The sequence below is a fragment of the Mustela nigripes genome, chromosome 6 (assembly GCF_022355385.1).
Source record: "Mustela nigripes isolate SB6536 chromosome 6, MUSNIG.SB6536, whole genome shotgun sequence".
Taxonomy (NCBI): Eukaryota; Metazoa; Chordata; class Mammalia; order Carnivora; family Mustelidae; genus Mustela; species Mustela nigripes.
The window spans coordinates 74,580,242-74,724,420 of NC_081562.1; positions in this window are offsets into that span (position 1 = coordinate 74,580,242).

Below are 144,179 nucleotides of genomic sequence, written 5' to 3' on the forward strand. Positions count from 1 at the left end.
TCTCTTTCCACTACTTAATTCACTTAGTTACAGAGTTTGCACCCAATGGGTGATCAATAAACACTCCAGAATTTTGTGGAATCAGAAACTGTAAAAATGGTTGCTCTGAGCTTTTAAATTAATTTCCTGCAGTAACTTATATCTGCTATTTTATGTTTATCAATCATGAGATTATCTTGGATCAAGTGATCAAATTTTACTAGGCAATTTGCCTTATATGAAAGGTGTTCAGCTCTGCATTCTTCCAGAAAATGAAACTGCAGAGAAATTTATAGTGACTCATCATGCTATAAAAAATGATAACAACTAAACAATGATATATATAATGTTTTTAACCACAATCATATCAAAACATTTGCAGTAAAGGTAGCTTTAAAATGCCAAAGCTGAAGCTGCCTCTTTTTTTCTACATTACTCTGAATTTGAGGCCACTGTTAGCTAATTACATTATTCTGCTGTTGTTTTGTCTTACAGTGTTGAATCGATGATGTCTTTGATCATATTGACTTAGTATTTTCGACAAATTTTCTGTATCTGTGAAATCTGTGCTATTTCAAATGAACCAAAATGTAACTGGATTAACTAGAAGAGGACGAAGGAAAAGGATAAGCTGATGTTTTCATGTAGCTTGTTCTTTTGAGATTAAAATGAAAGACTAAAGTGAATGGGCAGGTTGGGGTGGACTGATTAGAGAAAGAAATCAAAGAAAAAGATGTTCTTGCCTGCCCACATACTTTGAATGTTTACTCTGTCACATCCTGTGATATCACAAATATCTGGAGAGGTCAATGCTGTGGGTAACTTGCCCAAGGCCACACAGTGTGCAAGCAGCAAAGCTGTGATTCAACTAAGCAAAATTTATAAAAGGACCAACTTCCTTTCTGAGGAGAACAAGGCAACAGGACGTAACCTGTAGAGATTATCTTCCAAGTCTCCCAGTCAGTTAGTGCATACAGTCCACTGTCCACTGAGTCCTCTACCAAATTAGAAAATTTGGGGTTTCTGGATGGCTCAGTTGGTTAAGTATCTGACTCTTGATTTTGGCTCAGGTCATGATCTCAGGGTCCTGAGATCTAGCCACACATGTGGTTTCGCACCCAGTGGGAAGTCTGCTTCTCTCTCCCTCTACCTCTGCTCCTCCCCTCTCTTGTGCAAGCTCTCTCTCTCTCTCTCAAGTAAATAAATAAATCTTTTAAAAAAGTAGAAAGTTTTAAAAAGAGAAAAACGGAAAGGAAAAACATAAGCTAAATGTAAAACAAACAAGCAAAAAAACCTCTGTGTTTCTCTCTATGTACACAAGAATTATAGAGCCACTAAGGAACTCTCAAATTGGAATTTGAAGACAAAATTTTTCACTTTGCCAGTTTCTACCCACCTATTTTCATGAGCTTGAGAAAGGTATTTTGTCTTTATGAGTTTATGTTTTCTAATTTGTAAAATGGAGATGATATCTATCCTACATGTTTTACCTAATTATTTTCAGCATGAATGATGTTACAAATACATGCTGTTTTTGTTACCTAGGAAAAGCAGTTCATGTATGCATTATTATAATTATATATTTTGAGGCTGCATAAGATGGTATTTTTAGGTAATAAAAGTGAGAATTGAATGCATCTAAATTTCATAGAAGTAGTGAAAAGACTGGGAGTCATACTTCTGAATGTTAACAATTGCTACAGCAATCAAACAATGAACGAGTTTGGAGCATTATCATCATTGTAACTAAATGACACCAGAACCATCTGATGCCCAGCCTGTCCTGGAGTCACATTCAAAGAAATATCAATCCAGCGTCAAAAAATAATTGAAAGCAATTTTACATTTTTATTGCTTTTCCTTAAAAAAAAAAAATCATAGTGGTTGCATCATAGCATACAAATAAACTTTAGAACTTCTCTCTGTTGCCCCTTATCTCCAGTATTACATAGGCATTTTAATCAAAGGATTAAGATTCTTTTCTTCTTTACTTCAAGTTTCTAAAAATAGTCTCACTCCCAGTGCACAAATATCTTCATCTTCTTCAGCTCTTCCTAGTTTCCTCTTTTCCATACCAATTTTTATCTCATTACTTGGTGAGTAGTTGTGGACGTCTTTCCAGGCAGATGCAAATACCCTCTATAGGCTCTTCACTATTCTCTTTCTCTATCTACTTTAATGTATATGATTTAAACCTAGTAGCCAACACAGGATACTTCCTACTGAGTGCAGAGCAGCCAGAGGCTGTGGATACTAATAGATTAGTCTTTCTCCTCAATACAATACTATGACCAAAGCACTGCCTAGCTATTGTGGGAGAAAAAAACAAAACCAACAAACTAAATACAAGGACAATAATCAATTGTAAGACTTGGCCCCATTCCTAAGGAATATTCCAACTGGAAAATCACTAGGGAGATACTGTCCATTAGAGCAGTCAAGTGCCCTGTGTTTTCTCCATTACTTATTTATGCATTCTACTACAATTTCATTTCACCAGAGGATTTATAGGCTTAAAAAATGTGCTAAATATGGTTGTTGCACAGTTTTTGATGTGAAAAACTGAGACAGAAAAAGAGTGGATGGATGTGGATTGATTTATCCATGTATAAACACTGAAGAGGAGTAACTCGCGTCAGAATGAGAAGAAAGATGGAGTTGTCAGAGGAGGAATAAGTAAATATAAATGCAACAGTATTTGGCAATTAGACATCATGGACAAGTGGGGAAGAATAAATCCAACTAGAACCATTGAAAAAAATGGGAGAGTGGTAGGAGGGAGCAAATCTTGGAGACAAAGAGGATGATAGATTTGCTTTGTTAGACCAAGGACATCATGTTTGGGCTCCAGAAAGATGGGAAGACCCGTAGGGGATATTTCGACACCACTCACTTAGCTGACAGCAGAAAGAGAATAGACAAAGAAAAAACCAAGATGCATTAAGTTAAGACGCATAATGTTCTATAGATTTTTTAAGGATGAGATTTTGAACAGTTCTCATACTGATGCGTTTTCTAACAATGTTTATTGGCACAAAGGATGGATGCCTTCATTTCTCTAAACCCCCAATTCTTCATACAAGTTACTTTCTGCATCTTAAATTATTCTAGAGTAAATACTGAAGCATTTTCAATAAACACTTTAAGGTTCTTTTTTTAAAAGAAATGGTTATTTTATTTAGATCTTTTTAAATACTTGAACTTCTCCTGTGCTGATGGAACCCTAGCCACAATAGCTGACACTATCTGATACAGAATTTTAAAAAATACATCCCTATGGCTGCTGTGTGGAGAACAAATGTGTGGCTATCAGATGATGTGCTAGAAATGTATTGCAGCAGTACAGGTAAAGATGACAGCACTTTAGTCTGAGATGGTGTCAGTCAGATGGAGAGAAATAGATGTGTTAGAGGGTGAACTGTGTCCCAACAAAACTCACAAGTTGAGGAAAGAGGGAGAGAAGGAGAGAGAATGAAACTAACCATGCTGACCCCTTGGTCTTGGACCAGATTTGTAAGCAAATTAACTTCTCTTGTTTAAGTCATCTGCTCAGTGGTACTCGCCTAGGGTTGCCCTTGCAAACAAAGAATAGATTCAAGATATAAGTTGAAGATAGAATTGCTAGGATTTGAGAATGGGGTGAACATTGAAGAGAGTAGGTTTAAGGGATATATGTTTAGAACAAATTTCCAAGTTTGAGCAATTGCCTAAATGGTGTTACGATTATTATACTTCTAAACTCAGGTATACAGGCCAACCCTGAGAGATATTGTGGCTTTGGTTCCAGACCTCCTCAATAAAGCAAATATCATAATAAAGCAAGTCGAATGTAGTTTTTGGCTTCCCAATGCACATAAAAGTTATGTGTGCATTATACTACAGTCTATTAAGTCTGCAATAGCATTATGTCTAAAAAATACACATACCTTAATTTTAAAAATACCTTATTGCTAAAAAATGCTAGCTATTATCTAAGCTTTCAGTGAGTCATAATCACGGATTGTAGATCACGACAGCAAACATAATAATAATGAAAAAGTTTGAAATATTGTGAGAATTAATAAAATGGGATAAAGAGACAATAGAGAGTGAGCAGATGCTGTTGGATAAATGACACCCATAGGTTTGCTGGATGCAACATTGTTGCAAACCTTCAATTTGTGAAAAATGCGGTATCTACAAAGCTCAATAAAGTGAAGTGGAATACAAAGAGGTGTGCCAGTAACTTCTCAAACTCCCTCAGCTAGAAAGCGATAGTCCTGAGACTATCTGACTCCAAAGCTACAATTTTAACGTCTATGTTTCTATAGTCACAAATTTAAAATATTGTTTTTAGAGCTATACAAATTTAAAGCAAAAATGAGCCACAGACATCATTTAATATTGCTCTTTCATTCTATAGTTGGAAAACTAGGGCCAGCAAGAAGTGATAGACCTCTCTATTTTAAAAGAATAATTTCAGCTTATCTTTATGTAATAAGAGGAACAGCAACAAGCACTGTACCTACTATTTACAGGAACAGAACAAATTTTCTCGGCTGATTAGAGGGACCCCTTTGAACACTGAAAATCAAAATCATTAGCATTTCAAATAATAGATTTAGCTAAACTTCTCTTCACTGGTGATTTTGTTTAACAAAGCACTACAAAGCATGAAACTGTACATGATTGGCATTAGCTGAATTTAAGTCTTGACTTAACATTTTCATTGTAGAACATTAGTGGTTCCCACACATCTGGTCTCTTCTTCCTTACATAATCTCACCCCCTCTCTCTCCCTTTCTCCCTTTTCCTTATCTGTATACCCATAGAAGATACATACATATTCACAGTCAAACATCTCAAATAGTACATATTGGAAAGGACTGTCAATATCAAAGCTCTGTGGTAACTCAGTCAACTAAGGTGAAGCTCAGAGAAAATCATAAATCCTGTGAAAAAAGAGGCTATATTGAGAGGAGCAGAGAATAACTAGGGGCGCCTGGGTGGCTCCATGGTTAAGCCTCTGCCTTTAGCTCAGGTCATGGCCTCTGGTGCCTGGGATGGAGCCCTGCATCAGGCTCTCTGCTCAGCAGGGAGCCTGCTTCCCCCAACCCCTGCCTGCCTTTCTGCTCGCTTGTGATCTCTGTCTGTCAAATAAATAAATAAAACCTTAAAAAAAAAAAGAAGAATAACTACTCCCCAACATCAATAACATCATCACTCCCTCTTCTACCACAGTCTTAGAACTCCAGTCTTCCAGCACTGCTATAAGGCACCATAACAAGATGTGGGACAGAGAACGTAGAGTTATTCTTATACTGTTTCCAGTGGAAATCCCATTGGGTTGTTAATTTGGAAATCAGAATTCTAGTAATGAACACCATTACTCAGTCATCTGGCTTAGTCAGCCCATAAGTATCTCTAATCCTCAATTCTTTTGTCTATAAAATGAGAGGAATTATTTCAAAAGGATACAGTTCAGTATTAAGGAAAGCCCAGTCTTTAGAATTAAATAGATGGACTCAGACCCCAGCTCTGCTAGTGTCACCTATTTGAGCTTTTCTGAACCTGTTTCATCCCTTATAAAATGAGCCTTGCCTTGTATAAATAAGGTTATCTGGAAGGATTAAGTGGGATAACACATGTGAAGCACGGCTGCTAGTAGAGACTCAATAAATATTCATTCCATCAGTCTTCCCAAGCTCCATGACCTTAAAGCTGTTTTGAATGAACAATCAGGAAATGTCCCAGAAGGTGAAAGAAAAGATGAAGGCAGTACTACCTGTTTTGTTTGAGGTGGATGATGATAATGATCATAAAACTTCATACTTGATTAACAATGTTTTTCGAATACTGGACTTCTGTTTGGCATCCGGATACAGAGGCACTTACCATATACTTTGTGCTCTCAAGGAGCAACTCACAGTCTCCATAAAACACTTCAGTAAGGTTGGGGATGAAGCTCAGTCCAAGATATTACAGGCACATCCTGGAAACGTTGCTTCCAAGCTTGATGTCTGAAAACTTAGGGAATCTAATAGCAATCATCTCAATTTGCAAAGGATGTTTTTGGGATGTTGGAACAATTCTTGGGATGTTTTGATGCTTAGCTCTATTTTTGGAACACTGATTTAGACAATTTCATCATTCGTAATTGTCAAATATTTTATTTTCATCTTTTATGAGATCTTCTTGAAGACCTCATATTACAAATAATATACAAATCATCTTAACAAATTTACAAATCACCTTAACAAATATAAGACTCCATTACACATAGGGAAAAAAAATGGCTTTAATTACCTCTGTACTACACTATAAGGAGCTCTTGTGCTGATTAAAGAAAAGGGAAAAAGTGCTGGAAGGCTTTGACCTCTATGTGATATTAAGGGTGATATTGTTAGAGGTGCAAGGCTGAGAGCCATTTAAGCTGTCAGATGCATGCACGGTTCCTTCTCTAGAGGTCCTTCCATTTTTAAATCTCTCTGCATTCTGCAGGGGTTCATCTCATCTCTGATATAGTTTTTGCTTATTCCTTGATCCTCCTCATTCTGGAAAGGGTGGGACTGAAAAGAAATAAATTTTTTTTTCCTGGCCTTTGCTAAAAGGTAGAGGAATTGCATTGTATTCTTAGAAAAAATATCTAGGTTGGTTAGATACATTGATACCATGGGATTCTTGGGACTGCTAACCTGGAAACCTGAAAGTTATAAAATGTTTTTTGGTAAACAAATTAATGAAACATTTGAGCGGATGCATTCATGTAGAAAAACCCTGTCATAAAATATTCTGGGGATATTTTTATTTAAAGTGACATAAAATTCCTAAGGAGATGAGACTCTCATGACAGAAAAATCTGTGAATGTGTATAACAGAAATTTGCTAAAGTTTTCTTGTCATAATACTTTCCAATCCAATTATTAAAAGAAAAATCTGTCATCCTTTTATAGTGTAGGAGAGAAAGTGTGTGTGTATGTATGCACACGTGAGCATGTCTATGGAGAGAGAGAGACTTGACCAAGAAGAAATTCATCAGTTCTTGGTTATTGAGTGTCAACCACAGGGACTCCACAGTAGAGAGAAAATCAATGGGAGATGCCTGCCATCAGGGTGGTTAATTCCCAGGGAATTCATTTTTGATGTGAAGTGATAAGAGATGCAACCTAAGCCCTTGGTATCCAGTATCTGTAGCTTTGTCAGAAGCTCCAGAGTACCCATCTCAGCTGAGACTAAAGAGAGCCTACAGAATTATAAGGGTCAAAGGCAGCGCTGAGCCTGGGGGAGTGGCAAACTGCTTCTTTTAAGATACAACATACGTTAGTTAACAAGGGATATAATTGTCTCTTCAAACTATGATTCCCTCTACTTTGATGTCAGTTATAGTCGCTGTAGAAATGAATGGAAAATAGGTCCCAGTTTTCAAGGGCATGCTGAAGGATATTAATAGATCTCATTATAAAAGTCATAATCATAAAAGTTTGGGAAACCCTATATTTAAAAAAAAAAAAGGCAAGCAGGTTTACGTAATGCAGGGATTTCGAAAATTATTCACATATGCCACCAGACTGTAAGGTGGCAGGGAAGAGAATACAGGGCCTCTCATTTTTAGTTGACTGTTAGAATCAGGAGCCAAAGAAGGGAAAATATAGTGTAATATCAAGCAACTAGCCCTCCATTCCCCTTAGGACAAAGGACACCTTTTTGTCTTTCCCCCGGTTAGCAGTTTAAGTGGATTTGGCTAAGAGAAGTTCAGATGATTGAGTGCAATAAAGTTTTAAGATGTTTACAGCTTCAGCACTATTTCTTTTGGAGGCTAATTCCACAGCTTATAAAAAATTTTAAATGTCATGTATGAATGATGAATCACAGACCTATACCCCTGAAACAAATTATACATTATATGTTAATAAAAAAATTTTAAAATGTCATGTTAAATAAAATGTTTTCCTTAAAAATAATTTTAAAGCATTTTAGAAGTTTGCTTTTTCTGACAGCAACATGATAAAGTTAATAAATTAACAAAGGCAGTGCAGTACAAAATCTGAAATAGGAAGGCTCTATCATAAAGGGAGTTGGCCATCAGTGGAAGCATTAAAGAAAGGATCAAGGAAAAATAGATTGGCACATTACAATACCATGTAGGGAAAAGGGTTTCTATCATGGCCACTGTTGCACCAATCCAGAGGGTATCATTTCTATAGACTGTCATGTAAATGGTACTTGCTCAAATTGTGCTACATGGCAGCTCTGTCACTGTTTGGTGCAGGAACAAACTGGTTCTGTTTAGGAGGCAGGTGCACTTGTGGAAATGAGCACATCCACCTGTCAAGCCTGGAGGCCATTAGACATTGCAATCAAAGCACCAACAACCCCTGCTCTGATTCTAGGACCTCTAAGAGGTCTCTAATTTGACTTCCTGTGCAGTTCCCCACAGAGAAAGAATATGATGGTCAGAGAAAGGAAGATCTGTTTTCCTTGGCAATTATTTTTCTTAATGTAAATGAAATCAGCATGACCCATTAGTTCACTGTCCTCTTTGTCATAGCGAAAAAACCATCTCAAGTTTAATGTAATCCAAGAACATAAGACCAAATTTTGAGTTTGAAAATGGCCTCGTATGTTTTTGCAAATATTGTACAGTTGTGTAATGCTTCTTAAGGATAGTCAGTGGGTCAAAACTGTCAATGCAGCAGCTCAAACACCTATACATTTGAACTTAAAACAGGGTGAGAGCCTGAGTCATGATGAATAGACTATTTTCAAGTAGAATTTGAGAAATAAAGACAGTTAATAAAGGAAAGCAAATACCAATTTGTACATACAAAAATGCTTTTATTTACATAATTTCATTTCAATCTCAAAAAGCCTTATGAGGTAAGTTCTTGTTATCTTCAACTTAATGAAGAGAGAATGGGTGCTCACTGAGATTCCTGGCTGCCTGAGGCCACACATCAAGAGGGAGAAGCCAAAATGGATCACAGAATTACCAGGTTTTAATTACATGCAGATACTAGGGTATCATGTCAGTAAAGTGAATGAAACCAATTAATCTATGTCACTGGAGAATGAACAAATGTCCAAAAGGAAAAAAGAACTGGACTATATTTACAAGGTCAGGGCTTGCTGCAGAAGATATTGATATAGTTAGTGAGCCTAGATTATACTAGTGAATAACAATAAGTGGTGAAAACTGTAAAAAAAATAAAATAAAAAACTCCATCAAGAAGTCAAGAAATTTGCAATGACTAACTTGTTTAATGTCTATCGTTACAACTTGTTTTAGATTTTATATTCAACTATACCTGTGGGTTTATCTATTTTCTTATGAGTAATCCTTTACTTGAAAATAGCTAAAGACATATCCATATAAAAGAACAGAAGGAAATTTGTGGATAAATGAATTTTAAAAGCTATGAAATTATGCACATCAAGAAGAATTGTTTGACAAACAAAAAATAATTTTTAATAGGTGGTTTGAGATTTACAAGTTTAAAAAATATCCTGAAATTGCATAATTACTGCAATACATAGCTAGTCAGGCATATGTTGATTTCAGAGGAAATGCGTGGTATTTTCAATGTCAGAGGATCAGATATAAAGGACTCTACACCAGCTGGGTCTGCATTGCCATCTGATAATCAGAAACTTGGCAAAACTGTGTTCACACCAATCACAGTGTGGTTGCTTTTGACTAGAAACACCACTATGGTAGTTTTAATTAGAGACATGTCAAGTAATTCAGTGTTAACAGTGGTACAGAAGAACTAGAGCTGGTTACAGTCTGAAAAACTCTATGAATGTTTACTCCATGTATGGGAGTCTCTTGGCAGCATTTCTGTGAGCTGAAAATAATTCATATTATGTCTGCTGGTCATTAAGTCATGTCCCATTGTGTATAATGCCATGACTAAATGGAAAAAAAAAAAACAGATGTGGCAATTAAAAACTAAAAGTGATACCCATTTATTTTTGGCCAGAGAATTACTACACAGGCTGCATTTTTTTTTCTTTCTTAGCCAAAGAGATGGCATATATAGAGTAACTATTATTTTCCTGCTGTTTATGAATAGTTCATGAATCATAACCAATGCCCAACCACCTGCATTTTTCTATTTTAAAACCATTTAAAAATATGCTTATGTTCATTTACTGAAATTTCTCTGTACTCCTGAAAAAAATGTGATATGTGTGTTGCCCAATTTTTTATAGCCAATTTGGCTAGAGAGTAAAAAGCGGTTAAATAACTGAAAAAAAAGACCAGTTTTGAAAAGGCTTGTACTCAAAGTGAAATTTATAAGCCTAGAGATAGAGCATCAAGAATGACATTTCCCAAGTCTATGGCTTATCTATTGCAAAACCAGAATTGTCATATTCTTGTTTGACAGGACCACCTTTAAGAAGACTGAAAATATCATATTAAATAAGCTTTTGAAGATTTATACAGGTTAAATATTTTAAAATATCTGTGTTTGAAAAGATATTGGAAAAATAAAAGAAATTAAAAAATAAAAGATAGCTTCTGCCTCCATAGTGCTTACTATCTTGTAAGGGGGCAGCACAAGTTGTTAACATTGTATAACTATACTTCATAAGTAACTAGACTCTAAAACAAAGTATGTTAAGTATGTTAAAGTTATATATGCTATGGAGGATCATGGTTTAAAAAATGACTAAATTTAATTCCTATAAAAACCCCAGTTGAGGGGCGCCTGGGTGGCTCAGTGGGTTAAGCCTCTGCCTTCGGCTCAGGTCATGATCTCAGGGTCCTGGGATCGAGCCCCGCATCGGGCTCTCTGCTCAGCGGGGAGCCTGCTTCCCTCTCTCTGTCTGCCTCTCTGCCTACTTGTGATCTATCAAATAAAATCTTTAAAAAAAAAAAAATCCCAGTTGAATTATTTGAATAAATTGACAAGGGATCCTAAAACCCATATGAAAATGAAAGGAGCCTGGAAGGGTCAAAACAATCTTGAAAAAGAAAAAAAAAAAATGGAAGGATTGACTCTTTATTTCAGTACTTACTACAAAGCTACAGTGATCTGGATGGTGTGGTACTGGCATAAAGAGAGAAATGAAATTGAATTGAGAGTTTAGAAATATACCTTCATATTTATGGTCAGCTGATTTTGATAAGGGTGCCATGACAATTCAATGGGAAAAGAAAGGTCTTTTCCAAAGTCTGTGCTGAGACAACTGCAAGCAACATGCCAAAGAAAGAACTTGAAACCTTACATTGCATTATATGCAAAATTAATCCAAAATGTATCTGAAGCCTAAACATAAGGGCTAAAACCACTAGACTCTTACAGAAATATATAGGCATCAATCTTCTTTTTTTTTTTTAAACTTTATTTCATTTTTTCAGTGTTCCAAGATTCATTGTTTATGGACCACACCAAGTGCTCCACGCAATATGTGCCCTCCCTAATACCCACCACCAGACTCACCCATGCCCCCACACCCTCCCCTCCAAACCCCTCAGGGTCCACAGTCTCTCATGATTCATCTCCCCCTCCAATTTACCCCAATTCAATTTTCTTTTCCTTTTCCTAATGTCCTCTGTGTTATTCCTTATGCTTCACAAGTAAGTGAAACCATATGATAATTGACTTTCTCTGCTTATTTCACTCAGTATAATCTCCAATCCTGTCCATTGGAAAACAGTGTGGAGATTCATCAGAAAATTAAAAATAGAGCTACCCTATGACCCTGCAAATTTTCTACTGGGTATTTACCCCAAAGATACAGATGTAGTGAAAAGAAGGGCCATATGTACCCCAATGTCCATAGCACCAAAGACCACAATCACCAAACTGTGGAAAGAGCAAGATGCCCTTCAACAGACAAATGGATAAAGAAGATATGGTCCATATATACAATGGAATATTATGCAGCCATCAGAAAGGATGAATAGGTATCAATCTTTGTAACCTTGGATTAGGCAGTGGTTGCTTAGATATGACATAAGTACAAGCAACAAAAGAAATAAATTAGAAAAATTGGATAACATCAAACTTAACCCTTGTGCTTCAAAGCACTTACTCAAGAAAGTGAAAAGATAGTGGAGTGATGTTTTCAGGACAGTAGAAGACCAACTAGCAATATCTCTAAGTAAGATACCATTGTGAAAATCTCAGAACCTGGACCATGGGGACCAAGGACTGCATTAGAAAGGGAAAAAGAATAGTTGCATTCTAACTGCCTTGTCCCTTCTCTAGGTTAGTACAGCACTGCACTAAGGGGGCCTTCCTGGGCATACTTTTCCTCCTGGAGAGCAATGAGAGCCTACGATAGACATTCAGATCCCCCAACCTAACAGGACATTTCCTAGTCTGGCTCCTCATGGAAATCGTTGGGGGAATCTATGAGGCTTGACCACTTGGGATCAGATAGAGGCAGAGAAGAGGAATGAGACAGCAACCAGTTCTCATATCTTGATGGATGGCATTCAAGCTGGAAATGCAGTTCAAGCAGTGATCATAGCCACTGGATCTGCCCACTTGCAGAGCTGAGTTTGTTGTCCCATCTGGCCAAGGAGCTCAGCTGTCAGTTCTGCCTGATTTGGGTTCCCAGCCAATAAGTCATAATAGCCATGTAATGTGTCCTATGACCCTGGCTAAGGAGGGAAGCAAATTTGCAGTCCTGCCCAACTATTAAGAATAGTTTCTGGTCTGGCATAAACAGGGAACCTGAACAGTGACTTTATACAAGACTGGAGCACAGCCTACAATACCACCCAGCTTTAGCGCCAAGGCTATAGCCCCACCCTGAGGCAGAACCTAGCCCAAGGCCTTGCTTAGTTGCTGAACACAGCCTGCAGGCAGTGAGTCCAGATAGGGACCCCACCTGACTGCAGAGCACAGCCTCTAGCCCCACCCGAGTGCAGGGTACACCTGGAGGTCTGCTCAAACCACAGAAATCATCCAGTGATCTTTTTCAAAAGCAGATCATAACTAGTGATTCTACCCAAGTACAGGACATAGCCTGTAGCACTCCCTGATTCAGCAGAGCACAGCTTGAGGCCTCATCTAATAGTGGAACACTGCCTCTCCTCCTGCTTGAATAGAGTCCAGCCAGAGGCTGGAAAGTCTCACAGTCAGTGAGCATAGTCTGAAGTCCCTCTCAAGCAGGAACAATTGCAGAGCACAGTCCATGGAACTGCTCAATCATGAAATTCAACCAGTGGCATCACCTTGCCAGGGAACATAGTCTACAACCTTGCCTGACTAAAGGTGATTACTTAACCTAGCTAATAGTCCCACCTGATTGCAGAACATACCCAGTAGCCACACACAATCGGGGGTTCGTCCAGTAGTCCTTCATGAATCAGAACTCAGCCAGCTGGCCCAACCAAACTCACGACCTAGACAGCAGCAACCCCCTGACTTAAGAGCATGGACTACAGCCTCACCCAACTAGAGACTCTGATAGCAACCTCCACCTGTCCAAATGACCCATCCAATGAAGATCTTTTCATGCCAAAGCAAACCTTTAAAGGCTGGAGGAGGGACTACCTCCTCAAATGCATAAGGAAATGCAAGGAAACAACAATCATGAAGAATCATGTGAACATGATACCATCAAATGAAACTAATAAGCCTCCTATAACAGAACAAAAAAAAAATGGAGATGTATGGACTGTTTGACAAATAATTCAGAAAAAAATCCACTTAAAAGTCAGTGAACTACAAAGAACACATGAAAGCACAGCTAAACAAAATTAAGAGAACGATGCATGAACAAAATGAGAAATTCAACAAAGATATAGAAACCATTTTTAAAAAAAAACAGGTATCCTACAGATAAAGAGTAAAATGACTGAAAAATTCAACAAAGAAATTCAACAGACTTGACTAGGCAGAAAGAGAATTAATGAACTTGATGACAGGTCATGTGAAATTATCCAGTGAGAAGAGCAAGTAAGGTAAAAGATCTGTATACTGAAAATTTTCAGACATTGAAGAAAGAAATTAAAGAAGACACAAATAAATGAAAATATATCCTATATTCAAGAATTGAAATACCTACTATTAAAATGCTACTTCAAACCATTTATAGATTAAATGCAATTCCTATCACGATTCTAATATCATTTTTTACAGAAATAAAAAATGAATCTTAAAATTTGTATGGAACCACACCCCCACACACACACGGAGAAAAGACTCCAAACCAAAGCAATTCTGAGAAAGAAAAACAAAGCTGGAGGCATACTTCCTGATTTGAAACTACATTACAAAGCTATTTGAATAGTTTGGTACAGGCATACAAATAGACAGAGCCAGGGAACCTGAACAGTGTTGAATTAACAACCAAAATAAACCCATGCCTATATGAACAATTAATATTTGACAAGGGCACCAAGAATACTCAATGGAAAAAAAGTCTCTTGAATAAGTGATTTTTGGGAAAACTGGATATTTATATTCAAAAGAATGAAACAGGTATCCTATCTCACAGTGTTCATAAAAATGAACTCCAAACTGATTAAAGACTTAAATGTAAGATCTGAAACCATAAGCTTCCTGGAAGAAAGCCTAGGAAAAAATCTCCTTAACATGGTCTTGGCAAAGAGTTCATGGCAAAAGCACATGTAACAAAAGCAAAAATAAACAAGTGGGAATATATAAAACTAAGTCTTAATAATCAACAAAACAAAAAGTCAATCTAGGGAATGAGAGAAGATATTTACAAACCACATATTTCATAAGGGATTATCACATATATAATTTATATATATGGTTATATATATTATATATATTCTATACATATATACATTCTATACATATAGAATATATAGAATTGCAACAATAGTCAGATACAGTATACTGAATACTGAAGTACCTGTCAATGGACAAATGGGTAAAGAAGATTGTTGTATATACAATTTAAAATATAAGTATATATAAATATAAATATAGTTGAATACTATTCAACTATGAAGAAATAAAATTCTGGGTTTGCAACAACATGGATGGACTTTATGGTAAGTGACATAACTCAAGACAGAAAAGTACAAATAGTGTATGTTATCTCCTCTATGTGGAATGTAAAAAACAAAAACAAAATTGTAAATGTGGACAGTAAAATTTTGGTTACCAGGGCTTCAGGGCTGGGGTTATGAGAGAAATGTTTAAGGGTACATACTTGGAACTAGTAGATAAATAATTCCTGGAAACCTAATATACAGTACAGTGTTTGTAGACAATGAAATTATATTATCAATATTAAGCTTACTAACAGACTAAATTCTAGTTCTTCTCAACCGTAGAGGAAATGATAATAATGTGATGTGATAGAGGTGTTCGCTAACACTACAATGACAATCATTTTGCAGTGTAAATGTGTCAAATTGATGAGCTGTACACTTTAAACTTACACAATGTTGTATGCCAATCTATCTCAATTAAAGATAGGAAGGAAAGAGGGAGAGAGAGAAGGAAAAAAGGAGAGGCAAAACTATTATTTTGTCTTATAATGCAATAATCCTTCTAGAAAACTAAGAAGAAAGGATTAAAGAAATAGAAATATTAATACAAAGATGTTGATCAAAAATGGTACAAAAATTAGTAGCTCTATTATATTGCAACTGAATCAAACTAGAATATATTATGGAATACAAAGTATTCCATTCTTAATAATTCCCAAAATGTTAAATATCTAGAAATTGGTATATAAGAAAATATGTAGGGCCTATTTGAATTAAGTATAAAATCTTACCAGAGTCTTAAAAATACTTGATTTCCTGCATAAGGAGGCTGACCACTAAAAATTTTAAGTCTTCTAACTAATCAAGTTGGTTTCATGTAATATCAAACATGGTTCTAATGACCTTTTTTCAACTTAAGTGTTTTAAAGTTCATTGGAAAGAATAAGTTGATGATAATATAGAAGATAATTATATTATGGACACTAAAAAATAACAAAAATCTTATAATATTTTAATATTTTAAATAGTATATGACTATACTAAGAATAGAGAAGTGTATCAATGGGTTAAATTGGAAAGTCTCCCAATAAATCTTAGAATGTAAGAGATTTTGCATTATGATTTTGGTAAAGACAGCATTTCAAATAAGTAGAGTGATTAAATAAATAATATTTGTCAACTTACTAATTACATTTTAAAAACTGAGAAAAATAAGTCAGCATTGTGGAATGCACCATTATTTTATATACTGCTAAGAAGGGGGGAAAAAAAGCTGATAAACTAAAACAAAATGCTTTTCTATCACATAGATTTGTTGCTACTATTACCAGGACAACATTGGCCCACCACCTGTTTTGAAAAAAAAGAAAAAAAAAATTGAACCCAGTCAGGTTCATTCATTTGCCTATTGTCCATGATGCTTTTGTACTATAATAGCAGTACTAAGTACCTGTAAAAGAATTTGTATGGCCCACAAAGACTAAAATAATTACCATCTGTAAAAAAAAAAAAAAAAAGTTTGCTAACTCCTCTATATTTTTTTTTAAGATTTTTTATGTATTTATTTGACAGAGAGAAATCACAAGTAGATGAAGAGGCAGGCAGAGAGAGAGAGAGGGAAGCAGGCTCCCTGCTGAGCAGAGAGCACGATGCTGGACTCGATCCCAGGACCCTGAGATCATGACCTGAGCTGAAGGCAGCGGCTTAACCCACTGAGCCACCCAGGTGCCCCCTCCTCTATATTTTTTGAGTTATTTTAGACTTAGATATAGACTTTAAATCATATACCACTTTTTCCTACAAATATAAAAATTAAGTACAGATGCAATAAACCAGTTAAGATATGAACAAATGTTTCCCCAAAGTCCAGCTCTTTTATTTTATTTTTATTTTTATTTATTTTCTTATATTTAAAGTGTGGGGGAGGGGTGGAGGGAGAGGAAGAGAGAGAATCTTAAGCACTGTGGCGCCTGATGGGGGACTCCATCTCAGGACACTGAGATCATGACCTCAGCCAAAATCAAGAGTCAGGTGCTTAACCAACTGAACCACCTAGGTGCCCCTATCTATGTTGTTTGTTTGTTTGTTTTTTCATAGTGTGGTCTGTTCAATCTAGATATTTGGTAATATGGCATTTCTTTTCTTTTTTTTTTTTTTTTTTAAAGATTTTATTTATTTATCAGAGGGGGAGGGGAGAGAGCGAGCATAGGCAGACAGAGTGGCAGCAGAGGCAGAGGGAGAAGCAGGCTCCCTGCTGAGCAAGGAGCCCGATGTGGGACTCGATCCCAGGACGCTGGGATCATGACCTGAGCCGAAGGCAGCTGCTTAACCAACTGAGCCACCCAGGCGTCCCGGTAATATGGCATTTCTTAAAAGCATGTTCTAAGTATTGTTTCTCGTGTTTTCTTCCAAGCCTCTTACATTCATCCTCAAGTGTGATGTCGACATTGTCGTGATGTTACCAGAGTCCAGCAAGACTATGGCCCGTCAGTGATGGTAAGACCTCAGTTGTCTAAAAGGAATTCTGTTGTCAGAGACGTTAAAATTTGACAAGTGTGTACCTTAGAATTAATGAAATACAGTTGATACTTTCCTCGCATCATCTTAGAATAAATTCTAGGTGAAATGAAGAATTAAATGTAATAATGAAAACATAAAAGATAGAGAGGAAATGGGTGAATATATATATAATCTGGTGGTGAATGCACCGTTTCTAAAAACACTAGCATAAGAAGAAACTGTAATTGAAAACTGATAAACTTACTGGCATTGTGACCTTGGGCTGGAACTTTTTTCTGTGCCTCATTTTTCCTATCTTTAAGATAAGGACAACAATATTGCCTACATCACAGAGAGTTTTAAGGATTAAAATAGTTGATAAGTTTAGTGCACTTGGAATAGTGCTTAGTACATTATAAGTGCTATATGGAATGAAGCTTTTTTTTGTATTTGACAAATAAAAAGTAGAAGACTAGTCTTTAAAAAATTTTATCATATACATCTCTGTTCTGTGTAGAATTTTTTTTCCACAATAGTGTAGAAGTTTGACTCTGTCCTAAATAAAGATGTGTTCACTTGTTGGATCCAATCACAGTTTTTAAAAATGATTTATTTATTTGAGAGAGAGAAGGAGATGGTAGGGCAGGGGGAGGGACAGAGGGAGAGAGAATCTTAAGCAGACTCCACACCCAGTGCAGAGCCCAACATGGGGCTGGATTTCACAACCCTGAAATCATGACCTTAGCTGAAACCAAGAGTCGGAAGCTTAACCGATGGTGCCACCCAGGCACCACCCCTCCGTCACATTTTAGTTACAGTGAATTACACATGGCGTAATATTCAAGACATTAACTGACCTGTGTTTAATGTATTCTATTAATCTCTATTCATTTTAAAACCCAAATATTATCTATCCCTACATTTCTTTTGCTGTTTACTTGAATGCAGCAAATTTTAATTTTCTGGATTCCTATTTCTTACTCATATCTGGAGTAACTGACAGGTCAAGGAAGGTGTTGTGTGCTATGTCTGCATTATATGAGTGTATATGGGCATATGTGGATTCAGACAGCAGCTTAGAATTAAGCAGCTTCTCAGGTAACTACAGAAATTGTCTTAATCCCTTAGACACAGTGGAAGGGCATAGGTTGTGACTGATGATAAAATCTACTCAGAGTTTTCACAGGGATTAATCCCATTATATTTTGCAAAGTCCCCATCTAGGCAATCCTATTAGAAAGTAAACAAATCCTCTCTTTAAACAAATCATCTCTCTAAACAGATCTAAACAAAGGCATGCAATTTACATATTTTGCTCATGATTCTCAATACAAACATGCAACGAAGGTAACATGGGGAACAATGCTTTTTGGCAAATATTACCTAGAAAAAATAATTATGAAATTCTCTGTTCCCAGAAACAGGGAAAAGTTTTCATGTTTTAGCATAAAGATAATTTTAGTCTCTATGTGTGGGGTTTCTATAATAATCTACTTTGGCACCAAGCATTTAAACAAAAATAACAAATAAAGATAATCTTAGAATAAAATAAAAGACAAATTACTAATACAGAAAAACCTGAAATATGTGTGACATATTTAATAACATCTCCTTGTGTATATTATAATGTCTTATTATCTTTCATACGTGAAGAGATCATAGAGTGAAAGAATGAACATCATATCTAGGACAAGATGAACACTTAAATAAATTATTGGAAAAGATGTGTATGTACATCTACTAACCAGAGAAATGAAATTTAAAATGTGATATTATACTTCATCTATTATATTTGTAAAGAATACTAAATAATAATTCCCAATATGGCATTAATTTCTGGAAAACATAGTTTTATACACTGCTATCAGTATCTTTCCAGTTGGTATCCTATTCTTTAGGGTTTCTTCTATCAAAAGCTTTAAAACATATGACTATACTTTGACTGAAAAAGTCTGTAGCTGAAAACATATCTTTGAAAAGTAATAGAAAAATCGAACACTATGTGTATACAAGAAAATTTATTTCAGTATTATCTATAATATTAAATTATTTGAGATAACCTAAATTCCTCCCAACAGGTACTTGTTAAAATTTGTTACATATTCTGAGTACTCTTCTCTTTTTCTACTCACGGGGCTTAGGCTCTAGGGATGAAATTGATTAAGATCAGAGAAATAAAAAATAACTACCAATATAACCTAAAATCACATTTATAACACAATTGTAATCACATTTCTCAGGTTGGCATAGGCTGATGAAACTACTTCTCTCATGATAATTTCCTTCATTTTAAAATTATTCCCCTTTCCATATTGCTTCCTTTGATCATTTAAATGAATATATAAATAAAAATAAATAGATATGTAAGTATAGTCTATAATATATTATAATATAAAATAAATTGAGTATAAACAATAAAATATTCCAGGGGATCTAAAATACTGCACACATGAGGAGAGCTATGCACTTGCCAGGAAAGACCTAACAGAGTCTTAATCTCTTAATTCTGGTTAAACTTAAGGTCCTGTAGAAGGAGTAAATGAAGACTAATGTTGTAAATGACCTGAGCATGGAAGGTATACTCCAACACATACACAGAAGTTCTCAGCAAAGGTCAGAAAACTAACTTGTTCATAGAATTTAAGGACATTACCATCAATTATGAGCTGACCAATATGCTAGTTGATCAGAGACTTCCATCATCAATGTCAAACTGTCAAAAGCCAAGGACAAAAACAGAACTTTAAAACAACAAGATGAAAAGGGTTTATCATGTACAAGGGATTGTCAAGAAGATGGACAGTTGAATTCTCATCCAAAACCAGGGGGGCAGAAAGCAGTGAGATGACATATTCAAAGTGCTGAAAGAAAAAGACTGTCAACCAAGAATTCTATATCCGGAAAAACCATCCTTCAAAAAGGAAGAGAAATCAAGACTTCTCATATAAGCAAAAACACCTGAGAGAATTTATCACTAGTAGATCTGTCCTACAAGAAATAATAAAAGGGAGTCCTTCTGACTGAAATGAAAGGACACTAGATAGTAGCTCAAGTCCACACAAAGAAATAAAAAGCACCAGTAATAAAACTATGAAGTTATAAATATAAAGACACTATAAATGTATACTTTCCTTTTAACTCATCTCCTATCTTATTTGAAAGACTACAGCATAAAGCAATAATTATAAAAATATGTTCATGGGTTTATAATGTATAAAGATGTAATTTGTATGACAATACTCTTAAAAAGGAAGGTGGAGAAAATAAAGCTATATTGGAGCAAAGTTTTTGTATATTACTGAGATAATGTAATAGATGTAACAAAAAGTAGTAAGAGTCATAAATGAATTGAGTAAAATTGTAGGATACAAAATCAATATAAAAATCACTAACAATAGTGACAATGAACTATGTTAAAAGGAAATTAGGAAAACATCCCATTTACAATAGCACCAAAAAAGATAAAATACTTAGGATTAAGCCTAACTAAGGTGATGAAAGACTGGTACACTGAAAACTACAAAGCATAGATGAAAGAAATTAAAGAAGACACTACCAAATGGAAAGACACCCCATGGTCACAGATTGGAATAATTAATACTGTTTAAATGACCATATTATCCAAGGCAATCTACAGATTCAATGCAATTCCTGTTAAAATTTTAGTGACATTTTTAACAGAAATAATACTAAAATTCATATGGAACTGCAAACAACCTCAAACAGCCAGAATAATTTTGAGAAAGAAGAACAAAGCTGAAAGCATCACTCTTCCTGATTTTCAAAATATATTTAAAACTATTGCAATTAAAAGAGTAGGGTACTAGCATAAAGATAGACATACAGATCAATAGAACAAAATAGAGACTCCAGAAGCACAGCTATATATATATGGCTAACTGATTTTTGACGAGAGTAACAAAATATACAATGGTGAAAGGATTGTCTTTTCAACAAATGGTGTTGGGAAAACTGGTTATCCACATGAAAAGAAAGAAATTTAACTCTTACCCTATACCAAACACAAAACTAACTCAAAATGCATTAAAGACTTACATACAAGTCTTGAAACTGTAAAAGTCCTAGTAGAAAACAAAGAAAAAGCTTCATGCCATTGATTTTGGTAATGATTTCTTGGGTTTGACACCAAAAGCACAGCCAACAAAAGCAAAAAGAGAGAAATGGGACCACACCAAACTAGCAAACTTCTGCACAGGAAAGGAAACAACAGAGTGAAAAATATTTTTTTTTGTGAGTTGAGCTATTATTTTTGTTGTTGTTGTTGATGACAATGATGCTATTGAGTTGTAGGAGTTCCATATATATTTTGTAAATATATATTTTGTAAATAATAGCTCAACTCACACACACACACACAAAAGACATACAAATGGCCAGTAGGTATATGAAAAGTTGTTCAATGGCACTAAGCAGGGATATGCAAATCAAAATCACATGGGGTATCATTTAATACCTGTTCAAGTGGCCATTATCAAAAGACAAAAGACAAGGGTTGGCAAAGATACAGAGAAACTGGAATCCTGGTATACTATTGGTGAGAATGTAAAATAGTGCAGCTGCTATGTTAAACAGTATGGTAGTTCCTGAAAAAATTAAAAATAGAACTACCATAGGACCCAGCAATCCCACTTCTGGGAATGTATCCAACAGAATTGAAATCCAGATCTTGAAGTGGTATTAACAGTCCTATATTCATTGTGGCACTACTTTCTATAGCCAAGATATGGAAACTGCATAAATGTCCACTGATGGATAAACAGATAAGGAAAATGTGGCATATACACACAAGGGAATTATCACTCAGTTTTACTTTTTTAAAAAGATTTTATTTATTTATCTGACAGAAAAAGAGAGAGTACACAAGCAGGTGGAGCAGCAAGAGAAGCAGTCTCCCACCCAGCAGAGAGCCGACCGCTGGGCTCAATCCCAGGACCTTGGGATCATGATCTAAGCCGAAGGCAGATGCTTAACTGACAGGCACCCCTGTCACTCAGTTTTAAAAAGGAAGGAAATTCTGTAATATAAAACAATATGGATGAACTTTGAGGACATTATGCTAAGTAAAATAACCCAATGAAAATAGGACTCAAATTGCATGATTCCACCTATATAAGATATTTAAAACAAAACCAGAGAAGCTTAGAATAGAGTAATGGTTGCCAGGGGCATGGGGAATGGGGAAGTAGGGGTTGCTATTCAAAGCATATAAAGTTTCAGCAATGCAAGTTGAGTAAGTTCTAGACATCTGCTGTACAACGTTGTGCCTGTTGTTAATAATACTGTATTGTGCACATAAATATTTGTTAAGAGGGTAGATCTTACAATGTGTTTTTACCACACACAAAAAAGATAAAAAGAACGTGAAGAAAATTGGCCCTGAACATGTTCTTTGTAGGCATCATTTTTGTCCCTTATTATCTACTTTTTAAAATTTTAATTTAACAAAATATTAAATTATTTCTAATTTTCCATTTCCTCTTCTCCATGTAGTCCTCAAACTAGAGCTGCCTGACATCTCTCCAACAAAACAGAAACAAGAAAACCCTACCAACTGGAAATACTCCAAGGGCAATTATATCACTGTTCTAACCTTTCAGCAGCATAGGGCAAGTTGATTCTTCTAGAAAAATTCCTTTTTGCCCTCAATTCATTGGATTCACACATCTAGTTTTCTTTATATTTCTATAACAGTTCTTTTTTTATTGCTGTTGACTTTTTTATGGGTTATACATTTTCTCCCTCTGTTTTAGTAATGTTTCCCCAAAATTTTGTCCTTAGTCAACTGCCTAAGCTCCTTAGTGATTTCATGAACCTTCATCATATCAGTTACAATTGATACAGCATAGACTTGTGGTTAAGAGCTCAGGCTCTGGGGGTTTCTGGGTGGCTCAGTCAGTTGAGTGTCTGCTTTCAGCTCAGGTCATGATCCCAGGATCCTGGGATGGAGACCTACACTGGGTTCCCTGCTTCTCCCACTCCTTCTGTCTACTGCTCTGCTTACTTGGGCTCCGTCTCTGTCAAATAAATAAATAAAATCTTAAAAATAAAAAGAAAGAAAGAGTTCAGTCTTTGGAAATAGAACTCTAAGCTATTATCTTAATCTTTCCATGCCCCAATTTCCTTTCCTATATAGGAAGAAACAAAATAGTATCTATCTCAGGTTTGTTGTGAGGATTAAATACATGCATACAAATTATTTAGAAAAACTAGTGATACATAATAAAACACCAGAAATGTTAGATCCTATTGGTACAGGTACCTCAATGTCTATGAAATTCATGTATACTCTCTATCCCAAATTCTATCTTCTGAGATTTAAAAAATTTTTTGGTATCACTCTACTTATAATGCACAAAAATAGTCTTTGTATGAGAAAACATTGAAAATGTAATGTCAATTTCAAAAGAATTATCTACCTCATTGTTTAATATTTATGTCATTTTTATAGTGCACATTTCCAGTCACAAGTTAGAGATCTACAGTTTTATTTTTAAACAAGTGAACCATATTCTTTCATATGGCATACTTAAATTAATTTTCTTTAGTTGAATATTTATATTATTTCTGAATATTCCTATTGCAATAAGTTATTTATTAGAAAAGCATTTATTATAAATGCACAGTTTTAAAAGTTGGTGCACTATAGAGCTATTCAGTTGCTTACAGTTCAAGCATTTTGTTTATAATTTAGAAGAGTGGGCCATAAAATATGGATGTTTGGCAATCTTTCAGATAGCATAGCAGGCTCCTTCCAAGGACATTTCCTGTCTTCAGTAATGAACTGGTTCATCAGGTAGGTAGAGAAATACAAAGAATATATTTAATATAATATTTTGAATTTGGTTTTTGAGAGTTTCAAAGGCATGGCGAAGGCCTGCAGTGTTGAACTAAGCCATTCTTACAAAGCAGACACTGGTATTTCTAAAGTTAGAAGCCTATCGTGACTAATTTCTTAGAAAATACAAGGCAGACACTTACCAAGATAGCCTTGGGTGACTGCAGAAGTCCCAGTGGCAGTGGATACCAGCAAGGTTTTAGAGCTTCTAGATGTGAGTGATTAATCTAATTTCTAAGCATTATAAGCCTGAAATATAATTACTTTTCTTCTTTATAAATTGACTACTTGCCAGGCGCCATTTGGCACTAGAGACTGAAATATAAATGTGGCATAGATTATGATGTTACTCATGGGGCTCATGACTTGCAGAAAATAGGGACATTTAAGCATCCTAAGTATAGAGGCATCATAAGAAAATAGTATTACTTTGACTGAAAGCTTCACGCAACAGGAGCTCAGTCTTAAAAAAATCAATAGGCATTTCCAACTAGAAAAGTAGAGAAATGGCATTTCTGACAATACAAATAGTGTACACAAAAGCACAGTGGCATGTTATGATGTATTTGTAAGAGGACAGACGTTGGAGCACTGTGGAAGCAAAAGACAATCAAATGAAACAAATCTGGAAACAAAACAAAACAAAACAAAAGCAAAGCACCGTAGCTGCTATTCTGCCTTTGACAATCTCCTCTTTCACTGTTCACACATTGTCCAAGCAATGATTCTTATGGTTCTTCATAAGAAGTCAGTAATCAAGGATCCCTTCCTCTTTCTGGAAGTCTTTCTCCAATTATTATATTAGTATAATTTCTGATAGTTCCTCATATTTCGACAAATATGTATTCCTTACTATTTGCAGACTTTTAAAAAAATTACAATATAAATTATCACAAAATTGCCCAAACTATAGAATTTGCTGGTAGTGTAATATATGATTGGTGCCATACACTAAATATTGGTGTCCCCTGCCCTGTTTAAATTCATATAGTGAAACCTAATCTTCATTGTGGTGGTACTTGAAGGTGGGGCCTTTGGGAGGTGATTAGGTCACAAGGGTGGAGCCCTCATGAACAGGATTAGTGACCTTATAAAAGAAACCCCAGAGAGCTCCCCCACGTTTTCTGCCATGTGAGGTTACAGCAAAAAGATGCCATCTATGAACCAGGAAGGGGGAACGAGATAGTAAATGTAATCTACCAGCACCTTGAGCTTTGAACTTCTTAGCCTCCAGAACTGTAACAAATAAATTTCTGATGTTTATTAGCTACCCCATTAATGATGTTTTGTTATAGGAGCTCAAGTGGACTAAGACGATGTCTGGGGTAATATTAAAAGACCTAAGTGCTCCAAATGTTAAAAAAAATACTAATTAGAAGGGATACATGCACCTCAATGTTTATAGCAGCATTATCTACAATAGCAAAATAATGGAAAGAACACCAATGCCCATCTTCTGATGTATAGATAAAAAGATGTGAGATACACACACACACATATATACACACGATAGAATGTTACTCTGCCCTAGAAAAGAATGCAATCTTGCCATTTGCAACAATGTGGATGGAGCTATGCCAAACGAAGGAAGTCAGAGAAAGACAAATACCTTATGATTTCACTCATGTGTGGAATTTAATAAACAAAACAAACATAGGCAGAAAAAAAAAGAGAGGAAAACCAAGAAATAGACTCTTAACTATAGAAAACAAACTACTGGTTACCAGGAGATGGATTAAATAGGTGATGGGGATTAAGGAGGGCACTTGTTCGGATGAGCAATGGGTATTGTATGTAAACATTGAATCAGTAAATTCTACACTTGAAACAAACAAACAAACAAACAAAAACAGACCTAAGTGCTTGAGGCTTTATTGCCTTTTGCTAGGGAATGGTTAGTGTGAGATACACAGAGCATCCCCCAAGTCTACACCAACCTCTCACTCATTCTTCTCGTCCCACCTTAAATATGACTTCCTCTGGGATACCTTCCCTGACCTCCTTGACTGTTATTCCAAGATTATACTGTATTTTTCACGTCATCATATGTGTCAGAATTTCCTATAATTCTTTACCTGATTATTTGTCTCTTTACACTATAAACTATGAGGGAAAGAGCCATGTCCCTTTTGCTCTCCTTCGCATACCCAGCCCCCAGCACCCGTTCTCTGATATCCATTAAATCTATTCCTATTACTCAGCCATGACCTTTATAGTAGCTTTTTCCTGAGACTAGTAGCACATGATTTCCTACACTAGTAGTAGTGTGCTCTGGGCTGATCTCATCTTTGAAGGAGGTAGAACTTTTAACAGTACAGCCTATTTTCTGGAAACACAGCTAAAATAAAACTGTACATTCAAATACTGAATCTAATGATTTTAGCACTGTCCTTCAGCCCTCAGACTGGGCAAACCAGTCACACAGAAAGTTCAGTACTGCTGCTTGGGTAATGTGACGAGTGGTGATATTTCAAAATAAATTAAATGAATAAGTAGTAAATAAGTCACTGGATGTGATTCCGAGCTGGCAGAAGAATAAAGTGACTAACTTAACCACTATCAGAGCTATCAGAGCACTATATGAAGATTTGGGAAAAAATGCTATTGTAATATATGGTTTTTTAAACTTTATGACATATCATTATCCTAAAACATGGAAAATGCAGATGTCAGTAGAGTTGAATATGAACATCCTTCTTCAGACTCTAACAGGAAACCCCAAGTTCTAGCCTATCTGAAGTAGTTGTGGTGAGTCATTTGTTGTGCGTCCTTAAAATTGTTTTACTATTATTATTTTTAAATTTATCTATTTGACAGAGAGACGCAGCGAGAAAAGGAACGCAAGTAGGGGGAGTGGGAGATGGAGAAGCAGGCTTCCTGCCGAGCAGGGAGCCTGATGCAGGGACTCCTTCCCAGGACCCTGGGATCATGACCTGAGCTGAAGGCAGATGCTTAACGACTGAGCCACTCAGGCACCCCCTTAAAATTGTTTTAAATACACTTACATATGGGGAGATATTTATTTATATACAATTGTTCATTTTATTACATAAGTGATACACTGTATTACTTGTTTTATGGCTGGCTTTTTTCAATTTTCACAACATATGGAGATATTTTCATATTACTGATCTAGATTACATTCCTTATTTTTAAATAGCTGCCGTGTATTTTATAGTCTGCTTGTCTAGAATGTAACCATTTTTCCTGTTATTAAATCTTTGAGTTACTTCAAGGATTCTGAAGTTGCAAAAATACTAGAGTGAACACTTTGCATGTATAGTATCCTTGTGCATAGAAATACTAAATTTCTTCTAGATAACAAGGAAAGGAACTTCAGATGGAAAGACTATATACATATTTAAATTTTGTTGAAATTATTACAATAGGCCTTTACTTTCCATACTCCCACCAAAAGAACACAAGTTATGTATATTTTCCAATACTTCATCAACATGAATATTGCTGATCTTTTTTGGAGGTTAAAGTATTTCATTTTATTTTATTTATTTTTCCATAATTATGAGTATAAATGAATATTTTTATGTTTCTTGTTTCTTTTTCTGTAAATGGCCTATACATAGCATTTGCCTACTTTTTCTGTTGGATTTTCTCACTCACTTAAATGAATTCTTTATATTGTCTGGGTATTAATTATTTGTTATATATGTTATAAATATTTTTCTTAATTTGTTCCTTTTCCATAACCTTATTGTGATAACTTTTATTATGTAAGTTGTATGTTTCTTCTTTATAGTTATAAAGTTTTGCTAAAAAAATTCTTCTACACAAGATAATAGATATGTCCTCCCTGTTTTCTTCTAATTTTTATTTTCCTTTTTTTTTATTTTTTAAGATTTATTTGTTTATTTGAGCATGTGTGAGCGAGAGAGAAAGAGAGAGAGAGAGCGAGCAGGATGAGGATCAGGGGGAGAGGAGGCCTCGTTGAGCATGAAACCCAACAAGGGGCTCCATCCCAGGACCCTGAGATTATGACCAGAGCAGAAACTAAAATGATTAATGAACTGCACCACTCAGGTGCACCCTGATGTTTTCTTTTAAAATTTTCAACTATACCTTTTTTTTTTTTTTTTAATATCACACTACATGTTAAAGGAAGCCTAGAAAACCTGACTTATATTTTGTTAATAGAGGAATTTAGCCACGTTTTTTTCCTGATATCTGATTTGTTTCTTTTAAATTTTTTAGTGTTTCTATATCTGTTTTTTTTTAATTTATTCTTATGTATGCACTGGAGAATGAATCAATTTGATCTGTTTATATGATTATCTAATTTCCCTAAAGCCATTTATTAAAAGTTCACTTTTCCACAGGAATATGAGATTTATTTGTCTTAACTCTATATGTACATTCTGAGTGCATTATATCATATTGAGTCTATTTGTCAACTTTCTATTTTGTTTCATTGGTCTGTCCATTTATGGCACCAGAATCACACTGTTTTAATGATAGAGCCATTGTAGTATGTTTAATATACAGTAGGGATAATTCTTCCCCTATGCCTTTCTTTTTCAGTATTTTCCTAGTCACTTGTGCATTTTTCTTTTTCTTTTTTTTTTTAAGATTTTTTTTTATTTATTTATCAGAGAGAGGGGTGGGGGAGAGAGCTAGCACAGGCAGACAGAATGGCAGGCAGAGGCAGAGGGAGAAGCAGGCTCCCCGCTGAGCAAGGAGCCCGATGCGGGACTCGATCCCAGGACGCCGGGATCATGACCTGAGCCGAAGGCAGCAGCTCAACCAACTGAGCCACCCAGGCGTCCCCATTTTTCTTTTTCTATGTCAAGTTTAAAATCATTTTGTCTACCTCTAGGACAAAACTAATTAGTACTTGATTGGGAAGGTATTAGATTCATAAATTAACTTACAGAACATTAATCTATTGATACAGCGTCTTTCCACTTACTGAAATCAAATTTTGTGCTTTTTTGGGAACAATTTTATTGCTTTTTTCTGTAAGTCTTAAAATCTTCTTGGTTTTACCTGTTTTTGTTCTATTATAAAAGAAGTTTTCCTCTTTATTATATCTTCTGCTTGATTATTATTTGTTTATATGATGCTACTGTTTCATCACTGATGTTCTAGAAGTTTCCAGATATATTATCATGTCACTGACAATAATATGTACAGTTTTACTATTTTTTCATTTGTTTTCTTTTATCTAATTGTATTGGCTAATTTCTCCAGTAGAATGTTAAATATTGGTAGATATATTGGACATACTTGCCTATAAATCACCTTAGGAAAGATGCTGGATTTTTATGTATTGTATATCCAAAAGTAGAGGGAACAACCATTCATTCCATTTCCTTGGAAAATTTTATTATTCAACTTTGTCAAATTGTTTTTCATTGTCTATGGAAATAATCATGTTTTCCCCCCAGTAGTCTTAGTAATGATTATATACCATAATGAGCTATCCTTAGACTCATGGTATAAATTCCACTTGTTTGCTTAATGTGATGTTGAAGTTAAATAGTTATTTTTTTTTAAAGATTTTATTTATTTATTGGACAGAACTCACAAGTAGGCAGAGAAGCAGGCAGAGAGAGAGGAGGAAGCATGATCCCTGCAGAGCAGAGAGCCCGATGTGGGGCTCAACCCCAGGACCCTGAGATCATGGCCCGAGCGAAGGCAGAGGCTCAACCCACTGAGACACCCAGGGGCCCCAATAGTTAATATTTTATCTCACATTTTTGACTCAATATTTCTAAGTGACATTGCTCTATAAATTATTTTAATTCTGCACTACCTTTGTTGGGTTTAGATGTCAATAGTGTATTTTCTACATAAAAATGATCAGAAAGTTTTCTCTTTTTTCTATGTTCTAAAAAAAATTATCTAGCAATTGAAATATCTTGCCTCAAGGTTAGAATTTTACCTATAATCTGTTTAGGCCTATATTTCTCTACTAGTTGGATCCTTGATATAATTGTTTAATTCATCTGTAGAGTTAATCTTTTTCAAGTTTTCAAATTAAAAATCTATATTTTATTCAGAAATTATATGTTTCATTAGGCTTTAAATTTACTTGTTTGGGGTGTAAAAAACTGTCATAATATCTTTTAGTTTTCTCTGTAGCAATATAGAAATTAAGACATGGACATCTTGGTGGAAGGTGGGTGTAATTATTCTGCCTACCACTGTCTCCTCTCTATAACTACTTTTGGTTCCAAAATCTGTATCAGTCAGGGAAACAAAAACAGTGGGAGATGCATATTTAGAGATTTACTGAAAGGATTAGTTTACACAATTGTGAGGCTAGCTAGGCAAATTCTAGCTAGGTCTTTTCTTTCTTGCTTGCTTTCTTTTTCTTTTCTTTTCAACTCCTGCTCACATAATTTAAGAGCATTTTAATTTCAATAGCTACATCCCCACTGTGCATAGAACTTTTTTCTATATATTATTTACTCCTCTGCCTTCTTTATTTTGAATTCTGTATACACTTTCATATGGGTTTTGGAACTTCTGATTCTATCCTTGATGTTTGTAATATTTGTTTTATACTATTAATCTATACATTTGCACCTTGTACTAGGAAAAAGACTTGATGTTCATTTCCAGCTAACTACTTCTTTCTTTAGCTATATCTGTATTTGTGATTAAGGACAACTAATGAGACTTTTAAAATGTTTTTAATTTCTTTATCTTTAGTTATTTCATTTTCATGAATTTGATACTTCCTCAAAATCTCATTAGGAGCGCCATTATGCTTCATATACTTTTTTTGTGTGTTATTTTCTTTATTTTTTTTAAAGATTTTATTGATTTATGACAGAGAGAGATCACAAGTTGGCAGAGAGGCAGACAGAAAGTGGGGAGGGGATGTGAGCAGAGAGTCTTATGCAGGGCTCCATCCCAGGATTCTGGGATCATGACCTGAGCTGAAGGCAGAGGCTTCATCCACTGAGCCACCTAAGTGCCGATGTTTGTGTTATTTTCTAATCTTTCTGCAGTCTTAGTTTATTGACTGGCTAATTTCTTTTCCTGGGACATAGGTTTTTGGGAACGCGTCCTCTCTCTGCTCATCTAGTGTTAACAGTTACTGTTCACACCCTTGGCTATGAGTTCTGATGAAAGGATCTTGTCTACAGGGTGAGGAGGAGAGGGTAGGAGCAGGATATGCTGTCAGGGAAGGTTTGCTGGTTTTAAGTGATCTCTGTCCTCTTTTCATAGTCTAAATATGAGTAGATAAGGAGCTTATACTGCTTTCCCTCTCAAGAGAACACGTGACGGTGCTGGGTGACTCAGTTGGTTGTGTGACTGTCTTCAGCTCAGGTCATGATCCTGGAGTCCAGGGATCCAGTCTCAGCAGGGGCGTCGGCTTTTCCCTCTGACCTTCCCTCTCTCGTGCTCTCTCTCTCTCATTCTCTCTCTCTCTCAAATAAATAAATAAATAATTTTTTTTAAAAAGGACATGTATAAATAAAATTGAAAAAAATTTGAAAAGAGCAGTAGAAATTGTTTAAATATTCAGTATGTGGACCTTGGGGATCAGTTAGAACAAATTAACAGCTAGTCCTTTAGTTGTCTAGAAACAAATGAGATTATATTTGTAGAGTTCTTTTGGGGCCAGTTCCTTACTACTACTTCAATTGTTTTTCACTAAAGTCAAACGTCTCCCCAAATAAAATATCTTATAACAGAATTAATGCAGAAAATAGAATCACCCACCCTAATTCATAATTATATTATTATATCAATATAATTAAGAGATTATTTGGAAAAAATGTTAATTTTAGAAGTTTTATGTAATAAAAAAGAGGTTAGTGTTTCCTTATAAAAATTGGCTGATGTTCCTTGTGTTTTTGTGTCAATGGTACAATTTTGTGATACAACTTTATGAATATGCTTTATAACTGTTATGATGTACAGTACTAATTGGCATACCTGGATACTGAAACAATAACTTTGATTAATTAACCATGATCATATAATGCAACTAATGTTCATCCATAATGCATTCATTCAGCTAATATTGTGCTGTGTGAGATACCTAATTGCTTTTATTGTTATGAAGAATCTGTAGTAAAAATTAGGCACATGTGGCTCCCTATGGTAGCTCTAGAGGGATAATTCAGCAAATTAAATACGCTTTATTAGTCAATTTAAAAACGGTCTTATGAATAAAAAAAGTAGGAAGGGAGATCAAGACTTAGGAGCAGAGAAGCTAAGGTGACTAAAGTAGAACTCTCTGATATGGTGATATTTAGGCAGAAACCTGAACTAATAGAAAACAGTGTACATAATATAGTACACAGCATGTCATAAGTACTAAGTAAATGTTCATGCTTATTATTAGCTAAGAATAATTTTGTTATTCACTATACCCTTGAACTATAGCACAATAGATTTATTTTAGGAGAAAATTTTCCTGCGTTTTTAAACAAACAAAACATACTGTTACTTTAAATCCTACTTATGATTTCCTAAGAAGAAATGGTCTCCTTGCAGTATCAACAGGGAGAAATAGCTAGCTATGTACTGTAATAATAACTCAGTAGAGAACAGAGAACAATTTACTGGTCTCCCAATTTCTTTTTAAACGAACAACAGTGAAGTTCAATCTTAAACAAAGTTTCCTGCCAACTTGTCAGATGAATGACAAGGGAAGTTGTCACTCAGCAACACAGTAAGCCTGAGCTCCTATGATGAGTCCTTACATAATTTCAAAACACTACATTGGATAACAATGCTATCCATGTAAGTCGTGAACTTGTTTTAACTGAGTCACTAAGCGTTTTTGAAATCACCCTTAATTAAAAGTTGAGCACTGATTTTCTTACAGTGAAACTTCTGTGATGACACCATATCTCTACTAATGTTTTATGATTTAAAGCACACTCTGCCTCATGCTAGAAAAATTCATTGTGACATTTCTATTAGAATTTAGCATTCTATTTCTAACAAAGGCTTTTCTTTATGCTTCTGTCAGGACAAGAATAAGATGGTATCAGGTAATGACTTTAAGTTGGGTGACCAGGAGACCTTTCCCTCTTCTGATTTAAGTCTTTGACAAACTGTAGATATATTTGGTGTAAGTCCCACCTAAGGATAGTTTTTGTCACACTTTCTGAGATGGTGTAAACATCCTTTGTTTGATTAGCCTTGAAAATGTAATTTATTTTATTTTATTTTTCAGTGATCCAAAATTCATTGCTTATGCACCACACCCAGTGCTCCATGTGATTTTTTAAAAAGGTAAATAAGTCCCATTCCTGAAGGAACTTAAGGAAGATCTTCACAATCATTGTACTTTACAATTATCTGTACTTGAATCCCTAACTCAAGTCCTGATTCCTAATATGCCCCTTCCAAGGAACGCATACCTTAAAACTGTAAGCATGTGTTTCATTTATGTCTCTTTGCTGCCCTTAGTCAGATATTGATTTGCACTGTTACTCAATTATTTTATATACATTTGTCCTGGGTTCCTTAAGAGCAGAGAATAAATTTTATCCTACTTTACTTTCCCTTCAGCACTTACTGTCATGCTGTACCCAAAGTCTGTATTGAAATAACAAAAATAACATACACCAATTTTATTTGAGAGTCTATGCTCCTCAAAATATTTTCACAAATCTTGTATTTATATGGAAACTGGAATTTACATATTTACATATGTTGAATGAATGCACTTCAACTATATGTGAATTCTTACAAATATCTAATTTGATCCTCATGGGTTGAAAAATTTTACCTTTAAGACAACATAGATGAAGAAACCAAGCTTCAGATTAAACTGTTTTAGAGAGACTTATATGTTATGTTGACTAATAGAACATAATAATAATTTTAAATAGAGACTTACATGTAGTCAGGAGTCATTAGTCAGTCTTTGTCACCTTACTCTAATCCTTTGCTCTTTGTAGTAATGTAAAATTTTCTTAGTTAATTAGAATTGGATAAATGAAGAAATAAGTGATTGAATGGAGGAAGGATGAAATGATTGAGTGAATTTCTCTTTTATCACCATGTTCCATCATCCATCTTGTAGATCCTTCTTCCACGAATATCAGATACTGATGGTCTCCATGCTTTTTCCGTCAGTCTCCAAGTTAATTTCTTTTTATTTTTAAGATTTATTTATTTATTTATATTGATTTGTTATAAACATATTACATATATATATATTTTTTTTTTAACAGACAGAGATCGCAGGTAGGCAGAGAGGCAGGCAGAGAGAGAGGAGGAGGCAAGCTCCCTGCTGAGCAGAGAGCCCGATGTGGATCTCCATCCCAGGACCCTGGGATCATGACTTGAGCCCAAGGCAGAGGCTTTAACCCACTGATCCACCCAGGTGCCCCTCCAAGTTCACTTCTAATAGTTGCCTCACATTTGTTACAGCCATTTGATATCCACCACCTAGCTTTTCACTTTCTTAACTTCTAACTTATCATCTTTTCAATTTATTCTATTCTTTTTAAAAAAAATTTTTTTTAATTTATTCTATTCTTAAACTGAGAATCATTTTCCTCAAATTCTAATTGGATCACTCATACTAGGCATACCAAGAGATTGTCACTGGCCAATGTACCTGGTACAAACCCTTAAGCTTCTTAATTACCCCCGTCCACTCTATTTTCTTGAGTCCTCGCATCACCTACTATAACATCAAATAAAGAAAATCTATTCTCTCTCTCATGTTCATTATTCTTGCATCATTGTCTTTCTTGGTTACTTGCTCTGCATCAATTCATACTTTTCTTCAGTTGCTACTATATTTAAACTTCACATCCTTAGGAAATAATTCTAACTACTGCTTTGAGGATACTCCAAGAACTTGTATTACATAACCCTCAGAATGTCTTTTATATATGTCCTTGTATAGATAAATGCTAATTTCTATAGTCCCTTTTCCCTTTAGATTGTTACATGGAAACATAAGTTATAGTCTTCTATTTCTTTTATATCTTCCTTAGCTGTCTCTGTGAAGCCACTATCAAAGTCTGTGTTAAAAAGTGGTTTCTTCAGTCAACAAAACAAAGAGACAACCCATGGAATGAGAGAAGATATTTGTAAATGGCTCTACAGATAAAGGGTTGGTATCCAAGATCTATAAAGAACTTCTCACCCAAAAAATGAATAATCCAGTAAAGAAATGGGCAGAAGACATGGACACTTCTCCAGTGAAGACATACAAATGGCTAACAGACACATGAAAAAATGTTCAACATTACTAGCCATCAGGGAAATTAAAATCAAAACCACATTGAGATACCACCTTACACCAGTTAGAATGGCAATAATTGACAAGACAAAAAACAACAAGTGCTGGAGAGCTTGTGGAGAAAAGGGAACCCTCTTCCACTGTTGGTGGGAATGCAAGTTGATACAGCCACTTTGAAAAACAGGAGAAGGTTCCTCAAGACATTAAAAATAGAGCTACCCTATGACCCAGCAATTGCACTTCTAGGTATTTATCCTAAAGATAGAAATATAGTGAAAAGAAGGGCCATATGCACCCCAGTGTTCCTAGCAACAATATCCACAATAGCCAAACTGTGAAAGGAGCCAAGATGCCCTTCCACAGAGGAATGGATAAAGAAGATGTGGTCCATATATACAATGGAATATTACTCAGCCATCAGAAAGGATGAATACCCAATATTTGCATCAACATGGATGGAACTGGAGGAGACTATGCTAAGTGAAATAAGTCAAACAGATAAAGACAATTATTATTTCTCTTATTTATGGAACATAAAGAATAGCATGGAGGACATTAGGAGAAAGAAGGGGGAAATGAAAGAGGGGGAGAAATGGAGTAGGAGACAAACCATGACAGACAATGGACTCCGGGGATCAAACTAAGGGTTTTGGCGGTGGGGGGTGGGTGGGTGAGCCTGCTGATGGGTATTAAGGAGGGTATGTATTGCATGGAGCACTGGATGTTATATGCAAACAATGAACCATGGAATACTACATCAAACTTAATGATATACTGTATGGTGACTAACATAACAATTTTTTTAAAAAGTGACTTCTAGCCTTGGAAGGCATAGCTCTTTTTTTTTTTTTTTTAAGATTTTATTTATTTATTTGTCAGAGAGAGCGTGTACATAAGCAGGAGGAGAGGCAGGCAGAGGGAGAAGCAGGTTCCCTGCAGAACAAGGAGCCTAATGTGGGGCTTGATCCCAGGACATTGGAATCATGACCTGAACCAAAGGCAGACACTTACCCAACTGAGCCATCCAGGCATCCCAAGGTATAGCTCTTCACTGGGCATTTCTGATGTTCAAACAGTAATTGGTTCAGTTACCTTTCAAGGCACACAAGCAGACAACAAGTAATGTTCTCTCTTTCAAAGACTTCGCTGAGTAAACAATGGATAGTATAACTTGGTAAGATAACCAGAGTAATCTCTGTATGTTGTTAGTATGTCTGATCAAATGAGCATCTCTTTCATATGGCCTCAAACTTTCTCTTTTTTCTAGAAACAACATCTAAGTGTATATAACCTCAGACTAAAAACCTTATGTTTGTCCCGGAGAGAGCAAAATATATGGCATAATTCATGGAGAACAGTCTCCTTCAAACATAGCTGTAAAATATCTATTGGTTGACGAGGCAAGAGTATCTAGAAGCGAAGGAGCAACACTCTCCCCCCAAAAAGACAGATATTCCATAAGTTACTAGGAAAATAAAAACAAGATATAAAGATCTCTGCTAAAATAGATAATGAGGAGCAAAAAGAAACATAACAGATGGTTTTGGGAAGAGATACAATAATGATGATTAAATGATACTTAGAGACACGCACAAAATGTCTGAAATGAAGGCAGAGAGAGAAGCATTTAGTGAGAGGCTTTTATCAACTGGAAAATAGCTGTCACATGTATATGGGTCAGCACATTTGATATGTGAAGTTGCTCTAATGATTATACAAAGGAGTTTCCTCTCTTGCATGCTGTTCTCTTAGACAGAGGAGAGAAGACCAAGGCTCTTAGCTAAGGCACTCTTTTTATATGGCCACAGATAATCTGGTAATTTTGATCTCCAACACTGGTGAGTAAATTTAAGTCTTCTGGCTGCTGTGATACCTTCTCTGTCTTGGTTTTACTCATGACCCCATATAGACAATGGAGGCTGCCATGTGAGAGGAACTTCAGTTTCCTGTGATATCCATATTAAAAATATTCTCTCCTTCCTCCCCAAATCAATGCAAAGACAGTCTTTGTATTTTTTTCCCCCAGATAATAGTTGGATTCCATCAGCTGGATTCCATCCCCTTCCACCAACTTAAATATCCTCAGGGCACCTGGGTGACTCAGTGGGTTAAATGTCTGCCTTTGGCTCGGGTCATGATCCCAGGGTCTTGGGATTGAGCCCCACATTGGGATCTCTGCTCAGCAGGCAGCCTGCTTCCTCCTCCTCCTCACTCTGCCTGCCTCTCTGCCTACTTGTGATCTGTCTGTCAAATAAATAAATAATTTTTTAAAATCTTTAAATTTCCTCATTAATTTTACCATTTTTCCACCTCCACCCTCCTCTTCCCTCCGTAATACTTTTTCTTACATCAAATCCCTCCTAATTTAAGCAACAGCAATGACACCAACACAAACAAACAAAACCCCTGAAAAACAGCTAAAAAGTCAAAGCGCTCTGTTTAACTTTATTCCTTTTGTCATCTTAAACTGCTACACACTTCTCAGCCCAATTACTCAATAACAGTAACATCTCTAATGCTCATTGAGTAGCTACAATATATCAGGCATTTAAATATTCTATACATATCAGTGCATTTAATTCTCTTAATTAGGTACTTATGATATTACTTTTCACTTCATACTTTATCCCTCCACAATCTCTGGTGAAACTGCCCTTACCAACTTCTACCTCTTGAAACCAATGAGAAATTATCAACTTTATCTTATTTGACCTATGTGAAATATTGGCCCATTACTTTTTTTCTAGTTTTTCTTTATTGCATCCCATTTTCTTCCATTAAGTCCTCTTTCCACTCCTAAATGTGGCTCCTTTTCACTTTACAGTCCCTTGCTAGATAGTTTCATTCATACCCATTGGTTTTCCCAACTACGTATACGTTAGTGTTTTTTTTTTTTTTTTTTAAGATTTTATTTATTTATTTGTCAGAGCGAGAGCGAGCATAGGCAGACAGAGTGGAAGGCAGAGTCAGAGGGAGAAGCAGTCTCCCTGTGGAGCAAGGAGCCCGATGTGGGACTCGATCCCAGGACGCTGGGATCATGACCTGAACCGAAGGCAGCTGCTTAACCAACTGAGCCACCCAGGCGTCCCTACGTTAGTGGTTTTTAACTCCATCTCCACCACAGATTTTTTTCCCTTAGTTCTTATCTCGGACTATCTACTAGATATGTGTATAGCCCAGACACTGAATTTTATGTTTTCATAATGAAAATCAACATTTTGCTCAAGTATGGCCATCTACCCCGTTCCTCAAGCACAACATTAGAGTCACTCTAGTTTTCTCACTTTCTTTTTACCTCTTACAACCAAATAATCAGAAAGACCTGTGAATTGCATTTTGTTATCTCTTCTATGCAGCACCTTTCCTATACCTCTTTACTATTCTCATATTTTAAGACCTTATAATTTAACACCCATATTTATTGCAAAAATTTCTCAACTAATCTTCCTCTTTCAGCATCATTTACTTCTAATCTATTCTGTCACTTGAATGATTTTTCTAGAATTCATACCAGTCAGGGCTGCCTGAGTGGCTCAGTCTGTTAAGAATCTACCTCTTAATTTTGGCTTAGATCGTCATCTCAGGGTCCTGGGATTGAACCCCAAGAAGGGCTCCATGCTCAGCAGGGAGTCTGCTTGAGAATTTCTCTCCCTCTTCTTCTGCCCACCCCCAACACATTCTCTCTCTAATATAAATAAATAAATAAATAAAATTTGTATCACTCATAGTGCCTCTCTCTTTAAAGATTTCCTTTTTCTTTTTTCCGTCTAAGACCAGAATTACCATGATGTATAAGGGTCCAGCAAATGTAATCTTGCTTTTAAAATTAGTGGATGTTCTTGCTGTCTATTCTCTATATCAAATAATTTATAGCTTTCTAACCATACAGTGAACTTATTCTCTATTATGATTTTGTACATATTATTCTCTTTGCAGAGAATATTTAACAGTAAACTAAATGTTCTTTTATTCAATATTTCTATTATGGAACTTAAATCAAATATTACCATAATCTACTAATATTTCTTTTTGAACTTCTTCATATGAATTCATACATTTATTATGGATAATAATAAAGTTATTTCAAGTATTTTGGCATGTGAATCTCTCTCTCCAAATACTTTTTTTTTTTTTTTACAATGGTGAGAAATTTCAGATCTAAGGATCTTAATAATTTTGCAAATCAATAGGTCAAAATACCTTTGTAGTATTATCCTCTCTTGTTAGAGAAGTGTGAAGCAACTTTCTGAAGAGGGCATAATCTTTGTGAAAGTCTGAAACATGTGAAGCTTGTGTGCTAACCCGAATTTTCTAAATTTTTTAAAATCAGTCTGTCATCAAAACTCATAACACCTCCCAAGACTGCTTGGGTGGTTTGGCACCTAGAATAAGCCATGCTCACAAAGGGCACTTGGCTTATGAGTAATGGATTTCACATAATGTATCTGTCTCCTGTATGGTTCCCACAGGGGCCCTTTGATCCCTCCAGATCATCCTGGACATCGAAAGAACTGAAAATCAGGGAAATACAATCTCAATCTTTTACTCTATATCCCTCAGTCCTGGGCAGCAAGCCCTAAAAAAATTACATTTCTTAGATGTATTTGAGCACACTGGAACACTGGCATACAAAACTGATTTTTTTTTTCCCCCTCCAAGGTGGATTCTTTAAGACTACAGTGAGGAAAGAGAAGTGAAAAAATCGCTACCTCATAGATGAATAAGAATATTTTTAAAAGTTCATTCTGTGCACAAAAGTATAAAAGGAACCATAGAAGTTGATTTTTTTTTTTCCTTTTAAGTAGTCAGTAAAGTGTTCCATTTATCCAGATTGAAAGGAAGAAAGTTTTAAGCAGCATTCTGGTGATTGCCAATAAGTTTCCATTAACTTTTCTTTTTTATTTTTTCTTTTCTGAATTTTATTCCCGAGTCCAAGTTCAGTTTACTTAACTTCTCCTCCTATCAACTCAATATATTCAGTTATGGTATCAACACAATATATAGCACATTAATATGGCACAGAGGTATATAACACATTAACCAAGATAAATTTTCAGGAAACAGGTTTTCAACTTGTCTTTTCAAGAAAGAATATACCCCTTCCAACCTACCCTGTCACTATTCTCCTCCCTTTAGTAATGTATCCAATTCGTGATTAAATTATTTATTTATTTATTTTTAGATGATCTGTTTCCCCTTTTCTCCCCTTCTTTGTTTTAGCTATCTCCCTAACAATGTTGTTTGATGTAATTTCTTCGGGACAACTTCAGGCTTCTTAGGATCACATAGCAAAAGGAGAGACAATGTTACAATTCAACCATTAGGGAAACACATCACTCTAGAAATTTCCATAGTATTCATTTTGAAGGTGTCAAATTTTTTTATTGTGAAAATACTATTTTTTAATCACCCAGTGTATTCAGTAAACAGTTTCGAATGTCCTGTCCTGTAAACATTAGGCATTGAACCTAAATTCATCTAGCTATTGTTCTGAGGAACTCCCATTTCTCCCTATCATCTCCCCATTTTGATAGGACATTTTCACTACATCCATTCTCTCTTTTACATTGAAGAGAAGGTTAGGAGAGACCACTACTTTGTCTCAGCATATAAAAAAGTGTCACAAACATGCACACAAAACTGATGGAAAAAAGCATGGGCAGAGGACCTGAACAGACATTTTTCCAAAGCAGATAGTGATCAACATCACTGATTGTCCAGGAAATGAAAATCAAAACCACAATAAGATATCTCCTCACACCTTTTAAAACAGCTGTTATAAAAAAGACAGGGGGGAAAAAATGCTGTGAGGATGTGGAAAAGGGAACCCTGGGTACAGTCAGTGAGAATGTAAATTGGTGCAGCCACTATGGAAAATAGGTTGGAGATGTCTCAGAGGAATTGAAGTAGAGCTACCATATGATCCAGCAATCCTGTTTATGGGTCTGTATTCAAAAGAAATGAAAACAGGGTTCTGAAGAGATATTGCACTCCCCTGTCCACTACAGCATTATTCACAATAGCCAAGGTATGGGAACATAAATGTTGATCACTGGATGAATGGATAAAGAAGATGTGATATACATTTAAAGTGGAATATTATTCAGCCACCAAAATGAAGGAAATCTTGGCATTTGTAACATGGATAGACCATGAAGACCTTATGCCAAGCAAGATTAGTCAGAGAAAAATACTGTATGATCTCACTTATATGTAAAATCTAAAAAAAAAAACCAAAACCCCCAAATCAGACAAACAACAAACTAAGCTCATGGATACTGATAACAGATTGGTGCTTGTCATAAATAGGGGGAGAGGGGCAAAACACATGAAAGAGGTCAAAAGGTACAAAATAAATAAGTCTCAATTACAAAATAAATAAGTCTTAGGGGTGTAATGTACGGCATGGTGACTAAAATAATACTGTATTGCATATTTGAAAATTGCTAAGAGGGTTGATCTTCTTCAGCGTTCTCATCATAAGAAAAAGATTTTTCGGGGCACCTGGGTGGCTCAGTGGGTTAAAGGTCAGGTCATAATCCCAGGGTTCTGGGATCGAGCCCTGCATCGGGCTCTCTGCTTAGCAGGGAGCCTGCTTCCTCCTCTCTCTCTGCTTGCTTCTTTGCCTACTTGTGGTCTCTGTCTGTCAAATAAATAAATAAAATCTTAAAAAAAAAGAAAAAGATTTTTCTAACTATATATGGTGATGGATGTTAACTAGACTTGTGGTAATCATTTCAGTAGATAGATAGATAGATAGATAGATATAGATATAGATATATAGAGTGAGAGAGAGAGTCATTATGTTATACATCTGAAACTAATATAATGTTATATGTCAATCACATCTCAATTAAAAATAAAACTAAAATGTTTCAATGTTAATATGTTTTTATTAGCATTATTTTCAAGCAAGTCCTCTATATGCTTGATGCATGGTTGCAAAAAATTTCAAATCCTTAGACAAAATCATAAGAGAGACAAATCCATAAAGACTCCTAACTATATAACTATAGGAAACAAACTGAGAGTTGCTGGAGGGGAGGTGGGGGGGGAAGCCGGGGTCACTGGGTGACGGGCATTAAGGAGGACACTTGATGTCATGAGCACTGGGTGTTAAATGCAACTGGTGAATCATCAAACTCTACCTCTGAAACTAATAATATACTACATGTTAATTATCTGAATTTAAAAAATTTGAAATCTCCCCACATTTTTTTTTCCATCAAAATCTTTGTGTCACAACACAAAGGCAGAATGAACATGTTTTATATTACTGGACCAAATCTAGACTAGTCAAAAAAATGGCAAGTGAGAATCCTATCTATTCCCTTTGCACTAAATGAAAGAGTCCAAATATCTGAAGCTTCCAGGCCACTGGGAAATTTTCCAGTAGGTTAAGTAGGTGTTTTGATTAGAGACATTCACCCTTGGCTTCCTCCATGTTTTATCTCTCAGATAGTTTTCAATGTTGAATCAATTCTCAATTGTCTTTTACTTGTCTTGCCATGAAAGGAAGAATCTCTATTAGCTCATCTCCCAATGTTTCTAAGTCTGGAATTCTATAATTTCATAACTCCTGAGTATATTATTAGTGAAAAATATATTTTTTCAATTTCTTACCAACAGTCAATAGGCCTGTTTCATTTAGTAATTCAATAAATACAAGTCGCACTCAAGCTACTACAACCACTTCCCCAAATTGGCAAGGAAAAAGAGCTTGAGCCCGTTTTATACTTTGGTTTTTTAAACTCATCTCATCTGTAAAATATGAAAGCACAGTTAAAATATTCAGAGTTAAAATTCTAAGCTTGATAAATTTTAACTCCATTTAAAGATTTAATTTGTTTTAGAGAGAGAGAACATGGGGGAGAGGTGCAGAGAAGGCAATTTCCATGCTCAGTGCAAGGCTCAGCACAGGGTTCAACTTGGGGCTCGGTGCAGGTCTGGATCCTACGACCCTGAGATCACGACCCCTGAGTCAAAACCAAGAGCTGGACACTTAACCGACTGCCACCCAGGTGCCCCAATTTTAGCTCCATTTAAAAATACACTAGCAAGCACCTGAAAACCCAATATAAATATTTAAAAATCATTTACCCTTTTATTTATCCTTAAACATTGGTTCTTTTCATTAATGTAACTAGTCAGGATCCACTACAGATATAATAACCTACAAATGAGGAATACTTCTTATATTTACAAATCCAGTAATAAGCACAATGCCCAAAGTGACAGAAGAGTCTTCTGAATCAGAATATATCCGATTTTATTACTGAACAAATTTGAAGATTACATAACATTATATACAGGGTGCTAGAGACTCTTTTCTTTCTATTCAATGAAAATGTAAAGGTCCTAATAGTTAGATATTTATATAAGTTGTTATATTCATTCATTTGCATACTGAAAATATATCTATTGAGTGCTTACTAAACAAAAAGACAAAAGCCCTAAAGATATTTTTTCTTCAAATATAACAACATATTAAAGTCTATCCTAATCAATTTTTTGGTCATACAAACCTCAGTGTTGCTTAGCTATCAGATCTTTTAAGAGAAAGCTTTCAAATAGAAAGTAGAGAAAATATGAAGACAGGGGCAGGTTAAAGGACACAAGATGAGATCATGAGTGCCAGAGCACAGAATTGAACTACATCAAAATTTCATTGAGAACAATTCCTGCTGAGAATGAACATGATCTGTTAATAAAATTTGAGAGTTATATTGTGGCTACTAGAATTTTATAAATTGGGGAAGACCAACGGAAAAAGATACCACATAGAAGAATAACATGAAGAAAAGAATAAGCAAACCTTTAACGAAACATCCTTTTATTGTAGTCTAATTGAAATTCTGGCAATATAGAATTGGAGATATTCAAGAAGCCATATACTGTATTAAATCACAGCTCCTGACACATACTGACTTTGATTTCTAAAGGGTAGGTTTTTAAATTTTTGTTTTGCTGTTGCAGTTGTTTTGTTTTGTTGGTGGTGGGTTGTTTGTTTGTTTTTGTTGTTTTGGGTTTTTTTTTTTTTTTTTTTGTATAACCCAAAATAAACATCTGATACTAACATTTAAGTAGAACCCAGTAGCACAAATCAGAGTCCTAAAGATACATTTCAGCTACTGTGTCTCTCACTACCTTTGTTCTGATTATGTCTAGGGCAAGGATGGTGTATGTTTGGTGTCTGAAAGTTACTTTCAAAACCTAATTCATGTTTTAAGGTACCTATAGGATTGCTCAACCATATGCCGGGATGATCAGAGCTTTGAGAGGAAAACATTGTAGACATAAACAAAAACAATTCAAATAAGAAAGTACAGAGGCTATTTACACAAAGTTTGCTATAGCAAGGGAGTCAGCCATCATATGAATTTGGTCTAGACTCAAAGGCAGGCTAGGAAGTAGCAAAACTTTATAATGAAAAAGGGAAGATTTCAAGTATGCCTTAATTGGAAGTTATTGTCTTGGGGTAGCTGATGGCCCACTAACTAGAAGTAGGGTGTTCTATGTAATTGATTAGGGAAGTGTATTTGGCTTTCTCTGGTTGGTTCTGAGCTGGAAGTAGAAGCACAAATGAAGAGAGTTGGCAGTTACAGACCACATCCTAACTGTTCTGGACTGGGAGCTGCCCAGCTGTGGCTCAGAGTTCTGTTGTCATGTAGGCTGGCCATAGTCCAACTGTGTATTCAGTCTGTCAGCATTTAATAGGACAAATCAATAAATGTATATTTTATGGTATCATGTATTATCTGAGTCTTCATGTCACACTCTTTTATCATTTCTGAAAGAAGAAGGAAAAGAGTGAAATGTCAGTTCAATAAATAATCCTGAAAAGGAATTATACAACATTTATTTGACAGCAACAATGTTGAATGCCTCATAGGGTGACACTTTTAAATTTTTTATGCTGGGGGAAAAAAAGCAAGAAAGGGCAGAAGTGCATGATTCTCCAATTTAAAAACCTACTTCGACATTGACGCAAATAGGAGTCTGAATTTTGGGCTGGAGACAGAGGACATTTCAAAGGCCCGAGTCAATAAATGTCAACAGAAGAAAGAAATGAGAGGCATGGCGCCATATTTCCCCTGAACATGCTGCTGATTACACACACCGGTGATGAAGAATACCCATCTGGGCTTCCCTAATGTGCTTTGTGAGATCAGGTGGGTACATAACGCCAGTGTTGTGAATGACACCCTGGTAAACCGGCCTGGTTTCCTGTGCCAAGATAAGCAGAAATTGGAAGTAAAACTTTTTCTCCACAAAGAAACATAGTTTTGTAGTTGTTTTGTTTTTGTAAGCTAAACCTACTCCCACGCTGGTACACACCACCCCATGCACACCCACGCAGCCCCCATTCATCGAGAAAACAAAGGCGAGAGCTGTGCCTCTGCGGCTCCTGGAGTTCAGCTCTCGTGTTTGGACATCTGCTGGGTGTAATGGTACCTCTGAGTTTGCTTCCAGAAAGCCATGATTACCTCAGGCTCTCCAGAAGTGACCATTGTTTCTAATTATTGCAGCATGGGAAGCCAAAAAGAAACTATTTGGCAACCAAATGTTTCACAAAACTATAAGTTAAAAAAAGAGTTGCTTGATACAGATATAAAAATACAGTGGTGCTCTTAGGAAAAAGCTGTTTTTCCTTTTGGGAAATGTTTTCATCTTTTTTATGTGCAGGCAGAGCTTCAAAATCTACATTGCAGATAGGAGAGGGTAAATGGATAATTCAGTACAGTATAAAATCCAAAAGTCATTTGTGGTTATGTTTGGAAAGGGTTATGGAATTTCTTTTTATTCTCCAAATACATTTGCATTATACAACTTGCACGACATAAATTCAAAGATGTGGAAATTACAGTAATCCGTCCAAGTGATCTGATCTTTGTATCTGTCTGTCTAGATGACCTGAGTGAATATAACTCATTTTTTCTGAATAGAATTTTAAAATTCCTTTCCTATGTTAGCTATGTAATTATTTATTTATTTTGATAATCTTTTGAAAAATTAAATTCCAATTAGTTCATTTATAGTGTAATAATAGTTTCAAGTGTACAATAATATAGTGATTCAGCAATTCCATACACCTGGTGCACATCACAAGTGCCTTCCTTATTCCCCATCACCTATTTCACCCAGCCCCCACCCAGTCCCCCTATGGTAACCATCAGTTTCTCCTTTAAAGTAAGAGTCTGATTTTTGGTTTGCCTCTCTCTCTTTTTTCCCCTTTGCTCACTTGCTTCTTAAATTCCACATAGGGGTGAGATCATATGGTTTTTGACTCTCTCTGACTTATTTCATTTCTCATAATACTCCCTAGCTCCGTCTATGTCATTGCAAATGGCAAGATTTTATTTATTTATTTTTTTAATGGCTGAGTAATATTCAATTGTACTTTTTTATAGCTTGGCTAACTTTCTGGTATTTTGCTTATCCTAATATAAAAATCACTTTAAACTTCCTGGTCCTAGAACAAGGACAAATGAGAAGGAAAAAGCTGAAGATGTCAGCTCAGCAGCAGGCATAATCCTACCTGGGATAAAAATGTACACCAACCTCTTTATCTTTTCTTCTCTTGATCTCAAGAATGCTTTTGCTGCCATATTCAAATTGTCCTTCAAACATGTCTTGCTTCTCCTATTCTGACTGTATGCCTTTGCTTATGCTCATCTTCCTTCTAAGTTTCAGTTCAAAGTCCATTTGTTCCATGAAAGAGTTTCTCTTGGGCACAGCCTCTTCTAAGCTTCTATCCCACCTCAGTTGTAAAACAGAAATCTTTCTAAAGTATAGCTTATCCTTTCAATCAATTTAAGAATTCTTTGACTTAAGGGACCCTTTCCAAATGCAGACTATTATTCAAAGTGCCTTACCCATTATTATCTTAGAATTTGTTGATTGATAACTCCTTTTGGAAAAGCACTGATGGCATTCAAATTTTTGCTGCTGAAAATGACTTGGATAAAGCCCCAAACCACTCTTTAAATGCCTAACTATATGACATGCTTTGCCAGGGCCCAAACAAACGGAACTTCACATAAATTCCAGGAATTTCTAATTTTATCTAGTTCTTCCTCTTACATCTTTGTTTTGTTTTGTTTGTTTGTTTGTTTAGATATGGAGCTCTTCGAACATATCTTTAAATATTTAAAAAAACATTTTTTAACAGGGAGCTCATTTTTTCTCTTCTCCCATCTAGTATTTTTTTTTTTTTAAAGACTTATTTATTTATTTATTTGACAGGCAGAGATCACAAGGAGGCAGAGAGGCAGGCAGAGAGAGAGATGCTTGGAAGCAGGCTCCCTGCTGAGCAGACAGCCCGATGTGGGGCTTGATCTCAGGGTCCTGGGATCATGACCTGAGCGAAGGCAGAGGCTTTAACCCACTGAGCCACCCAGGCACCCCTAGTATGGGTTTTTTTTTTTTTTTAAAGATTTTATTTATTTATTTGAGAGAGAGACTGTGAGAGAGAGCATGAGCGAGGAGAAGGTCAGAGGGAGAAGCAGACTCCCCATGGAGCTGGGAGCCCGATGCGGGACCTGATCCCGGGACTCCACGATCATGACCTGAGCCGAAGGCAGTCGACTGTCCAACCAACTGAGCCACCCAGGCGTCCCCCTCGTATGGGTTTTAAAAGCCAAATGAACCTATGTGCAAATCTTGATTTTGCCACTTGCTAATGCATCAATAACATCTCTAAGATTTATTCACTTCTTCAGTAAAAGGTAACTGAGAACAGTAAAGCCTGTCTGATAGAGCGGGTATTAGTATAAAACACTTAGGTTGATAATAAGGATCAAATCAAATTATACAATAGCATTCAAGATCTGCTATTATTATTGTTATTATTTGTATATACCCTTTTCATAGTCTCAAAATCCCCTTACTGAAATTCTCTTACTAAATTCCCTTACTGAAGATTATACAGACTAAAGAATTAAGTTGTAAGTCCTTAGTCCCCATTCCAGTTGCAGGACTTTCCTGAGGATAACATCGATCTAAAATAATAACTCTGTGGATATAAAACATGGGATAGTCAGGCTGTATACACCTCCCACATTTTAAGTGTTTGTAGATATTGAAGTTAATAAAATGCAACTGTATTAGGTTCATTGGTACTTTTAGCAATTTTAACATTTTCTATATTACCAGCTGGCTTAAAAAAATGGCAAAGAAGAGGCGGGGAAACACTTTATTATGGAATCTGGATATTCTTTCTGAAGAAAATGAGTAACTATTATATTCTCCTCTCTGTGATAAGAAATAGAAAAATGCCTAAGATCTGGATCTTACCCTAAAAAATATCTTTATTTATTCTGATACTGTGAGTGGTGGGATTAAAATAGTTTGATGAGGGGATCTTTCAAGTTAAAATATTTTTACAGCTTCAGAGAAGGTTTGAGAGATTGAAGGAGGTATTTGGAAAATTGGAGGAGATATATTGCTAATGCAATAGCGTAAGACAAAAGAAGTTGTAGAGGGAAGGATTTTGTAGCGTGAAATGCCTGCAATTGCTGGAAAGGATAAATTTACAAAACCAGGTCAAGCATTGCTGTAGGAAAATATATCAGATTATGATTTGTGGTCGTTCAAAATGAAAGCAATGGAATGGATGCTTTACCCAGTGGGTCAATTAACTAGAGCCCATTATATAATAATGACAGACTATGACAGGATGTAATTCTAATAAATATTAAAGTAGATTTATATGGATTCCTATGGAAAGCTCTCCAAGATATAATATTCAGTGTAAAATCATAATGATGAACAGAACAGACAATGTGGCCCTAATGATCCTACTTGTATAAAAAATGGTCTAAATATAAGTGTATCTATATACATTTATATACTTCTTTTTTTCTGGAAACGAATGAAAGTATATGTTTCCTTTTAACTCAGAAATAGGACTCATGTTTGGAATTCTGTAAGTTATTATCATTGTTGAGAGTCTCCAAAGAGATTTCTAATAAATAGATTACTTCTTCCCCATCAAAGTCATTATTAGTCACTTGAGAAACAAAATAATGGGGGAAAAGGCCACCTCACTTTCATACAGATATGGGTCAGAATGGAGTAAGTTGCAGGGTGTGAAACTCAAATAGATCTGCTAACTGAACATCAGAAAGAGACATAGTCACCCTTATTTTTCCCATACCAATCTTTTACTAACTGTGGATGCATCCACTCTCGAGAACTAGTGGACAGCTTACTCCTTGAAGATGGACAGATCCACAGAAGGGAAAGGAGGGTAGAAGTAACCCAAACATGCCTATTCGTTCCTGTCAAATTTATGAAGATTACCAAATTTACCAGTAGGATATTTCTTTAGGAGTAGAGTGAATAAAGGGAAAATAGAATCATAATTTGCTCATAGAGGCCAGGAGTGAGGAGAAGTTTCCTCTTACAGTCATTTGATACCTTCCTGTAACATTTTAATTTTTTACCATGTACAAATTGTACTTTTATAATAAAGCCAGTTGAATATTATTTAAAGTATATTCTTACTCTATAATTTTATAACCTTGAATAACAATTAGAACTGTCTAGAAATGAAAAAGAATGCCTTATAATTCATTCTTTCATTTAATTGCTGTATGCCAGAAACTGCTTTCATTATTGGAGACTCAGGGCACCCTGGCAGCTCTGAATAGACATGGTTATAGGGGAATGGAAGCAGAGAGGTAACAATTGTGTTGCCCATCATGGGAGCTGTCATAGAACTAGAGGTCTTGTGATCCATTGGTAGAGGATTTTGGTAAACCAGGATATTAGGACTGGGAATGATCTGCACTTTGAGACCTGGATGAAAATGAAGCCCATAAGTGCAACATGTAAGTTGGGTCAGAGCACAGAAAGTGGGGACACACAGACCAAGAATGCTGAAGATATGAAGGCAGAGTACCCTGTATACTACTTATGGCAACCAGGAGTATGGTCACAGATCAGAAAGATATAATAAAAATGCTTTTTGTGTAGTTCAACATGTGAGAAAAGATATTTTATGTAGAAAAATAATCAACGAATTCAGGTTAGTTAGTGTAGAATTTTATCTTGAATACTTACTGAATATCTACCATTGGCCAGAGACCATACTAGCCACTCTCAGATACCACTTGAGTAGGCAGAAACCCTGCCCTCAGGTGCTTATAATCTCTTAGGAGAAATAATACGGTTATATAAATAATTATAATATGATGATGGATTTTATGACTGCTTTTAAATTGTGCCGCAAGTACTTGTGTACATATTGATCTACCCTAATAAACACCTCCTTGGGGGAGGATCTGTGTTATCTTCCTCTTTATACCCCTAGTTCTTCACAAGTGTTTGGCGGCTGAGAAATGGTGAATGTTTGTGGAATATATGATCCAATGGTGAAGCTCAAAGGAAGTGGATAGTATGAGCGACAACGGGGAAGAGCAAAGGCTTAAAGTAGTTGGGAGAATTTGATCTAGCTCTTGGAAAAAGGATATTTTGTTTTGTTTTTGATAGGCAGAAATCCATATGAAAGTGAAAGGCAATCAATGGACACCTGGGTGGCTCAGTAGGTTAAGCCTCCCACTCTTGATTTCTGCTCAGGTCATGATTTCGGGGTTGTGAGATCAAGCTCCAAGCCCAGAATCTGGCTCCTTGCTCAGCAGGGAGTCTGCTTAAGATTCTCCCTCTTTCTCTTTCTTTGCCCCTCCCCCAACTCAACCTCTTTAAAAAATGAAGAAGAAGATATTCTGACCCCAAAGTTACTAAATTAGTTGACATTGGGTTGAAATTCCAATTCTTATTCCAGGCTCTAAGTCATGAACTTTACGGCTTCAAGATTTTACGTCAAAGCTGCAAAATCAGGTGGGTATAGAGTTTAAAAGCAGCGATTCTACACTTGCTGGCCTACAGAGTGAGCCTCCTGACTCCAGAATCATGGTAATTACTTTTTCCACAACCCACCACTCTCCGTCTGACTTTCCTCACAGCCCTGCTATCACCTCACAAGCTCTCAGATAGGCATTTTAGAAGACTTGCCCTTCTTGGAGTGCTTGCGCAGCTCAGTTAAGTACCCGACTTTTGATTTGGGCTCAGGTCATGATCTCAGATTCATGAAATCAAGCCCTGCATCTGGCTTCATCGTGGGCAGGGAGCCTAATTGGGATTCACTCTCCCCATCTCCCTCTACTCCTGCTCCCACCTATTTATTATAAATAAATAAAGGAAAAAGAGGAGAGCCTAGGTGGCTCAGTCCACGAAGCATTTGCCTTCAGCTCAGGTCATTATCCCGAGGTCCTGAGATCAAGCCTACCTCTGGCTCTTGCTTCTCCCTCCCCCTCTGCTGCTCTGCCTGCTTGTGTTCTCTTTCTCTCTCTTTCAAATAAATAAATAAAATTTTGAAAGAAAGAAAGAGGGAGAGAGAGAGAAAGAAAGAAAGAAGGAAGAGAAAGAAAATGAAACGTAATCAAAACGTGTGAGTATTGGTCCTGACTTCTTTCCGTGCTATAGTTCACTATGAATAATGCCAAAATGGCAGCGAGGGAGTTGGCAAAGCACAATGAAAGGGACAGAAAGTATCAATGACAAACCTGCTCTCAAGTCTCTACAGAGAATGTGAGAGAAATATGCCTAAATAGATTCATGGCCTGAGAGAGTAATATGATATTCACATTTTTTAAAGTTGGGTGCAAACTGTCAGATGAAAAGTGAGTCAATGAGCAGGAGTTTGCATAAGTAAAAATGCCATTTTCCTTAATTTTTTTTTAAAGATTTTTATTTATTTATTTGACAGACAGATCACAAGTAGGCAGGCAGAGAGAGAGAGGAGGAAGCAGGCTCCCTGCTGAGCAGAGAGCCCAATGCGGGACTCGATCCCAGGACCCCGGGATCATGGCCTGAGCTGAAGGCAGAGGCTTTAACCCACTGAGCCACCCAGACGCCCCATTTTCCTTAATCTGAAGTAAAAAAAGCTAGTAAGCACAAATAATGACTATACTTGAATCACAGTCATAAAGCTTGTCTAGAAAATGTCCCTTGAGATTTACATTAACGTTTTGGGATACTAGAAAGCGTACTACCATCTAGAGAATACCTGACGATATAGAGAAGATATAAAAGGTGGAAGTAACTTCCTCCAGATGAGTAAAGGAGTTCCAGATGTGTGCTGTGTTGTTTTCATCAGCCAAGAACAAAGGATTTTTATGTTTGACTTGGAAAACAGCACTTTCTACCCTTCTGCTTCTGAAAAGAAAATAGAGGAAACTAGATAAAGAAAAAATTCAGTATTTGGTTAGTCATTTATTTAAGTTTTAAGATAAACTAGGCCTGTAGTGAAGAAAACAAAAACAAAAACAAAAACCATTTAAATACAAAAGGAAGTCCTATCATCCTGAGGCAATATCCATGTGGTGAACTTCTCAAAAGTGCTCTGGTTTGGGGCACCTGGGTGGCTCAGTGGATTAGGCCTTTGCCTTCAGCTCAGGTCATGATCCCAGGGTCCTGGAATCGAGCCCTGCATTGGGCTCTCTGCTTGGCAGGGAGCCTGCTTCTCCCTCTTGCTCTACCTGCCTCTGTGCCAGCTTGTGATCTCTCTCTCTGTTATAATAAATAAATAAAATCTTAAAAAAAAAAAAAAAAAGTGCTCTGGTTTCTATGCTTTTCTGTCTCTAAATTCCAGTAAATTCTTTTATATTCTTTTCATTTTAACTGCTCAATTTTATGTATATGTCAATTAATGCCACTTTAAAAATACTAAACTATAATTCACATTCTGGCCATGAACTTCTTTTTTCTGCATCTCTCCCGTCCTCATTCTGGCCGTACTTGCTTTTGTACCTCATGGAATTTTCTAACCTCTAGTCACCCCACAACTTCTTAGTCCACCATATCTGCATGTCTTGTTTTCCATTCCTATTTACTGAAAGAAAGCCAAGTCATAAGGGGTTCCTCCGGGTTTGAATATTGGCAAAAGTAATAACTCAGATTTGGTTTGAGATCCCATTCAGTTCAGTTTAATATTAAACCAAATAAGAAACAGCAGATTATTCTCCAAATAAGAATATAAGGTGACTGAATGGTTACAGCTCCTAGACTATCTCTGGTTCCAAATAAGTTGCATTTGAAATTAAGAAGTATGCTAGAATTTAACAAACTTCCAGATCCAAATAACCACATTGTAGATACAATACATATCATAGATTTCATTCCTTTGCAAATTCTAAATGCCTTTTATTAATTATCTTTTTGTGTAAGCCACTTCTTTAAACATATGGAGGGGTACCATTGCTATCATATGTTTTCCAAAATCAGCTGGGCCACAGTCCCATTTGTCAATTTTTGGATAGATCCTGGTACTTCTCTTCCTGAATTCTCAGCAATGGCTCTTCCAAAAACTTAAGACACCTTTAAAGCTTCCTAACCCACATTTATCCCTCTCTTTCTTAGCAAATAACTGCTTCGTGGTCCTTCAAGAAAAATTAATAGTAACAGGTATGGGTTTATTCAAATTCCTAGACCCACACTTAAAAAAAGGATTTAGATTAGAAGACAATATGACTCCTCCCTTGTTCACTAAAAATTTTGCCCTGGACCCCAATTTCTTCTTTACTTTACATTCTTTCTTCATCTATTCTTTCTTTGCCTATGTTTTTAAGTACTCTCTCCAACAGTTTTTTACCTATAGTCAATAGTATGTCTTAAAACAATAGTTTTTACCAGCTATCTCCACTTCTATGAACACAAAATATATTTCCATTTATTTGTGTTTTTGTCGATTCCTTCCATCAATGTCTCAAGAGTTCTCAACGTACAGATCTTTCACCTCCTAGGTTAAATGTATTCCTAGATATTTTATTCTTTTTGATGCAATTGAAATGTGATTGTTTTCTTATTTTCTCTACTGATAGCTGCTAGTGTATATAAAAACAATTGCTTGTTATATATTTGTTTTGTATTTTACAACTTTATTGAATTAAATTATTAATTCTGTTTGTGGTAGATTATTTAGCATTTTCTATAGAATATCATGTCATCTGCAAATACAGTCTTACTTCTTCCTTTCTGATTTAGATGCCTTTATTTACTTTTCTGTGCCTAGTTGCTCTGGCTAGATCCACCAGTAGTATGTTGATTCGGTGAGAGAATGGGCATCCCTACCTTGTTCCTAAGCTTATGAGAAAAATTTTCAGATTTTCCCCATTGAGTATGATATTAGCTATAGACTTGTCATACATAGTCTTCATTCTTTTGAGTTACATTTCTTCTATAACCACTTTGTTGAGAATTTTTATCATGAATGGATGTTGCATTTTGTCAAATTCTTTTCTGCATCTTTTGAGATAAATATATGATTTTTATCCTTTTGTTAAATTAGTGTATTACTTTTATTGATTCACAGATGTTGAACCATCCTTGCATCCCTGGAAAAAATCCCATTTGGTCATGGTGTAAGAACCTTTTAATTTATTATTAAACCCCATTTGCTAATATTTTGTTGAGGATTTTTGCGTCAGTATTCTTCAGGGATATTGGTCTATAATTTTCTTTTTTTGTAGTGTTCTTACCTGGTTTTGCAATCAGGGTAACGATGGCCTCATGAGGTGAGTCTGAAAGTATTCACTCCCCTTCTCTTTTTTGGAAGAGTTTGAAAAGGATTGGTATTAGTTCTTCTTTAAATGTTTGGTAGAATTCTTAAGTGAAACCATCTGGTCCTGAGATTTTCTTTTTTGGGAGGTTCTTGATTACTAATTAAGTCTCCTTACTGATAATTGGTCTGTTTACATTTTGAACTTCCATGATTTTGGCAGGCTTTTATGTTTCTAGGAATATATCTATTTCTTCTAGGTTGTCCAATTTGGTGGCATATAATTGTTTATAGTTGTCCATTATGATCCTTTCTATTTTTGTAATGCCAGTTAAAATATCTCCTTTTTCATTTGTAATTTCATTTAACTTAGTCCAGTCTCTTTTTATCTTGGTAAGTCTAGCTGAATAGTGGTCAATTTTGTTTATCTTTTCAAAAAGTTAGGTAGAGGTTTCATTGATCTTTCCTATTATTTTTTGTCTCTAATTCATTTATTTTTGTTTGGACCTTTATTCTCTTCCTTCTACTAAATTTGAGATTAGTTTCTTTTTTCTTTAGTTCCGTGAGGCTTAAACTTAGATTGTTTATTTGAATTCTTTTTTTTCCCCTGAATGTAAGCATTTATCAATATGAGCTTCCTTCTTATAATTACTTTTGCCATATCCCTTTAGTTTTGGCATGTTGTATTTCTCTTTTTCTTCGTCTTAAGAGATTTTTTAATTTACTTTTTAATTTTTTTTTTTTTGACTTCGTGGTTGTGCAGGAGCATGTTGTCTAATGTCTACATATGTGTGAATTTTCCAGTTTTCTTTTTGTAATTGATTTTTATTTTCATATCATTGGGGCTAGAAAAGAAACATGTTATGATTTCAAACCTGTCAAATTTATTGAGATTTGTTCTGTGGCTCAACATATGATCTACTCCTAAGACTGTTCTATGTGCATGTCAGGAGAATATGTATTCTGCTGCTGCTGAATGGAATGCTCTATAAATATCTGTTAAGTCCATCTGATCCAATATGTAGTTTAAGTTCAGTGTTTCCCTATTGCTTTTCCATCTGGATGATCTATCCATTGCTGGAAGTTTTTGGATAAAAGAGACCTATGAGCATTTTGGGAAAGAGAATATTGAATCATTCAGAAGGACAATACTAATATTATTACAATATTTCTTTTTTATTTACTATGTACTGGGTACTGTTTAATATGCTATATGCATTATCTCATTCCATCTTTATGAGAGCCATAATTATTAATTCATTTTACAAATGAATACAATGAGGCACAAAATGACTAAAATACTTTCCCAGGGTCACAGAATAAATATGTAGTAAAACCAGAATTCAGAGTGGTGATTTGGACTGACATCTTGTGTTTATTACCACTATAGTATAGTTTTGGGGAACATGGTAGAAGTACAGCATAAATTAATGCTTATCAAACTTAAAAATGAAAATAAGTTATCTGGGAATCTTATAAAAATGCAGAATCTTGTTCATTACACCTCTTATGGTACCTCAAGATCTTCATATCCAGTAACTCCCAGGTTATTCTTATTCTTATTCTGCTGGTCTATAGCTTTAACAACAAGCTATGTTTTTCAAATAGATTAGAGAAGCCAAAGAAACTGAAAGGCATTTAGTAACCCCTTAAAGAATTAAAAATAAAATAATATTATCAATCTGGATATTATATATAAATTAATTTCAAAATCTATACAAGCCAAATTCAAAAAGAGTATGTCTAAAACCTTTAGAAAAGTGATTCTGCCATTGGAATAAGTATTGGAGGAGTGAAAAGTGGTGGGGTTTCACTTCTTCATATAAATAGATAAATAGGTAAACCATAAGGTAGGGGAATGACATCTTTCAAATAGGTAAATAAATTTGAAGAGATCAGAGATTATAATAATAAAGAGAAAAAATTTTACCATGTTTATAATTTATATTACTCAATTATACATCTTTTTTTTAAGTCTGAATATTTAATAATATTAAACTTAAAATATAAAATTTTAACACATGACACCATTGTATAACAATCTTTCTTTTTAAAAAAGACTTTAAAAAAAATCAAGACTTTTTCTTAAGAGCAGTATTAGGGTCACAGCGAATTTGAAAAGAATGTACAGAGATTGTCAATATATTTCCTGCCCCAAACAAGCATAGTCTCCCCCAATAGCAACGTCCCCCACCAGAGTGATACATTTATTACAACTAATGAACTTACACTGACACATCATCATCACCCAATATCCATAGTTACCTTAGAGCTCATTCTTGGTGGTGTACTTTCCAGGGGTTTGGACAAATGTGTAATTAGATGCATTCATCATTATTATATGATACAGAACATTTTTGTTGCCCTCCAAATTCTCTGGCTCTGCCTAAGTGTCTCCCTCCTTTCTCCCCCAGCCCTGACAACCACTAAACTTTTTACTGTCTCCATAGTTTTGCCTTTTTCCAGAATGACATATGCTTGAAATCATAACAATATGCAGCCTTTTCAGATTGTTGTTTGTTTTTCTTCATTAGTAATATGCATTTAAGATTTTCCCATGTCTTTTCATGGCTGAACAGCTTACTTCTTTTTAGTGGTAAGTAATGTTTCCTTGTCTAGATGAAACACATTTTATTTATCATACAGTTACCTACTGAGGAACATGCTGGTGGCTTCCAAGTTTTGTAATTATGATAAAGCTGCTATAAACATCTGTGTGCAGGTTTTTGAGAGGTTATAGATTTTTAGCTTCTGTGGGTAAATACCAAGGAATATGTTTGCTGAATCTTGTGGAACCCACTTTTTTTAGGATATATTTTTCTAGTTTATAAAATTTTACTTCTCAGTGCCTCTCAATACTGGGAAAATCTATTAAGTTATGTATTTAAGAAGTCAAGGGATAGATACCTAATCTTTACCTTCAAGTGTTGATTGTCTTGCATAAAATACCAGTAGGAATAGTGTTTCTTCTTGCAAAAGTATTTTCCACACACATATTTACAAGCACCGTTTACTATTCATGGTAAGTCAAAGATTAAAAAACCATCAAATTTCCAGTTTACTATGATAAGTATATCTATTTAAAAATACATATCTTTAATACTTGATAGATTTGTAATTAGGCCTTTGTATTTTCTTTTCCTCCAACATCACACCGTCATTGAAATCAGTGTTTATAAGTCTATAGGCAGCCTGATAACCAGACACAACAGTCTTGTTAGTTATATTCAGCTAGTTCTTGGTTATCTGTGGTGATTGAAGGATGATAGCATAGAAAAGTGAAATCATCTTAGCAGATGGGTATAACCAGCTCTACCCTAGTTCATTCTATTAGCAGATATGTTTAGTGGGTAGCCAACAGGCTTTTTTGAATTTCATTTCCTTTATTATTCCATTTCCAGACACTTCCTACTAAATAAATGTTAATGAGCAAGAAGGCAACCAAAAGACAGGAAGCAAAAAGAGAGAGGGAGAAGCAAGGGGAGCAGATAGCTCCTAAACTAGAAAATCAGATCATGAATAATAACAGATTGTGCTGGTCCCATTCCTGTAGGAATACAAATGACCATTACATCCTCATACTGGAAAGAAATGCAAGTCTTGTTTATCAAATATGTAAATGTGCTGAAAGAAATGCTCCACTCAATTATTCTCTGTCCATTTTTAGGCTGTAGTTGAACATATGTTCCATTCTTAAATATTTTTTATTTTTCCTCCAGGATTTTATACCCTGTTTTCTTTACGAGCATTTTCCCCCAATTTTTGCCTTTTTATTCAGTTGATTATGATGGACACATCCAATTTGTTCCAGTCCTGCCAAATCTGTTTACTACCAAGAAAAAGGTGAACTATTAAAATGTGCCTGCTTTGATTATTAAGCTTTTAGGAAAAGACGTCACTAGAGCTTCTTCTTTTTCTTTTCTTTTCTTTCTTTTTTTTTTTTTTTTTCCTTAACCTCTGTCCAAATTTCCTGAATACAATGTGCTGGTGTTAGGCTGAACAACCTGCCAATCCTCCTTAGTGCCCGCAGTAGGATAAGAGGCCAGTAATACAGACCTCTTACTGAATGCAAATATAATTTTGGTGCAGAAATTAATGACCGTAATTTTGTTTTGAATAAACTAATCTCCAGGTAGCAACATTAACTTTAGTATGCAAGATGGTTATTTATTGTAAAGGTATTGTGAATGATATTTGATCTAAAATGACTTTAGTTATTTATTTGATCTCAAATAAACTTTAGTCATAAATTTAATAGCAAAAACATCTACATTGTATTTAGTAAACATTGCTATCCCCCATTAAACACACATAAATTTCCCTGCTTTCTTTTAAGTTTCATTCCTTCTAATAAACAAGCGTGATAGTCTGACTCCCATTTTTTGAGTTTCGCGGACAAATTTTAAGTCTTGGCCTTCCCTTTTCTTTTTCTGCTCTATATCTGGCAATCTGATACTGAAGTCCCAGTGTTTCTTCTTTTGGTGCAGGCAGGAAGTTCAGACCATGCCTGGGTCACCCCCTAATCATGTAAAATCCCTAAGCCAGTCTCTCTGCCCTGTTCTCTCACGACATTTTTGGACCAGCTTGAGAGGCCTATCCTGCTCTGCCAAGAAAACTTCATTCTATGAGTAATAAATCTCTCAACCCCTTATGATCTGAGTGTTGTTATCATCTGTCTTGATACCAGCACCGAATCTGGGGGTGGGGATCCATCATCCTACTTCTTTGGAGTTTTCCAACAAGAAAACCAACTCCTCTGACTACAGGTCCTTCAGGTCTTCACACATTCGTGTATTAATTCATTTACTTAATGCAATATCATGATGTAAAATACTTTAGTTTTGGCCACAGGAATCCTAAAATCTCTACCAACTGGTTCTAACCCAGGATAGTTCTCAACAAATGGGGTCCACAGTAACATTCTAACAACCATCCTATGGCAGATCCCACATGTTGGTGTGAGTTGGCCTCTTTTAGGGCTGACTATGTCTCTTGGGTAGTAAACTGCATAACTGGGAAGGAAATGGAAAAGTGAAAATATTCAACTTTTTTTAAAAGCCTGTAAATAAGAGGTTAAAGCAGGAAGACAGCTCTGAGGGTCACTCACCCTCATGGCTACTGCCTGCCATCCTTGGCCAACAACTATAGCCCAGCAGCTTCCCCTGTGGCTTCTCTCTCCCACCATTTTCTCCTCCTGGGCATCCAACCTGAAGTGTAACCTTCTTTTAATATGTAAATCAGACGACTGGGCTTCTCTGGTAAACCCTTCAGGGGCTTTCTTACTGCTCTTCAAGGGTAGACTCTACCATTCAGCAGCACCTTCCACTTTCATCCCCTCTCTCACATATCCTGACCAGACTGGCTGCTTTAATCGCTGAATTCTCTGAAGTCTAGACCTTCAAACATACTAGTTTAAAATACTATCCCTCATCTCTGCTTGCCCGACTTCTGTTTCATATCTCAGATGAATGCTTCTTCGCTCAGACATGCCTTTCTGAGTCCCCTCCATCTGACAGGCCCGCCTCTATTTCTAATAGAACACTCTTCTTTTTCTTTCTCAATTCTTATCATAATTTATAATTATATGTTTGATTTGGTATTTGTTTACACAGCCAGACAGGAAAAATCCATCAGGGAAGGGGGCATGTCTTTTTTGGTCATTCTTGGGAGACGAGTCTCAGGTCTCTGAACCATCTTGATGGTGGAAACACTGCTTTTGCCCCGCCAGCCTTGGAAGATACAGTTTCCCCCAGGCAGGAATTGTGATTTTCTTACCGTCCACAACAATATGGCTGTCTTCATCTAGATCAAGGGTTAGACATGCTTCCTGCTCAATTAAAGACTTGGGCTCCCTAATCTCAGGGTTCCTCTCCTGTGACACACTCTACTGTGTGTGTACCTGCCATCTGACGCTCTCTGCAGCACCCACGGGGAAGTTGGGTTGGAGAGACCAACACAAATGCTTACAAGTTGGCTAAAGATATTGTTGTGAGTAAAAAATTGCCCTTTTTTCTCTGGCTGAAGAGTTTCACAACTTCTGTCAGCATCCATGAATCTGTGGCAGGCTAACTTATGAGCCAGCAAGGAGAGCACAATCTCAGAAGCTTTGGAGCTCTTAAAGTCAACACTATAAATCTGGAACTAGCACCGTGCTTGGCCCATACTGTGGCTAACAAAATGTGTCAACTGAAGGAAAAAAGAATTATGTGCTTTTGAAAATTTCATTATGTTCAGTTCCTCACCAGCAGTGGAAGGCCCAAGAGTTGTTTTGTTGTTGTTTTAGGTCTTTACTTATTTTACTTTACTATTTCTTGTAATGCAAGTACCTGACTTAAACTATGACTGTTGAGGCATTCACTCCAAAGGTGACTATCTTGAGGGGTTGCCTGGGTGGCTCAGTCCTTAAGCATCTGCCTTCAGCTCAGGTCATGATCCCAGGGTTCTGGGATCGAGCTCCACATTGGGTTCCTTGCTCTGTGGAAAGCCTGCTTTCCCTCTCCCACTCTCCTTGTTTGTGTTCCTGTTCTCACTGTCTCTCTGTCAAATAAATAAATAAAATATTTTTTAAAAAAGATGATTCTCTTGAATAGACACATTGCCAGCTACAGGACTAGATAAAGGGCAGGGCCGCCTCCCATATTGAGGCTCTTTGTTATAGAGATTTTAGTTGAGTTTGATAGCTGAGCATTTGAGTCACTTGTCTTTTCTCTTCTGGTGCTTTAAATTCCCACTCTTATACTATAAATCGACCCATAAAGAATGAGCCTGTGAAACCCTAAGCCCCCATCCTCCATTGCAATAAAAAGCAGAACCCCGGGCCAATGTGCTCTTTTTCCACCCACAACTTTGCTGTGTAATTTCTAGGTCCTGTAACTAATAAATCTTTTCTTCCCCCAAGTCTCCTGACGGTTTTGCTGAAAGATGTCTTGCAGTTATAATAACGACCACAAGGGCGAGTCCAGACACAACATTGATTATTGATAAACTGATACTGGCACAAAACATTGCCCTAATAAGCTGTACATGTGTAAATGCACCCATAATTTTTCCTATGTCAGGAGGATTGCAAACCTTCTAGAGTCCTTCCACAGAAAAATGAATCTGCAAGGGCTCCAACTTAGCAGTGGTTTAGTTGCATACTATTTTCTCATACATGTAATAGGACTACATCCTGGAGAGTACCCTTATCACCTGAATATCATTATTTTTTTCTTGTCTTAGTTGTCAACCTGTCTTCATATGAGCACCATAAATTAATTTTCTGAACCAAAAAGAAAACATTTCATGGTGGCATTAGAAGTTCTGGAATGTGCTACCACTCAGAAAACATGCAGGTAAAACTAAATTCATGAAGAATTAGATGAACCTCTGGTCTGAAACATAAAGGTGATTGAAGATGAGTTCAAAGTGAGTAGAGATTTTCTTGCTATATAATTTAAAGTGCCTTCAGAAAATGCAAGACGATTGCTAGGCTCTTCCAAAAGCTAACCCGTGGTGCTACTGACAAACACTGTAGCTAGTCCTGAGCTGAGATAAACCATAGCTCTTATCCAGTACCTGAGGGCTCAATGCAAAGAGCCTGGTCCTGTTACTAACATCTCTCTGACCTTGGGAAAGTTACCTTGGACTCTAAGTTTTCTCATCTCTAAAATGGGATAATTTTATTTAAATCCTAAAGTTGTTTTAAAGATAAGATTTTGTACAAAGAACCAGAATGAGGAGAGTCCAGAGACAAAAGATGTCACATGTTCTTTACTAGCAAACACCACTTCTGTGCACAAAATTTCATTTAGTCTCTTCCTGCCTTTGTGTTTAAATTACAATCTTGTATACTTTTTTTAAAAGATTTTATTTATTTGACAGACAGATCACAAGTAGGCAGAGAGGCAGGCAGAGAGAGAGGAGGAAGCAGGCTCCCCACTGAGCAGAGAGCCAGATGCGGGGCTCCATCCCAGGACCCTGAGATCATGACCTGAGCCGAAGGCAGGGGCTTTAACCCGCTGAGCCACCCAGGCACCCCTACAATCTTATATAATTTCCTTACTCTGACATGAGAAATTCTCAGTCCCATAGGTCCTCTGATGTTGCTACAAGGTTTCATTTGGTGGAGATATAGTCCTATTACTTGGCTCCAAATACTGTCAGCTTGGACGTATTATTATGGCCCTTGGAACTTAGATTCAGTGATCTTAATCTTCTTATGTAGTTCAAAGCAGAGGCCATTTAAACTTCTTTCCATTGGGAGTTACAGCCCAAACATACAGGATAGATTAAAGGTAAACTGTGAGGACAATGTACACAGATGCCAACTTCAACGATTACTCGCTCATTGATTTATGGTGAGTTCTTCATCCTCTGAATTTGGTTTCCTTCATTGTAAGATGAGGTGTTATGAGTATTGTGAGTATCCAAGAAGATTTTGTGTACAATGTCCATAGATAGCTGCACAGTCCTTGCAGCCTCTACGTTACCCCCACGCCACCCCCCAAACTCATACATGCACACCTGAAAAGTATGAACTGACTTAATTTTTTCAGAATTAGACACTGGCCCAGAAAGACCAAGCACTTAGTCCAAAATTACACAGCTAATAAGATGTGAAACTAAGATAAAATTTATATCTGTCCAGTTGCCGTATCCATTCTCATTCCATTTTGTTGTGCTCTGAGAATTTGTGTCCAAATGCAGAAGAATGACTGGCGATTGGGACCATTTGAGAAGTTTGGTATTTATCCCGACTTTAAGAGTATCATGTTGGATTTGACACTAGGTAGGTTTACAAAATTTTCCCAAGTCATCTAAGAAGAAATGCCTGGAGGTATCAGCAATGTCTCTCTCTCTCAAGAAACTGGTATTAAAGCACTTTTGAATGAACAGAATATGTGCTCAATGAACCAAAGACTGGTTTAAAATTGAGCAGATGAACAACTTAGTAAGCATCTCTTAATAAAAGACAAAACAGTTGTCTTTCGTTTATAGTCTTACACCTTTAATAGACCTCCATTGGAGAAGCTAAATAAGCAATAATAGATACCGGGAATGCCATAAGGTAGGAAGTGTCTATTGTATTTTTTAATCAGGTTTTGTGAGCCTGCTACAAAATCTCTAGGTCTAAAAACAATTGGATGAATAATGATAATGATGTGTTAATGACAGATTTTCTTTAAGGGTATGGGTTAATGGATGGACTGTCCAGTGAAAGTACCAATTTCAAACTGCAGGTATTATCCATACTTGGTGGTAAAAATATTTTGTATTTTGGGTTTCCTTTGTGAATTCTAGTTTCTGGACTGTGTGATTGTCCCTTATCATACTACAGAGAAATCCAAGATTACTTTTATGCCCCAAATGATTTTATACTAATTTATGTTCCACTTAAACTTGATGAGATATATTCTCTCTATCACCCATAATGAATAATTTCTGGTGAAGGGCAAATGCTAGTTGTAACAAGAATATACATAGATGGCTTCCAAAAGTAGGTTTTGGAGCTTAATATAGCTCTGAAACTGAAGGAATTTTGTGATGCTTAACTATACCCATGTGATATTCAGCCAAAAAGGCAGTGCTACTCAGAGCATGTGACCTGAAAATACTAAAGTAAAGTAAGAAGAGTCTAATGCAAGAGTATAAATTGTAAATGATTCTGGGAAGCTCTGATAGAATTTCCTTTTTTTTTGTTCTGATGGAACTTCTTATATGAGAATTAAATTTTTAAAATTTCAGTAATTTGATCCTATGTAATTTTTGAGTCATGTTTCTAGTAAAATGTTTGTGTCCAGTTCTTGTGTCCAGTCTATTACCAGATGAAAATATTGATAGGCTTTATATAAACTCAGTTAATAAATCTGAGAAAATGTGTTGATTTTTTAAAGGATTGCTTTAGGGACAATTAATTATAAATGGCTCATTTTTGTATTGGCAACTCAATACATCAGTTTGGCAGCTGCCTTAAGAATCCTGGCTTAATAATTAATGCAGTGCTGTTTGTCTAGTAATGAAAAACTGTACTATATGCCTTCTCATAGCTCACTGAATTAGGTCTACTATTTCTACCCTTTTAAATAGTCTCTTTAGCCTACTATTCCTGGCTGTCATTATAAGAAGCTCTAATATTGTGTAATGCGTTGTTGCTAGCTATTAGATTGCTAAAGGACAATGTTACTGGGAAGGCACCAGCTACAGAGAAATGATACAGAACTGATTAGCAAGGTATTATCACTGGTGTTTTCACACTCTCCACAACTGTCAACTCAGGGGAATGTAGTATTTTTTCACTTGACCTCTGTAACATCTGTGCAAATTGGCCTGCTGTGTGCTTTTCACACCTGCTTTGATTCAGAAGTTGATGTGCAGGCAAGACAGATTTATCAAGAGCAAGAAGAGCATTTTCCAGTTTGTTTTGAGATTTTGTCAGAACAGTGCCAAAATGAATCCAATATCAGGAGAGCAGCAATGTGTTATTTCAACTCAAATCAGGTGGTAAGGGGCAGTGTTTTTAAAAATCTAGATCAGAAGACATGACCTCAAGGGTCAGAAAGTTGTATATGAGTTTTTTTTTTCCATTTAATGACAATCTAAAAATTAAGTAGTATGGTGAAATGGGCACGTGATGTAATCTCCCCTTTATAGAAGGTCAGAGTGGCTCAAAAAACAGAGGAAGGAGGATTTTCAGGAAGTTGAACCTGCAGAAATATTAAAATACTGAAAAACATTACTATAGGAAAGAGAAAAATGCCAGAATGTGCAGGGAAAGGAATATATATAAATGGTGGGTACCAGGGGCAAAAGAAAACTCTGGGGTAATCAAAGGGGTTCACTGGTATTCTACTGTGGAAATACACAAGGCTTTCAAGTGCTGTGCCTCTCTCCTTGACACATCCCTAACTCCAAGTGGACCAGACAGCTAATGGGTTAGGTGTCTATACACAAGAATGAAGAGTGCGGGAGCTTAAGGATGAATGACATGGCAGAGATCGAGATGATTGATGATATTTGGGAAGAATATAAAGAAACAAACATCAGAAGATGAGCCAGGGGAGTAAACCGCTCAGCAGCCTTTCAGGTCAGTTCGTCACTATCCCTGAAATAGTGTAGGATACAAGTGAGGCTGGAGACCTCTCTCTCTTTACAAAGTAAGCTGCATGAACACAGTAACAAACAGCCTAACATACAACATCAGTGAGAATGATGAGCACATCCCCAACTACATGAAGAATACTAATATAATGAATAAAAGAGACCTCAAACTTAACTAATATAAGAACTTACACCTGAAAGGAGAGAGTTAATTAAACAATAAGTACAGAGTTTATACCCATAATAATTTTTTTAGGAAAAGGAAGAATATGCCGTTTGTGACAATAGGCTGTTATGTATAAAACAGCCTCAGTAGAGCTTGGGAGTTAAATCTATAAATTTTCATGGTTCAATAGCAAAATTGACATAGCTGAATAGTATATTATTGATTGGAAATAAAATAATTTTTTAAAGGAAGATAAGATACATGAAAGACAGATCTGGAAACTATAGAGTTCATTGAATAGTCATTCACCTGATAGATTTTTTCCAGATAGAGAAAATGGAGACAATGAGAAGGAATCACTACTTAACGAAGATGGAATTCTGGGGAATATACTAAGTGTATGGTCACTTCTTGATTACTTGAACAAATAGGGAGCTGACTTATGGATAACAGACACTGATGGCCACTCCAAATATTAATTCATATTTTACTTCAGATATGTTTTATACTTAATTCTGAGTGAGAATATATCATTTTTAATCCAATAAAATTGAAGAGTGAAATATTATAGTGAAAACTTTTAAAAGAAGTAAACAGCCAACTATTATTTTATTCTCCTCACTGCTGAACTACACCAGGGCAGAGACCTCCAACTCAGACTAAAACCAAGCAAAATAATTTTCAGAAAATATTTTTTAGCACATGGACAGTATTTAAAGTTTTGATATCAAAGGATTTGTCTGTTACAAATAAAGAGCATTTAAAATAAAGGCAAGAGAGCCAGATTTTCACAAAAGGAATGATTAAACCAAGAAAATGTTCACTGTTGAAATGAAAGACATCAATGAAATAAGTTTAAAAAAAAATATGATAGGTACTCTCACATGTCCATAAATGTTAAAAAAAAAAAAAAACTTTTGCTACAGACTAGTGGTATCTGAGAATGATCTGTATCTATAGCAGTATAAAGCATCTAAGTACAAAGCATGTGTTTCTACATCAGATTTATTTCAAGAGAGATCAGTAAGATTTCTTACAAAGTCTGTTGTGAGCCTGAGCCAAGAAATATGTCAGTCTTGCCCAGGTTGGCAGAAGAACAGGGGCATTTCTTTTTGACAGCAATTAGCAGAATAGAATTAGTCAGCACCAGTGAACTCAGAGATAAAAGCTGAAGAGGCTATTCTCTTTTAGCACATTCTATGGCAATTACCTTTCTGACTCAGGTCAGCTTTTCTTTGAGTTTGGAGAAGGCAAAATTTCAAGTTCAGTGCCAGTCCAAGAGTAAAGGTGTGAGCTTTCTGACATAGCTTTAAAACTCTCAAATATAAAAAACTACTTTCCCCCCAGTGAACCATTTATAGTTGTGAGTCCATTAGCTAGTTGGAAAGTGGTAGACTCCAACACTTGGTACGTAGGCTACCCCGGGAATTTCTTAAAAGCAGAAACACCCTTTAATCAAACAAGTCACTACTAAGATTTGATGCTTTAAATTTTTTTTAGTTATATATACAAAAAATTAAAACTAGTTTATAGGATTATTCTCATTTATTATTTATAAAACAAATACTTTAGTAAAATGAATTGTAAGTTCATTTATAACAATGCAAAAGAATTTACCACTTACACAAAAGCCAAAACTACCAAGAAACTTAATAAAAACTAAAGAGAGTTGTATCAATGAGTTAAGGTTAAGTGACATACCAATAACAAAGGGACCCAACAACAAAGATTGGTTGGTTACTCATTCATATTATATGTTGGCCTAGGCTTAGTTTCATGTCTCTTTCACTCCTGAACCATACAGATTTGGGTTACAAATACATTTTCTGGCAGCAGTATTCTTGGGTGCAAATTCTAGATCTATCACTTACTAGCTATGTATATTGGTAGGGGACATAGTACAATAGTAAATTACCTTTCATTCATTTATAACAAACGTGGTAGCCTTGGAGGCAGGGGAATGTGGAGATTAAAAACCAAGTGCATGGTGGGGACTAGAGGTGCCTATCTTACAGGAACTCACAGCCTAGAAGAAAGTCAAACAATGACATAGAAAACAGGATGCAAGACAGATGATGATCATTATCTTTAATAATGACACATGTTATAGGAGCGTGGAAAGGATCTGGAAAGACTTCTTGAAGAAGTTGGACGTGGATATAAACATAAAGCAAATGTTGACTCTTCACGGATCTGGAGAAGAAGATAATGTGGAAGAGTATGATTCATAAAACCCTCATGAATCATGTCGAGAGGGTATGAAGATATCCTGAGGATGATGGAGAGTACTGAAGGATTTTAAGTAAGAAAACACAAAAAGAGATTTGTATTTTAATAAAATAATTCTTATAGTAAGTTGCTTAATCAGAGGAGAGAAATAATCAAGCTAAGAATATTAGTTTGGTGTCCTTTTCAGGATCCCAGGTAGAAGTGTATGGCAAGAGGAATCAGACTACATCCAGCTAATTTTACCTACAGAGGATAAAATTAAAAGGACTCAACAATTGAATGCATGTGGTTATTGAGGAAGAGAAAAGAGAACAATGGTTCTCAAATGACGGCACATTGGAACTGACAAGATGACTTAATGCTCCCCTCAGCTTGATTAAGCTTTAGACAGGTTTCTTCCTTATGATAAGCCTTTGTCCTTCCATTTTTTAGAGCAATTACTTTAGAAACCTTGTAATTGTAAATTCTTTCTGTCACTTTGAGATGTAAATCTTCTACAATCTAGTAATATTTTTCTCAAGAACCTGGGATCCATCCCTTTGAAGTGTCATCATCAAGATAGCTTCCCCATCTCCCAGTCTCTGAGATTTGCAACCTAACTTCAATAAGCAACAATTAGCAAACATAGGTGGCCTAATCTAACTGACCAACTGCCCTGTCAAACACCTTCCAGTGGTTATCCATTAGCTTATTCTAGTGCTTCAAAACTTCCCAGTTTTTGCGTCAGCATCGTTGAGGGCAATCTCTCTCCCCTACTGCAAAGTGTTGAATAAAGTCTTCCTTCTCTATTTTAACTGGTTCAGTTCAATTTTTCAGAATTACCTGGGGAACTTTAAAAAATGTCCTTGTCTCACCACTCCAAATCTTAATTTAATTAGTCTGATGTACAGCGTAGACACTGAGAGTTTTGAAAACTCTACAGATGACTGTAACATGTAGCTAAACTTGAGAAAAACCGCAACAACAAATAATCCCAAGGTTGTTTGTATAAGGGACCATAAGAGAAATAAGAACTATAAAAGAGAAGGAATTAATAAGTGTCCCTAACAGAGGCATAGGGGGCAATGTTGGTTACCTCACTGATATCATTTCTCTTCTTCCTAAAATAATCTGAATTTTGTACAGGTATTCATCTTTTTCTCACAAAACTCATGTGACTTAGTGTAAATGAGTTTAACCCATCCCCAAACTGCAGATTAATTTAAACCAATCTCAGTAATCTCATTTTTCCTGAATGGGAGTTGTTCAGGAAAGGGTATGTGATCTAATTTCTAGCCAATAAGATTTAGCTTGAGTCTTATTTGTCCTTTGTGGGATAGTTTTCTTGTTCTAAAGACTCTTGTTTTAAAAATCTCCCTTCTCTTCAGAGCAAAAGAAGCCAGTTCTATTTTCATTCTATGAGTTAGAAAAAGTGCCTAGACCTCTTCACTACAGACAGCCATTTTATAAACATTGACTCAACAATGTCAATTAATATTTCATTGAGTACCTCCTATGTCCTAAGGACTGTTCTAGGAGTTTGCAATAAACTAATGAATAACCCCAAAAGTATTGCCCTTGTGGTTGTTACATTCATTTAGAAGAGACAGATAGTATTCAATTGATATAAATTGATATACAAACTATATAATAAATTAGAAAGTGATGCAGACCATACAAAATAAAAGCAATGCAGCATGGGGGTGAGAGTGATCAGATGTAGCTTGCCCTAATTAAATAAAGTTGTCAAAATAAGTCTGTCAGACTTGTGCAAAGACTTTAAGCATACGATGGAATTAGCCAAGTGGATGCGTGATGTGAGGAAAAGTATTTTAAACTAAGGAAAACAGCCAGGCCCAAGGCAAAGGCAGGGCATGAGGATCAGTGCACCCTAATAAAGTGAGAAGAGGTCAGAGAGGCAAAGCCATTGCAGAGTCTCATAAAAACATTATATCTATTGTGAAGTCTGTAGCTTTCATTTCAATCACCAGAGGAGCTCTTGATCTAGAATTGAGTTTGGACTGAGGCCAGCAGACCAGACAGACAAAAACAAGCAAATAAATAACAAAACATACCTGGGTTTTTGATGGGATATTGACCTGCTGAATCAACCCATCTGCAAGCCTGCCTTCCCTCTGGTTGTCTCTCTTGTGAAATAATGAACTGCCTCATTGTTTATGCCAGAGTTAAATTCCTATGACTTGAATTTGAACCTAGACTAACCACAAAAATAATTTAGTCTGAATTAGAGAATTAAAAATGGTTCTTATCAAGAAGTCTTCATTCTAACAAAAAACAACAAAATCAAATGGCTTTTCACTTAAAGAAAGACTGTGTTTATACGTAGGGAAAGCAATTTGATTGGCAAAAGCTAGTACAAGAATGTGCTGAATTTATTCCATTAATAATGACATTTTTCATTTATCCAATAAAACATACATTCACTTGCCCAAAGAATGAATATGGAATCATAGAATGAGTTATGGTGACTTTGATAATTAGTTATTTAAAGTCTTAGTCACTTAGATTAGTAGAGGGTGATAAAACCAACTTAAAAAAATATGATCTTCCAATACTGAAAATGAAAATAATTTAGATTTCTTCTGGGTGATCCTTAGAATAGATTTCTCTTTGTAATTCATGTTTCATTTATAAATTCTTTCAACAAATATTCGCTGAGTACTTAAAGGTAGAGGCTCATTTGATGGATTAAATGGTGAGGTGAAAGTCAATATATTCTGCTTGTCAATTTCAGAGCTATTATTTCATTAATCTTTCATGAATATATTCAAAACACATATATTCATCTTCTATTATGTACCTGAGGCATTTGATTGTGGATGACAGAGAGGAGGAAGGTCAAGGAAAAATCTCACATATCCAACAATTTGGTATTAAGTATGTTAATGTGGTTAGATGGGATGAGGTGTACAAAGCATTTGACATAAAGGTTTAATGAAAAGACGTTGTTATTAGAAATGCTGATCATTCTTAATGTGCCCTTGTGGTAGGAAACAAGTCATGTCATAGTTACTCTGGGCTTCTGGCAAATGCACTGAGGAATGTAGGTAGGACTAGTCTTTTTCAGCAATAGACTCCATTATTTCAGAACACTGCTGTGGGATAATTAATCCAATAAGCCTGGTGCAGCAGAAAAAAGCTTGTGATAGGACCAGATTTTGTCCTAGATCTGCAACATTAGGACCTTAAGCAAGTCAGTTAATCACTGAGACAATTTCCTCATCTTAAAAGAGGGGGAACATGGTGCTTGGGTGGCTCAGTTGGTTAAGTGCCTTCAGGTAAGGTTATGACCTCCAGGTCCTCGGATAGAACCCCCATGGAGCTCCCTGCTCAGGGAGGAGTCTGTTTGTCTCTCTCCCTCTGCCCCTCCCCCCACTCATGTGTGCTCTCTCTCTCTTTCAGATGAATAAATAAAATCTTAAAAAAAAAAGAAGGGGGAGGTGCAAATAACATTTCAGGGGATTCTTGTGAGATGATATAATGGAAGGTACCACATAAACTAGAAAGAAGCCTATACAGATAAGGTGCTATTTAGTGTAGCATATATTATCTTTTACCTTGTATAGCTTATTAAGAATTCCCAACTCACAATATAAACATTAAATTGGTTTAGTTTTCTCTAAAGCTTGATTTCCACTCTGCTTTTTTGCAAGTATAAACATCATGGAAAGAGTCCAAACCTCCCAATTTTCTTCCATTACTGAAATATACCAGTTTTCTTTAAAACTGGTAATAGTTCTTCCTGGTTGGAATAATACCTGGTTGGAACTATGATACTGGCTGCTTCTTGTGGAAAACATGGGAGGCCAGAAGATATCTCATTCCTACTCCCTTTCCAAGGCTTAACTCCTTTATGTGATGGAGCCAGGGTAAGATTGGGATCAAGAGAGTTCTCTCTGATGTGAGCTGGTCTTAGATTGCTGCTAGGAGATGGCTCTAGCTTACTGTGTTTTTGTGATTGCCTTTCTTCCAATTATTCTTCATCACTTTGACCTGGCACTCTTGATAAAGGAAGAAACTTTCAGAAAAATATGTTCGATTTTAGTCTTGACAGCTGCACAAAATCCTCTCCTCTCCCCCTCAATGGGTATGATATCTTCTCAGGTAACCTGTGCAATGGTTACTTTATGTGTCAACTTGACTATAACACAGGGTGCCCCGATTAAATACATCAGCAGATCTCTCTGAGGGTGTTTCTAGGTGAGATCGACATTTGGATCAATAGATTCAATCAGTAGATCACTAAAGTAGTGATCATCTTTCCCAGTGTGGCTAGGCATCTCCAATCTCTTGAGGACCTGAATAGAAAAGTGGAGGAAGGAGAAACTTGTCCTTTTTTCCTGCCTTACTGTTGAGCTGGGATATCTCATCTTCTCTGGCCCTCTAGGCTGGTATTTATAATGTGGGCTCCCCTCATTCTCAGCCCTTCAGACTTTGGTTGAATTATATCACCAGCTTTCATGGTTCTCCAGCTTGCAGATAACAGATCATGAGACTTCTCAGCCTCCATAACCACATAAGCTGTTGGGCTGGCAGAAAGAAAGGGCTACTTAAGATGGCCAAAGTCTCCAGCACAAAACCTGAGCTTGGACAGGAGAACAAAGACCCAAGCAGGAATCTGAAAACCCTCCCACCCCGGTCTCCCGTGGACCAATGGGACCCTGACAAGCGGGAATTTGAGACCTCCGCCCGGGCTCCAGTAGACCAATGGGACCCCGACGAGCAGGCGAAATATCCAAATAAGGGAAACTTGTCAAAAGACCCCTGAACTCCCCTCAAGGCCCCTTAAAAGCCCCTTCTCCTTGCCTTGGGCACGACTTCCACCACTCTGCTTTCCAGAGTCACAGAACCTCGCCCAAGGATGCCCACCTCCTCCCGGTGCAACTTTCCTGGCTCCCCTTCTTCTGAGCCCTGAAAGTTCACCAGAGAGTGCTTTTAATAAATCTTGCCTTGCACCCACTTTGCCTGGTGTTGTATTTATCTCGCCAGAAAAACTTTACATAAGCCAGTTTCTCAAAACCAGTTGATTTCTGTGTTTCTCTCGATATATAGATTAAAGATATAGATTTGATGATATATGGTTTCCTACTCTTTCTGTTTCTCTGGAGAACTCTAACTAATACAATCTGTCACCCATCTTGGCAGCCCTATGGTTTCATTGCTTCTTTCAATCCCCTTTCTCCTACATGTAATACCACAACAATTGTTTTTGTACCCTCTCTCTAAGGGCCATAGGCAGTGTCCTAGCCTTCTCTAACAATCCAAACATGGCCTTCAGGTAGTCTATACTACAGTCCTTTGTCATCCTAATTGTGTGGGGTATTTTGAAAAGCTGTTGACCTCAGGAGTCCCCAGATGAGAAGCAAAGATAACCACCACCCCCATTTTCTGCAAACACTCATTAAGCTCTCCCCATCCTCCTCATATAGAAGGCAGTAAGTACCAGGGTTGCCAAACCCAAAAAGCCTTTCGTGTTTCCTTCTTTCATGTACTTCCAATTTCTTCAACTAATTCTTTGAAGCCCCCAGCCATCTTGACATGGCCTGTAGGTAAATAGTGCTTATAACATAAAATAGTGCTTATAACATAAAAGTATAATTTATAACATGCTTCCTAGATCTTACTTACTTAGTTTTATATTTAAAAATGTCTTGTTATGCTGTATATAATTTTCAATTTAACCGTAAGGGGCCAAACTTCTTCCTTGGCTTCACCCCATAGTACAGATGAGGAACTTAAGGAGATTAGTACCTGAAATTCCACAAGCAGATAATGGCAAGTAGGGACTTTAATCCACTTACTTTGACTTCAAAGATCATGTTTTCCTCCTATCAATAATTATCAGTGCCTGTCAATAGATATTTGATGGCGATGGATCCATCTATTGATTGTCAATATATGTCACTGAGAACAATAAAAAATATGAAAAAAGAAAAAGAAAGTGGGTAGATTAGCAGAAAACTTATCAACACTACTTAAAGAGAAAGGAAAAAAAGGGAAATTTCATTGACTAGAGGACTGTTTGGCTTTAGCTTAAAATTCTAAAGTTAAAATTTCAAGAAGCTTAACATAGTCTTCTTAAAGAAAATTCTAAACATTGAAAGCTTTTCTCTATCTTGAGATTTCTTACTTACTTTAAATAACTGCTTATCTCTCTAAACCCTGTTATTTGAAGATAGCAAATATGACTTTTTTTTTTTTTTACCTTTTTGCTTTATTTTGGATTCATGCACGTTCCCACCCCTACTTCATTCATTTTTGTTGGTGGAGGTGATACTATAAGAGTTTTAGTGTTCATTGCCTTCTTTTCTTTGGACTGGTCAGGAGGAAGGGGAATGCTAATGGCTGTCCTGCTAATTAAAATGATGCCAAGGAAGGAATGCCAAGTAAGATACCAGCTGGTAAAGGTGACTAATGCATGCCCACATTATTACTGCATAAGAACAGAAAAGTCTGCACTGCGAGAGCTACAATCACGGGGATTGTCTCAGTGCTCCAGAAATTGGAAACAAATGACCCGTTAGGCAGACTTCTGGATTCTGGCCTCTTCAGATGGCCTTAAATCACTGTTCATTTCAAGAGTAGAGCAAAGAAAATGTCCCTGGTTGCTCATTTGTAAAAGAAAAACATCTGTGCTTTCAGTTTCAGATGATTGTTTCAATGCCTTCACAAATGAATCTCCTGACATTCCTGGTTAAAAAATTAATTAATTAATTAATTAATTAAAATATAGCAAAGCAAGATCATTGCCTAAAGACTAATAAGGACTGGGACGCCTGGGTGGCTCAGTTGGTTAAGCAGCTGCCTTCGGCTCAGGTCATGATCCCAGCGTCCTGGGATCGAGTCCCACATAGGGCTCCTAGCTCAGCAGGAAGCCTACTTCTCCCTCTGCCTCTGCCTCCCACTCTGTCTGCCTGTGCTCGCTCTCACTCGCTCTCTCTCTGACAAATAAATAAAATCTTTGAAAAAAAAAAAAAAGACTAATAAGGACTAACATTTCTCAGTGATTCCAACGCTGTACTGAGGTAACCTGATGCTCTGCATTAACTCCTTAGGATACAGTCTGAACCTTAGCTCTCCAAGGACTTTCTTAATAAAAACCCAGATGATTTTGTGTACTAGCATATGTTAAAGCAGAACTTACTCATCTCAATTTATAGGAAATCAGTTTCTTTGGTTTATAAAAACATTGTTAGAGAAATGAAATACTTAAGGATTTCTGGTCAAATATTTTAAATGTGAAAACATTTCTCAAGATCTTTGTTCAACTAGAGTTTTCTTATGTCAAATTATCTTCCCCAAACAACAGGAGTTCATGGAGATCCTCATATAAAGAATTTATGGACAAAGACAGGACATTGCAAGCAGCACTTCACTAAGTTTCTAGAACTTTAGGTTCTAATATCAGCTCTATTTTAGGTTATGTGTAACCCTGTACTGATCTTATTATTCAAGAATGTCAGTTTTCTCATTTGTAAGTGAGAAAATCCCATAGTGCTCTAGAATTCTGTGATTGTTAAGGTATAATATTTAAAATAACATGAAGCTGTATAATAAATTTGACCAAGGATCTTACCTTTTTTTTTTTTTTTCATTTTTGCTATTTTTCAGGCTTTGGGGTGTTCATTAATTTAACAATTATTGTTTAAACAACAGAAATATTGCAACTAAAGATATATTTTGTTAATCTTTCATAAATGAATTAAAGTTTTGAGAAGACTTTGAAAACTTTCACATGACAGAACTAGTATTAAATCCTGACTTTCTCATAGATTAGCTATGGTATCTGTAGCAAATTATTAGTAGTTGTAATCCTTAGTTTTGTAATTTTTAAAAGTGGTAATTAACCAGTATCATGAGATTGCTATGACAACTGCAAAATCTTGAATCTAAAGCATAAACAGTAAAAATAGTTGCTACTATCAATCATCTCATTTCTTTATTTGTCGCATCCACAAATTCTTCCTTTACTAGTTCCATAAATGCTTGAATTTACCCTATTTACAGTTGCGTAATTTACCCTTCACAATAATCCCAAGCCCATGCAAATTGCCTACTGCACTGTCACTTCTGAAAAGTCCTCATGAACAGAAAATCTGAACCAAACTTGTAACATTTAGTCCTTGAATAGAGGTCTGGAGAACTGGAAAGCAATAATAAAACCAAGAGGTGACCTGAGAAAGGAAAAACAATACCTACCCAGAGACTTGTATCAAAAGACTCATACTAACAACTCAAATGTTCATCAACTGGTGAATGGACAAACAAATTGCAGTATGATCATAAAATAAAATATGATTTAGAAAGAAAAAGTAACCAATCACTGACACATGTTACAACATGGATAAACCTCAAAGACATTTTGCTAAGTGAAAGAAGCCGGACAAAAAAGGGTTCACGGTATATTTTTTCATTGATATGAAATACCCAGAAAAAGAACATTTTTAGAGACATAAAGCATATCAGAAGTTGCCGAGGGCTATGGGGATAGGAGTGGAGATTAACTACAAATGGCTCAAAGGAAATTTTTGAGGTCATAGAAAATTCTAAGACTTGAAAATGAGGCATTGAGATGGAAAGTTCTGCAAAATATGTTATTCAGCAAGGAAAGCAAAATACAGGACATGCTATGAACAATGTAGGGAAAAAATGTGTCTACACAAATGTGTATATATATATATATATATATATATATATATATATTTATGTGTGTGTGTGCATGCATGATGTATATAATTAAGGTATCTTAAGAATAATGCATAAGAAATCAATAGTATTGTTTCATAGAAAAAGAACTGGCTTGTGGGTTTTGAAAGATGTTATTTCCAGTGTGTATCCTTCTATAGTTTTTGAAAATTTTATATCACATACATTTAACACATTACTCAGTAATAAATTTGAAATTTTGAAAATCAACTCCTTTTCTGGATAGCATGTAAGTCATGACAGAGCAGTACTCCTCCTGAAAACAGCTAGAAAAAATGGAATATATTATAAATATCTTCTTTTTAAAGAGTACTAGAGAGCTGTGGAAACAACAAAGACCAATGGGCTAAAATCCCAGAGGGGACAAATATTAAGGATGATTTAAAAACTCAGGGAACCTCTTTTATTCCCTAAGGACTTTTGCCAATTATTTGGAGTGGCCTAGCTATGACACTGGTAGGAGGAAGCTTTCTAGGAAAAGAGAAATGGACAAAACTTTACACAATTGGAAAAGACTAGAATGTCAGCATTGGAGAGGAAGAGTTTCAGACACATGTTGGTTTCTCTCCAATGGTATTGCTGAATTCCAAGGCCATATAAAAGCATAAAGAACTGAAATATTTCAGTTCATTAAAATATTAAAGGCAGAATAAAATCTCATTCCCAAATATCAGTTTGGGGAAGGGAGTCCGAAAATAAATCAGACACACTAAGACATTCTATTGCAATGGTTTTCAAAGTTTGGCCACAGACCAGCAGTATCAACATCATCTGAATGCTGGATCAAAATTTGAATTCTGGGGTCCCACCCAAACCTACTGAATCAGAAATTCTGAAAAACTCTGGAATATATCAGGGTCACCGGGAGGGCTTTCAGATTTGGTAGATTTGAGATGTCCCCTGAAAATCTGCATTTCTAGCAAGATCCCAGGTGGTGGTGGTGCTGGTCTGATAATAACACTTGGAGAACCACTAACCTAAAAGGAATGGTGAGAGTCACCTCAGTGGCTCAGTCATTAAGCGTCTGCCTTTGGCTCAGGTCATGATCCCAGGGTGCTGGGATTGAATTCTACACCAGGCTTCCCCCTGAGCACTCCTCTCACACTCCCCCTGTTTGTATTTCCTCTCTTACTGTGTCTCTCTCTGTGAAATACATAAAATCTTAAAAAAAAAATAAATGAAGGGTGAATTAAGACAGGGATAAACAATCATTATTCACCTATGGGCACTTACTGATTAACAGTACTGTTGAAGGCTAAATAGCCCAGGCCTAGTAAATAGCAGAAGGCTTCTCCATGGAGTATAAAAACCAGAAGAGACTTTGTGCAGGGCTAACATGATAATTTTGGAAAGGAAACTCATGAGATCTAAAAAATATGGTTCATATTTCTCCTAAAACTTTTGTCAAATATTGAAGCTGCTTAAGGAATGAAGCTACAGAGTTAAGCTGAAAACATCTGAAAAGCAGAGCTGTCTATCTACTAGGCTCCCTCATAAAATTTTGAGGCACTATGGCCTAGGGAACAGGGGTAATCTGGAGATAAGTTAGTAGTCTTACCAAAATTTCAACTCCATGCCAACCCTTGGTTGGATTGATGTGATCAGTGACTTCAGTCTATCTGCCTGATGAAAAAAAGGAGATATCCTCTCAAGTGGAAAGTATCATCTGGAAATTTTATACTTGTTCTGTACACAATGGCTGGCACATAATAAAAAATTATGAGACAGGAGAGCAGGTATGGCCAATCTCCAAAAGAAAGCAAACAAGGGATGTAAACTCATTCATATGAAATTAGTATAATTAATTACTTTTATAATAAGAGGGGCAAAGGGCAAGTAGGTATGATTATAAAGAGGCAACACAAGGAATCCCTGTGGTTATGGGATTATTCAGTGGTGAATACATGAGCCTACTCAGGTGCTAAAATTGTACAGAACTTAATAAACATTTGTATTATGCTCATGCAAATGAGTATAAGTAAAATGATAAATTTTAATAAGATCAGTGGATTGTTATCACTGGTGCATCATATCAAGTAAGGTGCTACTTGTGATATACTATTTGTGATATTACACAATGTTACCATTGGGGGAGAACTTAGAAAAATGTGTGAGAGGTCACTCTGTATTATTTTGCATAATTGTATGTGAATCTATAATTATCATGATAAGATTATTAATTAATAAAAAAAATTCCCTAAGTTTTATGGCATTGGAGAAGGCAAAATACTTTTTAAATAGATTATAAACAACACCAACCAAAAAAAATATTATGCCATAGTTATAGTAAGACTATTGCTCATCCAAAAAAATGAAGATACCAAAAAGGCAAGACACAGAGTGGGAGAAGATATTTGCAATACTTGAACAAAGGCTCCTATTCAGAATAAAATGAAGTCTTATAAGTCAATAAGAAAGAGGATAATAAAATGGGCAAAATAACTGAACTTTACTAAAAATCATATCCAATTGGCCAAAGAAGTATAAAACATTTTCAATATCATTAGTCATCAGGAAAATGAAAATTCTGCTAGAATGTGATACCACCAAATACCCACTAAAAAGATTAAAAGTAAAAATATAGAAATACCTAGTGTTGATGAAGAACAAGAAGAATATTCACACTTTACTCATGAGAATGTAAATTGACAAAACTACTTTGGAAAACTATCAATTAAAGCTGAAACTATGCACACTTTGTGATTCAGCAATTCTACACTAACATACATATAACCAACAAAACAAAAACAAAAACAAAAAAATGGTATAACCAAAAAAAATGTGCAAAAGTATTTACAGAAGTGCTCTTTTGATGAGCCCCAAATTGGAAATGACTCAAGACCCATTGGTAGAATGGATAAATATGAAATACTATACAGTAATGACAACAAAAATACTACAAATTCACAATATGAACCTGACAGTCAAGACAAAGAAGGCAAACACATAAGAATACATGCTGTAGGGTTACATTTGGCTAAGTTAAAAAAATATGCAAAACAGGGGCGCCTGGGTGGCTCAGTGGGTTAAAGCCTCTGCCTTCAGCTCAGGTCATGATCTCAGGGTCTTGGGATAGAGCCCCGCATCAGGCTTTCTGCTCAGCGGGGAGCCTGCTTCCCCTCTCGCTCTGCCTGCCTCTCTGCCTACTTGTGATCTCTCTCTCTCTGTCAAATAAATAAATAAAATCTTTAAAAAAATATGCAAAACAAAGCAAAAGAAAACAGAAAGCCCTGTAGTGTTAGAGGTCAGCCTTGGGGCATAATGACTGAAATAATGTTCTATTTCTGGATTTGAGTGAGTTGTTCATTTCTTTGTAAACATTCATCAAGATGAAAAGGCCTTGAAATAACAGAAATTTTTCCTGCAAACTGGAATCTGTAGAAAAGAATCAAATGGATAGATACTCTAGAAAAGAAAAAAATATAATGTCTAAGATTAAGAACTAAGGTAGGAGAAGAATAAATGAAACAAGATGGGATTGGGAGGGAGACAAACCATAAGTGACTCTTAATCTCACAAAACAAACTGAGGGTTGCTGGGGGGAGGGGGCTTGGGAGAAGGGGGTGGGATTATGGACATTGGGGAGGGTATGTGCTTTGGTGAGTGCTGTGAAGTGTGTAAACCTGGTGATTCACAGACCTGTACCCCTGGGGATAAAAATATATGTTTATAAAAAATAAAAAAAATAATTAAAAAAAAAAAAGAACGAAGTGCATAAGTTTAATAACAGTGGTGCTGGAGAAGACAGGAATATCAATAGAGACAAGATGGCAGAGAAGTAAGAGGAGGCTCCATTTCAGCCTGTTCCCTAAGTGAGCTGATTACCTACCAAAGAACTCTGATCACCCATGAAATCAGCCTGAGATTAGAATTACACACTTCTGGATCTCTACAGGGGTGGAAGATGCCAGTGGGCAGAAGTGTTCCAGGGTGCACCTTGCCTGTGCTATGGTCGATACATTCAGCTACACATCCGTTTAGCCATCTCTCACCAAAATGAGTATGAGGAGGAATGCCCAACAGGAGAAAAATTCAGAGACTGGGCCTTCTGCATCAGAGCTATTGGATATGGACATAGACAGTATGTCAGAAAGGGAATTCAGGCTAATGATTATCCAGACAACAGCTAGGTTGGAGAAAGCCCTTGATGACAAAATGGAATTGATTAGGGCAGAAGTGAAAGCCATCAGGGATGATGTTCGCAACATTCTCAATGAATTCCAATATAATCTAAATTCTCTAAAAGCTAGGGTAACTGAGGCAGAAGATAGAATTAGTGATCTGGAAGACAAATAGATAAAAAGGATCAGGAAGAAGCCTGGAACAAACAGCTTAGAAGCCACAAAAACAGAATTAGGGAAATAAACGATGCCATGAAATGTTCCAATGTCAGAATTATTGGAATCCCTGAGGGGGAGGAGAAAGAAAGAAGACTAGAAGATATAGTTGAACAAATTCTCCAAGAAAATTTTCCCAATCTTGCAAATGGAACCAGTGTTCATGTACTAGAGGCAGAACAGTCTCCCCCCAAGATCATAGAATCTAGAAAGACCTAGAGACACCTGATAGTGAGAATGACGAATCATAATTATAGACAGGAGCTCTTGAAAGCAGCTAGGGCAAATAAATTCCTTACGTACAGAGGAAAGCCCATCAGAATAATGTCAGACCTGTTCACAGAAAACTGGCAAGCCAGAAAGGGCTGGCAAGATGTATTCAGGGCACTAAGTGAGAAGAACATGCAGCCAAGAATACTTTATTCAGCAAGACTGACATTCAAAATGGATGGAGAGATAAAGAGCTTCCAAGACCAGCAAGGTTTAAAAGAGTATGGGACCACCAAGCCGACACTGCAGGAAATATTAAGGGGGGGTTCTATAAGAGAGGAAAAATCCTAAGAATATCATGGAACAGAAATATATGGAGACAATCTATAGTAACAAAGACTTTACAGGTAACATGATTCAATAAAAACGTATCTCTCAATAATCACTCTCAATGTGAATGGCCTAAATGCACCCATAAAATGATACAGGGTTGCGGATTGGATAAAACAACAGGACCCATCTATATGTTGTCTACAAGAGACCCATTTCAAACCTAAGGATACATCCAGACTGAAAGTGAAGGGATAAAGAAGCATCTTTCATGCCAATGGGCCTCAAACAAAGACTGGGATAGTGATTTTCATATCAGATAAATTAGATTTTAAACTGAAGACTGTAGTCAGAGATACAGAAGGACACTACATAATTCTTTTTTTAAAAAAGATTTTATTTATTTATTTGACAGACAGAGATCATAAGTAGGCAGAGAGGCAGGCAGAGAGAAGAGAGAGGAGGAAGCAGGCTCCCCGCCGAGCAGAGAGCCCGATGTGGGGCTCGTTCCCAGGACCCTGGGATCATGACCTGAGCTGAAGGCAGAGGCTTTAACCCACTGAGCCACCCAGGTGCCCCGACACTACATAATTCTTAAAGGGACTATCCACCAAGAAGATCTAACTCTTGTAAATATTTATACCCCCAATATGGGAGCAGCCAATTACATATGAAAACTATTAATCAAGATAAAGAGTCATATTGATATGAATACACTAATAGTAGGAGATCTCAACACACCTCTCTCAGTAATAGACAGATCATCCAAGCAGAAAATCAATTAAGAAACAAGAGCATTGAATGACACATTGGACCAGATTGCCTCATAGACATATACAGAATATTCCACCCTAAAACAACAGAATACTCATTCTTCTTGAGTGCACATGGAACCTTCTCCAGAATAGACCACATACTGGGTCACAAATCAGGGCTCAACCAATACCGAAAGATTGAGATTATCCCCTGCATATTCTTAGACCACAATGCTTTGAAACTGGAGCTCAACCACAAGGAAAGGTTTGGAAGGAACTCAAACACCTAGAAGCTAAAGACCACCTTGCTTTAGAATGCTTGGAAATCAAAGGAAGAACTTAAATGCTTGGAAATCAAAGAAGAATTTAATTCATGGAAACCAGTGAGAATGAAGACACTTTCGTCCAAAACCTATGGGATACAGCAAAGGCGGTCCTAAGGGGGAACTACATAGCCAGCCAAGCCTCCTTCAAAAAAAAAATTGAAAAATCCAGAATACACCAGCTATCTCTACACCTTAAAGGAATATCAATAGAAAATACTTAGATTAAATTATATAATTGACAGAAGAAAAACAAAAGAGTATCCAAATGGCCAATAACCACATGAAAATGGACTTCTCATTAGTTATGAGTCTTTGATGAGATATCACTATATATTCATTAGAATGAGTTAAATAGAAACCATAGAAAATCATGTATATTATAAGGATACAGAGAACCTGGAATTCAAGTACACTTTTGATGAGTGTATAAATTGACCAAAAATTTTGGAAAACTGTTTTGAAGTACCTATTAAAGCTGTAAATTCACATACTATAGGAACTATCAGTTCCACTTTTCAGTGAATAGCAACAGAGTTTATCACAGCAATACTATATAACTGCATTGAAAACTACCTAACTATTTATAAACAGTTGAATGAGTAAGCAAATTAGCTATATTTACATTAAGGAATACTATTTAGCAGCATTTATGAATGAAGTACAACTACCCATAAAAGTATGAATGAATCCCACAAATATAATGTTGAGAAAAAGAAGCCAGACATAAGAGTACATACTGTAAGATTTCATTCATACAATGTATATACATCTGAAAAACCAATCTATGCTATTTGAAATCAGGATGCAAGACACCTGAGGGTGGCGGACAGTAAATGTCTTTGGAAAATGCTGGTAATATTCCCATGCAAATGTAATATTCTGTTTCTTGATCTGGGTGTGACTCTGGGGGAGGTTAGACAAGGGCACTCCAGAATGTGCCACTTTGGCCATTGGGTTATTTTGAACTGAAGACAATCAAGTTCCAGCAAACTGAGAAAGAGAAAGAGATTTTTACTTCCTCCTTAACTGAGGAGGAAGTAAAAATCTAAAAGAATTTGTAGAGAGAAACTCTACCAGAAAGTGAACTATTACCAGAGATAACCTTTACATCCAAAGACTTAGCTGCATGGCATGGCAAACAGCTGATTACCAAACAGCTTTTCTCATCTTCCTGGGAATTGTCTTCCTCCCCAGGCTCCTATCTCTTTCCTTAGCTCAGGATAGTATATGATAAGCCTCAATTGCCTGACCATCTTTGAATATTATATCTTTGTGGGGCTCCAGTATGTATAAAATTAAATTTCCTTTTCTCTCAATAATCTGTTTCATGTCAATTTAACTATTAGAGCATCCAAACACCCTAAAAGGAAGGAAAATACATTTTTCCTCACCTTCTGCTAAATGGATATCTTAAGTTCCTAAAAATGTATTGAGTTGTATAATTATATGAATTTTTAATATGCATATAATGCTTCAATAAAGTTAAAACATAATTGAATTTGATATTAAAAAGTGGTCTTAGGTGTTAATCAGTAATTAATAAATAGAGATATACTCCATAGAAATCTCACCATCAAACACAGAAATATTCAGCAATGGCAAAAAAACAAGAATTAAACGAAAAAGGAGCAACTGAAGCTTCGGATCAAGTGTTGGATTTATCCCCAGGAATTCTGAACATAGAACATATGAGGGATAATTGTTTCTTTGGCTAGTTGTTAAATGAGCTATATAGATATTAGATTATATGTAATATCAGTTTGGACTTTTGCTATATATTTTGGTTGGAAACTGTAAAACTGAAGGATCTTTGTAGAAGACAGATCAGAAGAATGATAATCATTTAAAGAATTGATACTTATCCACATCCCATAAATGGGCAGAGAGCACAATATTTAGGCCCTTATATGAAGAAGGGGGACTGTAGTTTATTTGAATAATAAATAATCATGTGAAATCATCAATATTTTATGATTTTTGACCCAAATGAAGTAATTTTACTTAATTTATTCTAAAAATAGCCAAATCCTAGAGGTTGGTTTCGTATGTTTTACAGGGATTCAACATGCTTGTAGAAGTATTATAATTACCTTTAAGTTGAGAAAAGATATAGAAAAAATCTTCCTAAAATTGGATTCATACAGTCAGATTCTTTCCTTTTGAGACACTGAAGTCCATTACCAGAAAATGAGAAAATTACTCTCTTATTGAAAAAATAGAGGATCCAATCAAGTCTTGGTTGATTTGTCTTGATAAGCCTTGATTGATGTTGTTCCTCTCCTTTGTATGTTGGAATAACTAATCAATACTGGACTACTTCCACTTATTTTTTCTAAAACCCATACAAATCATAATCCCATTCTCCAGAATTTTCTCCACTGCTCTTTTTAAGAAAAAATAGATTGAGACAACCTAAATGTCAAGGTAGGCCTTCTGATTCTGCTTGGACAGAACATGAGTGTTCCAACAAGAGGAATATAAATAACTTGGTAACTTGTGCTCCATTTCACATTGGAGTCTTTTTGGAGTTGTTGAAATAGTTATAATTACGCACTAAGTAGTCACTGAGGAATCTCTGTGTTTCTGTCACACCTAATAGAGTCTGAAGAGTAATACAGATTTTAAATCATTCATTTCATTTTTAAGAGACCACACTATGTGAACTATAAGGAAATAGTATCCTTCAGTAATTCATCTCAACTATGACTGGAGCTGAACTTGTTATCCTGAGGAGAAATGTGGCTTCTGGTTCCTCTGAATTACTTGCTTCTCCCCACTTACTCCTCCACCCCCACCCCAGTAATGTTGTCAGCTTTTCCTTAAGGGCTAGTTTAAGTATCAAGGACTTTGCCAGGAATAGAATAGGGAAATCTTGCATAAGGTCCTGGTGGAGAAGGGGGAGGGAGTAAGGGTTAGAGGAAAATGTATTCAACTCCCAGGGATTAAGGGATAGTCTGTCTTGACACATATCTTGGTTTGTGAGTTAGTTTTTGCCCTTTTAAAGTAAAAGGTAAGAGATAATATCTTTTTTTCCCCCAAAAGTAAGCCACGAAAACATAGTACAATAAGGAATAAAAAATGAGTTCAAGATCCAGTGGTAAAGTCCACTATGGCGGAGGTAATTGGTGAACAGCACATGAAACCCACATGATCAGCAGGTGTCCTGCACAGCTGTACTCTCAACACTGAGATTCAGAACAGGAGAGATCTAAAATGTTAGAAATTGAGTTTCCTGATCAAATGACCACAACATGAAAATCATAGCCAAAGAAGCCTTTGGGGAAATGCCTCTGGACTCCACTGGAACAGTTAATACTTGATGGGGGGGATTTTAATCAAGCTTAAACAGATACAGCTGGGCTCTCTTGCCTCTTGGAGTTACAACCATTATGCCTATGACTGTTGCCAAGAGAAATTGCCAGTGGTTTCTTTGATTAACCACTGGCGTGGACTATCTGTATACTAACTCCCTCCATTAGAGTGGCTGGTTAAGGGTTTATTACTTTGTAAATAAATAAAGGCCATGATTATAGTTAAAAAAAATAATAAAACTTTCTAGAGATGAGAAAGCTTCCAATAAATGAGAAATCTCTTTATTTTCTTAAGTACCATTTTTGGTTTTATATTCTAAAATATATAGATAGCTCTCTCTATGTATTTCTCTAGGTATAACATCAAGTGGCCATTTTCTTAAACCATATACATTTTACATAGTAAAGAATTAACTTGTTCACCTCCAGCTTTTCTACACAAGACTAACCCTGAACTCTTCCACTTCAAAACAAATTTGAGTGTGTTTATTTCTTCACTGGTGAAGGGGTTCAGAACATGCTACTCCAAAAAATGCCACTGAGGCACAAGAATTATTTTACCTCTGGCTTTTCTCCACCACTTATCATTGTGGCTTGTATTAGTTTCCTAGGGATATTGCAATAAATTACCACAAATTAGGTGGTTTACAACAGAAATTTATTCTTTCCCAGTTCTGGAGGTTGGAAGTCTGAAACCAAGGTACCAGTAGAGCCATGCTCCCTTCAAATGCTCTGGATGTGTCCTTCTTTGATTCTTCTACTTTTGGTAGCTTCGGGATTACTTCACTTATGACTATTTAACTGCAGTCTCTGCCTTCATGTTCACATGGCCTTCTCTGTGTCTGGGTCTTCCCCTGTCTGTTGTAACACTCTTGTCATAGGACAAGGACCTGAGTTGAGTAATTCAGGATGATCTCATCTGAAGATTCTTAATTTTATATCTGCAATGACCCCTTTTCCAAGTAAAGTGACATTCATAAGTTTTGGGTATTGGGACATGGACATATATTTTTGGGGGGAACATTGTTTAACCCACTACACGGTATAATGATAGAGGATATTTAATATTACCTGCCAGGAGTATAGAGCAAAGAAAAGGAGACTGAGGAAATGAAAGGAGAGAATAACAAAACTGATTAGGCAATATAATTACATGAAGGAAGCATCATCCTGATCATAAGTGGTAGTCATTGGGAATCTAAAATATACACAGTCATATGTTAGGTGCTATTTAGTAGGTCAGTTTGGTTCTTGTCCTCAAGAAGCTGATAGCTTAAGAGACAGAACCTCAGAATGCCATAGTTTACTCAAAGTAGGACTTTCTTTCAAATTTATTCTTTTGGGTTTCAGTTTTGGCAAGTATGAATGTCAATTATTTCCTTCTCAGAAAACCATAAGCACTAATTAAACTAGTGGGCAGCCTTGTGAGCTCAAATTCATCCCATCTTTATTTGAAGGTCTCCTTCACAGAAGTACATCAAAGGTCCAAGAGTCCTTTCAGCTATCTCAGAGAAATAATTGCAGTCAAAAGGATTCATCCTTGATTTTTTAATCAACAACATTAATATTTCAGCCTAAACCATCTTGAAGATAAATTATCCATAGTGATATTAATTATAAGATTCCTTGAGAGTGCAAATCGAGTACTTCATAAAATCATTTAGGTCCACTTATTTCAAAACCTACTTACTGCAAAATGTCATGGAAATGCATCATGCTCTAACTAATCTTGTTTTAAAGAATAAATAAGAGGTCAGCACTAGAGGAATGCATTTATACAATACCTATAAGAAAAAGAAATTCAATGGCATAGGGTAGAAGGAACAGGAGGAATATAAAACCTGTGCATATATTTAGTAAAATCTTTTTTTAAATATATTTTTTTAATTGATCTATTTGACAGACAGAGATCACAAGTAGGCAGAGCAGGGTGGGGGGGTGGTCTGCAGGCTCCCTGTGGAGCAGAGAGCCTGATGTGGGGCTCCATCCCAGGACCTGGGATCATGACCTGAGCTGAAGGCAGAGGCTTTAACCCACTGAGCCACCCAGGCGCCCCTAAAATCATTTTTTAAAAACTAATTAATGCTTGCTTTACTTATCTCTTAGAGCTAATATGTAAAAGGAGATAATATGTGAAAAAGATTTGGTTTTGATATGAAAATGCCAAATATGTAGCATATGTAACATTTTTATTATTGCTAGAAAAAAATGTTCATTTTTGTGAATCTTTGTTAAAAGAATATGTGTCTTTTGAAGTTGATAACAGTTCTTTGAGAAAGAATCATATAGGTTGCTCTATTTCTGTGGGCAGATGTCTCTTCACATCTTCCCTTGTTATTCAACATTCACACACATAAGCCCACACATACATAATTTCCATGCTGAGTTTAGGAGCATAATGTTTGTGATAGCTATTCTTAGAATGAGAGAAAGAGAGAATGGGGAGGGAGTTATCAGTGGAAAGAGGCAGTAATGGAGTTAATCACGGTGTGAAAAATACACTGAGAACAGCAAGTAAATGTCAGTTGTTAGTCAACCAAAATGAGAGGCAACAGTTATCTTGCTTAGAGAAATATATAGGAAAGTAGTCAATTTTGGAGATTTTAGAAAATCCTAGATATAAGGCCAGCTCAAATGCTGAATCAGCCTGGGACAGGTCCCCAAAATTTTGAATGTCAATATTTTAAAATACAAATAAGCTTTTTAAAAAAAGATTTTATTTATTTCTTTGACAGAGAGAGACACAGCAAGAGAGGGAACACAAGCGGGGGCGGGGGTAGAGTGGGAGAGGAAGCAGGCTTTCTGCCGAGCAGGGAGCCCGATGTGGGGCTCAATGTGGGGTTCAAGGTGGGGCTCAATGTGGGGCTCGATCCCACGACCATGGGATATGACCCGAGCTGAAGGTAGACACTTATTGACTGAGCCACCCAGGTGCCCTAGTGATTCATCAGTCTTATGTAATACCTAGCACTCATTACATCATGTGCCCTCCTTAATGCCCATCACCCAGTTATTGCATCCCCTATCCGCCTTCCCTCCAGCAACCCTTAGTTTGTTTCCTATGATTAAGAGTCTCTTATGCTTTGTCTCCCTCTCTGGTTTCATCTTGTTTATTTTTTCCTCTCTTCCCCTATGATCCTCTGTTTTGTTTCTTAAATTCCACATATGAGTGAGATCATATGATAATTGTCTTTCTCTAATTGACTTATAAATAAGCATTATTGCAAAAATAACAAGTTAAAAACAAAACAGGAAATCATCCTGAGTAGCATCATCTAAAACAAAGATAACCATTTAAATTTAATTTTTTTCCTTTCCATTTCTATGATTTTATAAGATAGGCAAAGGCTTTTCACTGTAGTCATTTTACTTAACAAGATGGTATGTACCCATTTTCATTTAGCTGCATAAGTCTTTATCTTAATATTTTAAAAGTATCATAGCATTCAATCAAGTTGATATGATAAAATTTAATTAACTGTATTTGAAATATGAGTAGTTTCCAGTTAGTCAATGCATGATAAACCAATGTATTAGTTTGTAAGAAACCAAGGCCAGGAATCTAAAACTTCATTTTTTTTTTTTTTAATTTGAGGAATGTTATTTGCAACTATTAGCCTCATTTGTGCCATAATTTTTCTCTTGAATGCATTAAATATTCATGTGTTGTTTGTTCATTCACTCAATACATTTTTTTTTTTTTAAAGATTTTATTTATTTGTCAGAGAGAGCAAGCGAGAGCGAGCACAGGCAGACAGAGTGGAAGGCAGAGTCAGACGGAGAAGCAGGCTCCCTGTGGAGCAATATGGGACTCGATCCCAGGACGCTGGGATCATGACCTGAGCCGAAGGCAGCTGCTTAACCAACTGAGCCACCCAGGCGCCCACTCAATACATTTTGAGCTACTCTGAGTACTATTAACTGGAAAAACAATGATATAAAAAAATTAAAAGACCATGACTCTCAAGGATCACATTTTCAAGTGAGCTGAAAAAGAAGATAACATGTAAACAAATCATAATAATTTTGGAGAGACTTAAGTGTTTTGAAGACAATAAATTATAGATTTGTGATTCAGAACAAAAGAAAAATGAGACAAACTTTAGATGAAGTAATGATAAGGAGAAACTAAACTTTTTTTTCTTTTTCTGAGCGTTATCTCCTACCTCCCACATCTACCTTTTCCATTTAAAAACTGGATACATAACCTGTTTTTTGTTTGTTTGTTTTTGGTTCCTTTTTGCTGTGAGGAAGAACAGATCATAAATAGCCCAAGTAGAACTAGTTACTGAGAATTTGGAGGTGAACCAATGTTGATGACTATAGTTCCTTGGCAAAATACTTTAAGAGTAAGAAGTCTGTAAGCTCCAAGTACAAAGGTGACTAAGAGGAAAATTTTTCTACTTTCTCTTCTCCTACATTTTATTAAAAGCTACTTCTTCAGAGCCACCAGCTACAGATGAGTGGAGTGGAGAGTGACTAATTCTTTGAATATATCTTACCATTATTAAACCACTATGCCTTAATGAATCTAAAATGGTTTGAGATACAGAGTAAGCAGTAACTCTTCTTCACATTTAAGTGATGAGATTATTAAGGAGTGCCATATCTAAATGGATCTTACTCTCAGAATTGGAATTAGACATTCCAGTCTTTTATGACTTGTAATAAGTGCTTATTCCCATCATGACTTTTCAAATCAAAGTAATTTCATTTCCTATCTTGATAGTATCATTACTATAAAATTAAATTGCATTAGGTTTTTAACTCCCTGAGACCAACATTCACTTTGCATCTGGCAATCTGGTACTAACATTTATCCTTAATGCCCTCGTGGACTTCAAGTTGTTATGCTATATGTCTTTGTTTTTTAAATTTTAAGTCAACAATGTGATTTCTGTTTTGAATTGAATAGGAGATTATTTGAACCAATAAGGAGGTTTGCTTACCTGGACTCCAGTTTTCGGGCCGGAAGTTTTTAGGAAATGACAGTACGTTACTCTGGTATTTGATAAAAGTAGGAGCAGCATTACAAAAGCAAATATTTTCACAGTATGAATGGATGGGGAGAGAGAAGTGTCAGAGTACCATTAAAAGCCTAAGAGTCACTCCTGACCACTTATTAATCATTTATATATAAAACAAGGAATTTGGCCTGAATAGAGACGCTGATAGGTCCCATCATCCCCTGATCCCTTCTGTATGCCCTGGGCAGAACATCCTTCTCTCTCAGAAGGGGTCACACATTTTGTCTTCAGTAGCAGAGTATGTGCTTGAATGCAAAGAAGAACTCTTATCATCTGTGTGGGCCCAAGAAAGAAAAAACTTAAATCCCATTCATACCTGTGAGGCTTAGGATTGTACAGGATGTGGGTACTGGGACCCATGAGAAGAAGAATAATACCTCTGAATGAACAAGAATCTGATGGAGTGGGCCAGAATGGGCAGCACAACCAGGATGCAGAGAAATTATGATTTCTAGATGTCATGAGGTTGTTCTTAATCAGAAAGTCAGCTCTGCTCCCTACCATTCCCCAGCCAACCTGCTGAGAGAACCTTTGGGATTCAGGAACGGGGAAGGGCCCTGACACTGGAGAATGGCTGGGGTCCCCATGGGCTGAAGCTGCAGGACTCTGCTGGGGAAATTCCATCAAAACTAAATCACCAGAAGGGAATACTAGACTGGAGAAGAAACCAGATATACCCTGAGAAAATGAACAGAATGAGAGTAATAAAGAACACAAGGCACTGGTTGGTCAGAAGAGGTGGGCAGTGGGCGGACAGCAGAGCACCTGAGGACAACAGAAGAGAACAGGAAGGGGCCTGGAGCAGCCACTTGGATCATGTGTGAGAGCAGCTCTCCCACTCACCTTGCCACACTTCCCCCAGTGAGGTCTCATGTACTAGTGCCCTTACCTGCGACTCTTGGGCTCATGGAGCATAAAGAACATTTTACTACGTATATAAGACACTAGAAACTCTTGGCACTATTGGAGGCAAATAACTACAGAAAGCACTGATGACCCCACTTATCAGCGTGAATAAGGGACAGAGCAGTGAAATATGGAGTCAAAACATGCTGTGTTCTATAAAATCTGACATAAGTTTTTCTTAATTGGGTTGCACGGCTGGACACACTAATAAGAATTGCACATGGGTAACATTACAAACACTCTTGCATCTATTATATACTTGTTTTCCTGACAGTTCTGTAAGATGAGGAGGGCTGATATTTTCTTCATCTTTTAATGGAGAGATCACTGTCTAGAGAGGCTGAGTGAGGTTCAGCATCTGAGATGGTACCCTAGTAACTTTTTCTTTCTTTCTTTCTTTTTTTTTTTTGAAGAGTTTATTTATTTATTTGACAGACAGAGATCACAAGTAGGAAGAGAGGCAGGCAGAAAGAGAGAGAGAGAAGGAAGCAGGCTCCCTGATAAGCAGAGAGCCCAATGCAGGGCTTGATCCCAGGACCCTGGGATCATGACCTGAGCTGAAGGCAGAGGCTTTAACCCACTGAGCCACCCAGGTGCCCTGAAACTTGTTTCTTTAATTGCCTAAAGTGCCTATTATGAATTTTATGCTTAATTTATTTTTTTGAAATTTTTAAAGATTTTATTTGTTTATTTGAGAGAGAGAGAAAGAGAACCTGAGTAGAGAGAGGGGTAGAAGAAGAGGGAGAAGCAGATGCTGGGCTTGATCCAAGGACCTTGAGATCATGACCTGAGCTCAAGGGAGATGCTTAACCAGCTGAGCCACCCAGGAGCCCCAAAGATTTTATTTATTTGTTTGTTTGAGAGAGAAAGAGAGAGAGCATAAGTGGGGTGAGGGTCAGATGGAGAAGCAGGCTCTTCACTGAAAAGGGAGCTTGATGTGAGGCTAGATTCCAGGACTCTAGGATCATGACCTGAACCGAAGGCATATGCCTAACCAACTGAGCCACCCAGGCACCCACTGAGTTTTCTGTTTAATTTAGATACTATATTTGTTTGTTCATTTGTCTAGATTTCTGGTATTTATATGAATTTATGTTGTCCAACTTATTGATTCAAACTTCTTTAATTTGAAAAAATAGATAATAGTAATAAAAATCACCATCCTCTCTATTAAAATGATCAAAGATGAAATTTTCCTGTGATCTTTTTATTTATATTGATTCTTTTTATAGAAGATAAGACATGTTGAGATCCATAGGATCATGTCATAGTTGCTTTTTCTTTTCTAAATTTAAAATGAATCATAACTCTCATCTTTCCTAACCTCCCAACCAGTGAGGAGTCTTTCTGGTGAATACAGAGCAAAAAAAAAAAAAAAAAAAAAAAAAATCTACATTTAATTTAATCTTTTTCTAACAGTTGCCCTCCCTACTCTACAGACTAAATGTTTTGTCCATTTCCAAGAACTTTATAAGAAGTTAGCATAGTACTAAGAAGTTCCCCTTATCTCCATATGAGAAGACAAGTAAACAAACTACCTGAATGGTTTCTGAGGCAAGGGAAAAGTAATCGGACTGTGACCTGAGGGGAGCAAAAAGTAGGAGACTAACAAATACTGATTATTTAGGGAAAAGAATTAAATGAAAATGTCTCTAACCAGTTTCATATCATAGATGAAGTTTCTTGCCATCATTTATGTGAATGTAATTTTGGTGTCTCCAGATCATTCCAGAGTCCGCTGACCAGGAAACTGAGAACTGTATTTAATTCCCATGCAACTGCCAGACGTCATTTTTGCACTGAACACCAAACTGTTCTCAATCCCTGTGAGACGGCAGAGTCAACATTTTGCTTCATATTTGGGGGTTTGCAGTCCCCACTGAATAGCTAATATTTACAGAGTAGTTTTTACATACCAGGCATCATTCCACGTACTTTACAGGGACTCTTTCCCTAACTCCTATACCATCTTAAGAAATCAGTACCATTACCATCTTCATTCTACAGGTGAGGAAACTGCCACAGAAGTTATGTCACTCCCCCAAAGCCACACACTAGGAATGGTGAGTCCTTTGAATCCAGGCTATCAAGCACCTACAGCTCATTCTCCTAATTTCTTTGCTATTTTGTTTCTAAATGCTGGTCATAGTCTTCTATTGAAACTTTTTAGCAAGGCCGCCATATTTATTCTCTTATTCCACATCACTTATTAGGAGGCTATGGAGAGCCAGAACCATTCCTGGTCCCGGAAAAACACAAAGACCTTTCTCAAAGTGCCTGTTCTAGTCTGAAAGGCTGAAAAGCCATTTGCACAGGCCAGTTGTACAAAGACAGCAAACTCTGAGAGGCAAAGTAGGAGCAGCTAGAGCTAGAGCTAGAGGTCAATGAGTCAGGGAGACTGCCTAGTGGAGGGACACTTGAGCTGAGGTTTGAAGGGCAGTACGAGTGAGCTAGGGAGATGGAGTCCAGAGGGAATCCTGGGCTGTCATAACAATGTATATGGAGGAAAAGAAGCACCCAAGACCAGGAAGGTGTGGGGAACTGTAGTGGTTTGATTTGGCCAGGCTGGTGTTATGCTCAGGATGTGGCAGGAGATGAACAGCAGAGGACACAGCAGGAGCTTGTGTAAGTATAGATAATAGCTAGTTAGTGCTTCCAGAATTCCAGGTGTTGAGACAAGGGCTTTGCACTGATTACTTCACTGAATCCTCCTGACTGTCAAACAATAAAGAGACAGTTGCTTTTCCATTTTATGTGTTGGAAAACTGAGGCTCGTGGGTGGTAGCTCTCCTAGCCAAAGATCAGACAGACAGGATTCGAGCCAAGTGGAATTCCAGAACTCGTGCTCTTTATGCTGCACACGCTGACAAGCTCATGGAGAGTTCTGCATCATAGGCTGGTGAGGTTGAACTTTCTTACATGCTTTCGTGGTAGACACACTGAAACACTGGCCTATGCTAAGGCAGGTTCCCCTATGCTCATTTCTTTTGTGCTTTAACTTGATTTGTCCAATAACAGCTACAATTTACTCATGGTTTACTCTTTGCCAAGTGCTATATAATCTTATATATTATTTCATTTAATTTGTGACAGTGATGTGTATACTGATAAACGAATTGATGTCAGAGAACAAAACTGCTTAATATTATATAGCTGTTAATGTTAAATCAAACTCAGTCTGCCTGATTTTTGAAGCATGCACTCTTAATTCTTGGGCTATGTTCCTTTCATAAGAGCATTGCAATTTTCCCATAAAGTCGTGTTGCAAGAAGTGTATCCAGGACTAACCTCCCAGGATTTAATATGACCAATTCCAGCCAGGTTCCTAGGTGCCATTTAATTGATGCTGCTCAAATAAAGAAATGTAGAAAGCCCAACTACCTATTCTTTACACATTTATGATCTTGTTTCCTTGGAGCTAGTTGTTATCAATTCATGATGGGATTCCCTTGCAGCTAAGTAAGGAAAATCTTTTTAAAGTGACCTGAAAAGGTAAAGTGTTCAACCTCAGAGGTTTCTTATATACAGCTCCTTTAGTGGAAATGAACTATTTCCAACCCTTGCATGAGTGAGGAGTAAAACAGTTTCAAGTAGTACATATATTTATAGTGAAACCTTCAAATAGTCTGTTGGACTTGCAGCATTCTTTTTCCTGTCAAGACCCTGCTGTAAGAGTCTTCATACTCTAACAGTTAAAAGAACTTAATCTTGGTTTGAATTTTGGGTCTGCCACCTACTTATTTTAGTTTCCTTATTTATGAAATAGATATCATAATTATAACTACCTCATTGGATGACTGGGAATATTAAATGCAGTAATACATATCTTAAAAATAAAAACAACTCAGTGGAGCCTGGCACAGAAGAAGCATTCCACAAAATATTTCCCACCAACCCTGTCATGTCTGTCTCAACTCCTCTCTCATGTCCCTCCAGCTGGCTGCAGCTTCTGATTGACAACTGCAGCCATATTTTCATCCTGCTTCTGAAGGGGTACATCTACGTCCTTACCACCTATGCTGTTCTTCCTGTTCCTTCCATGAATTCATCATTATTCTACATTTCAATACTCACTTCAAAAACCACTTCCTTCATGCAGGGTTTCTTACCCTATCGTTTCCTCTTTGACTATTTCCTTCAAATACGTGTTCAGTATTAATCCCAAGGGCCCAGTAGGATATAAATAGATATATCTCTTAAGTTGTTTTATGAAAGAGTGCTGATTGGGGATTGTCCCATTATGGGTCTAAGCACAGGTTTAACACCAGCTAATGGGTGAGTTTGGGCAAGCCAGCCAATGGAGACTTCATTTTCAGAATCGGACAAGTATAGAAGCCATTTTGGTGGTTTCACTGCCTTTGGAAATTGGAATATAATATTTGGGATGTAGCAGTTCCTTCTCTTAGAGTACTTTATTATCACATCTTCACCATGTGGAATCTTGCCTCCCTACCCCCATATCGAAGGAGGCCCCAACAATCACTTAATGATCAGTTAGCCCAGTTTTATATGCTTGGAACAGAACTCTTTGTAGCATTCACAAGGAAATGAAGAGAAAGAGTATATTTAGCTTCCCTGACATGATTCTGGCACTACAAAACACTGCTTTGCCTTTCCTGTGAGAATATCGTAGGAGCGTAGAGGTGAGCCTACCCAACACATATCCTTCCCTATGAGATGCGGATTAGTCCAGGGAAAAACCCATGAAGAAAAACTTGGTGTCCCCTGTTTCTACTCTTTCTAAACCAGTTGTCCTGGATACTTATTAATATTTGGTGCCAAAATCAAATAGATCACAAAATATTTAAGCAAAATAAGATTAGGAGTGGAGCAGGACCTCCCATGTCTGAAAACTTACCTCCACCATTTAGTGGCTCTATTATAATCTAGAACAAGGTAATTAGTTGTCACTGTGCCTTAGTTGCCAGATTTATAAAGTGGATGATAAATACCCATCATGTAAGGTTATTTCAAGAATTAAATAGGATAATATATGTACAACACTTAGAAGGTAGGAAGCACTTAATTACTCCTAGTATTAGTAATAGTTGTAGTTACAGTAATAAGAATAGTAATTTTCCTTCATGGCCTTCTTTTCAGCTGCCTTTGTCCTCAATAATACCTTGCTGGAAATGCTTATCAGTCTCCAAACTATTTAACAAAATGAGGAACCCTTCATTTTATCACAGGCAATAAGAAAACACTTGTCATGTGATGATAGCATGTTAGGCACACGAGGTAGATAATGCAGGCACTCTGATCTCACATCTAACTAAGGGATCTGTCAAACTGGCCAATGGAGAGATCTAAATGAGTTATCTGGATCCATGAGGATCCCCAAAATGTATTTATGTGTACATGTAAGGATTTATTTCTTTATTTAAGCCAACCGACTATGTGTGTATTCTGTAAACATGGAGAACATAAGAACCCAGTGACTTGCACTTTAATGCCAGCTGGAAGTAAGAAGGAAACTGAGCTTGGCTATCTTTTTGAACTGGTTTCTTGAAAGTAACTGAGCAGGTAAATGCGCACTGTTCAAATCTTAACTTGTGTGAATATGTGGACTGTTAAATTTATAGCTAAATTCCTTAGCAGATGCAACACTATAAAAAATAGATTCAATAAAGAACTTAGAAAGATGGGGCACATGATACTTTTAGGTCATACTTCTCACAAGGGTACAGTGATGACGAATAACTTGGACCTTGTTAAGATCAGTTTTCTTTAACTGTACCACCACCAAAATGTTTTCTGGCCTGCAATGTTTTCTATTGGTTCTATCTTGTTTATTAGTGTCATTTCTGCTGGTACCAAGAGAAACAGTAATTTGTGAACCTTTACCACATACTTTTATTCAATCAGAAACTAGCATCACTTTTTCTTGTTTTGTTTTGTTTTGTTTTGACAAAGCAATGAAAAGAAGTCAACACATTTAAAGTCTGTGGACTAGGAGAAGTGTTTTATGGACTCTGAAATTGTTTGCTGAGAGTTCTTGACCTATTTACCATAAAATACCAAATTCCATGTTGAAAAGGAATTTTTGACTCTAGGTTTTCTTATTTTGGCTCTTCTAACTCCCGAGTCTCTCTCTCTCTCTCTCTCTCTCTCTCTCTCTTTTAAGTGCATTCTTCATGATTTTTTCTCCCCTGTTGAGAAAGCAGTAATTGGAAAGTTGTAGTGATAGCCTCTGCCTCAGTAAAAACAATGCAAACCACTCAGATTTTAATTCTTTCTCCTTTTATGAAATGTAAATTCAGGGTGCCTGGGTGGTTCAGTGGGTTAAGCCACTGCCTTCGGCTCAGGTCATGATCTCAGGGTCCTGGGATTGAGTCCCACATCGAGCTTTCTGCTCGGCAGGGAGTCTGCTTCCCTCTCTCTCTCTGCCTGCCTCTCTCCCTACTTGTGATCTCTCTCTGTCAAATAAATAAATAAAATCTTAAAAAAAAAAAAACGTAAATTCATACTTTTCAAAAGAGTTATATTATTAAAGGCCAGGACCTTGTCTAACTCCTCTGTGTTTGCTGCATCTAAAAACTAAATAACATTTAGCCAGCACTTAATTTAAATTTACTGAATGATGATACTTTGTAATTTTCATTCTCTTGTCATTTTGTTTGAATATGATATTCTTAGAAAATATGATTTAAAATATCCCATGATCTTTCTCTTACTTGAAGGCACTTAAGTTTCTGGGTGCTCTTTGAACTAAGCATGATAAAACAAAAATTTAAAAATTTCTCTCTACTGCGGAATCCAGAAGCTTTCACCTTCACAGCTCCCCTTGAAAGTGTGCAACACTCCCATCATTACAGATGACCTTAGAGAAAAGGAATTACCATGGTCACAAAAAAGTAGCATAAATAATTCCCATCATTTATACACGTTAGTTGACAATGAGCTGTTTTTTGTGTGGGAAGGCTGAAGATGTGGGAAGTATCAGACTCAAGGGAGAGTTCAACCAAAAGCACAGCAAAACTCACTCTTTTTTATCATGTTTCCCAAACATTTTTCTCCATTTTTTCAGAAAACCTATGATAATAACTTACATTTACACAACGCTTTTTGCCTCAGAGAACCCCCAGCATTTGCCAATCAAACATTTGTATATACGTCAACATTTACATTTCATCTTTGGCACTGGGGGGGGGGTCAGTTACATAGTAAACTAACATAATCAATTCTTGTCTGCTGTCATGCACTTGAATGTGTGAGGACTGACAATGGTAATCATGTTCTTCCTAAAACAAGTGCAGGATCTTCCCTGACACAAAAACAGTCCCAAAGAACTGTAATTAAAATGAAGTGGTCGAGGGGCTGCTTTTGATGACAGCAAGACGATGAGAAAAAAGGCAGCCCTCACACCAGTGTCACCGTTCTACTATCTATCTGAATTAGGTTGGTGGTGTGACTGTCTTTACCATATGATTAGCTATACAAGTAAAACTGAAATGTTAGATGTCAAAAGGAGTGGGAGGAAGAAGGGGGAAAGAGAACAGTAAATTCCTGTGTTAACATCTTGTTTCTTTTCATTTCTATAACTGCAGAAAAAGAGACATTCAAAGTCCTACTTACGAGATTTATGGGGAGTATTGATTCAGGTCATCCAGGTTGGTTATGAAAGCCAATATTCTAAATTCTTTGGACACAGAGAATTTAAAAAAGTAAATCATGATGATCAAACTTGCTACAGGACCATGTTATTTGTAAACTCAGTCATAGCTGAATACTTTGAAACAGAAAATTATCAAATCCACAGAGAGGTAAGAGAATCAAGAGCTCTTTTGAGCTCAGATTAATCATTACACCTGTGGAAACCACTTTACCCCCACTGGGGTTCCAGCATGTTGGTCAGGGATCATTTTTCTTTCTCTTCCTACACATGTCAATAGAAGTCAAAACTCCAGCTGTTATCTTTAATTACCTGAATAAAAATCTACTATGCAAGTAGTTCAAGTTTAATTTACCCCCTGTCATGAAACTAAAATGTCAGGAGATAAACATGTGATTCAGAGTTCTGCCTGGAGAAGCTACCTAGGAGAGAGGTCTGCTAATAGTGCTATCACTAAAAAACTGAAGAGTTTTGAGAGTCTCTTCTGCAGCTTAATGTTTCATATCTATTGTATGATAAATTTTTAGCTGGCTGTTGACTTGCAGCTCCTTTTCCAGATTGCTCAAATTGGGGTCATTTTCCTACTTCTGATTTTATAATAATTTAAAGAAAGCAAACACTAGTTTTGATCTGGCTATTCCTCATAAAAACCTTCTAACGTGCCTCGATCCTTTCTGCTAGCGTCAAGATAGTGTTTATCTAGCTGATGCCATGTGTGTGAAGTTTCCAAGCATTGTGTCATTTTTTTCAAATTATTCAGTGTTCCCATGTAAGATTTTAAAGCAGCTGCCTCTATCTAGGGGAAAAAAAAACCATGAATTCATAAATAATACAGTTTTGTATTAAATACAAATATGCTTATTCCAAAGATACAAGTGAGATCCCAAGTGACCGTTAGTTATCTGTGATTGGGACATGATATTTTTCTCCGCTTATCTGAATCCTCAAATTTCGAGTTTTTCGGTTTTTTGAGTCTTTTGAATTCTCAATTTTCTGTTCAAGTGAAAAGCTGCAAAACTTCCCGTAGCTTCAATTTAATCTTATGGTTCATGTCAGGGCCTCCCTTCTGACCTGAGTAACCACACATTCTTTCCTAACCCTTTGTGGTGTTGACAGTGAAACTCGGATTTTATAGATGAAGCAGCCTATGAACAATTATCTGGAAGTCACCTGTATCTTCTCACCAAAGGTGGATTTTTGCTCTTTCTAAGAGATTTGCTATGAAATACAGCTTAAAGAAAAGTTTTACAGTTTCTTTTCCAGTTCAGGAGGATACATTTCTAGGTCACCTGGTAACTGGTCTAACCCAGAAGCTAGTCATGAGTCATTATTTTCTTCCCACAAGAAAATAACTAACTTGGCCCTAAAGAAACATAGAGTTAGGCAAACATTAAGAGAAATGGCTAATATTTATTGGATACTTGTTATGTGCCAAAACTATTCTAAAGGCTTTACATATGCCAATCATTTAATGTCATCACCATAATTTTATGAGCTCAGTGGCTCAAACATATATATGTATGTATATATATAGAGAGACAATGTATAATGTATATATATATATATATATATACACAATATATATACGAGTAGATTCATATGTATGTGCACATACACATGAGTGTATGGTAACTTTAGTCCTCCAGCTGCTTAGGTCAAAAAACTTAAAGAGTAACTTTTGATTGTTTCTCTCTCTCTCTAAATCCGGATCCATAAAGAAATATATTGGCTCTGCCTTCAACATGAACCTAGAACCTGTCCACTCTTCACCTTCATCACTATCACCTTGGTCCAAGTCACCAAATACCTTGCCTGGATTACTATAATAACCTAGCAATGAATTCTCCTTTTTCTACTCATTCATTCCCCCATATTGTCTCTCCATCTATTTTCAACCCAGTGATCCTTTTAAATCCTACATCGGATTTTGTTTCTCCTGTTCTCAATATTCCACGCTGGCTCCCCATCTCCCTCAGAGTAAACACCAAAGTCCTTACAATGGTCTATCAGGCCCTATATGATCTATTTTCCATTACCTCTCATTCATTTCCAAATGTTATTCTCCTGATTCCTGGCCCCAGTCGTGTTAGCAGTTCACCACGCATACACAAGACACAGCCTTGGCTGCAGTATTCCCTCTTTCTGGAACAGTCTTTCCTGAAACATCTATTTGTAAAATGACCTACCTTTTTAAAGTCCTTGTTCAAATTTCATTTTCTTAATGAGGCAAAGTATGTTCCAGTTTTTAATCATCATTTTAATTAGGATTTTTAAAAAAATTGGCCCTGAGGGGTTAAGTATCAAGACTATGATTTGAGGGGCGCCTGGGTCGTTTAGTGGGTTAAAGCCTCTGCCTTCGGCTCAGGTCATGATCCCAGAGTCCTGGGATCAAGCCCCGCGTCGGGCTCTCTGCTTAGCGGGGAGCCTGCTTCCTCCTCTTTCTCTTTGCCTGCCTCTCTGCCTACTTGTGATCTCTGTCTGTCAAATAAATAAACAAAATCTTAAAAAAAAAAAAAAGACTATGATTTGAACCTATGCCATTTGATTTGTCGATAGTTTGTTTAACTGACAAACTATAAGAGTTTGGAAGAGTCATAACCTTAGCCCTTTAATCTATGTTTGCATATGGTTATAAATTAGGGGCATAGACATAGAATATGAATCTCTATACAGCTAGAAGGCATGCATGGTTTTACCCAAGACGAACTTTCTTGACTGTGGCTTGGCTTTTCAAAGTGTTCCTCTCTTTGAAATGCTCTGTTTCTCCCCTTTCCCACCCTTCACACCAGATTCAGCGCCATCTCCTCTGCCAGACTTTCCATCTCACCAGATGTTTGGTTTATATTCTATGTCCTCTCCTCATGGCATTCATCTTCAGTCATTATACTCATGAGTTATACTGTGTTTTATCCACTTACATGCCTTATTCTTTGTTTAAAATGTGTATAATTGTAAGTTTAAAATAAATAAATAATAATTACTCAGTGACTACTAGTTGGAACGTTGGATAAACGAACAAATCATTATTCCAATTGATCTCGGCACAAATTAAATTTTGCATACAAGACTTCTACTTTTTTTTTTCAAGATTTTATTTATTTGAGTGAGATAGAAAATGGGGGGAGAGAGAGAGAGAGAGAGAGAGAGCGCGCACAAGTGGGGAGGAGGGAGAAGTACGATCCCTTTCTAAGCAGAGAGTCTGACGTGGGGCTCGATTCCAGGACCCTGAAATCATGACCTGAGGTGAAGGCAGGTGCTTACTTGACTGAGCCACCCAGATGCCCCAAGATTTCTACTTTTTAAAAGCTAATATAACTGAAATGGCATTTGGATTCTTATATACACACACGCATATTTACACACACATACACACAGAACTAACTTTAGAGATATGGTGAGCTTATTCCTAATATACTTCATCTCCCCTGCTGAACTGTAATTTTAGACATTTGAGTCTTTTAATGTGGTTTCTATCTAATAAGTGGGCACTTTTTTTTTAATGTGCTCTATGGAAACTGATGAGGAGTTCTTATTAAAGAAAGGTTTTCAAACATATCAAAAGATTCTAGAAAGAAAACCATAAACTTAAAATAAAAAGAATATTTTGAAATACGCTCACTCTTAATAGCCCAAATGGAGACCGTCCATCCCTTCCACACAAAATTTTCTTTAGCTTTTTAACAACCTGTGTTGCACACTCTCTCTCTTTCTCTCTCTCTCTCTATATATATTATGGACTGAAAGTTTGTATTCATCCCAAATTCATATGTTCAAACCTTAACCCTCCAGTGTGGCTATATTTGGAGAGGGAACCCATCAGAACATAAGATAAATGAGGTCATGGTGGGGGGCTGGTCTGATAGGATTGTGGCTTCATGAGACCCCCCCCCCCCCCAAGAGCTTGCTTCTCCAAGCTCTATACACTACACAAGGCCATAGAGGGTGCCGGGAGAAGGTGGTTGTCAGCATGTCCGGAAGAAAGGCCTCCATAGAAACCAAACCATCCAGAACCTTAGTCCAAGTCCTTCAATCTCCAAAGTTGTGAGAAATACGTTCCTGTTGTTTAAAACCTCCCAGCCTGTAATGCTTTGTTAGGGCAGCCCAAGCTGACTGACACAGATACTCTGTTATATTTGCAGTTAATGTTTCACAACACTAATCTTTTTTTTTTTTTTAATTGAGGTATGATCAACATCTCACATGCTGTTAGATTCAGGTGTACAACACAATGATTCCATATTTGTGTACACTGTGAAGTGATCACAGTGTATACAAATAAGTCTCGTTGGCATCTGTCTGCCTATGCAGTCACAGATTTTTTTTTTTCTTATGATGATCACAACACTCATTCTGGTTTCCCTGAATAAATAATAAATTAGAGGAAACAGAAACTGAGTCATTTTTCTTGTTCACTCACTTAGGTTGTATTGTTTAGAAATAATAAGCATTTACATTTCTTGACTAACATCCCATTTTCTTATAAGTGAACTGAAGTTTCTTTTTTTCTCTTCTTCTCTGGGCAGATTTCAGTTGTATTCCTCACTGATTTGGGCTATAAAAAAATAAGAGGAAATGTCTAGCGCAGGATGAGAACATCTGTTCTTATTCTTCACTAATACTTGGCTGTTCCTCTCACCCCTAATTGTCTAGAATAAGAAGTTAGAAATGTGTATTTCGGGCACCTGGGTGGCTCAGTTCATTGAGCGATTGACTTCAGCTCAGGTCATGAACCTGGAGTTTCAGGATCAAGTCCTGCATTGGGCTCCCTGCTTAGCAAGGGGTCTGCTTCTCCCTCTGAACTTCCCCATCTGGTCCTCACTCATTCTCAAATAAACAAACATTTAAAGAAAATAAAAATTAAAAAAATTTTAAAAAGAAATGTATATTGCTCAAAACATAGAGTGTAGGCAGTGATTTTAGCATAAATGGAATCACAGTCCCCGTTGAGGTTTCATTTAAAGCTACAGATTTCACGGAATTGCACATGGTCAAATACATGCACAATTTCAGGGGCTGTTGTCCTCTCCATGCTCATTTAAGGACTCTCCTAGATGTCCTTGAATCCCAGGTTAAGAACCTCTGTTTTAGGCCATGTGATTCTCTTCATTGCAGTAGTGGGGCCTTACCTGAACTTTCTGTAAAGATTTGGAAAAAGAAAGGTGCTGGAGGTCACATAATCCGAAATCACATTTCCAGTTTTCCACACCAATGCTTCTTATGGGAAGCTCTGAAGTAGGGGACATGTGAGCTTCTGATACTGGAAAATTTTTACGACTGTGTAAACTAAGAATTCTGAAAGCTCCTTGAAACGGCCCACTGCTTTCTTGATGAAATCCGCAAAGTAGGTTGCCTGTGATATTTTTAAAATCATGTGGGAAATATTTCAAGGCCTGATCACAGACTACACATTAAAATGAGTCATCATGATGACCTATACTCCGAGCCATAGAGACAAACAGCCTTAAGGGAAATCAGAGCTGCTGAAAAGCATCTTGTACATTCTGATATATGTCATGTCATCCTAACAGAAGTGAGGGACAAGCATGGGTGAGAGGGACTCCTTGAGCTGCTGCGCTCGGAACCTGCCTCTGGCTCTCAGGTGGTGGAAGGACTGTTTCAGATCGTAGCGGGAGGGGTTCACTCGTTCTCATCTCCATGGGCACAACTGCGCATGCGTGCAAGCTGAGCCCCCAGCGAGAGTATGTCCCCCACAAATTCCACAGGGGAAGGAAGGAGGAAGCCTATGGCATTTATTCGTACTCTCTTTCCAGCTCGCCTTAAAAACTCTAACTTGTAATGGTTTTCATTTGAATGTAACAAACCAATCCATATGATACAGCATAATAATTAAAGTTTTCTTCAACATTGCTTTATAATGAAAGATCTTAGAAAAGTCCCTCAGTAGCCCTCTTTCTTATATTAGATGTTAGAAAGTAAACACATACAAAATGATACGGCTCTTTTGTTCCAAAAGGGCTGCTCTGATAGACAGAAACATGCGGTATGCAGAATATGGATAATAATGCTGCATATGTCTTGATCCAGATATCATTAGTCTTTTCAGAAGTTTATCTCACACCACTCCTTTGCAAGTGTGGGGTCAGAGGTACAATGCTTTGATGATGACAATGTGCTAAAGATGCCTTAAATAGGACAGAAATTTTTCATGCATTCATTGTTCAGAAGAAAAGGAACTTTTTTTTTTTTTAAAACAGAGGACAAGTTCCTTTCCCAGGTGTTCTGAAATAACAACTTTGATGCTACACAAGCAGTATTTTCTTATATGACTGCAGCAGAAATCTCAGTTTCTCCTGAGTCTGTGCTATTTATGAATGCAAATAAGAAATAGAACTTCCCTTCCATAATTGCACCTGGCAAATAGTCAGAATGACAGATTGGGAATATTCTTAGTCAGTGAGTTCCTTAGGCAGAGCCAAACACCCTGACACAACAATTAAAGCTTCACTTAGCCCTCCCACACATACCATCACCATCACTCTCATCCCCTCCACCACTGAGAAACTACGTGAGCTACCTAGGTCTTCTCCCTCCGCATCAGGCTTCACTTCCTGGCTTCCTCCTTTCAATAAATAGATTTTGATATATATGCTTTGGGATTTTAAAGTCATACCAGTTTTAAGATATTCCACCTGTAACTTTGGGCAGGAAATACAATTATGTGTTTCAGACTGTTTTCTAAGAGTCTTTGTGAGCTTGATTTGTGGAAAGAACACTGACTTTGGATACTGATTCTGCTAACTGTATGACCTTAGAAAAATATTGTCTCAAAGTTTTTCGAGCCTGTGGTTTTAGATCTTTTAGTCATGCTTGTAATACCTTGTTCACAAACTTACTTTAAGGACAAGCATTAGGGAACATATATGAAGGTACTTGGGAAACTAAAAACTGCTTTTTAAATAATAAGAATATTATTATCTCTACAGTCTGTAACTTCTCACTTCTACAGACAAATTGATGGTTGAATTTACATCTGCCAATTGAAGCATTTTATATTTGCAAAATAGCATGAAAAAGTCCCTTTTTATTTAATACTGTGAGCCTTTAACTTCATGTAAGTTAGCAGAAAGGAGCTGGCTAGAGTAGTTCTTGGTCAAGTCTATGAAATAAGCTAGAGATCTAGATTAGAATAAGTCTGTTCTTAATACACAGTAATTCTTTACTTCCAACATTTTAAAGTTATTTTCATATTTTATCAATCAAAATAGACTACTTAAATCAACATTTTTCTGCCCCAGGACCTAGAAATATAAAAATCTTGGATGATAATTATCTTTTTTTCTTTCTTTGTTTCTGTGATCAACATTTTAGCATAAATTCTATTTTTATTTTATTTTTTATTTTTTTAAAGATTTTATTTATTTATTTTTCAGAGAAGGAGAGAGAGAGAGAAAGAGAGAGAGTGAGCACAGGCAGACAGAGTGGGAGGCAGAGGCAGAGGGAGAAGTAGGCTTCCTGCTGAGCTAGGAGCCCTATGTGGGACTCGATCCCAGGACACTGGGATGATGACCTGAGCCGAAGGCAACTGTTTCACCAACTGATCCACCCAGGCATCCCCATAAATTCTATTTAAAAAAATTTTTTTTTAATATATTTGTCAGAGAGAGAGAGAGAGAAAGAGAGAGCATAAGCAAGTAGAATGGCAGGCATAGGGAGAAGCTGGCTCCCCACTGAGCTGGGAGCCCAGTGCAGACCCCAGATCCCAGGACTCTGGGATCATGATCTGAGCTGAAGGAATGCTGAACCAACTGAGCCACCCAGGCATCCCCAGTTAATTTTAATTATTAATTGGCAGAAATTTTGTGCCTATCTGTGCCTCAGTTTTATTATATATGAACTAAGAGTAATGCTAATACTTCATAGGTTTGCTGTAAAGATTTAAAGAACAGAATTAAAAGAGTTCTAATGCTTAGAACTCTTCTGGAACAAGTAAGCACTAATAAAATATCACACTTGTATTAGTATCATTCATTCTATCAACAAATTGATGATCACCCACTACGTGCAAGGTGCTATTCTCAGGGTTTGGGATATAAAACTCAAAGGACAAAGATTCTAGCTCTCATGGAGTTTCTATCCTGGTTTGAGGAGGAGACAGACAATAATCAATAAGCATAATAAAAAAGAGAGTATGATCATTGCTATGGGAAAAGTGTAGAGAAGGGTGAGGACAATCAGGAGTGCTGGGGATCAGAAATGGGAGACTAAGAAATTATATAGAAGAGTGAGAGTAAAACTGACAGAGAACATATGGGCCGTTTGAAAGAAGGTGTCCGCCATGCGCATATCTAATAGAAGAATGTTCCAGATAGACAAAAAAGCCAGTGCAAAATCCCTAAAGCAGGAGGGTGCTTATCCTATGCAGGAGTAGTCAAGACCTCCATGGGACGAGGGCAGCATAGAGAGAGCAATGATAAGAGATGAAGTCAGGTGAGAATTGAAGATATGACCACTTAAGACCACGTAAATCCTTGGAAAAGACCCACAGTTGGGAGCAACTGGAAGGTTTGGAGAGAAGGGATAATGCCTTTGGGCTGATGTTTTTAATAGGACCACACTGCTTGTTGTTTTGCAGCAGTGTCCCTGGCTCAGGAAGGCAGACACAGCAAGACCAGCCGGAAAGCCATCAGAGCCGTTGGGGCAGAGGCGGAGGGGGCCTGGCCCAGGGAGGGCAGTGGCGGTGGTGATAAATGTTTGGGTTAGGGATATATTTTGAAGGTAGAGTGAGCGGGATCACCTTACAGAAAATAATTCTTACAACACCTCTCTTCCATTTCTCTACTGCAGAAAGCTCCCAGGAGCAACGGGAACTGCAAAGCCTTGGAAGCTTTCAAAAGAAATGTGGGAACTGCCTAGAAAGATAGATATGAGCTCTATGTCCTCAGCTTCTGTCATGAAAAAGATAGCCAAAAAGGAGGGTTTGATGATGTTGCGAAGCAGAAAGAAGACTATTATATTACTAAATAGTGATCTTGTGTCCCACAACTGCTGCGACTCCCAGAATATAGATGCAAACCCATGAAAAGAGGGAGAGTCCCACAGAGCTGAGGGTTGCTCTGTAGAGCAAAAAAAAATCAATGGCGTAGTGCGGAGTATGCAAACAGGCCACGTGGGTGTGAATTCTGTTCTACTACTTACTGGCCTCAGTTCCTTCATGTGTAAGGTGGGGATGATAATAAAGTTAGTAAGGAACTTATAAGCTTGCTTTATGTTTTAAACGAACTATTTTAAGAAAAGGGCTTAGAGTAGTACCTAGCAATTAGCGTAATATGTGTTAGGTGCTGTTTTTATGTGTGTGAGGGGGCGGGGAGGGGAGGGGTGAGTTGCAGAGGCCCCTGGGGTCTCTGTTCTATGTAGATCTTGCATTGCTATTTTGCACTTGCATTACTCCATACTATGTGGGTGACTGGACTCTTGAAAGACTGATTCATGTTCAACAAACCCAAATGAATTTTATTCATAAGCCAAAATAATACCACTTGGTTATTTTCTCTGAAGGAAATGCTGCCAAAGGGACCAAAAGTACATGTCAGCAAGTCTAAAACTCTTTCCCAGAACATTCCCCTAACAATGGAGGAAAAGTATTAGTAAGTAAAAAGATACTTAAAAAATGTTTTTACAAAGTTGTGGCAACCTACTGGACCACCATTTCCTGGAGGGCTGCTTAACAAGGAAACACGAATACTAGTGTCAGCCAGCCACTCAGTGAATAGTTTCTAGACAGCAAGGGTGGGGGATACAAAATTACCATTTTTTCCTCAGGATTCCCAATTTTAGCATTTCTAATACGTGACAGTCTGCGACAATCTGTGTCTCTTCTCTAATTACCAAATCCTCTCTATCACTTTAATATGCCTCCAAGGCTTGTTTTTATTTCCAGGATTTCAATTTACTTTATACTAATTTTACTTATTATATTTAAATTGACAGCTTCCTGACTGCCTGGTAATATTGAGAGGAACACACCTGCCTCATTAATCATATATACGTAAATCATATTTTCAAGTGTTATTTTTTGAGAGATATGTGTGGTCAGCTAATCAGTTTCATCCATGAGTGAATTCTGGTCAGCTCCATTTTAAGAAATTATTTTTCCCAATTATAAATCCCTGACTTGGTATCTTAAGAGTGCTTTATTCTAAGATATATTCTTTACTTTCATCAATTATTAAAGAAAGGAGTGGAAACAAAAAGAAAACAAAAGTGCTATCTAGAGAAAGAACATGTTTCAGTTTGATATCACTTAATGAGATGACATTCAGAAACTATTCCAAGTTTGCAACTGTCTCTATTAAATCCATTAGATTCACCATGGGAGCCATATTCCAAAGGACGGTGATCTCAAGATGACACCTCAAAAGTCCCAAAGTGATAAAAAAAAAAAAAAAAAGCAGAGTTACCAGAGTTAGCCTCTTTTAATCCTTAATCATTTTTCCTATAATTCTGTTTTTCTCCTCATTTGTTTTAAGCTCACCCAGATATTTTTTATTTTCCTTGGATTACTCCGAAGCATTTATTTTAATGAATACAATTAAAATTTTATTATGTGATTCCGCAGGGTTCATCTAAAAAATTTGGCACTGCTTTGGAAGTTTCAATCAGTTTCCTGGGCCAAAAGGAACTCTGTAGAGAAGGTAAAATATGAATTTTAGCAATAATGATGTTACCTTGGCTTGTGAAAGTACTGAATTAGTGTTGTGGGAAAACACATCATTAACTTTTAATCATATTTTCTGGAACAGAAAATCTGGTAAACCATATTTATGCATTTTTAAGATAAATTTAAAGGGAAGATATGTGCATATTTACACAATAATACAATTATAAGGAGTCATTATTATTATAAAAGAAAGATGAATATTGGAAAGCAAAATTTATTCTATTTACATTATTATTAGATTATTATAGCAGAACAATTTGAAATAATGTTCATTGGATCTGATGTTCTGATTCTATAATTTACTCATATATATGATGTTTGTTTTAAAGACACTGCATTCATATCCTATCAATTGTTGGGAATATAAAACAAAATTGCTAAACAAATGAACAAAAAACAATAGTCCATTCCTATATAGCACAAAGAGCACAATGTAATTTTGGGATTGTCAGATTTATATGCATGTAAGTTAGCATGAAAGTGAGTACAAACTCCAGAGTTTCACACAAATTTACAAGGTAAAGCAGAAAAAGAACCACAAAAACTGCTTTTAGCTCCTTGAGAGGTAAGTAGATGCACCTTGTGTCGTTTCCTGTGAAACCAATGGTAAAATCATTAATTAATTTTGGAAGCATGTGTTTACAGTTCCCAAAGATCTGAAAGGCCCTTGAATGGTGAAATCACAGATTTAAGCCTCTTTTGGGGCCTTTCATTTTCACAAGTACACACTCTAAGGAGGAGAAAATAGGGAGGCAGCTGTCCACTTCCTTTTTATTAAACAATGGTAATTTCATCATTTTTACCTTTACATGATGAAGAAGAACAGTTTGAATGATATTTATTAAGAAACTGAGTACCATGTATATATGTAAGTGGTATATATGTATATATGTTGTATGTGTGTATAAGAATATGTTTTTCCATCTATCTTTCTTCCTTTCTTTTCCTTTTTGCTTTTACTAATTAATAACTTTAATTACTGGATCATGAATGATAAATATAATTAATTTTACAGAATTTTAATATAACTAGTCAATGTATGATTAAAATTGCTTTCCATGTATGTGGAAGACATTTGATGGTTGCACCAATTATACCATCTGTTGATTAAATTAGGTTCAAAAAAAGAATATGTATATGAAACTATTTAATTTGTGCAAGAATGATTTAAAATGAAGATTCAGAACAAGGTTCTTGATAGTTCTCTCCTAAAAAAAAAAAAACATAAAATTAAAGTTTTAAGAATAGTAGAAAGGAATATAATTATCATTATATCCATATGGTATGATATTATTGAATACCTGGAAAGTCTAGGATAATTTAATAAGGTAATGAATATCACAATTAATATTCAAAAATAAGTTACTTTCATATTAAGTAAAAATAATCAGTAAAAAAAATTTAATGGAAATTGTAAAAAAATTCCATTAAAATAGCAAAACAACACTCAGCAAAGTGCACAAAAACGGGGGTACCTGGGTGGCTCAGTCGGTCAAGCATCTTTCTTCCACTCAGGTCATGATCCCAGAGTCCTGGGATGGAGCCCCACATCAGGCTCTTTGCCCAGCGGGAAGCCTGCTTCTCCCTCTCCCACTCCCCCGGCTTGCATTCCGTGCCTCTCTCTCTCTGTGTCAAGTAAATAAATAAAATCTTCTTCTAAAATGCATATGAAAACATATAAGACTTATGAAGAAAACTACGAAAATCTATTAAGGGGCATAAATATTTCTACAATGGAGAAATACAACTTATTCTTGGCAAGGAAGATTCAATGTTGGAAAGGTATGACTTTTTGAATTAATTTGTTCAGTGAAAATACCAAAGGAAGTTTTTCTGACTGAAGAAAATGTTTCTGTAGTTCACTCAAAAGTATACCTTTGTGAGAAGTCAGGAAATTTTAAAAAAGTGAGAAATGTTTAATTCTTTCTCTCTTTATTATAATCTTAGCAATGAAAATAGTGTTGTCCTGCAAGAGATATAAATTAGATAAGCAACAGAACAGAATTTAAATATAAAAAAGCAATGAATTTAAATGTAAAAACTAAAACCAACATTGTAGGAAAAGTATTTTTAGAAATAGAATTTTGATGAGAAAAGTCTTTTTAAAAAAATTTATTTATTTTAGAGAAAGAGCATGTACACAAGTGGAGGCAGAAGCAGAGGGACAGATACAAGCTGACCCCGTTGAGCACAGAAGCCCCACACAGGGCTCTATCCCATGATCCCCTCGTGACCCAGAGATCATGACCTAAGCTGAAATCGAGAATCAGCTGCTTAACCTACCAAGCCATCCAGGCACCCCTAGATGAGAACGGTCTTTCTAATATATCACTAAAGCTAGAAAGCACAAAACACTAAAAATCAATTTTATTTATGAAGTAAACAAATAAGATGTAAACTTCCTTATGGCAAAAAAAATACATCTTTAACAAAATTGTAAGACAAATTCTAAATTGGGAGAAAATCATATTGGCAGCACATGTGACAAAGGATTAAACTAATATGCAAAGAGCTTTTATAAATCAATAGAAAAAAAAGACCCAGAAGACACAGGAAACTCATGAGAAATGTAATTTTAATATTATTTATATTTACTTATTTATTTTTGAAGATTTATATATTGATGAGAGAGAGAGAGAGAGTGCAAGCAGGGGGAGGGGCAAACAGAGAGAAAAGCAGACTCCCTGCTAAGCATGGAGCCCGGAGGCAGGGCTCCACCTGGGGCTTGATCTCACAACCCTGAAATCATGACCCTGAGATTATGATCCAAGCTGAAATCAAGAGTCGGACGCTTAACCGACTGAGCCACCCAAATGGCCCTAGAGAGTGGTTACTTTATATGCAGCTTGTGGGATTGTATATATTTTTCCACCACTCCTGAAACAATATGACAGTAAAAAACAAAAGTATTTAAATATGAAAATTTCTGACCCAACCATTTCAAATCCAGAATTTCTTTTGCAAAGAGCCCTGTGAAGCTGGTGCTGTCCCTATCGTGAACGAGGTCCATGAAGAACGTGAAAGTTGGAGCAGTCACTAACTAGAGGGCCACAGATGTCCTTGCTCTGACTCAAAAAGTGTTTTGGCTTTATTTTAAATTTAGAACAACAATTAAAATTTGAAGTTTCACATAAAAATAGTGGGTTCCTGGTTTCTCTCCAAATTCGGAATTCTAGTGGAGCCAGAGATAGCCTTAGTATGGCATCTGGAACTAAGTAGCGGCTGCCCCTTTGAGATGTGGTTTGTGCTATAAGGTCCATTCCAGATCCTACCATTCCTAAAATTGGCTCATTTCTTTCACTTACATCAATTTGACCTTTGGGTTTGCAGCTCCTGAGTTAAGGTATTTGCTAATCAACAGAGGACAGACCAATTCAATTCTGGCTCTTCTATCTTCAAGTCTGAGATACACTGTATTTTTGTCTAGAAAAAAAAATCTATGTTTTCATTTAAGATTCTTCCTTGATACCTGGTTCTGGGTCATGACTTCTCCAGTGGTTTTATAATCTTATATTTCCTAACTCAAACATTTGCTTTTTGGTTTGGGGCTTGGAACTCTGAAGAAGAGAAATGCGTGGGCCTAACAGTTTGGTGGAATTTTCAGTCTATCAAATGAGTTGCCTCTCCATGTCATGGCAGTTCCTGGCTCTCATCAGATACTTTTGTAATTACTCCCTCTCCAATTCATGATAGACCTGCTGTGGTTGGAGACTCGATTAACTCTCAGTTTCAGCAGCAGCTCCAGCAAAATTTTTAGTCTGCCTTCCTTCTTCTTAAGCTATGACCCTCTGTGCCGGGGATTTTCTCTTTTATTTCCAAATGTAACATAGCCTGATTTGTATTGGAAATCTGTCAAATTGCATTAACCAGTTCTTGAATGAATGAGCAGTTTTCGGAGCCTCTTTCTTGCAGCAGTCACAGAGCAGAACTGCACAATCTGTTCAGCTGGTCTCAGGCAGGTGTTTTTGTCTTGACAAAAGTTCGTTCTTTATACCAGTCTGTCTGGAGATTGAAATTTTTCTCAGGAGGATTATGAGAGGAAGTCAAGGAGAAACAGCTTTTCTTTTTTTTCCTTTTCTTCACACCAGCAACTTTACTTGATGCTTATCAGTTAGCCCAAACCCTGTAAAGTTACCCACTTAGTAGCTCAGCAAAACTGAAACTATGGTTCTTGAACCACAGTGTGCAAGGCAGGGAATGAATGCTGAGCTCAGAAAATGAGATGCTTTTAAAAGAAACATTTAAATAACAGAAAGGCCTAATATATAACCACTGCCGTTGTGAGTTGGTAGTTTAACATTGGACTTTGATGATGTTCATAAATGTCTTTTGCAAAACAATTTTATGGTAAAGAATTGGGCTTTACTGCTGGAGGGATTTTAGGGAGCAAAACACCTTATCTTACACATCAGGAAACTTATGCCAAAGAAAGTTCAGGAAACACTAACCAACATGCCACAGCGAATAAGTACAACAATGATAAGAATACTAATCCCGTGCATTTGGATCATCATAGAAGCTATGCATTATTTAAAGCACAAAACTCCTATCTTCCAGAAACTTAAAATCAAGAAGGGAACAGGGGACATGCACACAAACACACACACACATCCTAAAACAAAGACCACATGAAGACTACAGCCTTCCTCCTGATTAACAAACCCTAGTGGAAATGTATCAACTAACAAATTCTAATGTGTTAATTGGAATCACATGTGGGAAAAGACCAGCCCATTCAAAAGAGAAAAGTCAACAACTACCAATTAGAATGATCATTAAGGGGCGCCTGGGTGGCTCAGTGGGTTGAAGCCTCTGCCTGCAGCTCAGGTCATGATCCCAGGGTCTGGGGATCGAGCATCATCGGGCTCTTTGCTCCGCGGGGAGCCTGCTTCCTCCCCTCTCTCTCTGCCTGCCTCTCTGCCTACTTGTGATCTCTCTCTCTCTGTCAAATAAATAAAATCTTAAAAAAAAAAAAGAATGATCATTAATTGAGAAAATACAAGTGAAACAATGCATTTTGCTTTTCAGAAGTGGCAGCTTCTGTTTGATGGGACTTGGGTGAGTCTGAATGTGAAGCATTCTTAAGGTCAGTCTCTGTGGACTGACAGGGCCTTGGGAGAAGCCCAAAGTAAGTGGAGGATGAGGGACAGATCAAAAGAAATGACCCAGCTATAGAGGTTGGACCCAGAAAAGGGTAGAGGATAGAAAGCTCCTTAGGTGATGTGTTTTGCCATGATCAAATAGAGATGTCCCATCTTGTGAACAGAGATTATCAATAGAGATGTCCCAGGTGCAACTTCCCTTCCTAATACAAAAGGGAAGAATGTGAGGAAATCCCCGATATGTTAGAGGCTCCTGCCATTCATATGGCAGCTGTGGGAATCGCTCAGCTCTGGGGGAGCGAGGTCGGGGGTGGGGGTAAGGATCCATGAAGTCTTGAAGGAGATTAAGGTTCTAGGAAGAGGAATGAGATTAACCAATTATGCAAACGTCCTTTGACCATATGGATAAAGATGGAAGACAGAGCAATTCTAAGAAATTAGGTGACAGACTGACAATCCAGTAATGGCTCACTGCATAACGAACAGGTTTTATGACCTTCATATGTGCGGACAAGGTCCAGTTTATGTGATAATGACAAGTATTAAATAAAATATCAAATATAAAATGCCTCCTATAGTCCTGATCCACAAAAGATCTTCAGTAAATGTTAGTTCCCTCTGAAACAAGGGAACATATTGGTTTCCATTAGTCCTAAATATTAACACATATGCCTTCACCTATAAAAGATGGTTCTGTGTGCATTATCCCCATGTTGTGGTTATTTTTGATATGATGTAGTGAAGGCATATGTGTTCTGGCTCTCTGAGGTTCACACATGAAACAATTTTATCTATTTTAACAACTAAGCATAAATCCCTCTCACTGACTATTCTCTCCCTTGAGAACAGTTTGATATTCTTATTGTAAGGAAGCAGGTTAAGGGATGGGAAATGAGACTGGGGGTTAGGAAAGATTATGCGGAGTAGTATTGCTTTTCCTTACAAGATTTGAGGGGTTACCAGTGTGCATATATTACTGTGTGTAAAAGAAAAAAAAAAAAGGGATGGTGGAGGTTCTGGTTTTCCCACCCTTCTCCTCCAGGCTAAGCACAGGAGATATTAAAGATATTTAACAAATCTTACGGTTCTACTAGTTTGCGCAAAAATCAATAAAAACTTTAAAAAATTTGCATTCCAATTTATTTTTAAATGAGCTAAATTCTATATTAGAAACTATATAAATTATATACATGCAACATATGATTTGAATATATATATGGTTGCCACTTGGAAATGTTTCAGTGTTTTAACATTCCGTAGTTCTCCAAGACCATGCAGAATTGTATGGTTAGGCCCTCAGTTAGTTACTCAGCCTCTTTTCTTGTTAGCCGCCTCTGCTACTGGGCTCTTCAATCTCATCACACTTCTTTTTTTGTTGTTTTAAAGATTTTATTTATTTATTTGACAGAGAGAGAGATCACAAGTAGGCCGAGAAGTAGGCAGAGAAAGAAGGAGAAGCAAGTTCCCTGCTGAGCAGAGAACTCGATGTGGGGCTTGATCCCAGGACCCTGAGATCATGACCTGAGCCACCCAGGCACCCCTCTATCACACTTCTTTCCTCTCTTTCAATGTGCCACGCCAACTCATTCCTCCCTGCTTTTCCCACACCTCTTCCCTTGCCCAGGAAAGACTCAGCTGATGCTTCCTGCCTAGCCAATGTCTCACCATCTTTCAAAAGCTGTTTTGTGCCATTTTTTTCAATGAATAACGGATCTCCAGCTTTGGAATCTTGGTTCATTCCTATCTCTTTCCCGGTGATAATGAAGTCTGTGATTTAACACAAATCTCCTATATTTCATAATCATAAAGCTCCTAGAATAGTATTATAAAGCTGGGGTCCGTCATTCGAGCACGCGGACACCTTCAGCATGGATGAGTGTCCCAGCTTGTGCTATTGCATGAGGGGTCATAGCAAACATGTAGAAAACCCTTGCTCCTGGTGTAACCTGAGGTTCACAGAACTTCTGCAAAATATTTGGATGGGGACTTGTTTGGATCTCTGACAAAATGCAGCAGATGCTAAGCCAGGACACAGCCAACAACACTTACCTCCCTCCGCTAGCTTTGCTGCATGCTCTCCCCCAAGCTCAAAGGATGCATGAACAGAAAAACTCAAGGACACACACAAAAGAGAGTGCCACTGCTGTGGAGACCCAAGGAGCTTCTTCTTTCCAGGAAAGAGCAAAAGGAAAACAATTCTTTTTCAGAATGAGACTTGTTTTCTGAATGAGATTTGAGCATTTGCGAAGCTAGAATAAAGACTTGTAAAGAAGGAGCAAACTGAGACTTTAAGGCAAGTTTTAGGAGATCTGTGACATGATGCTAACTGGTCTGATAGATACTAATTTAACAATTAAACTACGGAGATTTCTCTAGGGGGACTTTTGTAATACTTCTCGGGACTTCTTTCTATCGAACAACAAGATACTTTGAATGGTTTTACAACTCCAGCCACTTCTAAATATTTGTTTGGAATTGCACACTAGCCATCCCAGATTTGTAGTCATAATAAAGGGCAAGCCAGATGGGATTCTGAATGCAAAAACACATATTTCTTCTATTTTGAATTACCTGTGGCTGAAGATAATTACCAAACAGGTTAGGTTTCCTTAGTTCCACTTACCACATCCTTCCTCCATGTCCTGCTCCCCTTCTCATCCTTCATATGGTGGAAGTGGGCCAAGGGAAAGGTCTAGAAACACAATGATAGAGTGGCTGTCAAGTTGTGATATCAAATCATGAATAGAAGAGGAAAACAAATGAGTAAATTTTGTTTCATTTTATTTTCAAGATAATATTCCTTCTTACTGTATAATTTCCAGTACATTCTTCTGAATAATTTTACATTTTTTCAGCACATGAAGTTTTACCATTTCCTTGAGAAATTTTGCTTGTTATCTTCAAAATAAATATGTTCTGCTCAGTTTTCTTTTGACTTTCTTAATTATTCCTCTGTAAGAATATGTCTACGTGTATTTATTTTCTTTGGCCCCTGTCACGAATAGGTAAAGCACCTTATTATCTTCCTTTTCCAAAACCTGGTGTAACTTACTATCTTCCTTTAGGTAAAGCACTTTACTATCTTCCTTTTCCAAAACCCATTCTGCTCAGTATTTGTATTTCTATAATACTCAGGCTAAAGGACTAGCTCATTTCCAGTCGTTTATAGGTTAATTTTTTGAAATTTAGTTTCTGAAATCTTCTAGCAACTAAGTTTATGGATATATGATGTTGAGAGGGGAACAATTTAAAATACATTTTGTGCCACCTGGGTGGCTTAGTCAGTTAAGCAGCTGCCTTCGGCTTGGGTCATAATCCCAGGATCCTGGGATGGAGCCCCGCATTGGACTCCCTGCTCAGTGGGGAGTCTCCTTCTTCCTCTCCCACTACTCCTCCCCACTGCTTGTGCTGTTTCTCTCTTTCAAGTAAAATAAAATGAAATGAGACAAAATAAAATATTTTAAAAAATAAAATACATTTTGAAAAGCTTTTTTTAAGAAAAATATTTTATTTATTTATTTGATAGAGAGATCACAAGTAGGCAGAGAGGCAGGCAGAGAAAGAGAGAGGAGGGGGAAGCAGGCTCCCCGTCTAGTAGAGAGCCCAATGCAGGGCTTGATCCCAGGGCCTGAGATCATGACCTGAGCCAAAGGCAGAGGCTTAACCCACTGAGCCACCCAGGTGCCCAGAAAAGTGTTTTTTTTAATGATAGTTCGGAGGTCCACTATCAGCATGGACAGGACTGTCTCTTTCTGTCTCAGAAATCACTTCAGAGAGTTTATGTGTCCACGTATCAGCAGTCTCACATGTAGGCAAAGTAAGTGCAACATTACCTAGGTTGATGTCAGGGACCTGAGGGGACCCCATATTCTTCCAAATGTTTATATCACCAGTCGCCTAAAAGTCTTGCTTTTTTTTTTTAAGATTTTTAAAAAGATTTTATTTATTTATCTGTCACACACACACACACAGAGAGTACAAGCAGGGGAAACAGCAGACAGAGGAAGAAAGCTGGCTCCCAGCTGAACCAGGGTCCTGCTATCCCAGGACCGTGGGATCATGACCTGATCTGAAGGCAGATGCTTAACTGACTGAGCCATCCATGCATTCCCACTAAATGGTTTTTTTTTTTTTTTAAGATTTTATTTATTTATTTGACAGACAGAGATCACAAGTAAGCAGAGAGGCAGGCAGAGAGAGAGGGGGAAGCAAGCTCCCTGCTGAGCAGAGAGCCCCATGCGGGGCTCGATCCCAAGACTCTGGGATCATGACCCGAGCTGAAGGCAGAGGCTTTAAGCCACTGAGCCATCCATGTGCCCCTCCCACTAAATGTTTTTTAATTCTTCAGCTAACAGCTAAGCCTTTAGTTCCACAAGAAACACTAAATTTTAAATTCTAACTAACCTAAGAGAAGTGGACAAACCATAATGCAAAGGTACAAATGATTAATCTCTCTTTCATGAGGTAAATTTTTGAGGAACAGAGGGATGACATAGGAGTGGCACACAACTGTAATGGGCTCAATAGCAGAACTTACAAAGTAAGAAATGACATGAAGGGAATCTTGGAAAGTTCGAAGAAATTACATATATATATATATATATATATATATATATATATATATATATAAATTTTCAGGATTCCTGGCTGGCAGAGTTGATTTAAGGTTTTTATTTTTAGCCACTTTCCACTTGCTTCAAAGCACTTTTCTCTTCTAACCAGAAAGAAACCCCGGTAGCTGCCTGAGCCCATATGTCTTTTTCTTTTTCTTTCTTATTTTTCTTCCCTCTAATGAAAACTCTTCTCTTCATATCAGACAAACATTTACCAGGCATTGTGCCAGATGGTAGAGTTTCTGGAAATAACACACCATCTCTGACCTCAAGAAAACCAAACAATACTCCTTCATTCAATGCACACAGAGTTTCCCATTAGGATTGTCATCTCTTAGTCCTAAGTATGAAATTCAGCTCAGGGCCAACAGACATTTAAGAAAATCTTCTGTCAAGAAACAGAATATACCAGCCACAACCAAATCACCAAAAGAAAGAGTAAATAACAGAAGGAAGAGTCAATAGTATAACTAATGTTGTTTTGTAGGCATGCTATTGCATTTATAAGAAGGAAAGAGGAGGAAGATGTAGAAAAACCAAAGAAAGACCAGGAAGAGAAAAACCAGAATTAAAGTCCCTCTGTACAATTGTTTGAAGTAAATAAAAGTTAGATAAGTAAGTTGAATACAGAGAGATCAAAAACTTAAAGCGCCATCCATGACCCCTTACATCTGAAGAACAGTAATTCCGAAGAACAACAAAAGCAGTTCAAGGTTATTTCCTAGAATGGAAGGGCATATATTTACAGAATAAAAGAACACTATGTGCTCAGGTATTAAATGAGAAAAAGACCCATTCCAAGGCAAAGCTTTGTGAAATATTGAAACAAATGAAAGACTTTTCAAAACTTCCAGATAGAAAATCAGGTCATACAAAGAACAGAGAATAAGAATAGAACAAATTCTCCTGAGAGCTATAATGCATCTAGAAGATACTCGAGCAATGCCTTAAAATTATTAAAGAAAATGATTTTAAAACTTAGACATCGATATTTGGCTAAACTATCCATTAATATAAGGAGAGACTATAGTCTTCGGTGGCAAAAGATCTCACCTGGAACTTTAATGGAGAATGGGCTCCATCAAGTCAAAAGTGTAAATAAATATAGTGAAAGTCAGGGGACCCAAGAAATGAAGAATCTAGCAGAGGAAAGAGGGAAAGAGAATTTCCCAGGATTGTGCAAAGAGGAGTCCTAGAAACACAGTGGTATAGCAGCCTGACACCAGAGAAGAAGTAAAACGAGAAGGAGGAGAGAAATATATATAGGTTGTTTAGATTACCTAGCAAGTTTGACCAGGTAGAAAACTGGGAATTAAAAGTAAGTAATAAGCTATTGGATCGTTTGGGAAGATTTAACCAGATAAGCAAAGAAAGCTAAGCAAATTAAAGAAAGGAGGAGGAGGAAAAGGGAACAAAAGAAAATGAAGAAGCAGCAGCCACAATGAACTACAGGTTAACAAAAGCAAAAGACCAAGAAACGGAATCCAATCAAATTCTACTACTCAACTCTGCAAAGAACAGTGCCTGCTGTCCTAGTGAATATAAAATTCATAAAATGAGTGAAATCTTTAATGTAATTATTGAGGCAGGCAAATAAAAGTATGTGTGAAGAGTGATATACAAGAGTGAAATCCTTGTTTTCTATAGAAAGAGGTAAAAAAACGACTATCTAAAATTGACCCAGTACAGAAGAATGGTTTAACCATGCCACTTTCAAATATGGAAGTGGCTACTAGAACAGCTAAAAAAGTAGGAAGCATTAGTCTCTACAAGAATACTGTGGAAGCCTTTGAAAAAGACCAAAGGGTTGCTGGCTGTTGCAGTGGGTTAGGTGTCCGACTCTTGCCTTTGGCTCAGGTTGTGATCTCAAGGTTGTGAGACTGAGTCCCGAGCGGGGCTCCAAGCTCAGTGCACAGTCTGCTTGTCCCTCTCTCTTTGCTCCTCCCCCTGCTCATGCTCTCTCACTTGCTCTAAGATTAATAAATAAATCTTAAAAAAAAAAAGAAATTGACCAAAATTCACCAGCGGACTTCAATAGAGAATCCTGCACTGCTGAAAACATATCATTTGTGGTTATAAGATCCTATAATGTTTGTGCTTTTCATTGTCGTTTACCTGTCATACAACTGCATAGAGGTGGAATTAATTTGTAGGAAACATTGTAATGCAAATAATTTGTGATGGTCTTGTGTATTTGTCAGTTTTGGGAGAGTCTTCTTTATACTGGTCTCCTCATTACTTAATGAGTTAAATGAAATCTTTGATATATGCTCATTTTATATCTGAATGAGGGTGGTGATTGTATTACTTTTGAAAATTATTCTTTGCCTTCTTTGGGGGTGGCCATTAGTAACGGGAGGAGTGAGGCATAGGAGTTTTGATTTTCAAGGCAGGCCTTTCTTCTGTTTGAGTTTCTAACTAAGCACACATTGTTTTGATCAAAATAATTAAATTTTAAAAATCATTTTCAATATCCATCATGGAAATTAAAATATTAAAAAATGATGAGAACCGTGTAAAATGCTCAGCACTCTTGAATGGAGGTACTTTCTGTAATGGGCAGAAGTAATTAAGTCGAGAGTGAGGTGGGTGAATGAGCTTAAGGAAATTCGAAGCATACGGCTGCCCTGTGCTTCTTAGGAAAAGTACAAGCTTCAGGACACAGTGTTTAACCGATTGCATCTGAAATTCTGCCAAAGTCAAAACTTCCAAAAACTTTCACATATTTTGCCATCTGGTTTGCTCAAAACTAAATAATATCCTGAATTGAATCTTTCCTGCCTCAACGTCCTGTAAGAAAACTCCCCTTCTTTTTTTGCTCCAAATCTACTTTGACGCTTCCTTTTCGTTTTGTCTAGTTGTTTTTTTCACGTATTCTTAGTGGCATCACCTGTGACCTAAGTTGCATCACATGGGAACCTCAGACACTGTCTTTTTACCCTTCTGGACTCTCTACACAATGTGTTCCCAGAACACTACCTAGCAATTGCCGAGCAAAGGAAACTATGGGCGTGAACCACATCAAATGACAATCTCATACCACAGTGTAAGATAAAAATACCACCAGGACCTGTACAAAGTATATCGTCATTGTGTCTAACTCAGAACGAAAGGTATTCAGGGCAAGAACTGTGTCTCCTCAGTGACATCATGTACAGCACAGAAAATGCCAACAGTAATGGATCAATAATAATTAATTCCACTTACTGCAAAAGTATCCAGCATGCTCTCAGCCAAAGGAAAGAAACAAAATAGCATGAACTTCAGTCTCAAATAAAGAATATATTTTGTAAATATCTGACTTTGGATTACAACATTTGGCAATTCTTACAAATGAAAAGAGGTCTTCAGGCGATTTTATCTATGCAAAGTAGCTGGAGCCTCAGAGAGGTATTTTATTTAAAGGAGTTCACCAACCTGACAAGTTTGCCAAAGTTCTAGCTAAACACATGCAGTTCACATTCATTCTCAGTGACATCAAGAGATCCAAATCTTCTTTTCTCTTTCTTTTCCTTTCAGGGCTCGGTGGCAGACATTTTTGAGGTCAGTACTTTCCATTCCAGATAAGCCAGAGAAAAGAACTGTTCAGTGAGAGCAGTCTCCGCATCCAAGTTTTATTTATAAACAGAAACTAAAGAACCTCAATGGGAATATTTTACATGGTAAATGGCTGACCTCAAAGTCTTCCCAAGATTCTGATTTAGATAATCTCTAACTTCTCTGCCAGCTGTATATCCAGCAGTACCAAATGAAGATGCTGGAGAATCAGCTATTGCCAAGTGAAACACAGAAATGGGAATGAGGGTGATGCTTCGTCACAGCCAGTGAGTGAATCCTCACAGGAAAAGAGTGAGGTTCCTGCCGTTCAAATTCTGCTTTCTCTCCACATGGAAGAAAGACTGACTCCCTAGAGTAAAAACCCTTTTAACAGTTTGCTCCAAAGAAAATGATTTTGGGGGCGCCTGGGTGGCTCAGTGGGTTAAAGCCTCTGCCTTCAGCTTGGGTCGTGATCTCAGGGTCCTGGGATCAAGCCCCACATCGAGCCCCGCAGCGAGACCTGCATCGGGTTCTCTGCTCAGTGGGGAGCCTGCTTCCTCCTCTCTCTCTGCCTGCCTCTCTGCCTGCTTGTGATCTGTCAAATAAATAAATAAAATCTTTAAAAAAAAAGAAAGAAAGAAAGAAAATGATATTGGCATGGAGTAATTATCCTGTAAGTGCTTGCAGAGGCACAGAATCTAATGACCTATCTCTAGGGTTCCCGAGAAGTTTCACCCATCTGGTTGGAAGAAAACCCAACTCAGAGGGCTGGTGTGAGAATTAAGTGAGTTTCACTACATGAAGGAGATTTATATCTGCTAAGTCTTCTGTCAGTTTTAGTGCTCACCATCATAATTGTGATTGCTGAGTTATATTTACTTAACAGATGATGGAATAAAGGGGATATTTGATACTTTACAATTACTGAAGATATGGAAAGTTGTGTATGAACACAGTTATTTTAGTAGGGCCAAGTTTTACATGATCAAGAAAGCTAATTATGACTCTTTTGTTCAATGACTAATTCCTGGCTAAAATTAAAATTTCATAATTTGGAAAAGTATCACAGTAAACAAATGAGGCATGCAGGTTGTTGAAAAATAACGCTGAAGTTCCAATAAATAATCTGGGTGAGATAAATCAAGTGTACAAGAGGAACATAATAATAACAATAATAAAAGGTTATATCTCACAATAAAGCATATAAATGCAACAAAAACAATGGGTTAATATCTGAAATTACTAAAACATATTTTAACAATATACTTGAGGTTGATAAGGTTATAGTCAAATTGGCATACATACATTGCTATGAGGAATATAGATTCTCATGACTTTTTAGAAAATAATTTGATAATTCCATGAATACTTTTATAACTACTATGCACTTGCCCCATGGAAAATATATGTTAAAGAAAATCTTTAAAACCTGCATCAATGTGTGTGTGTGTGTGAGTGTGTGTGTGTGTGTAGCATTGTTTTTAATGCTAGAGAAAAATGATAGCAGAAATATCTAAGGAAAACTATTAGTTCTTCTAATATCTACTTGATTCAAGGTTATGTTGTATTAAAAATAATAGTTAAGAAGATTATATAACATCTTAGAAGTATGTGTATTTATGTTATTATAAGAACATGTGAGTTACAATGTTATGGTTGAAACTAAGAAAAAATGTGTTTGTGATTAGGCAAAGAAATCAATTTCCCAGGTGAAGCTATTGCACCAGAATAATGTATTTTTCAAACATCTTCTACTGCTACCATTATGCTAATAGTATTTTTAGTTTTTACAATAAAAGAATAAAGAATTTAAAAAGTAGATAAACACTTCATAAGTGAGATAACTTACTTCAGAAGACATTTAATAAATTTGGGTTTTGATTAAATGTTCCCAAAGTGAGGCATAACTCTAATCAGTAAATATATGATTTAAAACCATTGTTAAGTATTATTTTAAAGGTCTTAATGCAGCATTTGCAAAAACAATTTTAAGAAATATGAGCATATCCAGATATGGAATGGAGATAGTTGCAACCTTGAACACTTTGAGAAATTGTGAATTTCCTAACGGATCCTACATTTTGCTATTCTCTGATGCCTTTTTCTATTCAAAAACCGATTATTGTAGTCAAAATACCTGGAGGCAAATATTCCCAAACTTCTGAGTGTTAGTAAATTTACTCAAGAACTGCATAAAGGAAAACTGTAGATAATACCAGGGATCATTTCCTAGACCTTGCCCTTACTGGAGAATGGCAATCTGTGTAAAGATTTGGATTATATAACAGATTTGGGTCATACAACATATAAACAGATTCAGCCTAAGAACTTCATTATTAAGGCTGACCTGAAAGGGCTGCATTTGACTGCCTTGAAATAACAACCTGATATAGTCCACTGCCTCCCTGGGTGTTTAATAGGCATCTCAAACCTGCTGCGTCCAAAGCTTTCCTCCGCATGTTCTCACCTTGAGACCTCCTCCTGGGCTTTTCCCAATTTGGTAAATGGCAACTATATTTTTCCACTTTCAGACCTGAAACTCTTGACTTCTCCCTTTCGTTCATACTTCACATCACCACACACTGCTGATTTTTCTTTCAAAATACATCCAGACTAACCAGTTTCCATTACTCCACCAGTGTTAGTCACCATCATAATTAATTCGCTTCCCGTTTCTGATCCCCCAATATATTCTTGATCCAATAGCCAGGGGAAATTTTTTCTTTCTTTGAGGAAAGACTTGATATATTAGTAAATTTCAAAGATTATATACATGAAAATAGAATAGTTTGACAAATCTCCAAATGCCCATCACCCAGGACAGCATTCGTCAGTAATGACCACATGCATTTCATGTCTATCCCTACCGTCTTCCTCCATCCTGAACCCCTGGGTTATTTTATAGCAAAGTCCTCACTTCATGTCATTTCACCTATAAAGATTTGAGTATATTTCTCTCATGGTCAAGGAGTGTTTTTTGAAACATAGCCACAATATCATAATCATACTTAAAGTGGTAACAGTAATTGCTTCAGAACATTAAATATCAAAAAAAATATTCAAATTTTCTCAATTGCTATATGCATATATGTATCTAATATGCACGTATATGTATCTTATATGTATACTATGTGTATACATGTATTATATGTAGGTGTATGCATATATATGTATCTTATGTATATCTTATATATAAATATATGTTATATGTATATGGCTTTATGTATATGCATATGTGGCATTTGTGTGTATGTGTATCCATGTATATATATGTGTATCTTATATGCATGTTATATGTATATTGCTTTATTTATATACATATGACGTATACATAATACGCATATTTGTATATGTACACAAACATACCTATAAATATATATGAATAATGGTTCAAATTAAGATGCATACAATGTCTTTGTATTGCCTTGAGTTAATGTGCCTTTTCAGTTTCTTTTCATTTACAGATTCTCTTCTCTCCTTTTTAAATTTTCTTTCAATTTTTGTTAAAGAAGCTAAATATACTGTCCTGTAGAGTTTCCCACATTTTGGAATTTTCCATTTGCATTCCTGTAGTGGGATTTAACATGCTCTTCTGCCTAGAATGCCCCTTATATTGGTAGTTGGGTATAGAGGTATAAAATAATAAAGGTTTTATATTTTGGCAAGAGTACTTTATAGGTGGTGGTGTACTTCCAATAAAATGTATAAAATGTTCACTTACCTCTCTAATGTTGTGACATTAGAAGCCTGTAGTAATCATAGTCTAGATCTGCATTTTATTAGGGGTCTGCAAAATGGTAATATTTGAATTATATTTCTTCTTGCTTATTTTTCACCTGGAATACTTCTAAAAAGAAACTTTCTTTCCTCACCCATTTGGCATCATGAGGTACAAAATACAAGAAAGTTAAATAGTGTTTTTTCATTTATTTACAGATGTTTGCTAACAACTGCTATGTAACTAATGTGTTTCCTAACAATCTCTGGCTTCTAACAATTCGTAAGTATCCAATGAGGTGTTTTTTTTTTTAAATCAATGTGAACTCAATTTGCTCATTATGAATATAACATATTTGTTGTATTTCAGTTTATTGAAGTTAATATTCTTATGGATTCTCAAACTGTCACATAGTTGTCAGTAGGAAACTCTCAAAGTTGGTTCCTGAGTCGTCTTTACATAAGCCTAATAGATTTTGACATCCTCAATTTCAGAAAAGACATATTTTCCATGCTTAACTTGTACACGTACTGTTCCAGACCAAGAATCAGCCATTTCTTCAAAGAGCCCTGCTCCCTTTTCATGGAAATAAACTATAGAGATAATTTGGGCACCAGCAGTGGTCTTTGCTACCAGATCAGTTATTGTTTCTAGTACTTTTCAGCAGGCACAACTAACTTGGGATGTGATGTTATTGTCTGAAAGGTATTATTATAATTAGTATTCCCCCCTTCCTCTTTCTCTCTCTCCAAAATCTTTTGTATGGAACCCTTGTGTGTCTTTTTAGCCTCAAATTCTGGAGATCCTTTTTTACTTATCTCAAACTATTCAAAAGTATCTTGGAACTTACTAGACCTGTTCTCTCTCTTACTTTTATATGGCCTATTTGATAGCTGCATGGATCTCTCTTCCTCAAGTCTGAGTCCAAATGTCATCCTCACAGTGAAGTCTTTCTTATTTAAAATTCTCCAACCTCTGAAATGTATTTCAATCATTTTTTCCATTGCATATATTCTTCCAAAACAGACTGCTTTCTGTTTCCTCCCCCACCTGCTCCTACCTTTTTAGTGTATTTAACACTCTCTGGTTCATAGTAAAAGGTCAGTAATTTTCATGGGACTAAACTGTGTTATATTATTTTAATAATGCTGAGTCAGTCCCCAATCTTGAGGAACTCTTCAGCTTAGAAAGAAAATGATATGTAGACAAATAATTGCATTAAAGTTAACAAGAATGATAATCAGAGCATATGCTAGGTGCACAATTGAAAGTAAATATTCAGAAACCACTGAATTTCACTTTAAACTTTCCAAGTAACTTGGAAAATAACTATGCTACTTTATACCTTCTTTAATCTGATGAAATGAACTATTTTATTGTTCATGCATACACATAATTTAGAGTTCTGTATGTTTTGCTGGTCATCTTCCTGCCTGGAAGTCATCACTCTCAGTTTTACAAATCTAAATCAGTTCTAAGATCCAGAGCAAAATGACACCTCCCGAATACAGTCTTTTCTTAGTTCCCAGCTGCAAGCAACCTCTCATCTTCTTCACTCAATAACACCTTTCTAAAACCTCTTATTGCATTACTCATTTTTTTTGGAAGGGGAGATAATTTTTTATTTTGATTTTGACTTACCCAAACCCAACCCTTCATTTCCAAAAACTAATTTGTTGCTCCTGTCAAGATTCATAAGGTATTTTGTCATGTTGTACAATGGAAGTCAATCTGTAATTCACTAAAAATGATGTAAAACATGTTAGTTTTCCAAGTAAACGTTTTTAGATCACCCTCTCCTTTAACATCCTAATGAACCACATATACACACCTGTTTTGCCAAGGATACACTTTGCTACAAACACTTAGTTCCATGTCTGACCCACTTTGTATTCTGACTTGAATGCAGGGACTTTCTATGTTTTCCTATCCTCATTTCCAAGCACAGTCCTGGCACAGAGCAAATACTTCAAAAATGTTCCTGCGTAGAAATAAAAGAAGGAAAAAGTGAGCAAGGAAAGATAAAAGATAATTTAATGAGAGGATTTCTGAAAGCAAATATTTTTGGTTATTAATAATTCTCTCTAATTACAGATATTCCAGAGACTAATCTTAAAGGACACTTAAGAGCCTACACCTTGCCTTAAATCACAACCTCGGGTGACACTGCAGTGACACATGTGCAGGAGGGAGACACAATGACCTGTTTAGCTCTCATTCTAGTGATCCTCGAATAGCATCATCATTGATACAGACATACTCTTTAAGAAGCGTGCGCGCGCACACACACACACACACACACACACACTGCGTGCACACACACACACACACACACACACACACTGCATTCTTCTTCGGCCCCATTTACATACAAAATCTAGAAAATCGAACAGCAATGAATTTCTATCATTTTTTAAAAATTAATTTTTTTGCCATAGGAGACTCTTAATCTCACAAAACAAACAGGGTTGCCAGAGGGAGGGGGTAGGGAGAGGGTGGTTGGGTTATGGACATTGGGGAGGGTATGTGCTATGGTGAGTGCTGTGAAGTGTGTAAGCTTGACGATTCACAGACCTCTACCCCAGGGCAAATAATACATTATATGTTAATAAAAAAATTAAAAAATTAGTTTGTTTTCAGAAAACAAATTTGCTGATGTGTCATTGCTGTTCTGTATAAGACTGTTTTTCATATTATTCTTCTATCTCTGGGACTTGGAAATGAATTAGCAATGTGTTGCAAGCACTGATAGGACAGTTGGCTGACAGGCTTTTGCCACATCACTAAATACTCTTAAGACAAAAGGATACAACCTAAAATAATAAGTTAGTATTATCTACTACTGATCTAATATTAGCAGTATTAGGTCAGGCCTCTTAAGTCACCCTTCCTTTTCTTTCTTTCTCCTCCCTTCCACATACTTTAAAACCCTAAGCTCTCTTTTTCATTTATAAAGTGTAATTTTTAATTTTTTTGGATCTTTTATTCCAAGAAATGTGAGGTGAAGGAGGAGAAAAGTCTGATTTTCCCCTTCTACCCCACAACACCTAGCTCAATACATTTTAGTTCATTTGTCAAACTGAAATTCAATGTAATATTCTTTTATGGGTCTTATACATTCAGAATATGTTGGGGAGATCATGCCCTATTTTATCAGAGAAGAACAAAAGAAGGGTTTGTTTAAAGAGTACTATAGTAAGTATATTTTCCATTCACCTGGATGAGATAGAAAAATGTAAAAGGAAAAGGAAAAAAAAAAATCCCTCCTTTCAAGGAGGAAATTAACCTAGTGAGAACAGTCATACTGTTGGGAAGTAATTCGATTAGTTTTTAGTTTCTAGCTAATGAGACCAAGTCATTCATGAAAAAATCTCTGGGAACTGGTTTGCTTTGCTCTGCCCATCACCACAGATGGGAGCCCTAATTCCAGCCAGCCACCAGATTTGTCATGGAGCTGGCAAAAAGCCCAAATACAATAGAAACCAATCATCAATACCAAGAAAGCAATATATACATATGTACTTCATTGTAGTTCTGTAAACTCATTGCGCTGGAAGGAAAACATGTTGAATTAATGCTTATGAAATAATCACTGGTTCTGTTGTGCAAATTCATGAGAAAGAAAGCTTTTAGTAATCAAATGTTTCACTGATGACTCAATATTCTGTGTTTTCTCAAATATTTGAACCTGAACTAGAGGCCACTGAATGATAAATTGGCTGTTCCTTTTCCATCATTTGGTTCTATCCAAACTGAAACATGTTCTTCATTTAAATGTGTTCAAATCTAATATTGGGAAACACTCCACAGTCTTGTATTTGCTTTAATTTATGTTTTTAATATTTCCTTATTGCTCCTCTAAAGCAACGCACATGTATAAAATAGAAAAACTAAACAAAACAAATACCATACATTGCAACTAAGTGTAGGTAAGATAAACAGTTAGGAATTTAATTTATTACTAAAGCATTATTATGAGAAAGAATAGACCTAAATCTAATAGATTAGAAAAATTAAAGCATTCATTCTAAGTCTCGTTATTTATCTAAGAATAGCAGAAAAATTCAGTGTAATTTTAAAGCTTGTACATTTAATTTACTGTTGAAACCTACAGGTTAAAACTATGATGTTTCAGAGAGAAGAGCCAACTGCAGTTCCATTTTGTGTACGTGTTGATCTTTGTTATGACATTATTAAAATAGAGAAAAATTGTGCTACTCTACATATAATCATGTTATGTAGAATATATCCAACAAAATAGGGTAAGCATTCTTACATACTCTTCAAGTCATATATGATAGACATTTTTTTAGTTTTCCTATTTTTACATGTACAAAAAAATATAATTTTGTTTAAGCCAGGGGTTTGGTTCCCAATAAACTTTTAAAAGCTAGAACAGCCCAGAGGCAGTACTTTGGAATAGAAAAAAGAATTTTGACATGCAACCCTTGTCCTGTTTTGCCACATACTTGCTGTGGGACTTTGGGCAAGTTAGTTAACCTCTCCAAGCCCCTGGATCCCCATCTATAAACAAGGAGGACAGTCATCCCAGAGTGGTTTTGGAGATTAAATGAAATAATACATATACATTCATTAGCAAACTACCTTAGCACACATAAAAAACTGGACTAATGCTAATAAATGTATTATAATAGGTACAATAACATTACCAATATGAATAATGAACAATGCAATTATTATCATAAAAAATTTTTATCATTCATTACAGAACATTCTCATGACAGAGAATTTGCTTGGTTTTATTTTTAATCATAAGACTATCACACAATAAAGTCTGAAAATTCCCCAGTGCACAAAATTCAGATAATACAGAAGTAGATGTATATATATAGTAAATTATAGAAGTGCTCTCAGACCTCTTATCCCTTCAGCTTTCTCGACCTTTCCACTGTCCTTTCAAGTAACCACTTCACAATTTGGTCTTTGCTCTTCCTGATTTTTTTTTTCCAGCCACTTGTATTTCTTTATGTGCTTAGATATCTGTATGTGCTTAGATGTGCTTAGCATATCTATAAATATGGCTTTATTTTGTTTTTATGTAAATGGCTCATGTAAAAATGCTCTGGAGTATTACATAAATTAGGTATGTCATTGTTTATTCGGCTATTTCTCTTTTATGAACATTTGGAACATATTTAATTTTTAGCGACTATAGAGAATGCTGCAGTGAGAAATACTGTACAAGCCTTTCTGTGTATGTGGCACATTTTCTGGGATGGGTATCTAGAAATAGAAAATCTTAATGGAGGGGGGCTCCTGGCTGGCTCAGTGGGTGGAATATGGGACTTGATCTTGAGGTTGTGAGTTTGAGCCACATGTTGGTTGTAGAGATTACTTAAAAATAAAATCTTGAAGAACAGAAAAAGACAAGCCCAATAGGGAATTATGAGAAATCAAAATTTTAACATATATTGCCCTTTGAAGGTTCTAACAATGTGTAACAGCCATGTGTGTAAGGTTATAACAATGTGTAATTTACACACCTAACAGCCATGTGTACATGGCTGCATGTTTATTTATTTATTTATTTGAAGGACTAATTGCTGCAAACCTACTAATTAATGCCAGGTACTAGGCATATTGTACTTTCCCCCCAAATCTTACATTATAGAGGAATGAAACAGACAAAAAGCAATACACACATAAATAAGTAAATAATATCATATATTAGAAGATAAGTACTATTGAGGAGATAGAATGAGAAATGCTGGGTAGAGGAAGGACTACAATTTTAAATAAGGTGGTCAGAATAGATCTCATTGGATATATGGCATTTTAAAATATATTTTATTTATTTATTTGAGAGAGCAAAGGCACGAGTGGATCATAGGGATAGAGGGAGTGGGAGAAGCAGACTCCCTGCAAGCAGGGATGCCTACGTGGGGATCAATCCCAGGACCCAAGATTGTGACCTGAGCCAAAGGCAGACAGACGCTTAACTGACTGAGCCATGCATGTGCCCAGAAGTACAGCTCTGGAGCCAAGCTCTGAAGGATGTAATAAATTTAACGAATCTAGAATCTACAGAAAGCATTCCACTCTTCTCTGGTTTCCAAAATCGTTGACAATAACCTTTTCATCCCCTACATACTGCCCCCTCACATACTTCATCCTTTATAAATGACCACCTTCTTCTTACTCAGTTTTTCTTGAATTTGTAATGCAACAATATCACTAAAATATGTCTTGAAATTTTAAGTGTTTTAAATTCATTTTTTCCAGTGGTTTTATGGGGTCTTTGAAACTGCAGGTTTATATTTTCATTCTGGATATTTTTTTCCAATGAGTCCTCAGTTATTTTTTCTTTGCAGTTAGTTATATATTTTTCTTAGAGACAATTTCTCATATTCTGCCTTGTGTACCATCCTTTCTTCAATAAACTTTTTGTTCCTTTCTTCCAAGGTTTGATTTTTTTTTGTCTTCTGTCCTTGGAAATATCAACTTGAGTTTGCTACTTCATTGTATCCTATATATCCTATGTCTTTTTCTCTTTTGGATTCATTTTTTTTATCCTGATGTCAGTAAACTCTATGGAATTATTTCAGGGAGAGTCTATGAATGCTGAACTATCTGAGCATTTATATAATTAAAATCATCATTTTCTTACTCTCATATTTGAATAATAATCCGACTGCTTATGAAATTTTAGCCTCAAAGTAATTGTCCTTCCTTTTTGTTTTTTTTTTTCCCCAGTGTTAATGAGATATAATTGACATATTGTAGGGTGTACAATATAATGATTTGATGTGTATATATGCTGTTAAATGATTACCACATAAGCTTATCATTAATCACCTCACATAGTTACAAAATTACTTTTCTTATCATAGAACTTTTAAGATCTACTTTCTTAGCAACTTTCAAATATATAATACAGTATTTTCCCTCAGTTTTTTGAAAAACATTTCTCCACTGACATCCATAATAATGGCTACATTATTGAAAGTTTACAAAGTTCAAACTTGCTCTATATAATTCTTTAATTGATGATATCTCTTAATTGGAACTGAAACCAGTGTAGTTCAGTTTTAGAAGTGAAACTGATGATAACAATTCGATTTTAGCCCTTTGTGGGTAAAATGCCCGCCCCCTTCTTGTCTGCCAAGGGCTTTAAGATTTTCTTTGTATCCTTAAAGTTTTCAAATTTCAGCAGGCTTGTCCTTATTTCTCCTGCTTCACAATTAATGAGAATTTAATTCTAAAGATTTGTTCTTTTCTTTATCTCCTGAAACATCCCAGTATTGATTTTTCTAATATATTTTTTGAAATTCTGTTATTCTTTTAAAGTTGTTAGATGGCTGTTGATTTCCTGAATTACTCCTTTACCTTTCTTAACATTTTCTTTTGTATTTTCTATTTCTTTTTCTTAGACTTTCTGCTCTTTAAGATTTTCAAATTTCAACTTACATTTAAATTATGGTCGTGGTGCTTGTTAGACTGTTTTTAATTTAGGAAACATTATTTTTAATAAACCTTCCCAGTCATCTGTTTGTTCACTTAGTCCTGCTCTTTTGGTTTTTGTTTGTTTGTTTGCTTTTGCTTTTCTTGAAGTTGGCTATGCTTTGTATATATTTATGTTAACAAACAGACCAGGTGGATGATTTCACATGGTTTGAAAAGGTTATCCTATATTTATGTAGATCTATTTTTCAAATAGTCCTCTTTTTTAAATAGAAACTGACTGGGATTTCATTAAAATGGTGGATTATGTGAAAAAGTAGATTTCCCTTTTGTAAACATGGGATTGAAACAGACAGGAAAGATCAGACAGTTCCTTCTCTGCCTCCTTGCTAACAGGAAGAAAGCTTTGTTATGCTAATTTCACTTGGCACACAACCATGTTTCCATTAATTTATTGTTATTGCTTCTTATTTACCTTTAATTTTCTTTTGTGGCAGTTAGAGGTACCTCAGGTTCTCTTGTTATGTTCTGTGTCTTTCCCAGGATACCCTATACCCAAATAGAAAACATTCCCTATCAGACAGTTACGGTTCCTTTTTTTTTTTTTTCCATTTCCTTTGTTGTTTCTTTTTTGGTATTTTTATTATTGTATGTAATTCCTGGGTTCTTTTCTGGGCCAAATAATGTCTTCGACTGTGTGTGTGTGTGTGTGTGTGTGTGTGTGTGTGTGTGTGTGTTGAGGGGCTGATGAGAAGAAAGGAAGAGAACTAAAAGAATGTCTAGAGTCAATCTTGCACATATCCTTTTTTGAAATCATGGAAATTTTTTCCTGAATCATGGAATGATTTCCCTTAATAGGTCTATTATTCTTCTATATAAAGCAATGTTTTAAATCATTTGATTGCCCCCTAAAAATTCAACAGTGAAATTAAGACTCTGAGAATGCCTACCTTCTAGAAAGAATATGTCACTGCAACTTTAGGATATAAATATTCCAGCCTGAAGGACAAAAGAGAGGAGGAAAGAACGAACTACACTAGGTTTGCAAAATCTGTATTCCAGCCTTGGCTTTGCTCTTTTCTAGTGTGACCAGGATAAAACCCAAGTTCTCTGAGCCTCAGATAGCTAGTGTAAAAGGAAAGAATAACATTTGTCCTACCCCAACATGTGGGATTGCCTGCCATCAGTGTCAAAAATACAGTTACATATAAGATGACTTTGCAAAGTGCTATGCCTGATTATATTTTTATTAAGGAAATATTTATCAAATGCCTTTTAAGTGTCAAGTTCTCTTTTTGGTAAATATTGGGGTTTATACAGAGAGAGAGGTCACACAGGGGACAGAGTGATATGCTCAGGAGTGGCTGGAATTTTTTGTTGAAAATCAGAAGCCTGGAGAAATATAAATGAAAAGAAGAGTGGGGTAGGAATCCAGGTCTGAAAAACAGAGCTAGTGTCACTGGGGATTGGAGAGGATTATGGTGAATAGGGCCATGTAGTTGGAGAAAGAGCTCATCTGGGGCTCTCTCTCCACTAATCACTCCATTGGATACACTGTGTACTCTTTAACTATATCTACTTGAATCTACAGGTTCTTTAAACTCTAGAAAAGCAGAACTGCATATCGTTTTCTTACGTAGTCACCAGTACATTTAAATCAAAGTTGATTGTTTCATTTATTTTTCCATTTAGAAACTAATTTTGTAATTTCTGCATGATGTGAGATACACACTTCCATCCTTTTTTTTAAAAGATTTTATTTATTTATTTGACAGAGAGAGACCACAAGTAGGCAGAGAGGCAGGCAGAGAGAGAGGATGAAGCAGGCTCCCTGCTGAATGGAGAGCCAGATGCTGGGGCTTGATCCCAGGACCCTAAGATCATGACCTGAGCCGAAGGCAGAGGCTTAACCCACTGAGCTACCCAGGTGCCCCTACACTTCCATCATTAAATCAAGTTTGCATTTGTGTTCAGGGCTGGTAACTGGTTAAATCACATGTTGCCTCAGTAACACTTTCAGGGTTGAAGTCCGTCAAACACTCTTCTATCATACCCAAATTTGGATTCCACAATACTGTCAGAGTAGTATTTCCCTAAGGAGGATTTCTATCTCTGGAACTAACCTCCCACATTGTTTTGACAAAACCCAGCACTCATGTGTTTATGTACTAATTTGTCTGATTGTGTGGGAAGGTTGACAAATCCAGGCCCAGATAACAAAACTGAGAACACTTTTTATATTCTCAAAAGCAATCTGAGCATTCCAAAATAATGAAATGGTTAGAATAATTATTTTTATGAGTTGGATAAGTAAAGGATGGGTTCAAAACCAAGACATATTCTGTATAAATTGAAGATCAGCTTTAGCTTCTTTTGAATTATACAATTTGTCTAAAAAGAGAGAGGCAGATTCAAGGGTTGCAAGTATATAAAAATGTATAAAAAACTCTAAAAAAAAAAAAACCCACTTGTCTTTGAAACCCCGTCTACATGGTAGCAATATTCCTCTGGCTACATACACAAAATTTCACTAGTGTGGACTCTTTTGGAATCTGTATTCTTATTCTGTAATCCAAATCTTTTGGATACTGTGGAGTTGGCCAAGCTGTCTTCTCTGTGTCTCACTGTAGAACTCTTTCCACCTGCCAGGAGTTGAGAAAATGGGAACTGAAAGGATATGACTGGAAATGCTTGGTCAAACTCCAGAGCAAATTGGGCGAAGTTATAAGATAGGATCGCCTTTAAAAGCACTGAAACATTTAGCTCATTGCTGAAGAGCTGAGTGAATCTGTCACTAGATTAACAATGGACTACTAATTGTTGAATAAGAAAGATCACTTAGCTTCTTTGGTCCCCTTATTGAGGGGCAGAAAAATCATTATCTTTCAAAAGGCAATTTATTCTTTCAAAATATTGGTTGTGATGAAATTTGTAATGACAAAGCCTAAAATTATAGTGAATCAAAATCTATACTTGTTTCTTAATTCAAGGAATAATGTTGCAATTTGATTATGCTCTGTTTTGTTATTACATGTATTTCTATAAACCAGAATCACCAGAGTGTAAAAAGTCTTGATCTTTGCAACAAAATGTTTAGGTTATATACATGTTTGATTGAGCAGCTAAAATAAACCCGTCTTTAACAATCTGCAGATACTCAAGTCAAAGCCCCATTTTCCACCTTCTTTTTGTTTCACTTTCTTATATCTTCATTTTTTTTTTTCGTAGTTTGCATCCGTATTAAACAAGTGGCATGTTAGGTCATAATTGTGGTAATAATTTCTAATGTTATAATACATTTCTCTGACATTTACTAAATCGTGAGCTGTATTTCTTTTTGTATTTTATGTGTTTTACTTATTTACTTTTATATTAAACATCTTCTTTTCAACTTAAAAAGAACAGAATCTGATTTAAAGTAATCCTAGATAACAGCAGCAGTTGCTCATAAAAATTTGCTTCAAAAAATTTTTTTAATGTTGAAAATAAGGGTCTTTTTAGTGGGGTGCCTGGGTGGCTCAGTCCGTTGAGCCTGTGACTCTTGATTTTGGTTTTGGTCATGATCTTGGGGTTCTGGGATCTATGGGCTTCATGCTCAGCCTGGATCTGTTTGTCCCTTTTCCTCTCCCAGTGCCCCCTCCCCACTCATATTCTCTCTCTCAAATAAATAAATAAATCTTAAAAAATAAGTATGAAAGTAATAATATCTATTTGAAGTCATATGCTATGTATGTGTGATTATCAGGTTATAGGCATTGCATGTCTTTTGATAGATTTGTTCTGAACTGCTTTTGCCTTGGGCACTTCTCTCTTTCAGCTCTATTACCTTCTTGGACACCATCTCCCTTTAATCAATATATTTTTATTCGCAAAGGGAAATCTTTAACATAAAGCTCTTCTATAGTGTGCCCTATTAACTGCAATCTTCTTTAACATATATCTTTATGGTTGTTCTTGTGATAATCTTTGTACTCAAAGCTTCAAGAAATTGCTTTAGTTACCTTCCCAGAAACCTGTAGAATGGGTGCAGGAAAAAATGATGACTCTCAGTGTAAAATCCACTTGTTTTTCTAAATCTCTCTTATCTAATGTCCCTTGATCTTAGTCATCAAGGAAACAGGAAAAAAAAAAAAAAGACTATGCACAGTAATTTTTTAAAACAGAAGCTAGTTTTCCAAGGCTTTAAAATGTATTAGCTATATTAAGTTCAATTATTTTGAACAAATAAATCATCAACACTGTTTTTAATCTTGGAATGAATTAATTAGTAATTTCACTTGTGCTTTTTGAAAACGAGTAAACTCAACCCTTCAGGTGAAATGTTTGGGGCTCATGTATCCTTTAGAATCAACCCTCTGGACTGAATTATGTGTTCTCAGTTCTATTAGTTCCAGGATACAGCATTTTCGACTCTATCATTTAATATATATAAATATAAATATATATTTTTTATTTTATATAAATATGTATATTTATAAATATATTCATTCCTTCGCTTATTCAGAAGCATATGCACTTATGCCCTACTAAAGACTTGGAAAATGATGTTTTTTAGGGTCCGTGATCAAAGTAACGAGACCGACTTAAAGCGAAAGTCAAGCAAAGCTTTATTTCGCGCCAAGTATCAAAAATCAAAGCGACCGGTCGGGGTCATCTCTTACAAAGAGGTGACGATAATGAGGACGACGACGACTCCAATGACGCTGACCCCAATGGTGCTGCTCCCGACAACCATGACCACCCAACAACCACAACGCTTCGGATGACCAGGACGCTCCCAACAACTACCCTTTCCAGCCCCACAGACTGGGTTGAGCTTGGCCCACACATAGGTGGCCAATGAGATTGCAATACACAGGGTAAACCGCACAGTCATGCTAGGTTGGCAATACAGGTGACCAATTGAATTTCAATTTACCATAGTAAATATATGTGTGCCGCACTGATTGGATGTCTCCATCCAGCCTGGCCCGCCCCTGTATCTGGGGTTTGCAAGTAAGTTCCTCTGGGAGGGGCGGGGTCAATCCAAGTTTAAAACCAAATGGCTCCCTTTGGCTAACCAGGCCCCTACAGTGTTCTTTTCTTAAAATATGTGGAGTTTAAGAAACAAAACAAATGAGCAAAGGAAAAAAAAGAGAGAGGCAAACCAAGAAACAGACTCTTAACTATAGAGAATAAAGTGCTGGTTACCAGAGGGGAAGTGGGTAGGGGAGGGGTAATAGGTGATGGGGAGTAAGGAGTGCATTGTTGTGATGAGCACCAAGTGTTGTATGGAAGTGTCGAATCACTATATTGTACACCTGAAACTAATATTACACTGTATGTTAACTAAGAGCAATTTAAACAAAAACTTAAAAAAAGAAAAATATAACCTCCCTCTCTAACATGAATAGAACCACAATCCCCGCAAAGACTCTTCTGCTTCAGTTTCCTAAGTCTATAAGAAAAGTATCACAAATTAAAGGAAATATATTCTAAGAGCTATATTGTGAAAAATGTCATAAGTGAAATAATTTCAGGTAGATAGTTAGGGATGCACCTGTATCTTTAGAAATCTTACTTAATTTTTCTGTCACCAATTTGAAATGTTAACTGGGAATAGAAGATTTAAGGTAGGCAGATGTTGATATGTGGGTATTTGATTAGAAAGCTTTCAATAAGAAAAATTGGCAAAACATAATAAAATTTATCAATTAAAAGAGCTAGCTAGTCCATGTTGAAAGGAATTACAGGCAGAAAGTCAGAATCAGGATGTCTACACCCAAGCCTTGGATCTGCCATCTTCCAGCAGTGAATAAATTCACTTAGCATGCTTTAAATACCATAGATGGCCTTCCACTCAAACCACATTTGACCTTTCTATAGCCATACTTATCTAAGAAAAGAGAAGCCTAATATCCTTGCAGACTGAGTACGAGCAACTTGTCAGACTGAAGCAGTGCTAAGGAATGGACTCCTTGAAAGAAAAATGTTCTAGCTGATCTGCTACAGAATTTGAAACCTCCACGTATAGAATTAAGTCTCTTATACTGACATGTCATTTATGGAAGTTTTGCATTAAAAAACAAATAACTCTTTGAGATGAAACATATAAAGACCAATTAATTTTCCATTAGAAAGGGCTGGCTGACACTTATGAAACTCCTGCAGGATTGAGAAATAAAATAGGTAATTCAGTTGGGGAAAGATTGGCAGTTGAACTGCCAAGAATCTTGTCTAGTTAGAAGTTTCTAGGCTATTCCAATAAAGTAATCAAAAAGAATGCTTTGCTTACAGAAATACAGACTAGAAACATGAAAACAAAAAAGTATAAACAAATAGAAGGAAGATGGCACCTGGGTGGCTCAGTGGGTTAAAGCCTCTGCCTTCGGCTCAGGTCATGATCCCAGGGTCCTGGGATCGAGCCCCACATCGGGCTTTCTGCTCAGTGGGGAGCCTGCTTCCTCCTCTCTCTCTGCCTGCCTCTCTGCCTACTTGTGATCTGTCTGTCAAATAAATAAATAAAAATCTTAAAAAAAAATAGAAGGAAGAAGGGGAAGAGGAGAAGGAGGAGAAGAGGAAAGGGAAGGGGAAGAAGAAGTGAGAAGATGAAGAAAGAGGAAGGGAAAGGGCTTAGGAGGATGTGGGCAGAGAGGGTCAGGGGAAACAGAAGTAGAGGAGGAAAAGAAAATACTGGGAAGAAAAAGTAGGTAGAGATTAAGTAAAACAGAAAAACAATAACCAAGATTCACAAATCTGTATAAACAAAAGTGTGTTTCTGTCTTTTGTCTGTTTCAGATTCCTGTGAGTGTCGCTAGATGGACTGTATATTTAGAAAGCATGCTTGATAGGATCTACCTTAAATATAGCCTATCTGATATATGACATAATCACTGGGGAGTCTTGGGTGTTATGTCAAAAAGATAAAACAATCATTCACGGTCTAGACTTGCAGAACCAAGAGATGTGAGACCCATGAGTCACTATGGGCAGAGAAACGAAACAACCAACGAACAAAACCAATCAAATAGTTTCAGATATGATTCCCAAGACAGAAGGATGGATGAAATCACAGGCATTGATCTATAGCTGAGTTGCTTCTCACAGGAACATTTGAATCATTTAACATTAGTATCGATCATATGATCTCCCTAATAATAAAAAAGAGATCAAGAATTTTATCAGTAGCCTATAATAGGCATACAGTTCAATTATATATTATGTCCTATATATATTGCTAATATATTTAATATATTATTTATTCATTTCCAACCCCATTGAAAAACTAGTTTATCAAAATATCTAAAATGTAACAAATTGAGAATGAGTAAGATTACATTAATATTTCACATAGGGATGGTTAATATAAAGCAGGAAGAGAAATGTTTTTATAACTTACTGAAATAAAGATCTCTACTGCAACATTAGACTCTAATTTATATAGCGTTTTCCAAAACTTTAAAGAGAAATAAGGAAATCAAATTCACATGAAAATGAAAAATCTCAAATCTAAGATTTTTAATAACCAACTTTTAGAATAACATTTCCATCGAAAAAGAATGTGTTCCAGGCCATATTTAAGCAAAATCTCTCTGACCTTGAAATGCTTAGGGAGGGAAGAGAATCTGCCTTGTCTCTCTTCCACTGAGCCTAGGAGTGAGGACACCCCCATTCTAAGCCACTGCAAAGCTCACGTACAAAGGACCAGGCAAAGCTGGACCTGGGGGTGTGGGGAGAAGACTTTAATAGCAGTGGGAGAGTCTTAATGGAAGGGTAGGATGAAGAAGGGTGGTTCTCTATCAGTGAGAAATGATTGACTCCTTCAGAAGAATTGGTGAGAGCTGAATGAATGAAGAGACTTCTTACAAAATGAGTGGAGTTAAAGGAAACCAGTGAAAAATTGGGATGACCCACAGTGAGGAAGAATCCCTCTTGCCCCACTCAGTGAGTATTTCCCCAGCATAATCACTATTTTGACCTCTAATGTCACAATTAACATATTAACATTATTAAAAATTCCAATCCATGGGGTGCCTGGGTGGCTCAGTGGGTTGAACCTCTTGCCTTCAGTTCAGGTCATGATCTCAGGGTCCTGGGATCAAGCCCCCCATTGTGCTCTCTGCTCAGCAGGGAACCTGCTTCCCCACCTCTCTCTCTGCCTTCTGCTCTGCCTACTTGTGATCTCTGTCTGTGTCAAATAAATAAATAAAATCTTAAAAAATAAATAAATAAATTCCAGGGCACCTGGGTGGCTCAGTGGGTTAAGCCTCTGCCTTCGGCTCAGGTCATGATCTCAGGTTCCTGGGATCAAGCCTGGCATCAGGCCTTCTGTTCAGCTTCCCCTTTCCCTCTGCCTGCCTCTCTGCCTACTTGTGATCTCTCTCTCTCTCTTTGTCAAATAAATAAATAAAATCTTTAAAAAAATTCCTATCCGTGAACCTAGTAGTATTTCTCATTCATTTAGCTTTCATTTCATTTCATTCTTTTAGCTTTCCTCTGAGTTCTTTCATATTTTGCTTCACCTCTTTCACTCAATTTATTCCTAAAAATTTTAATTTGATGCTATTATAAGGTGTCGATTTTACAGTTAATTTTCTAATTTCTGGTTCCTAGAATATAGGAATATGATTGATTTTTGTATATTGATCTTGAATCCAAACATCTTGCTAAATTAACCTAAATTGTTAATTCCAATAGATTGTAGATATTTGGATTTTCTGTGTATAAAATCATAACATCTGATAATAATTAGAGTTTACATCTTCCTTTTGGCATATTGTGCTTTTATTTATTTATTTTTGTTTGTAAAATTGGTAGTGGTGTTTGCTTTATCATTTCTAATACTGGTAATTCGTGTCTTCCCTTTTTCTATTGTCAGGTTGTTTGTTTTTAAATCAGCCTATGATTTTCTTGATCTTTCTTCCTAGGTATTATGGTCCAGTAAAATACCAATAATTTAGACTGATAAGTTAAAAATATAATAGAAGTAGGAGAGGAAGAGTAAGAGAGGGAACATGCTTATCTCTTCATGTGTCATTGAAGAATCAAAAGATATGATGCTGGCAGAATAAGTACTAGATATTTAAAGTACTAGATATTTAATAGTTCAAAAACAGATGAAGAAATAAATATTATTAAACTTAAG